The sequence below is a fragment of the Hyperolius riggenbachi genome, chromosome 12 (assembly GCF_040937935.1).
Source record: "Hyperolius riggenbachi isolate aHypRig1 chromosome 12, aHypRig1.pri, whole genome shotgun sequence".
NCBI classification, from domain to species: Eukaryota; Metazoa; Chordata; class Amphibia; order Anura; family Hyperoliidae; genus Hyperolius; species Hyperolius riggenbachi.
Window position 1 is genome coordinate 114,247,974 of NC_090657.1, and position 144,179 is coordinate 114,392,152.

The 144,179-nt window shown below is 46.1% G+C and overlaps 1 protein-coding gene across 4 annotated transcripts; it reads left to right on the forward strand.

Annotated features, from left to right (window-relative positions):
- Window positions 1–2,412: 2,412 nt before the first annotated feature.
- On the forward strand, window positions 2,413–119,593 carry OTOP3 (otopetrin 3). 4 transcript variants are annotated; one of them, XM_068262047.1, is made up of 5 exons: window positions 2,413–2,464; window positions 49,996–50,054; window positions 69,129–69,238; window positions 72,524–73,725; window positions 119,325–119,593. In XM_068262047.1, exons 1-5 carry the CDS (start codon window positions 2,438–2,440, stop codon window positions 119,493–119,495), a joined length of 1,569 nt encoding a protein of 522 aa, XP_068118148.1. In that variant the 5' UTR covers window positions 2,413–2,437; the 3' UTR covers window positions 119,496–119,593. The 4 variants fall into 4 exon arrangements, with proteins under 4 accessions (XP_068118148.1, XP_068118151.1, XP_068118150.1 ...); XM_068262050.1 differs by lacking the exon at window positions 119,325–119,593 and adding an exon at window positions 102,174–102,221; XM_068262049.1 differs by lacking the exon at window positions 2,413–2,464 and adding an exon at window positions 11,356–11,519.
- The last annotated feature ends 24,586 nt before the right edge of the window (window positions 119,594–144,179 follow it).

Consider the following 144,179-nt stretch of genomic DNA (forward strand, 5'->3'; position numbering starts at 1 on the left):
GGCGCTTTACAAATACAATAAATAAATAAATAAATATTTCACCCTTCACAAATTTTACATGACAAGTGCCACAGTTATAAAACATCTCAAAATAGGTTACTTTTGTTTTCCTGGTTAAATTGATACCCTATATGCCATATTTCATCACAAGTTGGAAATGTTGTGTACCATTATTGCCAGTTTGTACTGATTGGATACGATTGCTATGGCGCACAGTTTGGGTACCCCAGTACTGTACAGATACATTGCTAGGCAACAGCACAGCAATGCATGTGTACAGGTGTCCACTAATCTTAGGGCTAATTATAGGTGACACAAGGGGTTAATTAATTAAGTAGGAGTTAAATTTCATGGGGATATTGTCACTTTAATACTTTTTTTTTTTTTTTACTTTTTTTTTCTTGTTTTCATGAATCAGTCCTGCTATAAATGCATGCTCATGCACAGCTTTCAGAGAACTAGCCATTGCTGTCTCAGTTGTGGTCTGTATTTATGCTGCAGAGCCTTCCCACGCTTCAGATGTGAATTTCTTATGGTGAGTGTCTGAGTTCTTACCCCTCACACAGCTGTCCTCTTGATCAGAGTCCCAGTCGAAACTCTGTCCTTGGAGTGAGTCAAGTACTGGTCCATATAGCTCAAGAATCAGATCTTGCCCTGGCGAGACCAACTGCATTGAGGATAGGGGATCCTGTCTTCAGGGCCGGCGCTACCATAGAGGCAAAGGGGGCAATTGCCCCAGGGGCCCCAGAGCTTGTAGGGGCCCCCAGTGGCTACAAGAGGAAAAAAAATTCAAAACGACCTTATAGTTTTTGAGAAAATCAATTTTAAAGTTTCAAAGGAAAAAAAATACACATTTAAAAACCCACTGACTTTAATGGTTAGTAGAGGTGGGCGAACAGTTTGGCTGTGTTAGCCGAACTGTTCGGGCTGCCCAATCTGTCATTTATCTATGCCTCTTACTACTTCCGGGTCGCAATGACCCGGAGTAGTACGTCTGCGCTGCCCGGCGGAGCGCGTCCTAGCGACGCGCTCCCGTTGCCGGGCACTTTCTGCGCATGTGCGTGACGTCACTCATGACGTCACGCACATGCGCAGAAAGTGCCCGGCAACGGGAGCGCGTCGCTAGGACGCGCTCCGCCGGGCAGCGCAGATGTACTACTCCGGGTCATTTGCGACCCGGAAGTAGTAAGAGGCATAGATAAATGACAGATTGGGCAGCCCGAACAGTTCGGCTAACACAGCCAAACTGTTCGCCCATCTCTAATGGTTAGTAGCAAATCCACCTTAAATGCTAAAAACCCTAAATTTGAATGATATGTTAAGAAGATCATTGGGAATAAGAGGAAAAAACAATTTTTTAAAAAGACCTTATAGTTTTTGAGAAAATTGATTTTAAAGTTTCAAAGGAAAAAAATATACTTTTAAATGCGGTAAATGTCACTTTTAGTATCAAACCTAATGGTAGTGTAATTTTACATGCATCAAAAGAAAGAGCAATACATTTCCTGACGAGGTTTCCAGGGGGCCCATACGCAGCTGCAGCGCTTTGGCCAGGGATCGCTATACAGCCGCAATATGGCTGTATGAAGATACCTGGAATTTTTTCCTATTTTCCCAATTTTTTTTTAATGTTTAGAGTGTGGGAATTTTTTTTTTTAAATTATGTGGGTCCCCCCTCCTGAAACTTTTTAACCCTTTGTCCCCCATGCAGGCTGGGGTATCCAGAATGTGGAGCTCCGATCGATTGGGGCTTCACACCCTGACTATACCAGCTGCAAAAAAGGTCCCTTAATGCCGATTTTTGTTCCGGGGTATCTGTTGATTCTTGTAAGTAACTTTTTAATATGTGCAATACATGTCCCTTTTGTTTTTACACTATGGAGTGCTCTATTTTTTCTAGTATATCAAAACAAAAACTGGTACAACAACCACAATCACAATTTGCGTTAAATGCGAACGGCGAACAGCCTGTGTTCGCCAGGAGCTGTCCGTTGGCGAACTGTTCGGGCCAACTCTAATTATGTGTACCCATGTTCATCATCATGTCAGCTCAGGTAAACTTAAAATGTCTGTCCCCTGTTATAAGAAAAGAGAATTCCTCTTGAACAATGAAAAAAAACCTCCTGTTATACAATCTCTGGGAGATGAAATAATGGCTCTTAACACTTATGCAAGTGCCTTAGTATTCCTTTGAGGTCTCACATAGCCCATTTATTACTGCATTGCTCTCAGCAAATAAACAATTCGATTGAAAGCCTTACACTACTGATTCAACTAGTGACTAATCTAAAATTCAAGTATATATATTTTTTTTCTTCTTTTTACAGGCTCTCTTGCTCTGTTTGGAACCTGCAGCCTTCTATTGGCTGTTTTCAAAATTGGCTACGATGCAATTCTGCTTTCATGTGAGTCAGCAGTTGACATCTTCTTCTCTGTGATGGAAATAATCTTTATTATCACACAGGTAAATAGAGAATTATGAGTCACTATGTTGGTTACGCTACAGTATATTATATTTTAACAACTGCTTAAAAATGGCAATTAAACGCAGAATTATCCCAAAAAACACCACTATTTGTAATGCCACAAGGAAGCTTAGGCCTACTTTGGTTCTCCATTAACCCTTGCTTTATTGGAACTGGCACCCTCTGTGCTGATCTAAAAACAGTTAAAATTACTTTTCAAAAGATATCATTAGCAACATCTGTAAGTCACCTTAGTAATACCTATTGCTGTTATGAACAAGTGCCGCAGCCCTTCCCTCACAATCATACTTTCAATCAGTATTTTTGATGAATAAACATCTTCACCTTCATTAAAGGTGGGCAGTCAGAGGCTCTGTGTACCTTAACCCTCTAGATATAAAATATAAAAGGCTGGGTGTAATCATTTGGAGCTGCTGGGCTGGCATCTGTGGCCAAAAGGGAAACAGCACTTTTTGTTGCCAAACTGATTTTTTGCAACTTTGGATGCTATCTATATATATAAAATCGTGTGTGTGTGTGTTGTGTGTGTTGTGTGTGTTTGTGTGTGTTTGTGTGTGTTTGTGTGTGTGTTTGTGTGTGTGTTTGTGTGTTTGTGTGTTTGTGTGTGTGTTTGTGTGTTTGTGTGTTTGTGTGTGTGTGTGTGTGTGCCGCGATCACGCAAAAACGGCTTGACCGATTTGAACGAAACTTGGTACACAGATCCCTTACTACCTGGGATGATATGTTCTGGGGGTCTCGCGGCCCCCCTGCACATGTGGGCGGAGCTACAAACAGCTAATCAGATTTCACCCATTCAAGTCAATGGAAAAAATGTAAAAGGCTGCCATTCTCACAGTAATCAAGCCAGAGTCCCCACACTTGGCACAGTTGGTCACTTGGTGACCGAGGTTACAAATCCAGGAAAAGTGGGCGGAGCATAAAACAGCAAATCAAATTTCAGCCGTTCATTTTACATGGTAAAATGTAAACTGCAACCATTCTTAGACTGTTAATCGCAGGGTTCTCAAACTTGGCGCACTTGGTCACTGGGTGAATGCGATTAAGATTCAAGAAAATGGGTGGAGCCTACAACAGCCAATCAAAATTCACCTATTGATTTTCAAGGGAAATATTTAAACTGCTGCTATTCTTACACTTTTAATGGCAGAGGCTTCAAACTTGCTACAGTCAGTCAGTGGGTGACTGGGGTTCAAATTCACTAAAGGGGCGGGGCCACATACAGCCAATCAGATTTCCTTGGTGGATAAACTGCTTCAAATCACACATTTTTGATGCCAGGAACCTGAAAACTCACACACTTGGTCACTGGGTGACTGTGTGTCAAGGTTACAAAAAGTGGGCGGAGCTAAAACCAAATTTCACTGGAAAATATAAACTGCAGCCATTCTTACACCGTTAATAGCAGGGTTCTCAAACTTTGCACAGTTGGTCATTGGGTGACAGATTAGGATTTTGGAAGGTGGGTGGAGCCTACAACAGCCAATAAAAATTCACCTTTTGATTTTCAAAGGGAATGTTTCATCTGCTACCATTCTCTTATACTGGTAATAGCAGATGCCTCAAACCTGGTACAGTTGGTCACTGGGTGACTAGGGTCCAAATTCAGGAAGGGGGCGGAGCCACAAACAGCCAGATTTGTTTGTTTTTCAATGGGAATATACAAAGTATTGATACCAAGGACCCCAAAGCTGATAAACTTGATGATTGAGTGACTGTATGTCAAGGTTAGAAAAAGTGGGCGGTGCCAACAACTTCATTTTTTACATTGCAGGGTTCCCAAACTTTACACAATTGGCCACTGGGTGACTGGGATGAATATTCAGAAATGTGGGTGGAGCCTACAACAGCCAATCAAAATGTACCTATTGATTTTCAAGGGGAATATTCACATTGCTACCATTCTTACACTGTTAGTGGCAGAGGTCTCAAACCTGATACAGTCAGTCATTGGGTGACTGGGGTCCAAATTCACTAAAGGGGTGGAGCCACAAACAGCCAATCAGATTTGTTAGATTGATTTCAGCCATTCTGTTATTGGCAGGGTTCTCAAACGTGACACAGTTGGCCACTGGGTGACTGGGACTAATATTCAGAAAAGTGGGTGGAGCCTACAGCAGCCAATCAAAATTTACCTTTTGATTTTCAAGGTGAATATTTACATTGCTGCCATTCATGCATTCTTAATGGCAGAGGCCTCAAATCTGGTACAGTCAGTCACTGGGAGACTGGGGTTTAAATTCTGAAGGTAGCGGGCCAAAAACAGCCAATCAGATTTGTTTAATTTCAATGGTAAAATGCAACTTATTGATGCCAAACACCCCAAAGCTCATAAACTTGGTCATTAAGTGACTGTATGTCAAGATTAGAAATAGTGGGCGGAGACAAAAACAACTAACTTTTTACATGGGGAAATGCAAACTGCAGCTTTTCTTACACTGTTAATGGCAGGGTTCTCAAACTTCACACAGTTGGTCACTGGGTGACTAGGATTAATATTTGGAAAAGTAGGTGGAGCCTACAAGAGCCAATCAAAATTCACCTATTGATTTTCAAGGGGAATATTGAAACTGCAGCCATTCTCACACTGTTAATGGCAGAGGCCTCAAACCTGCTACAGTCGGGCGTTAAGTGTTTGGGGTTCAAATTCAGTAAAGGGGCGGAGCCAAAAACAGCCAGATTTCTTTGCTGGATAAATTGCTTCCATTAGCACAATTTTGATGCCAGGAACCCAAAAACTCACAAACTTGGTCATTGAGTAGTGACTGTGTGTCAAGGTTACAAAAAGTGGGTGGAGTTAAAAACAGATTTTTCTGGGAAATTGTGTACTGCAGCCCTTCTTCACTGTTAATGGCAGAGTTCTCAAACTTAGCATAGCTGGTTACTGGGTGACTGGGATTCATATTCAGAAAAGTGGGTGGAGCCTAAAAATGCCAATCAAAAATCACATGTCACTTTTCAAGGAGAATATTAAAATTGCTGCCATTCTTGTACTGTTAATGGCACAAGCCTCAAACCTGGTACAGTTGGTCATTGGGTCACTGAGGTTCAAATTCAGAAAAGGGACAGAACCACAAACAGTTAATCAGATTTGTTTCATTTCATGGGAAAATACAAATTATTGATGCCAAGGACCCCAAAACTCACAAACTTGGGCATTGAGTAGTGACTTTGTGTCCAGGTTACAAAAAGTGGGCGGAGCCAAAAACAAATTTCACTGGGAAAGTGTAAACTGTAGCCATTCTTACACTGTTTATTTCAGGGTTCCCAATCTTTGCCCTGATGGTCACTGAGTGACTGAGATTAATATTCAGGGAAGTGGGTGGAGCCTATAATAGCCAATCAAAATTCACCTGTTGATTTTCAAGTGGAATATTTAAATTGCTGCCATTTTTACACTGTTAATAGCAGATGCCTCAAACCTGCTACAGTTGGTCATTGGGTGACTGGGGTTCAAATGCTGGAGAGGGGTGGAGCCACAAACAGCCTATCTGATTTGTTTAATTTCTATGGGAATATACAAATTGATGCCAAGGACCCCAAAGCTCACAAACTTGGTCATTGAGTGTTTGTGTGTTAGGGTTAGAAAGTGGGCGGAGCCAACACCAGTCAAATACATACACAGGCAACGCCGGGTCATCAGTGGCTGGAGACAAATACAAATTTCACTGGGAAAATGTAAACTGCAGCAATTCTGTTAATGGCAGGGTTTTTAAACGTTGCACAGTTGGTCACTGGGTGACTGGGATTAATATTCAGAAAAGTGGGTGGAGCCTACAAAAGTGAATCAAACTTCACCTATTGCTTTTCAAGGGGAATATTTAATTGCTACGATTCTTGCACTGTTAATGGCACAGGCCTCAAACCTGGTACAATTGGTTATTGGGTGACTGGGGTTCAAATTCAAAAAAGGGGGTGGAGCCACACACAGCCAATTAGATTTGTTTCATTTCAATGCAAATTATTGGTGCCAAACAATGCAAAGCTCACAAACTTGGTCAGTGAGTAATTGTGTGTTAGGGTTAGAAAAAGTAGGTGGAGCCAACACCAGCCAAATACATACCCGGGCAACGCCGGGCAATCAGCTAGTCATAAATAAAATGTCAATACAAGGAAGCTCTGGTGGAGGCAGTAAATGTAAAGAAAATAAGTTATTTTTGTTTAGCACATATGTTCTACTTATTCGTGAAAAATAATCACTTTGTTTCTTTTAACGTCACTTACTTTCAAATCATATATTGATACAGCAGCATAATTACTAGATTCCAGATTAAAATCTCAGCCAAGGGCATGAATTGTATGGATCTTGTATGTTCTACCCATGTCATAAATAAAAAGAGCGCACAACCACTGAAGTAGGCATGTTATTCCGTAGGCAGTGGCACTTGTACGGAAGTGAATCCTTGCCCCTTTCCAATGCACCTGATGAAACCAACAGTGTGCTCCAGTGCAGAATTAATACAGGGGGCCTCATGCGAGTGGGTGTAGTCATAAATCACGGGTGGATCCAAAAAGTGTCATCCATACATTGAAGAACATAAGTAATTGAACACCCTGCGATTTTTGCAAGTTCTCCCAATTAGAAATCATGGAGGGGTCTGAAATTCATATTGTAGGTGCATTCCTACTGTGAGAGACAGCATTTAAAAAACAAAAACAAGAAAACCGGAAATCGCATTGTATGATTTTTAAAGAATGTATTTGTATTGCACTGCTGCACATACATATTTGAACATCTGAGAAAATCAGTGGTAATATTTGGTACAGCGGCCTTTGATTGCAATGACAGAGTTCAAACATTTCCTGTAGTTCTTGACCAGGTTTGCACACACTGCAACAGGGATTTTGGCCCACTCCTGCACACAGATCTCATCCATAACCCCGCCCTGATGAAGCTGGATCATACCAAGCGAAGCTAATTAGTGATTGGTTTCTGCCGTCTAGCCCGCTGACTCCTCCTATACTCGGTGGTGACATGCTGGAAGCCGCGTGGATGCCCGTGTGGATGCCCGCGTGGTGCAGCGCTTGATGCTATGGATTGGTAGCTGCTTTGAGCAGTGTTTGTGCAAGCCTATATGTACACCTGAAGGATCAGTGCGGATGATCATGGTGATTCTTTCATTGATCAACTTTTCCCTTGTAGTTCTGGGCTGATTCCTCACCATTCTTATTATCAGTGATACCCCACAAGGTGAGATCTTGCACGAAGCACCAGTCCGAGGGAGACTGACAGTCATCTTTATCCTCTTCCATTTTTTAACAATTGCTCCAAGTTGATCTATTTTCACCAAAGCTGCTTGACATTTGTCTCGTAGCCCTTTCCAGCCTTGTGGAGATCCACAATTTTATCTCCGGTTTCTTTTGACAGCTTTTTAGTCTTGCCCATGGTAGTAGTTGGAGTCTGACTGACTGTGGGGTGGACACAGGGCCGGCCCGCCCATGAGGCGGGGTGAAACTTTTGCCTCAGGCGGCACTTCTGGAGGGGCGGCACCCGCCCGTCTGTGTGTGTGGGGGGCCGCCCGAGCTGGAGGGGATAGCGGGCAGGAAGGGGGTATTGGGCCTAGCGGCGGGGAGGGGGGTCGGACCCCCCCCCCTCCCTCGCCTGGGTCCCCCGTCCTCCGCTCCCCTCCAGCTTTAAAAGTGAGGTCGCTGGCTGCAGCTATATTGTAAGAGGCAACGGGCGGGGAGGACTCACCTCTTCCTCGTTCCAGCCCGAGCCTGCGCTCCACTGACGTCACTTCCTGCTACGCCGCAGGAAGTGACGTCAGTGGAGCGCAGGCTCGGGCTGGAACGAGGAAGAGGTGAGTCCTCCCCGCCCGTTGCCTCTTACAATATAGCTGCAGCCAGCGACCTCACTTTTAAAGCTGGAGGGGAGCGGAGGACGGGGGACCCAGGCGAGGGAGGGGGGGGTCCGACCCCCCTCCCTGCCGCTAGGCCCAATACCCCCTTCCTGCCCGCTATCCCCTCCAGCTCGGGCGGCCCCCCACACACACACGGCTTGGGGGGGGAGGGGCGGCGATTTTTTTGAATTTTGCCTCAGGCGGCAAAAAGTCTAGGGCCGGGCCTGGGTGGACAGGTGTCTTTAAAGAGCTCAGACAGGTACAACTAATTTAGATTAATGATTGTAGTAGAGGTGGACTTTTTAAAGGCAGAGTAACAGGTCTTTGAGAGCCAGAATTATTGCTGATTGCCAGGTGTTCAAATACTTATGTGCAATACTAGTACATTATTTTGAAATCACCTACAATGTGAGTTTCAGACTCCTTCATGATTTTTAAGTAGGAACATTTGCAAAATTGCAAGGTGATCAGACCCCACCAACAGAGAGCTCTGTTGGTGCGGAGAAAAGGGGGAGATCACTTGTATGATGAGTTGTGCGGCCCTGCAGCTAGGCCTTAAAGCTGCAGTGGCCCAATTAGTAAAAAATGGCCTGGTCAATGGGGGAGTTTAACACCGCGGTCCTCAAGTGGTTAAGAAAGTTTGTTGAAAAATGCTAATTTGTAATATAGGAAAGAATCGTGGTAGCTCATTGTGGTGCAAAAAGTTGAAATGTAAATGATTTTTTTTCTGAGAAAGCATAGGTAACAGTTTTAGAAACGATTATTTGTTAAATAATGAGTTATTGTAATCGATAAATTTGGTATGGAAATGAAAGTTAACAAGATAACAAGCGATAAAGTTGTATATTTACGCGGTGCCCTACTGCAAACTATATAGTTGTATCATATTTACGTAGTGCTCTTTTTATACACTTGGCGCCAATAGAGAAAACATTTGCATTGATGTGAATGTGGCACCCTTTCTAATAGGTGCATTTGTACGTTCTTCCCTGCATGCAGTGTGTTACCAAAAAACATGCATATAAACAGAGAGAATGAAGCATACTCTTCATTAACTGTAGGCATCACTGCATGCGACGCAATGCACAGATACCATGTGGTGCCAACTTACGTTCCATTGCATTACATTCCTGCACCTACAGGGGGTGCAACTCAATGTCCATTGTGAACGTAGCCTTAATCTTCTTGCACATTGATTTTGCTTTGTAAGTAACAGAGCTGGCCCTTAGTAAGTTTTTTGTTTGACATGTGGTTGTCTGGTTATAGTGTCAAGCAGATAGTATTGCAATGAGTTTGAGTACCTAAATACCTTCAGATCTAATGAAAAAGATTTATGCAGCAGCTCAGCACCATAGTCTGGCATTGGGAGCAGCACTTGACCTATATATGTGCTTGCAGGAGAAGGTAGGAACGCTACCACCACCGCTGCTTTCCCCAAGGGAGCAGGAACCACAGGTCTCAGAAAATGCAGGTAGAAAAATGATGTCCCACTACACCAAGGGTGAGTGTAAACATTTTTTCTTTCTTTATTGATACATCAGTAGACACACAAAAGGCTGACGCGTATCGGAGCTCTAGAGGGCTCCATAATCTTTAAGATTAAGGGTTTAAGATTAAGGATTAAGGAGCCCTCTAGAGCTCCGATACGCGTCAGCCTTTTGTGTGTCTACTGATGTATCAATACAGAAAGAACATTTTTTTACACCCACCCTTGGTGTAGCGGGACATCATTTTTCTACCTGACCTACAAGAAAGGCTCTCCAGCATGTTTAAATGCTCATGCTGTGCTAATTACGTGTCCAACATAAATACACAAGAGCTGAAAACTGAAGCAGGGAAATAAAATCTCTTGCCCTGGGCAAGGCCCCTGGGCCTGATGGCCTTTCATCCAAATACTTTAAGATATTAAAAACTGAAATCTCCCCCCACAGGTCCTGGTTTTCAATGATATACTACATAACCGCACATATCCCTCTATGGGACACCTGGCTTATATACAGTGGGATGCAAAAGTTTGGGCAACCTCATGATTTTCCTGTATAAATCGTTGGTTGTTACTATAAAATATGTCAGTTAAATATATCATATAGGAGACACACACAGTGATATTTGAGAAGTGAAATCAAGTTTATTGTATTTACAGAAAGTGCGCAATAATTGTTTAAATAAAATTAGGCAGGTGCATAAATTTGGGCACTGTTGCCATTGTATTCATTCCAAAACTTTTAGAACTAATAATTGGAACTTAAATTGGCTTGGTAAGCTCAGTGACCCCTGACCTACATACACAGGTGAATACAATTATGAGAAAGAGTATTTATGGGGGTCTACCCCCATAACTACTGAGCCTGCGCAGTACAGCCCGGAGGACGTCCGATGACGTCAGCGCGCCGGCGTGGAACGCACCATGGAGCGCAGAAGAGGCCCGACCTGGCCGCCGGCCTGGCCAGGTCGGGTCGGCCACCGGAGACCACCGGGAGCCTGCGGAGCGGCGCCGAGGGCACCTCCTGCCTGCCACGGGCTGGAGGAAGCCCCAGGTAAGTGGAAATGGATTTTTATTTTTTTTAGCTAGTCCCTGAACCTTCCCTTTAAATAGAGCTATCCATGCTTGGAAGCCATCTAACCTTAATAAAAGTAGAGATGGTTTGTAAAGAGGAATGGTAAATACTTTTAACCAGATTTCATTTCTTTTTTAAATAAAATTTCCTAATTTTGTTTAAACAATTATTGCACACTTTCTGTAAATCCAATGAACTTCATTTCACTTCTCAAATACCACTGTGTGTGTCTCCTATCCTATATAATAAAACCCCAGTGTCTCTGCATCCTGTACCCGTGTGTGTGTGCGTGTGTGTGTGTGTGTGTGTGTGTGTGTGTGTGTCTGTTTCCAGACTTGACAGTTTGCTGTCTGATTACCTCATTGCATTGTGGGAAATAACAGCTTTTTCCAACTGCCAAGCAAGCAACATCTCCCTGTGTGCATATACTGCAGACAGTGGTGGGAGCCGTCGGTATGCGCATTGCCGGGGTTTAGCGGCCGTGGCCTAGCGCCCGTTTTTTAATTGGTGGGCCTAGTATGATATATTTAACTGACATTTTTTATCGTAACAGACAACAATTTATACAGAAAAATCATGACGACTAAAAAGGTTGCCCAAACTTTCGCATCCCACTGTAAAACTATTCCACAAAGCAGGTAGGAACTTAATGCTGGTCAGCTCCTAGCGGCCAATGTCTCTCATAGATTTGGATGTTAAAGCCAATGGGTGCCGTTTAAAAAAAGAAAAAGTCAGATACTCACCTAAGGAGAGGGAAGGCTCGGTCCTAATGAGCCTTCCCTCTCCTCTCCCGGTGCCCTCGGTGCTGCGCTGGCTCCCCCGTTCACGTCCGCTGCCGCAGGGACTTCGGAGGTCTTCGGGAGCACTCGGGCTTCTGAAGATGGGCCGCCCCATACTACGTACGCGCGAGCGCGTCATAGAGGGGTATGGAGCGGCCGCGTCATCGGGAGCCCGAGTGCTCCCGAAGGCTTCCGAAACATCCCTTCGGCTGCGGAAGTGGCAGTATTTGACCGAACTGGTCGAATACTGCCACGGGGGATCCTGCGCGGGACCGGGCACTGGGAGAGGAGAGGGAAGGCTCATTAGGACCGAGCCTTCCCTCTCCTTAGGTGAGTATCTGACTTTTTCTTTTTTTTAACGGTAAACATTCACTTTAAGCTCCTTTACAAAATATTGGCAAATGTCCTCACTCGTCCTGCTTGCGACTTACTGACTGATTGTACTGAGAGAGACTGCTCCAGTGCTTTTTGTCTGTGCAAGTGCATTTATTGTTCAATACACCTAGCGTTTTTACACTCCAACACTTGATATTCACCTGTATTGCTTTGTATTGTAGATAGATTGTATTTTAGGCAGTTTAGTTTGTGTGATTAGGGACTAGGGAGGGAGACTGTCACTGGTGCTGCTGCAGCTGCAGCCAGCAGCTAGGCCCTGTGCCTAGGCAAGGCAGCCTGCCCTGCTCTGTACTCTAGTCTCTACAAGTTACCTTACCTGTGCTCTCACCTGTCCTACTCTACTCTACTACTTCTGTGTTAGATAGATTATTGTACTATTTTGTAGTTAGCAAGGCCCAGCTTTACTGCTATACCTGTCCTGTATCTGCTCTCTGTAATCTAGTCACACCTGTTCTATTGTTTAGCCAGATTCTTCTATTGTTTAGTTAGTACTGTAGTGTACTCTAGTCTGTGTATAGGGACCGTCCGTCACCGCGTTACCTAGGGTCTTTGTGTGCGCAGTGCACGTCTGCGCTGTCCGCACCCTCTCGTTAGTGCTACACCCGTCCTATTGTTTATATTACTTGTATTGTGTATTCGCTGATTTGTACTATACTGTAGTCTGTGTATAGGGACACCGTCAGTCAGCGCCAGCTAGGGTCTTTGTGTGCGCACTGTGCACTCTCTCGTTAGCGCTACACCGATCTCTGCTGTAGAGTACACTTGTCCGTCACCTCACACACCCACCACCACCACCAGTCCCACCCCATTAAAGTACCCCACTTGTCCCACCCGCCTATACATAACTTTTTTTTTTAAATTTGTATAATATTCAAAATATACGATGTCTGGCACTGGCAGCTGCGGTTTGGCCAGGGGCAGCAAGGGCAGCAAGGGCATCGGCAAGAGAGGAGGTCGTGGGCGTGGTAGCCGCGCCACCACCACCACCATGCGCAGTTCTGCGTCTGCACCAGTGGCTATTCCGCTATTAGCCACTGGCCATGGACGCCTTGGCCGCCCAACAGCTGGGAGTCACGCTGCAGAGACACAGCAGCAGCGTGTGGCGCAGATGTTCCTCCCACCGCCAGGTCGTAGCCGTCCTATTGAGGAGAAGGACGCAGACTCTGTGGTGGAACTGATGGTGGATGAGCAGGCCACCATTAGCTCTGGAACCGAGTCCTCCACCCCCGCCACCACTCCTAATCGCAAGAGCAGCAGCAGCCGCCCAGCACTGCCTGGGGAGGAGGAGGAGGAGTGCAGTTCTCCAGCCCCAGCAGGCAACACCAGCACCCTGTCACTCAGCACCTTCTATCCCCAAGCACAGCGGGCTATGGAGTGCTGTTGCGGCACAATTGGCAATGGAGGAGCAAGAAATGCTGATGGGCACTTTGGGGGATGATGCTTTGGACAGTCAGACAGTGGTGACTGTCCCTCAGCCCATGCATGCAGAAGGGGAGTTTGTGGGGTCATCCCAGCAGGACATGTTTGCGGAGGGGGAGGATGATGATGACAGGGTGAAGGACAGAGACTGGGTGGCAGATCCTGGGGAGCTCTGAGGAGGAGGATGCATCTGCGGGCCTTGCTAGAAGGATCAGCATCGCAGGCATAGGCAGGATCAGAAGTGGACGTGGTATGCAGGCCACACAGGGTGCTGATCCGGAGGCGGATAGTTCTGCCAGTGCCACCAGCCGCACCAAGAAGCCCCCCCCCCCCCCCCCCACCACCACAGGGAGACCAGCGGCAGCAGCACCTTCCAGCCGAAGGGGCAACTTTACCTCCCCAATTTGGAGTTTTTTCACCCTGCCATATGTGGAGTGCGAGTATTCCAGCTGCAACCAGTGCCGGCAGCAGCTCAGCAGAGGGAAGGAGCCCACTGCGTACAGCACCACCTCTCTGGTGAACCATCTGGCAGGGAAACACTTCCATGAGCATGAGGAGTTCATGAAGTTGAAAGAAGCTGGCAGTGGCAGACCCGCCACCACTGCGAAGCCGTCGGCAGCAGCCACCCGCCCTCCTCCACCTCCTCCAGCAGCACCAACAGGAGTGCGTCAGAAACGCACTGCTCCTCCTCCCTCTGCAACTCCTGCCGCCGACACTGAGGCCTGTTCTGGCAGCCAGTCCTCAGTGGCCTCCTCTGCTCCCTCCACTGCTTCCCGTGCCAGCAAAAGGCCTCGCCAGACCCTGCTCAGCGACACCTTTCAGGGGGCGGTCAGGGTTCTGCCTCCCAGCAGTCGCCACGTGCGTCAGCTGAATGGCTTGCTGGCACGGGCCATGTGCTCCCAACTCCTGCCTTATTCCCTTGTGCAGGAGGGGAGCGACATGCATGCGCTCCTGATGTGTGTGCAGCCCCCGATTGGCCAATCCCCAGCCGACATTTTTTTGCACGCACTGCCATCCCTGCACTTCACCGCTCTGTGATGGCCAATGTCGGGAGAGGGCTGGATCATGCGGTGGGTCAACGGGTCCACGTCACCATGGACTCGTGGAACAGCCGGTTTGGGACAGGCCGCTATCTGTCCTTCACCGCGCATTTGGTCAGCTTGGTGGAAGGGGGTGAGGAGGGGGGAGCAGCATCGGGCACTGTCAGAGCAGCAGCAGCAACAGCGCAGTGGGTGGTGCCACCATGCAGGGTCAGCGGAATTGCAGCAGGTTCCTCTGATCCGCTTCCATCCTCCGGCACACCAGCCAAAACCCCCCGCCTCAGCAGCAGCGTGAAGCCCCGCCACTGCCAAGCGCTGCTGGACTTGGTCAGCCTGGGGAAGACCAAACTGACGGTGAACCATGTCCTGGCCAAACTCAGAGAGCAGGAGAGGAATTGGCTGACCCCCAGAGGCCTCAGAGTCGGAGAGGTGGTGTTCGACAATGGGGCAAACCTGGTTGCTGCAATCAGCAGGGCAGACCTGACCCACATCCCCTGCCTGGCGCACATCCTGAACCTGGTAGTCCAAAAGTTCCTGCGGACCTACCAGGGGATGGACCGACTCCTCCTCCCTGAGGCGGCAAGGAAGGTTGTGCGTCATTTCCGGCACTCGCCTGCAGCAGTAGCGAGCCTGGAAGAGGTGCAGAAGGAGCTGCACCTGCCACAGCACCAGCTCATGATCGATGTTCCAACTCGCTGGAACTCCACCCTGGCGATGTTGGAGCGTCTGGTTGAACAGAGGCAGGCTGTCAGCCAGTACGTTGCACGAGCAACAGTTGCCTCCATCACTGCAACTGGGCGTGCCGCCACCAACCTCCTGTCCATCATCTCCATGGAGGACTGGGGGCACATGCAGCAGGTGTGCTCAGTGCTGGCACCCATCCTGCAGGCCACCAACATGGTAAGCAGGGACCATGCAATGGTGTGCAAGTGGGTCCCCTTGGTGTGTGTGCTGGACAGGGCCCTGTATGCACTGCTGGAAGAGGGAGCGGCAGACTTGGACCAGCAGGAGCTGCAGGCAGCTTCACAGGCGACCTCTGAGGAGGAGGGCTTGGAGTTGGTGGAGGTCCCTGACCTTGCTGCTGATGAGGGGGAGCAGCAGAGCGCAGCTGGACTGGGGCGGGGGTGGAGAGAGGATGAGGTGGAGGAGGCAGAGGAAGAGGAGGACAGCACTGTCGGCTCTGGGGCTGCCGATGATGTGCCAGCAGACGTGGCCAGACTCTTCCCAATGGCAGCGCACATGCTGAGGTGCCTGCGCAAGGACCCAAGGGTCATCCAGATGAAGAAGAGGGAGGACATCTGGATCTGCATGATGCTGGACCCACGTCTGAAGGGGAAGCTCAGCCAGTTCCTGCCTGCAGGAGGAGACCGTGCGCAACAAATGAGGGATTTGGAGCTGTCCCTTGTTGAGCACTTGGAGGAAGCCTTCCCTCAGCCATCCTCCCTCACTGTCCAGCCAGCACACAGGCAGCAGCAGGTGCCTGCATCCACCAGCAGCAAGCGCACGCGCACCACAGACCTGCTGTCTCTGACCAACGAGCTCTACATGAGTGTAGAGCTGCCAAGGACTAGAGAGGAGGTGCCTGCAGCAGCATCCTTCTCCAGTCACAGACAGCGCTTGACCCGCATGGTGGCTGACTACATGGGGTCCTTCAGCGGGCTTGACAGCGTTGCCCCTGTTGATCCCATGGAGTATTGGGTCAAGCACCTGCCGATCTGGAGCGAGCTTGCACAGTACGCCCTGGAAGTGCTCTCCTGCCCCCCTTCCAGCGTACTGTCAGAGCGTTGCTTCAGTGCAGCCGGTGGAGTCGTCACTGAGAAGCGATCTCGTCTGTCTCACAAGTCTGTGGACAGACTGACGTTTCTCAAAATGAACCAGGCTTGGGTGGAAGGCGAATTCCTGGGCCCTGTTGACAGCGAGAGGGGGACATGAAGTGGCGCACACACATTACACCTGCTGCTGCTGCTGCTGTATTTCTTCCTGCTGTCTGTGTCCCCACTGCCAGGGAACACATTACAAGGTGCTGCTGCCCATGCGCCACCAGCTATTTACGCTCAAAAATAGCTGCCGGCATTAGTTTGAAAAAAAATTTTTTTTCATTATTTTAGAGGTGTCCGGGTTGAAAACTGTGCTGTCCCAATTGTGTATTGGACACAATGTGGGCTTCACGACCACTGTCTGGAACCTCATGCTGTTTATTTATGGCCCTGGAACCACCGCTAGGACCCAGGGCCTATTATATCTCGCTGCCTGCCCTCCTGTCTGCTGCCTGCCAGTCTGCCACACACTCAACCTCCTCACGCTGCCTGCTGTTGTATTTCCTCCTGCTGTCTGTGTCTCCACTGCCAGGGAACACATTACAAGGTGCTGTTGCCCATGCACCACCAGCTATTACGCTCAAAAATAGCTGCATCAATTTGAAAAAAAAATTGTAATTAATTTAGAGGTGTCCGTTTTGAAAACTGTGCTGTCCCAATTGTGTATTGGACACAATGTGGGCTTCACGACCGCTGTCTGGAACCTCATGCTGTTAATTTACGGCCCTGGAACCACCGCTAGGACCCAGGGCCTATTATGTCTCGCTGCCTTCCCTCCTGCCTGCTGCCTGCCAGTCTGCCACACACGCAACCTCCTCACGCTGCCTGCTGTTGTATTTCCTCCTGCTGTCTGTGTCTCCACTGCCAGGGAACACATTACAAGGTGCTGCTGCCCATGCGCCACCAGCTATTACGCTCAAAAATAGCTGCATCAATTTGAAAAAAAAAATTGTAATTAATTTAGAGGTGTCCGGGTTGAAAACTGTGCTGTCCCAATTGTGTATTGGACACAATGTGGGCTTCACGACCGCTGTCTGGAACCTCATGCTGTTTATTTACGGCCCTGGAACCACCGCTAGGACCCAGGGCCTATTATGTCTCGCTGCCTGCCCTCCTGCCTGCTGCGAGTCTGCCACACACTCTTCCTCCTCACCCTGCCTGCTGCTGTATTTCCTCCTGCTGTCTGTATGTTTCCACTGCCAGGGAACACATTACAAGGTGCTGCTGCCCATGCGCCACCAGCTATTACGCTCAAAAATAGCTGCCTGCATTATTTTGAAAAAAAAAATTAAATTAATTTAGAGGTGTCCGGGTTGAAAACTGTGCTGTCCCAATTTTGCATTGGACACAATGTGGGCTTCACGACCGCTGTCTGGAACCTCATGCTGTTTATTTACGGCCCTGGTACCACCGCTAGGAACCAGGGCCTATTATGTCTCGCTGCCTGCCCTCCTGCTGCCTGCTGCCAGTCTGCCACACACTCATCCTCCTCATGCTGCCTGCTGTTGTATTTCCTCCTGCTGTCTGTGTCTCCACTGCCAGGGAACACATTACAAGGTGCTTCTGCCCATGCACCACCAGCTATTATGCTCAAAAATAGCTGCATCAATTTGGAAAAAAAAATTGTAATTAATTTAGAGGTGTCCGGGTTGAAAACTGTGCTGTCCTAATTGTGCATTGGACACAATGTGGGATTCACGACCGCTGTCTGGAACCTCATGCTGTTTATTTACGGCCCTGGAACCACCGCTAGGAACCAGGGCCTATTATGTCTCGCTGCCTGCCCTCCTGCTGCCTGCTGCCAGTCTGCCACACACTCATCCTCCTCACGCTGCCTGCTGTTGTATTTCCTCCTGCTGTCTGTGTCTCCACTGACAGGGAACACATTACAAGGTGCTGCTGCCCATGCGCCACCAGCTATTATGCTCAAAAATAGCTGCATCAATTAAAAAAACAACAACATTGTAATTAATTTAGAGGTGTCCGGTTTGAAAACTGTGCTGTCCCAATTGTGCATTGGACACAATGTGGGCTTCACGACCGCTGTCTGGAACCTCATGCTGTTTATTTATGGCCCTGGTACCACCGCTAGGAACCAGGGCCTATTATGTCAGTCACATCACACTGCCTGACACACACTACTCCTCCTCCTGTAGCTGCATTGAGCTTCTGCTGTCTGTGTGCTGCTACCACTGCCAGGGAGAACAGTGAAGAACTATTTTCTGCTGCCACCCACTCTCCTACCAGCTATTACCACACTACAACTTGCAACTACTTCCTCCTCCTGCTGATGTCTGTGTTTTACCACCGCCAGGGTACACAGAAAAAGGCGCTGTGGCTTGCAATGTGCCACTACCTATTATGCCATCAATACAAATATAACTATGGTGTTATTAAAATAAAATATTTCCACAAATGAAGTAAAAAAAAATATTACAAAAGAAAGGAAAACCAAGACACAAAATATAATGATAGAGAAGAAGAGGAAGAAGAAGATATAGAAGAAGGAGATATAGAAGAAGAAGATGAAGAAGAAGAAGATATAGAAGAAGAAGAAGAAGAAGAAGAAGAAGAAGAAGAAGAAGAAGAAGAAGAAGAAGAAGAAGAAGAAGAAGAAGAAGAAGAAGAAGAAGAAGAAGAAGAAGAAGAAGAAAAAGAAGAAGATATAGAAGAAGAAGAAGATATAGAAGAAGAAGAAGAAGAAGATATAGAAGAAGAAGAAGATATAGAAGAAGAAGAAGGAGGAGAAGAAGAAGAAGAAGAAGAAGAAGGAGAAGAAGGAGGAGAAGAAGAAGGAGAAGAAGAAGAAGAAGAAGATATAGAAGAAGAAGAAGATATAGAAGAAGGAGAAGAAGAAGAAGAAGAAGATATAGAAGAAGAAGATGATATAGAAAAAGAAGAAGAAGATAAAGAAGAAGAAGATATAGAAGAAGAAGAAGATATAGAAGAAGAAGAAGAAGATATAGAAGAAGAGGAAGAAGAAGAAGAAGATATAGAAGAAGAAAAAGATAATTGAAGAAGATGAAGAAGATTCGAGTAGAAGAAGATATAGAAGAAGAAGAAAAAGAAGAAGATATAGAAGAAGAAGAAGATATAGAATAAGAAGATGAAGACGACATAAATGAAGACTTCCAACAACCATTTTGGACACACCTTCTCATGCAAACACTTTTCATGAAGTTATTTTACTATTTTTGATACTTTTTTATAACTACTACATCACCACATAATCACTTGATGTTTTTCTTCATAAAAAGGTGGTTTCATGCATCATTGACCTCCAATACAAGTTTTAAAAGCTATTTAAGGTCAGCTCGAATATTTTACTCGAATACAGACTCGGATAGTGACGTCGGATATCCGAGGTCGAATCGGATATTCGATTAACTCGAATATCGAACTTCGAGTGAATTCGGATAGTTTACTATCCGAATTCGACCAAACTCGAATAGGATAATGAGGTATCCGATCAACACTGGGGGCAACCCCAACTATCGTCTTAGTATCCAGCAAAAACCCTGTGCACAGTGGGATGAAAAGGGCCTCACAAAGCTTGGCAATATGGATGACCTCCAGAGGGGTAAGTGGCACTCATTATGTGAGCTCAGACTTATGTATGATCTTAGACCTGGTGATTTCTTGCCTTATGCCCAACTTCGAGCCATGGTAGCCTCACAATTGCGTTCTGATACGTGAATTATGTCAACTACGAAGTTTGACAATCTTCTTAAGCCTGGAGTCTCGAGTCGACTAGGTCCTTGTCTGAACTTTACCAAGCCTTGAGAGAGCTTTCCTTCCACAGTGTGGCTACTGGGGCCATGAAAATGTGGGATGACTAGCTTTAGAAGGAAGGGGTAGGAGAACAGATTTGAGGGTAATATAAAAGTAAGAGAGGTTATTAAAGTGCACTTAAACTGAGAGGCAAATGGATGTTTCCTTTTAAACAATACCAGTTGCCTGGCAGTCCTGCTGATCTCTTTGGCTGCAGTAGTGTCTGAATCACACACCTGAAACAAGCATGCCACTAATCCAGTCTGACTTCAGTCAGAGCACCTGATCTGCATGCTTGTTCAGGGTCTGTGGCTAAAAGTATTAGAGACACAGGATCAGCAGGAGAGTCAGGCAACTGGTATTATTTAAAAGGAAAAATCCATATCCTCAGTTTAGGTTCACTTTAAGGACGAGAAGTGGAGATCCTCACATTTGCTTTTTATTCGTAGAAGCAAGTATGCATTTAATATTAAATATAAGATACCTCATCCATCCTATAACCCATGGTGTCCAAAATGTAAGCTCCCACAGGCAATGTTCTTACATTGTAATTAGGATTGCCCAGTAATCGAGATTTTTTTTGGTATAAAGTTTTAAGATAAAGATAAAATTTAAGGGGGGAAGTGCGGGAGTTGGGGAGGGGGGGGTTCTTGGTTAGTTCCTTGTTTTGGTTTTGCAATGTTATCAATGTTTCTTTTCTACTTTTTCAGGTGAATTTGAACTGTGCTATGATTCATATCGTATTTTTCTAACCAACAGAAAATGGAAAACTTTAATAAAATTTGGTTTTAAAAAACTGAAGCAGGGTTCCAAGGATTAAGTAATCAATCTCGTACTTTTTAGTAGCACTGAGCTAGAGATTGAGTACTTTTTCATGAGGTTTAGCCATTTTAGGCTTCAATCTACCCTTTAATAAGATCTCCCAACATACATTTTATTTTTTCTTACTCTTCTTCATATATAGACCTAATGCTATCTTGAACTTTATCAGTTTACCGTACTCAAATTCAAATTCAAATTCCAATGAATACTATCCTTTGTTTCATCGCATGTATTAATAAAATGAGATGTCTCATAATATTGCAAAGTGTCTTAATTTGCTGTTCCTGTTTATCAGGCCCGTTTCTAGGGCCGTGCAGGCCGTGCGGCCACCCTGAGCTCTGAGGAAAGGGGGGATGCCGTGATGGACGCGGAGCCTAGTGTTGGGCGAACAGTGTTCGCCACTGTTCGGGTTCTGCAGAACATCACCCTGTTCGGGTGATGTTCGAGTTCGACCGAACACCTGATGGTGTTCGGCCAAACCGTTCGCCATATGGCCGAACTAAGAGCGCATGGCCGAACGTTCGGCTAGCGCTGTGATTGGCCGAACGGGTCACGTGGTTCGGACCCGAACGCGCTCTGATTGGCCGAACGGGTCACGTGGTTCGGGTAAATAAATACCCGATCCAAGTCATTTCTCCGCCATTTGTCTGTGGGTTTAGCTTTGGGTAGGCAGGCAGGGTAGTTCTCTCTCCAGCCAGGCTAGCCAGGGTCCCCCAGGCATTGTGTCGCTGCTGGGAACAGTAGTACACCGCTCACCCACACTATATAGCATTGTGTTTACTGCCACTCTGTGTACACCACTCACCCACCACTGTATAGCATTGTGTTTACTGCCACTCTGTGTCTCTGCTGGGAACAGTAGTACACCGCTCACCCGCCACTGTATAGCATTGTGCTCTGTGTCGCTGCTGGGAATAGTAGTACACCACTCACCCACCACTGTATAGCATTGTGCTCTGTGTCGCTGCTGGGAATAGTAGTACACCGCTCACCCACCACTGTATAGCATTGTGCTCTGTGTCGCTGCTGGGAATAGTAGTACACCGCTCACCCACCACTGTATAGCATTGTGCTCTGTGTCGCTGCTGGGAACAGTAGTACACCGCTCACCCACCACTTTATAGCATTGTGCTCTGTGTCGCTGCTGGGAATAGTAGTACACCGCTCACCCACCACTGTATAGCATTGTGCTCTGTGTCGCTGCTGGGAACAGTAGTACACCGCTCACCCACCACTGTATAGCATTGTGCTCTGTGTCGCTGCTGGTAATAGTAGTACACCGCTCACCCACCACTGTATAGCATTGTGCTCTGTGTCGCTGCTGGGAACAGTAGTACACCGCTCACCCACCACTGTATAGCATTGTGCTCTGTGTCGCTGCTGGGAATAGTAGTACACCGCTCACCCACCACTGTATAGCATTGTGCTCTGTGTCGCTGCTGGGAATAGTAGTACACCGCTCACCCACCACTGTATAGCATTGTGCTCTGTGTCGCTGCTGGGAATAGTAGTACACCGCTCACCCACCACTGTATAGCATTGTGCTCTGTGTCGCTGCTGGGAACAGTAGCACACCGCTCACCCACCACTGTATAGCATTGTGCTCTGTGTCGCTGCTGGGAACAGTAGTACACCGCTCACCCACCACTGTATAGCATTGTGCTCTGTGTCGCTGCTGGGAATAGTAGTACACTACTCACCCACCACTGTATAGCATTGTGCTCTGTGTCGCTGCTGGGAACAGTAGTACACCGCTCACCCACCACTGTATAGCATTGTGTTCTGTGTCGCTGCTGGGAATAGTAGTACACCGCTCACCCACCACTGTATAGCATTGTGCTCTGTGTCGCTGCTGGGAATAGTAGTACACCGCTCACCCACCACTATATAGCATTTCTGTACTGCCACTGTACTGCTGCCAGTCAGTGTGTACTTTAAGGATAAGTGAAATGAAGAAGAAATCCTGTGAAAGAGGGAGGGGCAAGGGAAGAGGCGTTTCCCCTGACGGTTCACGTATAGGCCACAGTGGAGCACCGAAGAAAACCCACTCAATACCGCCCATGTTGTCCAGGAAATCAACCCTCACAAGTCCAAAAGAACAGGACTAGATAATTAATTGGATGACCTCTCAAGCGTCCAGCAGTGGGTTAAGCAGCACCAGCACATCACGCACGAGGTCCGATTCCTCAGCCAGTTACAAGGAGCCAGTGGGCACAAAGCTGACACAACCGGCAGCGACACCACGCACACAACTGCCAAATAACCAGTCCGAAGAATTTCCTCAGGACACAATGGGGTATTCGCAGGAGCTATTCCCAGCCCAACAAACTTCCACCTTTCAAAGGTCAATGGAACAGCCAAAAATGTTGTGCCCGGATTCACAACCATTTACTGTGGGAAATGCACCGCGCACTGAAATGCAAGGCGAGTCCGAGGACTTTGAAACCCAAATCCCAGAGCAAGTTGGGCAGGAGGGGTTTCAATTGCAGGAGGTCGGTCGAGAAGATCTGGAAGACGACGTTGGAGTGAGCTGCGCAGAGGTTGTTCTGGGGAGCTCTACTCCACGGCGGCGGCCCACAATCACATATGACGAGTTTGAGGAGATGGAAGAGGAGGGTTTGGACAATGTGGACACAGACCCAGATTTTGTATGTGAAGGAGAACATCGCCGTCGTAGCAGCACAGATGAGTCTGTTGAAGAACCCACTGCTGCACGAGTTCGCCTTGTGCCACAAGGTAGGCGGCGCGAAATTTCAGGCACCACAAGCGTGGAAGTTCAAGTGAGACGCAAAAGAGGCGCAAACAGAAATCGCCAGCAAGGCAGGTGCTCCAAAGTCTGGCCTTTCTTTGAAGACTGCAGTGAGGATGGTACCATGGTGATTTGCAAGGTGTGCAAGACCCGCCTGAGCAGGGGGAAAAATATTAACAACTTCTCCACCACCAGCATGACCCGCCACATGGTATCCAAACATCCCACTCTGTGGGCAAACGCGGCAGGACAGGGTACCAGCAACACTGCCTCCCTTGGGGTCACCAGACTTACCACCAGACCCTCCTCAGCAGCAGCAGTAGCCCAGCCATTGCGTGGTTCACAACAACATTCACAAACATCAGACGACGCTGACACTGTCACTTTCCGGAATAGTGCACTTGAGGTCTCCCAGTCTTCATCAAACACAACAACCAACAACCCTTCAGTGTGCAGCCCTACGGTTCAGTTGTCTGTCTCGGAGATGTTTGAGCGCAAGAGGAAATTGCCAGCAAATGACCCCCGGGCTGTGGCACTAACAGCCAGCATAGCCAAGCTTCTGGCCTGCGAAATGCTGCCATATCGAGTGGTGGAGACAAACAGCTTCAAGGGCATGATGTCAGTGGCCATCCCACGTTGCGTGGTTCCCAGCCGCTACCACTTTGCGCGCTCTGCAGTGCCTGAGTTGCATGAGCACGTGGTCAGCAAAATAACCTGAAGCTTAAAGAATGCCGTTGCCTGCAAGGTTCACCTCACCACTGACACCTGGACGAGTGCGTTCGGCCAGGGTCGATACATCTCCCTTACCGCGCACTGGGTGAACCTTGTGGAGCCTGGCAGCGATTCCCTGCACCGCCCTCCTCCTGTTCCATCACGTGTGCTGCTGCTGGGTTAGCGTTAACGGTCCCTTTTCCTGGAACCTCTTATCTGTATTACATTTATGACTGCATGGCGACAAAAAGCATGTTACCTGTGCAAAGAAAAATAACATTTTCCGCATTTAAAAGACATTTTTTCCTTTGAAACTTTACAATCAATTTTCTCAAAAACTATAAGCTCTTTTTCAAATATTTTTTTTCCTCTTGTACCCACTCCCAAGGTGCACATAACCTGCAAATTTGGGGTATGTAGCATGTAAGGACGCTTTACAAAGCACGAAAGTTCGGGTCCCCATCGACTTCCATTATGTTCGGAGTTCGGCGCGAACACCCGAACATCGCGGCCATGTTCGGCGAACGTTCGCGAACCCGAACATCCAGGTGTTCGCCCAACACTAGCGAAGCCGCAGCCACGGGTAGGGCAGCCCCACCTCTCCCTGTGTATACACACTATACTTCCTGTTTAGCAGGAAGTAAAGTGTGTATCAGCGACTATGCAGAGCAGGAGACCAGCGGCAAGTGATCGGCGATTGGAGCGCAGGGAGGTGAGTTGCTGCTCTATACAGCGCCCACTCTGCAGTCTGCAGTGGAGGGGGAGCATGGAGGGCGGCCCGGGAGAGGAAGGGTGGGAGAGGTCGGGCAGCCCTCCCCGTGGCTGTGGCTCCCCCCTCCATTATAGGGGGGGCACCTACCTAATCTATACTGGGGGAAGCTACTTATCTAACCTGTATTGGGGGCTTCTACCTATCTAGCTTATACTGGGGGAACCTACCTAACTAAACTGTACTGGGGCCATCTACCTATCTAGCCTGTACTGGAGGCACCTACCTATCTAACTTGTTCCTGGGGCTTCTACCTATCTAACCTATACTGGGCGCACCTACCAATCTAACCTATACTTTCGGCACCTACCTAACTAACCTATACTGGGGGCACCTACCTATCTAACCTATGCTGGGGGCAACTATTCTGGCTATCTATATCGGAGACACCCACCTAGCTAACCTGTACTGGGGGCAACTATACTGGCTACCTATACTGGAGGCACATACCTGGCTAACCTATACTGGGGGCAATTCTACTGGGGCACCTATGCCTGACTCCCGATACTGGGGGACCTATAGCCGGCTAACTATACTGGGGCACCTATGCCTGGCTACCTATACTACGGTGACCTATACATGGCTACCTATACTGAGTGCAACTAGACCTGGCTAACCTATACTGTCAGCACATATACCTGGCTCCATGGCAGGGGGGGGGGCGCAATTTTTACACCCTCACCCTGGGTGCATTTTAGCCTAGAAACTGCCCTGCTGTTTATACATCTCAAAAACAAAACAAAAAAAGGGGTCACACTTGTGAAAATGGTATGCATATCAAATGTGGAAATACACATAATTGTTTCCTATGGGCCTTGTAATGATCGCTGCTGCAGCAGGCATTGCTGGAAGTAGTAGTGCTGCAGCTCAGGTAGTTCTGATCTCTTTTCATGCAAGCTGCATAGCTTTGTCTGCCTTTCCCTGCTGTCAGCTTGTGATTGATTATCATTCACCTGTGTGGGAATCTGCATGTCTGCTCCCATTGGATGACCTCAGTATAAAGATCTGCTTCCTGCAGGACTCCTCGGGTTTTCATAGCTTCAGTTTAAGCCCGTCTTGCTGTTGCTTCAGCCCCCGATCGTGTTTCTTGTTCTAAAGATACTTTGCTGGTCTTTGCATCATATATTGGTTCATTGCCAATATATATGCATACCAGCACGTTTATTATTTTCCTTGTATTCGTGTTACGTTGATACATCAGTGTCGCTGATGTATACGTACACGAACTGTTTATATCCTGTGTGCAGTTAGTCAGCTTTCCAGCACGTTTTGGTAGGTTGCGCGTACCGTGACCACCCGTGCTGAGGTAGTTACCCTGCTCCTGGTTCTGTTTGTGGATTGCGTTCATCTCTGCGAAGAGATAACGAATCCTTCTGAATCCTGTTCTGTTACCGTTTGTGTATTGCGTTCATCTCTGCGAAGAGATAACGAATCCTTCTGAATCCTGTTCTGTTACTGTTTGTGGATTGCGTTCATCTCTGCGAAGAGATAGCGAATCCTTCTGAGTCCTGTTCCCTGTATTACTCCAGTCCTAGTCAACGTTCCTGCTTATGTCATATATCGGTTCATTGCCGATATATACATATGTTAGTCAGACGTTACAAATAGTTTCATTGATAGCTGTAATTGTAATACGCTAGGAATACATACTTATTGTATATTTGTCTGTGTTACTTTCATCTATCTTGATCCTGCTATTTCCTGACTATCCTGTCCTGTCTTTGTGAGGCACGCCATCGCCGCAACGCATTGGCTGCCTCATTCCAGTCTGTGTTATTGTGGACGCTTGCTGTCACTAAGTAGTGGCTAGTTTAGCAAGCGTTCATTCTGTTTACCTGTCCTGATCTCCTCAGTTCTGGTTTGTGCGCTCAGCGCTACTTTGCGCTGAGACGTTATAGCGAAAGCATTGTTTGTGGCTGTCAGATCTGCACCGGCTCTGTGCGCCACAATCTCCTATTGGAGTCAGTCCTCCCCTCCACTATACTAGGGATAGCCTGTTTCCTTGTGCTAGTGTGTGTACCTCCTCCACGCCAGCTCATGCGTTGCATGCTGACTGTGGAGAATACACCACCAAGCCTTACATTATGAAAACCCCATTACCAATCCCCATTGTGGGGGGGATTCCCAGAAAGTATGACACTGTTAATTATGGTTCCTGTTCCTTTAAGAAATTTGAAGAACTCTCTGAAACAGAAAATGAGTTTTTCTCTGAATGTGCCAGGTTCCTGGCCAATCCTGATCTCCAAGCGACTCCTGTTTCAACCTGGGCACTCCAACTAAGTTATATTTTGTTTAAAGGGGAATTATTCCAGTGGGCATTTGATGTTCTCAATCATTCCGATTTGAAAGAGAGACCGCTGGAATTTCTAGCGTTTGTGATCCATAACTGGTTGCGCATAGATCCATTGCCTTTTCCTCTTAATGAACTCCTGGCAGCAGGCCAATCAGCTACTCCTTCAATTGCTTGCAAAAATGTTCAGCAAGCAGAAAGTGTTACTGATAATTTTCCTGCAGCCTTGAATAAATCACCAAAAACAGCAGGGTCTAAGGCAAAACGCAAACGTTCTAAGAAACGCGTCCGATCTGCAGAGTCGTTATCCTTAGCGACTGAGACCTATAATGAGATTCTGCCATTAACAGATAATGAAATGCAATTGTCTTTCAGGGGAGTTAAATGGACTTATGAAACTACTAATGAACTTTCCTCCCTGGCTAGGGAAAATAAAGATTTTTGTTTAAAAGAATTATCTGAGTATGATTATGAGGAGATATTACAGAGTATTGAACAAATCAACTTATTTGTGAAGCAAGGAAAGTTTGCATACACTACAGTTCAGCACTTGCTACAGGTATTGGAGATTCTTAGGAATAAGGAATCTGCCAATCACCTGCTAATTAACCCAATATATGTCCCTGCTACAATCATATCTGCAAACCATGATCTGCCTGTTAAGTATGCTTGGAATCCTCCATTTGAAAAAGGAGAGATGGAAGCTCTGGTCAATGAATGGAAGAATGATTCAAGTTCATTTTGTCAATTTTACAGTGCAAAAAGTGAATTAGTATTGAATGCATGCATTAAGTCTGCCTATAACCTAATAAAAACTGGTGTGTGTGGGTATGACTTTGTGGCTCCATTGATTGATGTGTGGGAACTGATTTTGGATGATTTTTATGTGACTCCGAATTCGCAAATTTGGCGTCCTGACCCGCCTGCTTCAGCACCTTTGGCTGATTCAGCAGGTGATTCGGAGCTCTTTTTGTGTGAAATTGAAGTTCCTGCAATTCCACCCTGTACCATGGATAACCCAGTGTTACTTACCAGTAAAACAGAAGCCACTGATACATTCTTAACCTTGCCCTGCGCAAATTTCTCAGCAGAGAATCCAGAGGTCCTGCTGACTTCCGAGTCCAGCCTAGCCAGTACTCATGACTCTTTGTTCAGTGAAACAGACACCAGAAAAATCTTGCCTGCCTCTGGAAACACTTCTGCAGAAATTACCTGTGTTAATAAAGTTCAACTCCTGTCTGATCCAGCAGATGCCAATAGATGCACTACACCAGTTTCCGAGTCCCAGCAATCCTGTCTAGAAACCTCAGAACCCCAGCATCTGAATTTTCCAATTTTACAAATGAATGGTGATTCAGATGCGCAAACATTGTGTCTTGATCTTCCTGTTTCTACACCTCGCTCTAGTTTCGTGAATAGCTCAGAGCATCTGCTATGTGAACCTGAAATCGCAGAATTATTACCTTGTTCAGAAAATATTCCAGTAAATTTGCCCTGTATCGTGAATAGCTCAGAGCATCTGCTATGTGAACCTGAAATCGCAGAATTATTACCTTGTTCAGAAAATGTTCCAGTAAATTTGCCCTGTACCATGAATTGTGCAGTAGATCTCTCCAATGAAACTCAGGTCACAGAATCATTATGCTGTCCAGCAGGTGCTTCCATGGTTTTGCCCTGCAATATGGACTGTTCAGTGATCCTGTCCAGTGAAGCTGTGGTCGCAGAGTCTTATGCTTCACCCAGTACTTTGGATACTTCAAACCCTCTAGCAGAGGAGTCTGAGGCACTGCTTACCTCAGTTGGTGTTGCAGTAATATTCACTTGTCTAGCAGCTGTTTTGGAATTACAGTCTGCTCTAATAAAACTTGATGAATTTCTGCCCAGCAAAGCAGAAGCCATTGAAATATTGTCCTCGTCAGCAAGTGTGTTAGATACCTTGCCCTGTACACAGTCTGATTTAACCAATGTTGTTGAGTCCCTCTCCAGTGTTGTAACCAGGGCCGGATTTGCACTCTTTACCACTCAAGGCCACTGTTACCAACCGCCCTCCTTCAGTATAGGTAGCGAGTTGAACCCTCCCTTCTTCTCTCTAGTATAGGTAGCCTGATGAGGCCCTTCCCCCAGTATAGGTGGCCAGATGATCCTGACACCCTTCCCCCAGTATAGGCAGCTAGATGACTCCCTTAATCCCTCCCCCCTTCAGTATAGGTAGCCAGCTCGCCTTCACACTGCAGTCACCATTTCTCCACTCATCTCCAATGCAGAAACTTCCTTTTCTTCTCCATCTCCAATGCTGTCGAAGTCAACAGCCGCCGGCCACAATGCACACGTGTACAGAGAGCAAGGTGGCTGCTGCACAGGCGGCTAGCAGCAGAGTACCACAGTCAGGTGCTCGCCAGATCTCCCTGCATTGCTGCATTTGCAAGCTTGCAAATGCTGCATCAGTTTAGCCTGCTGCTTTGGTGCCCTTGCTGCTGTGGTGCCCTAGGCCATGGCCTAGGTTGGCCTTGCCTAAATCCGGCCATGGTTGTAACAGCCGAGGAACTCCAGCCCTGTCCTCTGAATGTTTCAGAAGTCTTGCCCTGTAACATGGATAATTCTGATTCTCTGGTCAAAATAATAGAAATCTCAGAATTTCAGTCCGGTCTGATGAGTGTTCCTGAAACCCAGCCCTGTATCCTGAAAGATTCTGGTTCTCTGGCCGCTGTGGCAGAGGTTCCAGAGTCCCCTTCCTGTCCAGGGAATTCCTCAGTTTTGCCTAGTCCAGTGGGGGCTGCTGCAATACTGACTTGTTCTGCAGCACCTCATGAGCTCCAATCCAGTGTATTAGATGAGTCTCTGTCCAGTCCAGAGGTAGTTGTGGAGTCCCTATCTTGTTCAGTGCATACATCAGAAGATTTGTCCTGTCTTGTTAGTGCCCCTGAATCTGATTTGTTACTGACTTTGCTGGAATCAGCGACATCTAAGTCTGATCCTGCATTCTCGTGTAAAAGTCCAGTAGTTGCGAAGTCTAGTCATGATGATTTTTTTTTTGGCCAGTCCTGGTTTTGGTCCTGTCTTGGCTGACCCTGAGGCTCACAGTTCCTTGACATGCCCAGAGGTTTCTCTTGTGCCAGTGTGCCCAGATGTTCTTTGTGTGCCAGAATGCCCAAGTTACATAGTTACATAGTTATTTTGGTTGAAAAAAGACATACGTCCATCGAGTTCAACCAGTATAAAGTACAACACCAGCCTGCTCCCTCACATATCCCTGTTGATCCAGAGGAAGGCGAAAAAACCCTTACAAGGCATGGTCCAATTAGCCCCTAAAGGGAAAAATTCCTTCCCGACTCCAGATGGCAATCAGATAAAATCCCTGGATCAACATCATTAGGCATTACCTAGTAATTGTAGCCATGGATGTCTTTCAACGCAAGGAAAGCATCTAAGCCCCCTTTAAATGCAGGTATAGAGTTTGCCATAACGACTTCCTGTGGCAATGCATTCCACATCTTAATCACTCTTACTGTAAAGAACCCTTTCCTAAATAAATGGCTAAAACATTTTTCCTCCATGCGCAGATCATGTCCTCTAGTCCTTTGAGAAGGCCTAGGGACAAAAAGCTCATCCGCCAAGGTATTATATTGCCCTCTGATGTATTTATACATGTTAATTAGATCCCCTCTAAGGCGTCTTTTCTCTAGACTAAATAAACCCAGTTTATCTAACCTTTCTCGATAAGTGAGACCTTCCATCCCAAGCATCAATTTTGTTGCTCGTCTCTGCACCTGCTCTAAAACTGCAATATCTTTTTTGTAATGTGGTGCCCAGAACTGAATTCCATATTCCAGATGTGGCCTTACTAGAGAGTTAAACAGGGGAAATATTATGCTAGCATCTCGAGTTTTTATTTCCCTTTTAATGCATCCCAAAATTTTGTTAGCTTTAGCTGCAGCTGCTTGGCATTGAGTACGATTATTTAACTTGTTGTCAATGAGTACTCCTAAGTCCCTCTCCAAGTTTGATGTCCCCAACTGTATCCCATTTATTTTGTATGGTGCTAGACCATTAGTACGTCCAAAATGCATGACCTTACATTTGTCAACATTGAATTTCATTTGCCATGTATGTGCCCATATAGCCATCCTATCCAGATCCTGTTGCAATATGACACTATCTTCCTGAGAGTTAATGATTCTGCACAATTTTGTATCATCTGCAAAAATAGCAACATTGCTCACTACTGCATCTACTAGGTCATTAATAAATAAATTGAAGAGCACTGGACCCAGAACAGACCCCTGTGGGACCCCACTGCTAACAGTCTCCCATTTTGAGTATGATCCATTGACCACAACTCTTTGTTTTCTGTCCATTAGCCAGTTCCCTATCCATGAACACAGACTCTTCCCCAGTCCTTGCATCCTCAACTTTTGCACCAGACTTTTGTGGGGAACAGTGTCGAAGGCCTTTGCAAAGTCCAAGTATATCACATCTACAGCATTCCCAATATCCATATTAGCATTCACTACCTCATAAAAGCTGAGCATGTTAGTCAAACAGGACCTGTCTTTAGTAAACCCATGTTGATGCTGAGAAATAAGATTATTTTCTACTATGAAGTCATGTATAGTATCTCTTAGTAACCCCTCAAATAGTTTGCATACAACTGATGTTAACCGCTTGAGGACCTAGGGCTTTCTACCCCTTAAGGACCGGCCACTTTTTTTCCATTCAGACCACTGCAGCTTTCACGGTTTATTGCTCGCTCATACAACCTACCACCTAAATGAATTTTGGCTCCTTTTCTTGTCACTAATAAAGCTTTCTTTTGCTGCTATTTGATTGCTCCTGCGATTTTTACTTTTTATTATATTCATCAAAAAAGACATGAATTTTGGCAAAAAAATGATTTTTTTAACTTTCTGTGCTGACATTTTTCAAATAAAGTAAAATTTCTGTATACATGCAGCGCGAAAAATGTGGACAAACATGTTTTTGATTAAAAAAAAACCCATTCAGTGTATATTTATTGGTTTGGGTAAAAGTTATAGCGTTTACAAACTCTGGTGCAAAAAGTGAATTTTCCCATTTTCAAGCATCTCTGACTTTTCTGACCCCCTGTCATGTTTCATGAGGGGCTAGAATTCCAGGATAGTATAAATACCCCCCAAATGACCCCATTTTGGAAAGAAGACATCCCAAAGTATTCACTGAGAGGCATAGTGAGTTCATAGAAGATATTATTTTTTGTCACAAGTAAGCGGAAAATGACACTTTGTGAGAAAAAAAAAAAAAAAAAGTTTCCATTTCTTCTAACTTGCAACATAAAAAAATGAAATCTGCCACGGACTCACCATGCCCCTCTCTGAATACCTTGAAGGGTCTACTTTCCAAAATGGGGTCATTTGTGGGGTGTGTTTACTGTCCTGACATTTTGGGGGGTGCTAAATTGTAAGCACCCCTGTAAAGCCTAAAGGTGCTCATTGGACTTTGGACCGCTTAGTGCAGTTAGGGTGCAAAAAAGTGCCACACATGTGGTATTGCCGTACTCAGGAGAAGTAGTATAATGTGTTTTGGGGTGTATTTTTACACATACCCATGCTGGGTGGGAGAAATATCTCTGTAAATGACAATTTGTTAATTTTTTTTACACACAATTGTCCATTTACAGAGATCTTTCTCCCACTCAGCATGGGTATGTGTAAAAATACACCACAAAACACATTATACTACTTCTCCTGAGTACGGCGATACCACATGTGTGGCACTTTTTTGCACCCTAACTGCGCTAAAGGGTCCAAAGTCCAATGAGTACCTTTAGGATTTCACAGGTCATTTTGAGAAATTTCGTTTCAAGACTACTCCTCACGGTTTAGGGCCCCTAAAATGCCAGGGCAGTATAGGAACCCCACAAATGACTCTATTTTAGAAAGAAGACACCCCAAGGTATTCCGTTAGGAGTATGGTGAGTTCATAGAAGATTTAATTTTTTGTCACAAGTTAGCGGAAAATGACACTTTGTGAAAAAACACAATTAAAATCAATTTCCGCTAACTTGTGACAAAAAATAAAATCTTCTATGAACTCGCCATACTACAAACGGAATATTATACTTATACTACTACATTATACTACTTCTCCCGAGTACGGCGATACCACATGTGTGGCACTTTTTTGCACCCTAACTGCACTAAGGGGCCCAAAGTCCAATGAGTACCTTTAGGATTTCACAGGTCATTTTTGTTTCAAGACTACTCCTCGCGGTTTAGGGCCCCTAAAATGCCAGGGCAGTATAGGAACCCCACTAATGACCCCATTTTAGAAGGAAGACACCCCAAGGTATTCCGTTAGGAGTATGGTAAATTCATAGAAGTTTTTATTTTTTTGTCACAAGTTAGTGGAAATTGATTTTAATAGTTTTTTTTCACAAAGTGTCATTTTCCGCTAACTTGTGACAAAAAATAAAATCTTCTATGAACTCACCATACTCCGTACGGAATACCTTTGGGTGTCTTCTTTCTAGAATGGGGTCATTTGTGGGGTTCCTATACTGCCCTGGCATTTTAGGGGCCCTAAACCGTGAGGAGTAGTCTTGAAACCAAATGTCGCAAAATGACCTGTGAAATCCTAAAGGTACTCATTGGACTTTGGGCCCCTTAGCGTACTTAGGGTGTAAAAAAGTGCCACACATGTGGTACCGCCGTACTCAGGAGAAGTAGTATAATGCGTTTTGGGGTGTATTTTTACACATACCCATGCTAAGTGGGAGAAATATCTCTGTAAATGACAATTGTTTGGTTTTTTTTACACACAATTGTCCATTTACATAGAAATTTCTCCCACCCAGCATGGGTATGTGTAAAAATACACCCCAAAACACATTATACTACTTTTCCTGAGTACGGCGGTACCACATGTGTGACACTTTTTTGCAGCCTAGGAGCGCTAAGGGGCCCAACGTCCTATTCACAGGTCATTTTGAGGCATTTGTTTTCTAGACTACTCCTCGCGGTTTAGGGCCCCTAAAATGCCAGGGCAGTATAGGCAGGGCCGGATTTGTACTTTTTACCGCCCTAGGCCGACTATACCATCTGTATGGTTGTTATCTCTGTGTGCCCCAATGAGAATTCCCTTACTTTCCATCATTGGTTTCACAGACAATAGCCATTTTAGTAATGTGCATATAGATTATAAGTTGTGTTTTCCTTAAGAACTTTTATGTTATGCTTGCCATTTCGTTAATGATGGACCCAGTTAGGCTAATGTGTACCTGCAGGATAGAGCTTCCAGGTTTCACTGGAATGACACAAGTCCAGGACAGAGAGTTCAAAGGTTAAAGCTGTCCTTGTAGATAGGGATGGCTGCATAGAACAGCTTTACTGCCCCTCAATGAGCCGCCCCTATATTTCTAGTGCCCTAGGCCATGGCCTATGAGGCCTTGCCAGAAATCCGGCCCTGAGTATAGGACCCCACAAGTGACCCCATTTTAGAAAGAAGACACCCCAAGGTATTCTGTTAGGTGTATGACGAGTTCATAGAAGATTTTATTTTTTTGTCAAAAGTTAGCGGAAAGTGACACTTTGTGGAAAAAAACCAATAAAAATCAATTTCCGCTAACTTTTGACAAAAAATAAAATCTTCTATGAACTCGTCATACACCTAACAGAATACCTTGGGGTGTCTTTTTTTCTAAAATGGGGACACTTGTGGGGTTCCTATACCGCCCTGGCATTTTACGGGCCCAAAACCGTGAGTAGTCTGGAAACCAAATGTCTCAAAATGACTGTTCAGGGGTATAAGCATCTGCAAATTTTGATGACAGGTGGTCTATGAGGGGGCGAATTTTGTGGAACCGGTCATAAGCAGGGTGGCCTTTTAGATGACAGGTTGTATTGGGCCTGATCTGATGGATAGGAGTGCCAGGGGGGTGACAGGAGGTGATTGATGGGTGTCTCAGGGGGTGGTTAGAGGGGAAAATAGATGCAATCAATGCACTGGGGAGGTGATCGGAAGGGGGTCTGAGGGTTTGGCCGAGTGATCAGGAGCCCACACGGGGCAAATTGGGGCCTGATCTGATGGGTAGGTGTGCTAGGGGGTGACAGGAGGTGATTGATGGGTGTCTCAAGGTGTGATTAGAGGGGAGAATAGATGCAAGCAATGCACTGGCGAGGTGATCAGGGCTGGGGTCTGAGGGCATTCTGAGGGTGTGGGCGGGTGATTGAGTGCCCTAGGGGCAGATAGGGGTCTAATCTGATAGGTAGCAGTGACAGGGGGTGATTGATGGGTAATTAGTGGGTGTTTAGGGTAGAGAATAGATGGAAACACTGCGCTTGGGTGGTGATCTGTTGTCGGATCTGCGGGCGATCTATTGGTGTGGGTGGGTGATCAGTTTGCCCGCAAGGGGCAGGTTAGGGGCTGATTGATGGGTGTCAGTGACAGCGGGTGATTGATGGGTGTCAGTGACAGGGGGTGATTGATGGGTGATTGATAGGTGATTGACAGGTAATCAGTGGGTTATTACAGGGGAGAACAGATGTAAATATTGCACTGGCGAATTGATAAGGGGGGGTCTGAGGGCAATCTGAGATTGTAGGCGGGCGATTGGGTGCCCGCAAGGGGCAGATTAGGGTCTGATCTGATGGGTAACAGTGACAGGTGGTGATAGGGGGTGATTGATGGGTGATTGATGGGTAATTAGTGGGTGTTTAGAGGAGAGAATAGATGGAAACACTGCGCTTGGGTGGTGATCTGATGTCGGATCTGCGGGCGATCTATTGGTGTGGGTGGGTGATCAGTTTGCCCGCAAGGGGCAGGTTAGGGGCTGATTGTTGGGTGGCAGTGACAGGGGGTGATTGATGGGTGATAGGTGATTGGCAGGTGATTGACAGGTGATCAGTGGGTTATTACAGGGAAGGACAGATGTAATTAATGCACTGGCGAATTGATAAGGGGGGGGGGTCAGAGGGCAATCTGAGCGTGTGGGCGGGTGATTGGGTGCCCGCAAGGGGCAGATTAGGGTCTGATCTGATAGGTAAAAGTGACAGGTGGTGATAGGGGGTGATTGATGGGTGATTGATGGGTAATTAGTGGGTGTTTAGAGAAGATAACAGATGTAAACGATACATTTGGGAGGTAATCTGACGGCGGGTTTGCGGGCGATCTAATGGTGTGGGTGGGTGATCAGATTGCCCGCAAGGGGCAGGTTAGGGGCTGATTGATGGGTGGCAGTGACAGGGGGTGACAGGGGGTGATTGATGGGTGATAGGTGATTGGCAGGTGATTGACAGGTGATCAGTGGGTTATTACAGGGAAGAACAGATGTAATTAATGCACTGGCGAATTGATAAGGGGGGGTCTGAGGGCAATCTGAGCGTGTAGGCAGGTGATTGGGTGCCCGCAAGGGGCAGATTAGGGTCTGATCTGATAGGTAACAGTGACAGGTGGTGATAGGGGGTGATTGATGGGTAATTAGTGGGTGTTTAGAGGAGAGAATAGATGTAAACAATGGATTTGGGAGGTGATCTGATGTCGGATCTGTGGGCTATCTATTGGTGTGGGGGGGTGATCAGATTGCCCGCAAGGGGCAGGTTAGGGGCTGATTGATGGGTGGCAGTGACAGGGGGTGATTGACGGGTGATTGACGGGTGATTGACGGGTGATTGACAGGTGATTGACAGGTGATTGACAGGTGATCAGGGGGATAGATGCATACAGTAAACAGGGGGGGGTGGTCTGGGGGGGGGGTCTGGGGAGAATCTGAGGGGTGGGGGGTGATCAGGAGGGGGCAGGGAGCAGGGGGGGGGATAAAAAAAAAATAGCGTTGACAGATAGTGACAGGGAGTGATTGATGGGTGATTAGGGGGGTGATTGGGTGCAAACAGGGGTCTGGGGGGTGGGCAGGGGGGGGTCTGATGGGTGCTGTGGGCGATCTGGGGCAGGGGAGGGAGAAATCAGTGTGCTTGGGTGCAGACTAGGGTGGCTGCTGCCTGCCCTGGTGGTCCCTCGGACACTGGGACCACCAGGGCAGGAGGCAGCCTGTATAATACACTTTGTAAACATTACAAAGTGTATTATACACTTTGTATGCGGCGATCGCGGGGTTAACATCCCGCCGGCGCTTCCGTATAGCCGGCGGGATGTTGCGGCGAGCGAGCGGTGACAGGCGCCGGCGGAGGATCGCGTCACGAATGACGCGATCGCTCCGCCCATGCCCTTAAATGGACCGCCGCCTCTGTGGGTGAGGCCGTCCTGAAGGGCTCCACTTCCCCGCCGCCCCTGTGTAGTGGGCGGTCGGGAAGTGGTTAAAGGAGAACTGTAGTGAGAGGTATATGGAGGCTGCCATATTGATTTCCTTTTAAGCTATACCAGTTGCCTGGCAGCCCTGCTGATCTATTTGGCTGCAGTAGTGTGAATCACACCAGAAACAAGCATGCAGCTAATCTTGTCAGATCTTACAAAAATGTCAAACACCAGATCATACCATAGCTGGGAATCGAACCCAGATCTCACTGTGTGGTGGGCACGTCACCCTAAGCACTGTACCACTACAGAAGTAAGTGAAGCTTGCCTAAAATTTAACATTTATGCTCAATGCAATAGAACCATTAGGTTGCTTAAAGGAGAACTGTAGTGAGAGGTATATGGAGGCTGCCATATTGATTTCCTTTTAAGCTATACCAGTTGCCTGGCAGCCCTGCTGATCTATTTGGCTGCAGTAATAATAATCCAAACATTTGTATAGCGCTTTTCTCCTGTCAGACTCAAAGCGCTCAAGAGCTGCAGCCACAGGGACGCGCTCAAGAGGCCACCCTGCAGTGTTAGGGAGTCTTGCCTTGAACTCCTTACTGAATAGGTACTTGACCTAGCCAGGATTCAAACCCTGGTCTCCCATGTCAAAGGCAGAGCCCTTAACCAGTACACTATCCAGCCACTGTAGTGTGAATCACACCAGAAACAAGCATGCAGCTAATCTTGTCAGATCTTACAAAAATGTCAAACACCAGATCTGCTGCATGCTTGTTCAGGGTCTAGGGCTAAAAGTATTGGTGGCAGAGGATCTGCAGGATAGCCAGGTAACTGGTATTGCTTAACCACCAAAGTGGCAGCTGCAGGACCAGCGACGCAGTATTGCGTCGCCAGCTGCAGGCTGATTAATCAGGAAGCAGCCGCTCGTGCGAGCGGCTGCTTCCTGTCAATTCACGGCGGGGGGCTCCGTGAATAGCCTGCGGGCCGCCGAAGGCGGCTCGCAGGCTAAATGTAAACACAAGCGGAAATAATCCAGCAGCGACGTAAGGCAGATCGGCGATCCCCGGCCAATCAGCAGCCGGGGATCGCCGCCATGTGACAGGAGACAGCCTGTCACTGGCTGCACAGGACGGATAGCGTCCTGTGCAGCCCGGATCTCCAGGGGGGGCCAGGTAGGAGAGGGAGGGGGAGGATTTCGCCGCGGAGGGGGGCTTTGAGGTGCCCCCCCCCCGCAACACCCGGCAGGCAGGAGCGATCAGACCCCCCCAGCACATCATCCCCCTAGTGGGGAAAAAAGGGGGGCGATCTGGTCGCTCTGCCTGCACGCTGATCTGTGCTGGGGGCTGCAGAGCCCACCCAGCACAGATCAGCTAAGACAGCGCTGGTCCTTAAGGGGGGGTAAAGGGTGGGTCCTCAAGTGGTTAAAAGGAAATCAATATGGTAGCCTCCATATACCTTTCACTACAGTTCTCCTTTAAGCAACCTAATGGTTCTATTGCTTTGAGCAAAAATGTTAAATTTTAGGCAAGCTTCACTAACTTCTGTAGTGGTGCAGTGCTTAGGGTGACGTGCCCACCACACAGTGAGATCTGGGTTCGATTCCCAGCTATGGTATGATCTGGTGTTTGACATTTTTGTAAGATCTGACAAGATTAGCTGCATGCTTGTTTCTGGTGTGATTCACACTACTGCAGCCAAATAGATCAGCAGGGCTGCCAGGCAACTGGTATAGCTTAAAAGGAAATCAATATGGCAGCCTCCATATACCTCTCACTACAGTTCTCCTTTAAGCAACCTAATGGTTCTATTGCATTGAGCATAAATGTTAAATTTTAGGCAAGCTTCACTTACTTCTGTAGTGGTACAGTGCTTAGGGTGATGTGCCCACCACACAGTGAGATCTGGGTTCGATTCCCAGCTATGGTATGATCTGGTGTTTGACATTTTTGTAAGATCTGACAAGATTAGTTGCATGCTTGTTTCTGGTGTGATTCACACTACTGCAGCCAAATAGATCAGCAGGGCTGCCAGGCAACTGGTATAGCTTAAAAGGAAATCAATATGGCAGCCTCCATATACCTCTCACTACAGTTCTCCTTTAAGCAACCTAATGGTTCTATTGCATTGAGCATAAATGTTAAATTTTAGGCAAGCTTCACTTACTTCTGTAGTGGTACAGTGCTTAGGGTGACGTGCCCACCACACAGTGAGATCTGGGTTCGATTCCCAGCTATGGTATGATGTATACTCATGTATGTATCCCCAGCTATGGTATGATGTATACTCATGTATGTATGCCCAGCTATGGTATGATGTATACTCATGTATGTATTCCCAGCTATGGTATGATGTATACTGGTTTTTAAAATAGTATAATTCCCTGGCAGAAGAGACCCTCCTCCCTCCGGTAGGAGGGAGGAGGGAATAGGTAGAAGGGTCGAAGGGAGGAGGAAATCTCCCTAGCAGAGTGTGTAGCAGCTGTCCCATAACTAATTAGTGTAGGTAGGCAAATGGTATAAAGGACCTTGCTTGGAGAAGGGAGGGTGGGTGGGTCCTCCAGCAGTGATGTGTATTTCACTCAATTAGGTGTGGCTCCAGGTATTAGAGCTTTTAAAACATGTTTTCTATCATTTTTCCAGCTGATAGAATGTTTTAAAACTTTGAAAGTTCGCCTCCCCATTGAAGTCTATTGCGGTTCGCGAACTTTTTCGCGAACCGAACCTTTTGCGGAAGTTCGCGAACAGGGTTCGCGAACCTAAAATCGGAGGTTCAGCCCAACTCTAATAGGTAAAAGTGACAGGTGGTGATAGGGGGTGATTGATGGGTGATTGATGGGTAATTAGTGTGTGTTTAGAGGAGAGAATAGATGTAAACAATGGATTTGGGAGGTGATCTGATGTCGGATCTGCGGGCGATCTATTGGTGTGGGGGGGTGATCAGATTGCCCGCAAGGGGCAGGTTAGGGGCTGATTGATGGGTGGCAGTGACAGGGGGTGATTGATGGGTGATTGATGGGTGATTGATGGGTGATTGACGGGTGATTGACAGGTGATTGACAGGTGATCAGGGGGGATAGATGCATACAGTGCATGGGGGGGGGTCTGGGGGGGGTCTGGGGAGAATCTGGGGGGTGGGGGGGTGATCAGGAGGGAGCAGGGGGCAGGGGGGGGGGGGGTATAAAAAAAAAATAGCGTTGACAGATAGTGACAGGGAGTGATTGATGGGTGATTAGGGGGGTGATTGGGTGCAAACAGGGGTCTGGGGGGTGGGCAGGGGGGGGTCTGATGGGTGCTGTGGGCGATCTGGGGCGGGGGGGGAGAAAATCAGTGTGCTTGGTGCAGACTAGGGTGGCTGCAGCCTGCCCTGGTGGTCCCTCGGACATTGGGACCACCAGGGCAGGAGGCAGCCTGTATAATACACTTTGTAAACATTACAAAGTGTATTATACACTTTGTATGCGGCGATCGTCGGGTTAACATCCCGCCGGCGCTTCCGTATGGCCGGCGGGATGTTGCGGCGAGTGAGCAGCGACAGGCGGAGGCGGAGGATCGCGTCACGGATGACGTGATCGCTCCGCCCATGCCCAAACAAGGACCGCCGCCATTTGTCAATACGGCGGTCCTTGCGGCGTCTGCTTCCCGGCCGCCATTTGTCTATACGGTGGTCGGGAAGTAGTTAAACTTACAGGTCTATAATTTCCTGGATCAGATTTTTTGCCCTTCTTAAATAATGGGAAAACGTGGGCTGTACGCCAATCCACTCTGCCAGTTGCAAGAGAGTCACAAAAGATAAGATAAAGGGGTTTATCTATAACTGAACTTAATTCCCTTAGGACCCGAGGATGCATGCCATCCGGGCCAGGTGCCTTGTCTATTTTTAATTTATTTAGTCTTGCCTTCACTTCTTCCTGCGTTAAGTATTTAATATTACAGTTAGAAGATTGAGACTCTTCCACCTCTGTAGTTTGCAACAGTGCTGTTTCTTTTGTGAAGACAGAAGCAAAGAAAGCATTTAATAACTCTGCCTTACCTTGGTCATCCACCATTGAGTTCCCATCCTCATCCTTTAGGAGTCCTATACAGTCAACCTTTCTTTTTTTAGAGTTAATGTACTTGTAAAACTTTTTTGGGTTAGATTTGATATCCTTAGCGATTTGTTTTTCAGCTTCAATCTTTGCCTGCCTAATTTCTTTTTTACAATTTTTATTGCACTCCTTATAATTGCTTAGTGCAGCCTCTGTCCCCTCCTGTTTTAAGACCTTATAAGCATTCTTTTTCCTCTTCATTTTATCTTTAACCTTTCTATTCATCCATAGAGGCCTTTTTTTATTCCTAGACATTTTGTTTCCATATGGGATATACATACTACAGTATTGATTGAGTATAAGTTTAAAAGCTTGCCATTTCCCTTCAGTGTCTTCCCCTTGTAGTACATTATCCCAGTTCACCAAACTTAGTGCCTGCCTAATTTGAGTGAACTTTGCTTTTCTAAAGTTCATAGTTTTAGTGGTCCCGCTGCCCCGTGGCCTATCAGTCACCAGCTCAAACGTTATCATGTTGTGATCACTATTTCCCAAATGTTCTTGAACCTGCACATTTGATACATTATCTGGTCTATTAGAAATGATCAGATCCAGTAACGCATTCCCCCTAGTTGGTTCAGTTACCATTTGAGTCAAGTAATTGTCCTGTAGTGCTGCCAGAAATCTGCTGCTTTTACCAGAATGGGTAGCCTCAATACTCCAGTCAATGTCTGGAAAGTTGAAGTCGCCCATAATTATGACCTCATTTTTACCTGCAGCTTTTTCAATCTGCTGTAGTAATCGCAGTTCTGCAGCTTCATTAATAAGAGGTGGCCTGTAGCATACCCCAATAAGCAATTGGCAACTTTTATTTCCACCATGAATATTTACCCAAACGGACTCCACATCTTCGCAATCTTCCTCCATCTCATCGTTGAGGACAGCTGTAAGAGAATTCTTAACAAAGAGACAAACCCCTCCACCTTTTTTCCCTGTTCTATCCCTCCTAAACACATTGTATCCTTTTAAATTAGCTATCCAGTCATGGCTTTCATCCATCCATGTCTCGGTTATTCCCACAATGTCATAGCCTTTGTCATTCAGAATGAACTCTAGTTCGTCTATTTTATTTGCAAGGCTCCGAGCATTGGTTACCATGCACTTTATATTTTTACCACCACATTTACCAATTTTGTTTACATGAAATTGGCTACTTGAATTTTTACCAACCTCCTTAATCTTTACACTGTCCCCACCCCCCTCTCCACCCTCCATAATGATAGGTTCCCACTGTCTTTTTACCTCATCTTGTCTATGTATTGAGACTTTATCCTCCCGCCTCCCCCCAGATCCTAGTTTAAAATCTCCTCCAACCGTTTAGCCATCTTCTCCCTCAATGCAGCTGCACCCTCCCCATTAAGGTGCAGCCCATCCCTGCTGTAGAACCTGTAGCCGACTGCAAAGTCTGCCCAGTTCTCCAGGAACCCAAACCCTTCCTTCCTACACCAATTTCTCAGCCACTTATTTAACTCCCTAAGCTCCCTCTGTCTCTCAGATGTAGCACGTGGCACTGGCAGTATTTCAGAAAACACCACCTTGGAGGTCCTTGCTTTAAGTTTATCTCCAAGTACCTGAAAATCATTTTTGAGGACCTTCCATCTCCCACTAACTTTGTCATTGGTGCCAATGTGTACCATGACAGCCGGGTCTTCCCCAGCCCCACCCAGTAATCTGTCAATTCTTTCCGCTACATGCCGAACCCGAGCACCCGGGAGGCAACAGACTGTACGGCATTCGCGGTTTCTTCGACAGATTACCCTATCTGTGCGCCTAATAATTGAATCTAAGGTGTCTAAGGTGTTAGCGTGCTCTGATGCTTCCTTAGTGGGAACATGTTCTGATGTTGCCAGTCTGCCTGCATGCCCAGAGATGGTTCTGGTCCCTGAAAGCCCTGATCTTGATGTTTGTCCTTGTGGCCCTGACTCGGGAATTGCCCTAGGTTCCATAGGGGTTCTTGATAGTTCTCCATGTGAGCCTAAGGGGCGTTCTGACCTATGGGGATCTCTTTGGAGCTTCAAGGTGTTCTGGGAGGTCTCTGAGAAAACTTGTCCTGGTGCCTTGGACTGGTTCAACAGTGGGTTTTGTGTTGGTAAAGACAGTCCCGGTGGGCATTACAAAGGCTTTGGCGTTTTTGAACGGTTCCTGGAAGGCGGTGGGTATCGCTCAGGGAGTTTCAGAGGGCTTTCTTCTGGAAATCATGGTTCTGATGGGTGTCACACTGGGGCTTGTAGTACTGATGGGTATGGTTCTGTAGGTTCTGGTTCTGATGGGTCCAGTCTTGTGGGGACTGATTCTGGAATTCGGTCTTGCCGGGCTGTCCCGGTCATCATGAATTATCAGTCAGACTGTTTTGTTGGGAATTTCAGTTTTGAAAAGCGTCTGGAATCCGCTTTTAAGGGCGGGGGTACTGTAATGATCGCTGCTGCAGCAGGCATTGCTGGAAGTAGTAGTGCTGCAGCTCAGGTAGTTCTGATCTCTTTTCATGCAAGCTGCATAGCTTTGTCTGCCTTTCCCTGCTGTCAGCTTGTGATTGATTATCATTCACCTGTGTGGGAATCTGCATGTCTGCTCCCATTGGATGACCTCAGTATAAAGATCTGCTTCCTGCAGGACTCCTCGGGTTTTCATAGCTTCAGTTTAAGCCCGCCTTGCTGTTGCTTCAGCCCCCGATCGTGTTTCTTGTTCTAAAGATACTTTGCTGGTCTTTGCATCATATATTGGTTCATTGCCAATATATATGCATACCAGCACGTTTATTATTTTCCTTGTATTCGTGTTACGTTGATACATCAGTGTCGCTGATGTATACGTACACGAACTGTTTATATCCTGTGTGCAGTTAGTCAGCTTTCCAGCACGTTTTGGTAGGTTGCGCGTACCGTGACCACCCGTGCTTAGGTAGTTACCCTGCTCCTGGTTCTGTTTGTGGATTGCGTTCATCTCTGCGAAGAGATAACGAATCCTTCTGAATCCTGTTCTGTTACCGTTTGTGTATTGCGTTCATCTCTGCGAAGAGATAACGAATCCTTCTGAATCCTGTTCTGTTACTGTTTGTGGATTGCGTTCATCTCTGCGAAGAGATAGCGAATCCTTCTGAGTCCTGTTCCCTGTATTACTCCAGTCCTAGTCAACGTTCCTGCTTATGTCATATATCGGTTCATTGCCGATATATACATATGTTAGTCAGACGTTACAAATAGTTTCATTGATAGCTGTAATTGTAATACGCTAGGAATACATACTTATTGTATATTTGTCTGTGTTACGTTCATCTATCTTGATCCTGCTATTTCCTGACTATCCTGTCCTGTCTTTGTGAGGCACGCCATCGCCGCAACGCATTGGCTGCCTCATTCCAGTCTGTGTTATTGTGGACGCTTGCTGTCACTAAGTAGTGGCTAGTTTAGCAAGCGTTCATTCTGTTTACCTGTCCTGATCTCCTCAGTTCTGGTTTGTGCGCTCAGCGCTACTTTGCGCTGAGACGTTATAGCGAAAGCATTGTTTGTGGCTGTCAGATCTGCACCGGCTCTGTGCGCCACAATCTCCTATTGGAGTCAGTCCTCCCCTCCACTATACTAGGGATAGCCTGTTTCCTTGTGCTAATGTGTGTACCTCCTCCACGCCAGCTCATGCGTTGCATGCTGACTGTGGAGAATACACCACCAAGCCTTACAGGCCTCCAGGATGTCAGTTTCCCTCTGCAATTCGGCATTGCATTTGTATTCATTAAAAAAAGTACTACTTTCCTGCTTGCATTTGTGAACAGGGCCGGGACAAGGTCAGACACCAACAGAGGCTGAGCTGCCCAAGTGCGCCCCCCCCCCCCCCTCCAAAAAAAAAAAAAACTTGTGAAGTTTGACTTGAGACACCCCCCATCACTGTGATGGTAAGTTAGATGTAAAAGTCACAACAGAGTCTAACAACATCTAATTCTGGATATCCTGCTACTGTAACATCATCATTTCACTAATGCCAAGCATTGCTTCATACATAAGAGTCCCAGAAATGCAGTTAAGAGATCCTGTAGTGACACATAGCATAATGCAGTGAAGAGGCCCAATAGTGACCTATAGCAGAATGCAGTAAAGAGGTCCTGTAGTGACATATAGCAGAATGCAGTAAAGAGGCCCTGTAGTGACATATAGCAGAATGCAGCAAAGAGGCCCTGTAGTGAAATATAGCAGGATGCAGAAAAGAGTCCCAGTAGTGACATATAGCAGAATGCAGTAATGAGGTCCTGTAGTGACATATAGCAGAATGCAGTAAAGAGGCCCTGTAGTGACATATAGCAGGATGCAGTAAAGAGGCCCTGTAGTGACATATAGCAGGATGCAGTAAAGAGGCATTGTAGTGACATATAGCAGAATGCAGTAAAGAGGCCCTGAAGTGACATATAGCAGAATGCAGTAAAGAGGCCCTGTAGTGACATATAGCAGAATGCAGTAAAGAGGCCCTGTAGTGACATATAGCAGGATGCAGTAAAGAGGCCCTGTAGTGACATATAGCAGAATGCAGTAAAGAGGCCCTGTAGTGACATATAGCAGAATGCAGTAAAGAGGCCCTGTAGTGACATATAGCAGAATGCAGTAATGAGGTCCTGTAGTGACATATAGCAGAATGCAGTAAAGAGGCCCTGTAGTGACATATAGTAGAATGCAGTAAAGAGGCCCTGTAGTGACATATAGCAGAATGCAGTAAAGAGGCACAGTAGTGACATATAGTAGAATGCAGTAAAGACACCCTGTAGTGAAATATAGCAGAATGCAGTAAAGAGGCCCTGTAGTGACATATAGCAGTATGCAGTAAAGAGGCCCTGTAGTGACATATAGCAGAATGCAGTAAAGAGGCCCTGTAGTGACATATAGCAGAATGCAGTAAGGAGGCCCTGTAGTGACATATAGCAGAATGCAGTAAAGAGGCCCTGTAGTGACATATAGCAGAATGCAGTAAAGAGGCCCTGTAGTGACATATAGCAGAATGCAGTAAGGAGGCCCTGTAGTGACATATAGCAGAATGCAGTAAAGAGGCCCTGTAGTGACATATAGCAGAATGCAGTAAAGAGGCCCTGTAGTGACATATAGCAGAATGCAGTAAAGAGGCCCTGTAGTGACATATAGCAGAATGCAGTAAAGAGGCCCTGTAGTGACATATAGCAGAGTGCAGAAAAGAGGCCCTGTAGTGACATATAGCAGAATGCAGTAAAGAGGCCATCACATGTGATTTGCGCATTATGCATTTCAGTGAGACAAAATCTAAAATTAATCCAAAACACATCAAGAACGCGCATGGAATAAATTCAAATTCATTGGAAAGCACAGAAACACAGTAGCATGCAAATGCATGCATTTACAATTCTGCATGTGTGGTCCCTGCCTGAACGCAAAGGAGACATCAGTTCCACAGATTGCAACACATGTTACCAGGGATGCCACACGCAGGCTGGCAGTCTCGTATCTTCATCCTAACCCATCTCAAGAATGACCCTATGTATTTTTAGTTACTAGGCTTGGTAGCTAACTAGCTACTTACAAGAATATAAAGGAGCTGAAAACAAAGGAGACATCACTTTCATATGTTTGGAATGTGAACATTGGGAATGGAACAGTACAAGTGAAACTTGAAAAATTAGAATATCATGCAAACATTTACTGTATTTCAGTAATTCAACTTAAAAGGTGAAACCCTTTGCAGGATTTTGGATTAATTAGCTGATCAGAGTGTGACACTTTGAGCCTAGAACTTTAAACATTTTCACAATATTCTAATGGTCTGAGATTTTGATTTGGGGGTTTTCATAAGCTGTAAGCCATAATCATCAAAACTATAACAAATAAAGGCTTCAAATATCGTGCTTAATCACTGCTGTCTCTACCATATTGCGACCTGAGGCAAATATTTCAAAGCAGCACTTTCTAGAGGCAGGAAACTGATAAGGGTGCCATAAAAATTAAGGGTCTGTGGGGAAAAAACTGTCTTCTCTCTGAACTGTTGTTCTAATCACTGCATGTGCCCACCATACAGATAAGGAATTATACAAACTTTGGAATCTGTACACTGTCCCTGCTCCCCAGGGTTCATAAAAAACATCTGCCTCATTCTGCAGCAATCTTCTGATGACTTCATGTACAAAGTTACAGGCAAAACAGTCACGGCTTGAACAAAACTTGTAGACTGCTCCAATACAGCCAGCCCAATGAAGATATTCCTTAAGGTGGCCATACACTGGCCCGATTCCCGGCCGTTTCGACAGCAGATTCGATCCTGGGATCGAATCTGCTGCCAATCGTTCGCGGTAAACGCCGCCGACGATCCGATTTCCTCCCGAAATCGGATCAGTCCGTCGATCGCGCCGTGCGGGAAATTACCCTCGATCGCCCGCGGGTAAAGTGCGCGTCGCTAGCGGCGGCCGATCCGATGAAAAATACATTACCTGATGCGGGCTCCCGGGCGTCTTCTCCGCATCTTCTCAGCGCTGCACCCGCTCCATCCCGGCGCTTCCTGGGTCACTGCAGTGACCAGGAAGTTCTAATAGAGGGCGCTCTATTTGAACTTCCTGGTCACGGAGTGACACAGGAAGCGCCGAGATGGAGCAAGAACAGAGCGGTGCAGCGTGGAGAAGATGCCCGGGAGCCAGCGTCAGGTAATGTATGCGCGGGGGGAGGACAGGCGGCAGGAGCAGCTGAACAGATTGTGATCGGTTTCAGGCTGAAATCGATTCACAATCTGTTTGCAGTAAAGGCAGCCATACGATCCCTATCTGATCAGATTCGATCAGATAGGGATCTGTCAGCTGGTCGATCTGATGGCACATCGACCAGTGTATGGCTGCCTTTAGAGTCACACGCAGGCTAGTGACCTTATGGTTTCTGATTACGGAAACAGTGGAGAGGGTAAGATCAATCTGTATTCTGTCTGGAGATCAGAATGATTGGATGTGACTGGAAATATCGACAAATGTATGGGCATCTTCATAAATATAAACACCAGGAACTACCAGAAATTGTTCATTTGATTTATGGAAGTATCCTAAAATAAAATAAAATCTTAAAACAAGTTCAGGGCAGGGGGATATATATGAGTGCTGATTAGTAGGGCTTAATGGCTCAGTCAGTTCAAAGAAAAACAATTATTCTCAATCTAATTGAATGTCTTGCTTTCTCGTGCTAATTGATTCTGTTAGAAGCTTTGGTTACTAAACTGCTGAGTATATGTAAACATCCTGGGATATCCTTTGGTTTAACAGGGATCTGCATAAGGTTTGCATAAGCGTTGTAACTGTCACCATTTCTGTCACCATCACTCTCCCCATCCCTCACACACACTGAGCAAGAATGATGATGAACTGGCACACTTGCCCACTGAACACCAATGATGGCCAGGTACGGATGACTGCACTTTGGTTGGGGGGATAATACGCAGGATGATGGGGTATTTTTGGTATTTATAATGCCCACTGACACCAGTGAGGATACATGGGGTCAACTGTTGCAGTCAGGGGCGTAGCAATAGGGGGCGCAGAGGTAGCCACCGCATCGGGGCCCTTCGGCCAAAGGGGCCCCAAAGGGCCCTCCCTCAATTACAGTATTAGCTCTCTATTGGTCCTGTGCTCATAATAATCACTTCTATAGATACTTTGAATAGTAGGGATCATTAACAAACAGCTCCCCACCCCCTTCTTGCACCTCTGACACTGTAGTTGCCATTGGCAGGTTTTGGTGTGCCATATCAATTGTTATGTATAGAGTGCTTGGGGGGGCCCCATTGTAACACTTGCATCGGGGCCCACAGCTCCTTAGCTACGCCACTGGTTGCAGTTTATATGTGGGATGATTGTTGTGTGTCAAATGTGGGGCAACCATTGCATTTCAAATTTGTGGATGCAGAATATGGGAGAGGGCGTCCTCACAATGTTTGCTTCAGGCAGCAAAAAGTCTAGAACCAGCCCTTCATGTAATGAGTCTATTTCATATATTAGTTTCACCTTTTAAGTTGAATTACTGAAGTAAATGGACTTGCATGATATTCTCATTTTTTTGAGTTTCGCCTCGTATGGGCTTTCCCCCCAGTTATATACCATGCTCCTCAGAACAAAATAAACCCTCTTTGTGAAGATCTACTAAGCAGTACAATTAATATTGTTTCAAACTGGCATACTAATAATAGTATGTGCATTTGGTATAGGAGGCTTACTTTGAAGTGTCACCTAAAATTAGTGTGTAGCTCATGATATGATTTTCTTCCAGACAAGTCTTTTGTGGGTTTCCTGTGGAGACTGTGTGCAGGTGCAACATAACATAACCAGGTGGGTAAAACAATGTAAAAATGTAGGGTTGGAGAATATTAAAATATGTAATTAAATATTGTTATGTACACATCGCCTGACAGGTAATTACGAGAAAAAATAGAGTTGTGAGAATGGCAAGCATGTTTCAAAAGGAAAAGTCATCCAGTGAAGACACAATATGGGTTAGGAGTGGCAGGACACAACTGATATTATAGTTTATTTAAGTGAATTGGCTTAAAGCAAGGGTCCCCAAACGTTTTGGGTCGAGGGCCGGGTCAACATACTTCAGACTGCTGGGGGGCCGGAATATACATAGAATTCTTTGCAGGCCAGACAGTGATGCATACTAAGGTGACAACCTTCAGTCCAATTGGTCAACAGTGTCTCCTGAGTCCTGACGTGAAATTTAATTGGAAACCAGCGAATTACTGCTTTCTGGCTTCATTCTATATGTGAACCACCAATATTTAAAAATGTAGCTGACCACATCTATAATACATTTTGTGTGTGGGGGGCTGGTAAAAAAGCCTCAGGGGGCCACATTCGACCCGCAGGCCTTAGTTTGAGGACCACTGGCTTAAAGGGACCCTGAGCTCTGCATAAAATCACAATTTGGATTTACCTGGGGCTTCTTCCAGCCCCCTGTTGCCCACAAGGTCCCCCAGCATCCTCCTGGCTGCTCTCCCAGTACCGCTGGCTTCTCCATTTATCTGCGACTTTGGTCTGAAGTCACCCTTGCGCGCCCCCCGCACTAAGACTGAACCGCGCATGCGCATACTCTCATGCCAGCCGGCATGATGACGCATGCACGGGCAACTTCAGGCCGAAGCCACCAATTAACGAAGCCACCAGCGAGACTGGGAGAGCAGCTAGGAGGATGCCAGGGGACCTTGCGGGCTATGGGAGGGGGGGGGGCTGGAGGAAGCCCCATGTAAGTCCAAATTGTGATTTTATGCAGAGCTCAAGGTCCCTTTAACTGATAAATACCAACAAGCATTTTCAGTGTCATTCAATGTGAACAAAACAAAAAATAACATTAATTTTCTTTCTGTATCATAAATTGTGCAATAGGTCTGGTTCACACTATTTTCCTTGCTCCACATGTTGACAGCCAGAACAGCAGACTGATAACAGACAGACATAAGACTGCCATGATTTTCTGTATACAGTTCACATTCACTATTCCATTTTTGGTCCATTGTGGAACATTCATGCTCGTTCTAGCCAGTCATCACTTGGCTTTTATAAAGTTATATTGATATATATATATATATATATAAATCAATAGATAAAAGGTATATGCATAAATATACATCTCTTCAGTTGTTACCCATCATCTGATATACACTGCCAAAGTCCCTTTGGCAAAATAAATCCATATCAATATAGTAACTCTTCCTACTGTAGGTTTTAACCTCCATCAATTATAGTTGTCTTCGAGATTGTTCAATGTCTGGTGCAAACAATATAGCTTTATCCTTATTATTACTATATAAAGTTATATTCTTGTATAAAAAGCTTTAGTAATTATGTCTTAATTAGATAAAGCTAGTGTAATGCTGGGGAGGCATTCTCTGAGTCAGCGTGTGTGCTCCAGACTATGTAGCTAAGGTAATGGAAGAGCCTCCACAGATGGACACAGGAGTAATGAACAAAGGAGCAAGATTGCACAAAGCAACTAAACTCTGGGCTGCCTATCAGGCTAGATGGTAAGTGATACAATACACAACAGACGTAGTCGGTAACAGGCTTGGGTCATACACGTGAATTCAGATGTAAGTCGTATTGGAAGGATTAGGCAGATTCGTAGTCGAGAGGCAGGCAAAGGTCGGTACACAATACAATATACAATATTACAAATAATACAATACTGACTAACTAGAGTACATATAAAGTATATCTTGCTGATGCGCAATATATGAAATATAGCTCTCAAATAACTCACTAGCTAATGCACAAGTAATGACAATTAACAAGACAGACAACAGACAGACAGACAGACAGACGGAATGTTCAGCCAAACTAGTCGCGGTTTCAGTTGGGTCCAGTTTGCATGGACCCACAATGTAAGTTACTATTTTAATCATTTGTGAATTGTGGAAAAATAAAGTGTAACCCCCTGTGGTGTAAGATTTTACTAAGCCTGGCATTTGGTTTTGTCCTTGGTGGTGGACACTGTGTACCCTGTGAGCACTGGGTGACTGCAGGCTGTAACAGCAGAATTGGGGTAGCACACCAGCGCTGAGGATTACAAGTACTGTTTCAGTGACGGCAACATTCACACTAAGATAGACAAGACTAACAGGTAGGAGCAAAACTAATGGCAACCGCTGCTATAGTTCGTCCTCAAAAACAAGGCAAGAACAAGGCTAGTAGGAATACTACCAGTCACCAACGTGGTCCTGGCAGAATCTAAACTATCAGAAGAACTTCACTGACCCCCGCAGGTCAGCAAACGTCCAGCAGACATGAAAATACAGAGCAAGGCATTATACATTTTTACAATAACAAGTTTCACAGCGTAGACCCAATGACAACTCAGAGAGCTGAACGCTATGTCGGGCGGAGTCTGAAATGGGAGGCAGACTTTTATGCCGGCATCAGCCAATGGATGCAGGTATGCAAATTTTCACACAGCTGAATGGTAATCATTCAATCCTGAGCTGGCTTGATTACCATTTGCTAGCTGAAAGACTATCATAACAAATGCATGCAGTACTTTGCAACAACATGCAGGAAATCCAGGGCTGTCTGGCTGCAGTTCAACTGCAGCAAACCATTGGAGGAATCCTGACAGCATCCTGAACTGGGAGATATAGGGGTGTCTTGACACCATGCAGAAAAGGCACAGGAAACAAAAGCGGGAGCCCAGTAGTGCACCCAGCTCCACTCGGGGTGGTCCAAAATGGACCTCGATGTGGTTGCTCTCTTAAAGGAAAATGGATACACATGTCTACCCTGGTAGGCACCATGGGTGTTCTGTCACCACCCCTCGCACAAAATTTGTACGGGGGTATACACTATGCACATGGGGGAAAGAGGCGCCCAGGTTGGATAAAAACTTCTAAAAACTGTTTAAAAGCGAAAAAGTAATGAGGTCTCTTACCTCAAATGATGAAATCCTTGTAAACTTCAGAAAGATTTTTATTTAGCACAGGCAATGCGTTTCGCGGGTCTGAGCCTGCTTCCTCGGGCCAATACAAGTGCCTATAACAGTACAGAGAACTTGTCAGTATATAAATAAAACCCACTATCTAATCAATATAAAAGATAAGTGAGCACATAAATAAATGAATACATATAGAAATATAATTATATAGAATAGCATCAATCTTAATAGACTTGGCCAGTATGGAGAAAATGACATATAGCAGGCAGTGCTGGGGCTATGGCTCAGCGATCACCTGCATGCTAAAATCCTGCATGGACAGTCGGTTGGATCATTAACAAAATTGGGTTGGAAAGTAGGATCTGTAGCTGAGTGCGATTTTTTGAGATTTTTCATAATAAAATATCTCTTTAATGTGAGTTTACTTACAAAGGTATTTAAATCCACAAATAATTCAAAAAGGTTTGATGTTTTTGTGGGGCAGAAAGATAAACCATGGTTTAAAACTTTAGTTTCTGTAAGTGTCAGACAGTTGGAGGACAGGTTGAATATGGATTTGTATTGAGAGGTGGGTGGAGGTTGATTCAATTGAACTTTGTTTCTGTCACGTCCCTTCTTTTTGCCACCCCTTCTGCCCCGTTTTTGGGACTGGAGACCGGTCGTTTCTGGACTTTTGAAGCTTTCTGGTTTGGGACATGATATTGTGGAGTGGGGCTCGAGATCAGGGGTCACAGAGGGGGGTCCTTGGTGAGGAGGGATGGTAACTCTAAAAAAGACGGTGTTTCAGATTCGGATTGGGAAGAGGCTAAAGTGGAAGTGAAACTGAGGTCTCCTCGGGAGGTTTGAACCGTGGAGAAGTAATCTGTGATGGTTCTGCGAGATTTTGGTTGGGTGGAGGGCCCGAGGGGCTGTGTGGAGGTGTCTGGGAGTAAGATGGGTGAAGGAGAATGAGGAGTGTGAGGGAATTAATTTTAATTTTAGTTTATTCATTCTCTAAAATTGTGCCATTTTAAAATTTGAAATGGTCAAATTATTAAAGGGGTTCTCTGGGGGGGGGGGGGGGGGGGGGGAGGTTGAAAATAAAAGCAGACACTTACCTAGGGCTTCTACCTGCCCCCTGCAGCTGTAATGTCCCACGTCGTCCTCCAATGGATCCGCTGTTCCCCACCGCCGGTCACGGTCTAACGCGGCATCTCATCCTGAGCAGCCGTGACTTGCAGTACAAGAAAACTTCATACTGTGCAGTAAGCTCACGATGACGCGCGCTGGTGCGGGCACTATTCGTCTTGTTAGATGAATATCAGACTGGGACCAGCAGCGGGGAACGGCGGATCGTTGGAGGACGGCGTGGGACCTTACAACTGCAGGGGGCCGCTGTTAGAAGCCCCAGGTAAGTGTCTATTTTTAATTTCAACCCCCCCGGAGAACCCCTTTAAAGTTAATTGATGCAGGTGCATACTATTATATATATATATATATATATATATATATACAGTATAACATAACTACTCATCTTAGTTTACACCATCTTTCCACTGACTCTGTCCACCTCTCTGCTTGATAGAACAATAAATATTAACACCCCTATAACTTCAGATCCCACAGCATGATGCTTAGGGGCGATAGTTCATTCTTCTGACATTCACTCCATAACCAGCTCCTGTCATCTCCAACTCAAAAACATATACATATATCTTAGGACACAGGTGGTGTTCTATAACATCTATCTAGAGCTAATACTCTTAATTGCAATGAAGTAAGCCAAAATACATCACGTATGTCCATAACTTATCTTTAGTTCTAGGAAGTTGGTATGTTCTTTGGTAGATAATTAATTGTCTGGGATGTTTTGCACCTTATCTATATGGTCACATGGTCTTATTTGGCTTGTATTCATAGCAAACAGCCATTAACTTTAATTCACAAATATAAACCGCAAACTTTGCCTTAAGAGGTTCTCAGTCTGGTGAGTGGGACACAGAATATAAGAGGGGACTGCCCTGCTTGCTGATCCACATGTGTTAGAAGGTGGATGCCGAGATGGAGCTACTAACCCAGAGACTGCATAGAACCCCTACAATAGAGAATCTGAGGCAAATAGTGGAGGCAGCTGTAAAGAAGATGACTCCGGCTTGAGATGGAGGAGCAGCAGATGGAGGACTTGAAGTGCGACCGCTGGATAGGTAAGGGCTTCCGCACTTGAAATGTAGGGTAGTTAATTTATCTGGTGGGGTAGCAGGGGTAAGTTTTGGATAGTTAGTGCAACTAGTGGGGCAACAGGGGTTAGACTAGCTTAGATAGAGACAGAAGGGGGGACAGGGACACCACAAGATGCCCCTGCACCATGGACGCATCAGGTTTAGAATCTTTTATTTTTTTCCTGATTTTTGTCCTCTAAACCTAGGTGCGTCTTATCGTCCGGAGCGTCTTATGGTCCGAAAAATATGGTAATCTTTAGAGCTGACTCGCACAGGGCTAAAAGCGGACCTGCATTTAGAACTTCCTCTCTGCTCTAAAACATACTGAACAGCATAATAACCTTTAAAGAAAAACATGTCTTTGTTACAGCTGATATAAATCCTGCAATAAATCTGCAGCGTGTTTACCTACTGCTTTAATGGAAGCAGACATATTGCTAACATCCTGTGTTTACCAATTAGCTCTCTGTCATGGCAGGAGCTGACACAGCTGAACAGATCAAATTACAACTAGTGATTAGTCAAAGTTGAGGGAGCATTAGACAGGGTAAACTCTCTCAGTACATACAGGGTGGCTTTCTCTATGTTTGCCTTCTGTCCTGTGCAAAAGTTCAGGTCCACTTCAATTAATTCAGCTTTTATCAGCACTCCGCTGACAAAAATGAACGTTGAAAAAATCCCATAACATGGACTTTACCAGCCTGTCAGTCTCCAAAACCCCAGGGATTTTAACACCTCTAGAACTCTACCAGGTTAAATTTGGCTACCACGGTACAGAAACGTTTTTGCTACTATCTATTACCAGGGTCACACATTTGGCTTTTACAAGAGGAAGATGAACTTCCAGTAATATTTCCTCATATTTTCATAGTTAAAGCTTTATGTTAGCAGCACAATTTTTACAGAATTAAGCAAGATCAGCTTGATACACACACTGATCAATTCTCACGCAAATCACATTAACTGCTCCTGAGCAAAACACGTTCGCAACCAAAATGGACTATTTCATATTCATTTTTAATATGTATGGATTCATAATGCCTTACTGAACACATATGCTGTCCACTCATTATTAGGATTGCATAGAGAAATATACTGTATAACAGGAATTATGCCAGATTTCTTCTCTTCTGTAAGAAGGTTAGAGCTTCACCTCCTTCAAGCAGGGTATCAGCCCTTATGTCAGCACCTCCCTTCAGGACAAGATCTTTAAGGGCCCATTCACACTTGAAAGAGCAAAATGCCGGCGATTTTTGCCGGCGTTTTGCGGGAGTGATTTTTCCACGATTTCACGCGGAAAAATCACTGGACAGTGGAGCGATTTCTCCACGATCGCGTTTAACTGAGTCCTTTTTTCTTCTGTTGAATTCCCTCTGGACACCGGCAACAAGTCACCATTGTAGATTATTCAATACAAAGACTTTATCACTTACTGGACTTCTAACATGATTTAATCTTTCCAGTTTTACCCTTGTTACCTGATTATTCTAATCTATGCTGGAACTTATTTTTATAAATTGTTAATTTGGCTAGTTAGGTTGCAATTTCATTCTTCTAGGATTAGCTAGTCTGAGGTCTCTGCACCTAATCTGAAGAGTGGTTATTGATATCAATAAATTTGACTGATTGTACATACAATCAAGATTGTATCATGCAGTGTTCCCCAACCCTGTCCTCAAGGCCCACCAACAGTGCATGTTTTGTGGAAATCCACAGAGGTGGTTAATCAGCTCTGCTGAGACACTAATTACCTCACCTGTGATTGTGCGTGGTTTCCTGCAAAACATGTACTGTTGGTGGGCCTTGAGGACAGGGTTGGGGAACTCTGATGGGCACACCAACAATCTTAAAACATTTACTGTGCTCACAGTGGATTCACCTTCAGAAGCCTTTAGTGGATAAGACCTGTATGGCAGCTGTAAGAAGATGGGATTGGTGGGTGTTTGTCACATTGGTGGCAGCTTCTAGGGATGGCAGAACGCAAAACAAGGAAGAAGTTAGCTTTTGGGGGATCACAGCGCAAAGAACTGAGAAATGCAGTTTTTGTAATAATCAGAACAATAGGACAATGGTTACTTGGTATTCTGTCCTGAGAAACTAAAGTCCAGGATGCAAAACAGTACACATTGATAAATAAACAAGATTGGTATACATTTTCCCACCTTTTCTTTTCTATCTCCTATCCTTTTACTCTTCTCTTTAGAATATCTGATTCAGTTCCAAATTACCAAAGTTAGTCTATCACTGACTTGCACATCTTACAGTATGTGAGTCGCAATGCATTGCCATTTTGAACAACAATAGAACTGTAACGAATGGTGTAGCAAACAGAAGTCTGGTTATTGTGTGATCTGCAGTATCACCAATAAATCAGACACTATACCTGATTATATGGTGATCTGCAGAATCACCAATAATGTAATTATAGCTAACAAGGTAATTGCAAGTGTATTGTGCTTGGTGCAACAGTAATACTGATTAGTTTTGGCAGAACCTCACCAGAGGAGCTGGTGGGTACTATCAGTAATGAACCTCACCAGTGACAAGGGCTCACTGGTGAGTGGAGTGGTCAGATAGATCGGTTCGGCAACAGACAGGAGGATTCAGTAAAAAATCGGCAGGCAAAAGAATAGAGGTAATTCAGGCACAGTCAGCAACAGGATCAGATGGGCTAAAGTACAGAATCGTTTAGCATAAGAAAAGTCAGAAGAGAGCCAGAGTCATACACAGGTAATCAAGCAATAATAACAATAGTAATAATAATTCCTAGTCTTGTGTGAAATCCCTGGTTTCCTCCCAGATCAAAGCACACCGGAACTATCTAAGGTCTGCGTGCTCACACGAAGCATTCGCAACAGCTGACAGTTTGCAAGTGATTCTCGGAGGCTTAAGAAGCGGAGGAGACCCCTCGGCCGCGCCCACACCCATCAGCCAATCAGAACTGCCGAGAGTCTCCTCTGACATGAGCCGACCGGCAGGTCAGCTGACGTGCCTCCTCCCCGCATAAAGGTCCTGTCTGTGCGCGTGTGCGCGCGACAAAGCCACCCTATGAGCCACTGACAATCCCCTCCTCGGCGTGCTAGACGCCGGAGGGACAGGAGAAACGCCCGACAGGGAAACTGAAGCAGCTGCGGGGGCATCCTGACTGCCCGCAGCTGCATCTCCAGAGAATGTTACAGTACCCCCCCTTGAGGCGTGGACTCCGGACACAGTCTACCTGGTTTCTCAGGATGTAGTTCATGAAACCTTTCCTTAAGTTCCTGCTCATGCATGCGATGCCCTGGTACCCAAGATCTCTCCTCAGGCCCATACCCCTTCCAGTGAACAAGGTACTGTATGGAGTTCCGCACCCAGCGAGAGTCCAATTTTTGCTCTATCTTAAACTCAGGTTCCCCATCAATCTCCACAGGGGGGGGGGGAGGAATCCACATGCACAGCAGGCTTCAACAGAGACACATGGAATGACTTCACACCTCTCATACTGGAAGGTAGAGAAATGACATATGTGACACTATTGATCTTTTTGGACACGGGGTATGGACCTTAAATCTGGGACCCAATTTCGCAGAAGGCTGTTTTAAAGCCAAATGCCGGATAGAAACCCACACCATATCACCTGGTGCAAAATCCCACTCCACAGAGCGTCTCTTATCTGCCTTTTTTTCTGGGTCTGAAAGGCCTTTCCTAGGTTTCTTTTGACCATACTCCAAATCTCCTTCAAAGCTCCCTGCCACTCTTCCAGGGCAGGAAAAGGAGATGACACTACTGGCAGTGGAGAGAACTTGGGTGATCTCCCTGTTACTACCTGGAACGGGGAGAGACCTGAAGAGGTGCTCTTTAAGTTATCATGAGCAAACTCTGCGAATGGCAAAAATTTCACCCAGTCCAACTGAGCATCTGCCACATAGCAACTCAGGAACTGCTCAAGGGACTGGTTAACCCTTTCCGTTTGCCCATTAGTCTGTGGGTGGTAGCCGGAGGAAAATGATAGGTTCATACCTAAGTGATGACAGAACGCCCTCCAGAACTTGGAGACGAACTGGACTCCCCTGTCTGACACCACATTCTCCAGGATACCATGCAACCGGAAAATGTGGTGAATTAAGAGTTCTGCCAGTTCTTGAGCAGAGGGGAGTCTGTCCAGTGGGACAAAATGGGCCTTCTTACTGAACCTATCGACTACCACCCAGATGACTGTTTTCCCCTCAGATCTGGGCAGCTCACCCACAAAGTCCATGGACAGATGGGTCCATGGTTGTTCAGGCACTGGTAGCGACTGTAGAGTACCCACAGGAGCACGCCTGGATGGCTTACTCCTGGCTCACACAGAACAATCTCCGACAAACTCTTTACAATCAGACACAATGGATAGCCACCAAACACATCTGTCTAGCAGCTCCTGCGTTCTGGCAACCCCTGGATGCCCTGCAGTCTTATGAGAATGGAAAACATGAAGAATCTTTAATCCGAACTGTAGTTGTACAAAGAGAACTCCATCTGGTTTCCCTTCGGGAACCTCCTGCTGATAAGGTTTCAGAGTAGATGCCCAATCCTCCCAAGTCTCAGTAGCAGCAAGAATAACTTTCTCGGGGAGGATGCTTTCGGGAGCCGAGGGCTGTATTGTCTCGGGCTCAAAACGTCTGGATAATGCATCAGCCTTAACGTTCTTACTACCAGGTTTGTAGGTAATAATGAATCTGAATCTCGTGAAAAACAGGGACCAACGGGCTTGTCTGGAACTGAGACGTTTAGCCCCTTCAATATACTCTAAGTTCTTGTGATCGGTATAGACTGTGATAGTATGCTCAGCCCCCTCAAACCAATGTCGCCAGTCCTCAAACGCAAGTTTGATGGCCAACAGTTCTCGATTCCCAATATCATAATTTCTCTTGGCGGGGGAAAGCTTCCTAGAGAAAAAAGCACAAGGGTGCAACCTGCCCTGCAGACCGGAGTGCTGAGACAATACAGCCCCAACCCCGATCTCTGAAGCATCCACCTCAACAATGAATGGGAGAGTAATGTCCACATGTCTCAAAATGGGGGCGGAGCAGAAAAAAATTTTAAGTGATGAGAATGCAGACTGTGCTTCTGCTGACCAATTGTAGGTATCTGCCCCCTTTTTGGTAAGCTCAGTGAGAGGTGAAACCACAGAAGAAAATCCTTTGATAAACTTTCTGTAGTAGTTGGCGAAGCCAAGGAATCGCTGGAGTGTCTTCAACCCTAAAGGTTGGGGTCACTCCAGGACAGCAGAAACCTTCTTGGGGTCCATAGAGAGTCCTGCGGTGGAGATTATGTACCCCTGGAAGGGAACTTCAGAAACTTCGAAAAGACACTTCTCGAGTTTAGCATACAAGGAATTCTGTCGTAGTTTCCTTAAAACATACTTCACGTGTTCCCTGTGTTCAGCAATATTAGATGAAAAAATGAGTATGCCATCTAAATAGACTAGGACGAACCGCCCTAGAACCTCCCTAAAGACTTCATTAATCAACTCCTGAAAGACGGCGGGTGCGTTCCACAACCCGAAGGGCATCACAAGGTACTCGTAGTGCCCAGCGGGTGTGTTGAACGCCGTCTTCCACTCGTCACCCTCTCTTATGCGAATCAGATTGTATGCCCCTCTAAAATCGAGTTCAGTGAAGACACCCGCATTAGTAATCTGGGCGAACAAGTCATCAATCAGAGGGAGAGGGTAACGATTTTTCACAGTCATTTTGTTCAATTCTCTGTAATCGATACATGGCCAAAGGCCACCGTCCTTTTTTTGTACAAAAAAGAAACCTGCCCCGGCCGGGGACCTAAATGGATGGATGAAACCTTTGGCTAAATTTTCTTTAATATACTCCTGCATGGCAAGTTTTTCAGGCCCCGAAAGATTATATAAATGGCCTCTAGGGGGCATACAACCTGATCTTAAGTTAATGGGGCAGTCAAAACTTCGATGAGGAGGAAGTTTGTCTGCCGCCTTGGGACAGAAAACGTCACGCAAAATCAGAATACTGAATAGGCAACCCCTCCACTTGAACCTTGGTAGCACATACTGTGACTTTTTCCATACAATGATGATGGCAATAGGAGGACCAGCTCAAAAATTGCCTGGAACTCCAGTCGATCTTAAAGGGAATGTTTTTGAAGCCACGGCATACCAAGGATTACAGTGGAGATAGCCATCTTAAGCACAAAGAACTGTATCTGTTCTTTATGCAATGCCCCTATCTGACACAACAATACAGGAGTATGAGAAAGAGGTTGTTTGCCCTGCAGTGGTGAATCATCCACTGCAGTAACAACAATCTGACGTCCCAAGGAGAGAAGAGGAAAACCAAACTTAACAGCAAAATCATAATCCATAAAATTTGCGGAACCTGAGTCTATACAAGCCTGGGTAGACTGGACTTAATCTTCCCAGGTGATAGAACACGGGAGAAGTAAGCGACTATTCTTTAGAGGTAATACAGAATCGCCTAGGTTAGTACCTCCAGCTACACCTAGGCGATAGAGTTTTCCGCCTTCCTGGGACAGGTTTGTACCACATGACCCTTCTCTGCACAGTACAGGCAGAGTCTCTCAGTATGTCTCCTGTTTTTCTCAACCTCAGAGAGCTTGGATTGTCCGATTTGCATCGGTTCATCCTGAGGAGGAGAAGAAGGGGCAGGAGCAGAGAAGGGAACAGGGGAAGGTCTTCCTGGCGCTCTACCTCGAGTCTGCCTTTGGTAACGAACTCGGCGGTCAATCTTGACAGCTAAAGAGATTGCCTCGTCTACTGTCTTAGGTTCTGGGTGGCTTAACATCAGATCAGCAACAGCATCAGATAACCCTGATAAAAAACAGTCTATTAAAGCATACTACCCCCATCTGGCTGACACCGCACACTTTCTAAACTCAGCAGCGTAAGTTTCAACAGTGTTATGCCCTTGTCGGAGAGTTTTGAGTTTCCTCTCTGAAGTCATAGCTAAATCTGGATCATCATATATAATAGCCATTGCTTTAAAAAACTCTTGAACGGATGTTAATGCCTCATGACCAGTGGGAAGACTGTAAGCCCAAGTCTGCGAGTCACCAGATAATAAAGTTTTTATAAAAGTAACTCGCTGACTCTCAGAATCTGAAGATACCGGGCGTAACTCAAAATAAGATAGACAACGATGCTTAAAATTCCTAAAATCAGACCGGTGCCCTGAAAATCTTTCAGGATGAGGCATCCTGGGCTCACTAACTACAGGGGATGACACTGATGCATTGGTCTTTTGAAGTCGGGTCACTACCTCAGACAATAAATTAATTTGTGTCTGTTGTGTGTTGACCGTATTGGTAAGATCGTTAACGGCCGTGGTAAACAGTTTGACCTGAGTGCACAGTGTCTCCGTAGACATTGTTCTGCTGTTCTGTAACGAATGGTGTAGCAAACAGAAGTCTGGCTATTGTGTGATCTGCAGTATCACCAATAAATCAGACACTATACCTGATTATATGGTGATCTGCAGAATCACCAATAATGTAAGTATAGCTAACAAGGTAATTGCAAGTGTATAGTGCTTGGTGCAAAAGTAATACTGATTTGTTTTGGCAGAACCTCACCAGAGGAGCTGGTGGGTACTATCAGTAATGAACCTCACCAGTGACAAGGGCTCACTGGTGAGTGGAGTGGTCAGACAGATCGGTTCGGCAACAGACAGGAGGATACAGTAAAAAATCGGCAGGCAAAAGAATAGAGGTAATTCAGGCAGAGTCAGCAACAGGATCAGATGGGCTAAAGTACAGAATCGTTTAGCGTAAGAGAAGTCAGAAGAGAGCCAGAGTCATACACAGGTAATCAAGCAATAATAACAGTAGTAATAATAATTCCTAGTCTTGTGTGAAATCCCTGGTTTCCTCCCAGATCAAAGCACGCCGGAACTATCTAAGGTCTTAGTGCTCACACGAAGCATTCGCAACAGCAGACAGTTTGCAGGTGATTCTCAGAGGCTTAAGAAGTGGAGGAGACCCCTCGGCCACGCTCACACCCATCAGCCAATCAGAACTGCCGAGAGTCTCCTCTGACGTCAGCCGACCGGCAGGTCAGCTGACGCGCCTCCTCCCCGCATAAAGGTCCTGTCTGTGCGCACATGCGCGTGACAAAGCCACCCTATGAGCCACTCACAATCCCCTCCTCGGCGTGCTAGACGCCAGAGGGACAGGGAAACCGAAGCAGCTGCAGGGGCATCCTGACTGCCCGCAGCTGCATCTCCAGAGAATGTTACAAAAACATGGCTGAGCAATGGTATGAAGGAGAGAGACAGCCAGGCAATGGAAGATTAAAATTCCGCGCAGGACAATGCCACCCCGTTCAACGTCACCCAGTGCTACAAGCTCTGCAAGTGCTGACATTGCTACTTCAGCTCCAGAAGATGCAGATACCACGGATAACACTACGTCCACTCCACAGATCATACTGACCCTCAGCCAGGAACAAGCAGCACTAATCTTCACTAGAGATGGCCGAACGGTTCGCCGGGGAACGGTTCCCAGTGAACTTCTGTGGTTTGCGACAGCGGAGAACCGCAAACTTTTCCGGAAGTTCGACTTGCCCCCATCGTGCATCATTAGGGTAAACTTTGACCCTCTACATCACAGTCAGCAGGCACATTGTAGCCAATCAGGTTACACTCCCTCCTGGAGCCACTCACCCCCTTATAAAAGGCAGGCAGCATCAAGCATTGCACTCACTCGTGTGCCTGCAGTAATTAGAGAAGGGAGAGCTGCTGCAGACTCTCATAGGGAAAGCTTAGTTAGGCTCTTGTAGGCTTGTTAGCTTGCGCTCCTTGCTCATTCTTATTGCTAAAAAAAAAACACCCCTCAAAAGCTCTTTTGAGAGCTAATCTTGTTCTTGTGATCTATTTTTTTTTGTGTGGCCTACTTGCATTATATACAGCCCTGTCAGCCAGTCACAGCTGGCCTTTGGTGTAATTCCTACTGTGCCACTGCCAGGCCCAGCACATTCAGTGACTACCTGTGCGTGTGACAGGCAGCTGCAGATTTGTAATCCCATCCCAATCACTGCACCTGTTCACTGTTCAGTGCACCTACCTACCTACCTACCTACCTACCTACCTACTTGAGCGCACACATTGTTAATACCACCAGTCATTGCACCTGTTCACGGCGGTACCTATGTGTGTGTGTAACAGGTGCACATTTGTAATACCCATCACTGCATATACCTACCTGTTGTGTTCAGTGCACCCAACTACCTACGTGAGCGCACGCAGTGTGATATACCACTCAGTGCATACCTGTTAACTGCACCTGTGTGACTGCACATTGTATTAGTCAAGTCAGTGCATACCTTTAACTTGAATGGATGGCAGACTTGCCCTCCATAACAGATTCTCGTTAAAGGATTTAAAGTTGATTCTCATATACAGCAGGGCCTCGAAAGTTCTCCTGTATTTTTATTTTTGGTCACTACCTCGGGACGTGCATGCCATGCCTGCTGCCTTCCTTGGATGTGTGGTAGCCGTTCCTGCTCCTTTGCCCACAGCATGCCTGCTGCCTTCCTTGGATGTATGGTGGTGGTAGCCGTTTCTTAGGCTCCCACTCTGGACCGGAATTGAACCAGGATTCCCCGGCCATTACCCGTGGTCACCATGGTACTGAGCAAGTTTCACACAGTTGAATGAATGGCAGACTTGCCCTCCATAACACATTCTTGGCAATTGCTTTCGATTTGGTTTGTCTTGAACTGGGTCAAGGGTCCATCCGACCACAGATGCCTGGTCTGCAAAGCACAGTCAGGGCAGGTACATTACTTTTACAGCAAATGGGTCCTTACTTGGATGTGTGGTGGTGGTAGCCGGATCTCAGGCTCCCACTCCAGACTGGAATTGAGCCCTGATTCCACAGCCATTACCCGTGGTCACAATGGCAGACTTGCCCTCCATAATAGATTCTCGTTGAAGGTACTTAACAGCAAGATAATGATAAGGCAGTCAGACATTACCTGATATCACTGAGGAAGAGCAATCTCGCCATGGTGTGCACCAGTCCAGCACGGCCGTCACAACACAAACAGCTGTTTGCGGTGCGTTACACAGTGAGTTTGATGTGTCAGTGTGAAGCAGTACTCTAATGACACTCCCTGATTGATGTATACACATGCAAGATGTTTTAAAGCACTTTAGGCCTGCAATTTAGCATTCAATGTGATTACTGCCCTTAAAACGCTGCTTTGCGTCAAATCCCGATTTTTTCCCGGGACTTTTGGCGTCGATCCCACTCATCCATGCAAAAACTCAGATGTTAGACCCCTTTTCCATCACTTTTGCTGGCCAGCATAAGTGTTTCTAAGTTCGCCTCCCCATTGAAGTTTACTGCGGTTCGCGAAAGTTTGCGCGGACCAAACTTTTGCGGAAGTTCGCGAACCGAAAATCTGAGGTTCGGGCCATCTCTAACTTTCACTGCCTTAAGCCCTATGAGCCAACAGTTGTTACCAGGCCTGACTAGGGAGGATTTGCACTTATACCTGGAGATCCAGCTTGAGAGAGAGGAGCGGCAGTAGTGGATCCAGGCCCAGAGAAGGGAGTTGCAGTACCAGCGTGCACTGCAACTGGCCAAGGTGAGACATGCCGAACAGTCTTCCTCACCCAGCATTTCTGCTGCAGGAAGCACACCTTTACCCATGGTCCCCAAAGCAAAGTTTTCAATTATGGAGAAAAACCAATGCCAATTGAAGTAGGACAAGGGGACATGCTTGGGGCCTGATGGAGCAGGAAAGCTGTGCCTGTGACCAGAGTGGACACGAGGCCTGGAGTAACTGTGATGCACCATGGTAATAATGGTTAAAAATCAAATTAAATTAGGACCGTATTACACAACAGTGCTTTAACCCTTTAGTATCCACGACTCGTTCATTTTAATAAATGTCAAGTTATCAACACTGTTGGGTGACAGGCAATTTCACTTGTCTGTCACAATCCCTCCAGTTTCCTTAGATCTATGCTAAGTGAAAGTAAGATAGTTGTTGAGTGTTGTCTTACAAACAAGTTGGCAGCTGATGTTATAAATAAACAAATAAAGTAATACAAAAAGTTTTAAGTTACATTTTTGGAGCACAAACAGTGTATGGTGTGATTATAGTAAATTGCCGGTTTTAGTAGTACAAGAGGAAGTGCGGGTGTTAACCTCCTTGGCGGTAATACCGGGTGTAGCTCGGGTTAGCTGCCGGGAGCTCAATGCAGAGTATAGCGCGCAGCGGGCGCTTTTACTCAACTTCCAGGGGATCCAGACCTCAGTAGCCGTTCTGCTTCCTGTCCTCCGGGGCTCTGAATCACTCTGGTGAGATTGCTGTCATTGATCTCACTACAGAGTTACAGCGCCACCTAGGACAGAGGTAAAATTGCAGCCCTGGAGCCCAGAGAGGTGAGTGAGAGCAGGGGCTGCTGCAGAGACTGGCATGATTTTTTTCCTGATTTTAGGGTCTGAAACGTTTAAAAAAAAACAACTAAAATCTGGAAATAATCATACCGCCAGGGAGGTTAAGATATGTGATAAATCTAAATGCTCTTATACACCAGAGTAACCAAGCAGTTCGGAGTGACCCAAAACCACAAGGATAGTATAGGAGACTAAATAGACTGAAAAGCCCTCCTACTAAAAAGCAAGTCCGAAGCAGGCTGTCTGCATGTGGGGTTAGTGTGGCTCTGTAAAATTTAAAGCTATAGGCTTGCTATACACCAGTGGTTCTGGATGTAAGCCTGGTTCAGGGGCATAAAGAGATAATTTGCATATACAGTAGCGGTGCATTGTGGCTAACCACATATGTTCACTTAAAGCGGAATTATCGCAAATACCTTCTGTATTAAGAAGGCAAACTACACTAAGCTCTTATACACCAATAATACACTGATCTAGTGTCAAATGACAATGTTGTCTGGTTGTTAAAGGACAACTGAAGTGAAGGGTATATGGAGGCTGCCATATTTACTTCCATTTAAACAATACCGGTTGCCTGACAGCCCTGCTGATCCTCTGCCTATAATAAACATACATATATCCAGGCACATCGCCTCTAGTTAGGACATTAAATAAAATTATTAGGGAAAGGGAGGTGCTGAAGGGGGTGTGGCTAGAAACAGCAAAAATCAATTAACCCTTCGCACACTCACATGCAAATGTTCAAACAAATGCATTCACAGATTTACTCATCCAGGCACAACTGTTATCCCTACAGCTAAATTAAAAGCCAGGGTTTTAGTTCACAGAAGAATGCATTCTTATGCTTAGTCACCTATACTGCGTAGAAGTACCCAGGTAAACATAGGTGTCCTAACTCTGGCCCTGTAACATGCATAGTGCAGACATGCAAACACATTCATTGCATCAAACCTATCAATGGATTAGGAGCACACATCCTAACTTCCTCTCCTGGGAAAGACAGTGCATCTTACCAATCGCACAAGGGAGCTAATGTTATGTGTCCATGTGCACAATGCGCATACACCAGCATAAGCTGTCTGCATGCTGACAAACATACAGGGGAAGGGGGGAGTGCACCGAATTGGACCCTAGCCACAGGGGTCAATGATAAGAATAAACATACATATATCCAGGCACATCGCCTCTAGTTAGGACATTAAATAAAATTATTAGGGAAAGGGAGGTGCTGAAGGGGGTGTGGCATGTGAGTGTGCGAAGGGTTAATTGATTTTTGCTGTTTCTAGCCACACCCCCTTCAGCACCTCCCTTTCCCTAATAATTTATTTAATGTCCTAACTAGAGGCGATGTGCCTGGATATATGTATGTTTATTCTTATCATTGACCCCTGTGGCTAGGGTCCAATTCGGTGCACTCCCCCCTTCCCCTGTATGTTTGTCAGCATGCAGACAGCTTATGCTGGTGTATGCGCATTGTGCACATGGACACATAACATTAGCTCCCTTGTGCGATTGGTAAGATGCACTGTCTTTCCCAGGAGAGGAAGTTAGGATGTGTGCTCCTAATCCATTGATAGGTTTGATGCAATGAATGTGTTTGCATGTCTGCACTATGCATGTTACAGGGCCAGAGTTAGGACACCTATGTTTACCTGGGTACTTCTACGCAGTATAGGTGACTAAGCATAAGAATGCATTCTTCTGTGAACTAAAACCATGGCTTTTAATTTAGCTGTAGGGATAACAGTTGTGCCTGGATGAGTAAATCTGTGAATGCATTTGTTTGAACATTTGCATGTGAGTGTGCGAAGGGTTAATTGATTTTCTCTGCCTATAATAGATATAATATAAATGAAATGTTTCTGACATATTGTCAGATCTGAGAAGGTTAGCTGCATGCTTGTTTTATAAATATACTGTATATAGCAGCCTCCATATTCTTCTCACTTCAGTTGTCCTTTACCCAGGAGATGTTAAATAAAGCTGAGAAGGAGACCTATTGAGAGAGATGTCTTCCTGAAAATAATGCAAGTATCTGTGTGCAGTTTATCCTCCGTCAGAAATATCTTATGTAATATTTTTACAAGACTACAAGGAATTCTCAGACTGGCTACTCCCATCACATATGGCAAATTGGAATAGTATGGTTAAAACATTAAAACTGTTCTGCTCCATGGAGGGTACACAAAATGCAGAAGTAAACTGTTTAACCTGGTGTAATTCAAATAAAATATCCAGTCAGGAGGTTTTTTTTTTTAGATTTGTGTAATTCAAAATGAGTAGAATGAAGCAGTAGTTCAGCTGCTTATAAGGTTGATTTAAACTGCTATGGTCATCCTGTTGTATCAAAACTAATTTCCTCTTTGCTTTCAGATTTGGCATTATGTTAACATTGGCCACCAACGTCCTGCTTTGGCTTTTGGCTGTAATAAATGATTCTGTACACAGAGAGCTTGAGAGCTTACAGGTGAACACCACCACAGGTAAGTAAAGTAATACAAAAACTATTTTGTAAATCATAATAAAGAACTCTTTTTATTTAATTTACACATACCTGCTGGTAAAATGCAGCCATGTTTCAGAAGTTTTCAAGTTACTGCATACTTAGTAGGAACTTAGTAGTATAATGTTGTAATTTTGCAGTAAACATTATGCTCTTCAGCAGGGATGTGAGAAAAATTAAAATCTCCTCAGACTCAGGAGGTTGAAGCTGTGGTAGCAAACAAAAGCCTCTAGGGCCTGGTGCACATCAAGCATTTTTTTGTAGCGTTTTCCAAACCGCTTCCGCCTGTGAAACCGCTTGGCTAATGTATTTCAATGAGATGGTGCACACCAGCGGTTTGAGGTTTTTTAGCAAACCGTAAACGTGGGTCCTGCAGCATTTTTCCGGTTTGCAGATGCATTTCTGCCTCAATGTAAAGTATAGGAAAAGCTCAAACCGCTCTGAAAAACGCTAAATCAGAGCGGTTTTTCAGGCGTTTTTGTTACAGTAGCTGTTCAGTAACAGCTTTACTGTAACAGTATATGACATCTGCTACACAAAAACGCTCCCAAAAACGCTAGGCATGTTTAGTAAACCTCTCTAAACATGCCTAGAATGGCTCTGAAAATCTGCTTCAAAAACCTCTAGCATTTTGCAGATCTGCTAGAGGTTTTTGGTGTGCACTGGGCCTAACTGCCAATTAAATAGCTAGCAGCAAGCAGGGCCACATAAGTACTTTTTGCCACTTTTTGCAAGTGGGGGATCAAAATAAAAAGAGTCTGTGTGGATGTGGATGTGCAGGCGGGTGAACAGACAGGGGAATGTGTGAGCGGGTGAACGGATGGTGAATGTGCAGGCAGACCTGCAGGCAGCATATTAAGAGAATTTGTCTGCTGCCTGTGGCTTTCTCACAGGATCTTTAATCATGATCAACCAGTGTCACCTGAGTGCCCAACCAGACCCAGCTGTCCTGCCCTCAGCACTGGTATCTGCAATTATTTGTACAAACAAGCAGGGCGGCCGCGGACGCACTGGGTCTAGCTGCCTGCTTGTGCCACTTCTGCTTCAGCTTGTGCCAGGGACAGAGTTAGTGGTAGTGGCGAGAGTGCAGCTGCTATATAAGGTGCAGCTGAGGGCAATAAGCAGTGTACAATGCATTATGCAAATAGGCAGAAGCTGGCTATTTGCACACACACACCACTTACTGCCCTCAGCCACCGTTTAATTAATGAACACCAGCTTATTGCCATCACAAGGTTTTGATTTCCTAACACAGCTTACCAGGTGAGTGGAAGTGTGCATATGAGAGAATTCATTTGCTCATCCACATATAAGTAGCTGGGTTGAAAAAAGACATGTCCATCACGTTCAACCATAAAATATAGTACAAAACTGGCCTATACCCTCATACATCTCAGTTGATCAAAAGGTTAGTGGTAAACCTTGTCCCGGTCCTGAGTGTCTAGGAGAACAAATGTTACTGGAGCCCATATGCAATTCACTTTTTCACCCGAGTTTTCCCCCAGGTGATATTTTTACAACTTGTAAATAAAATGCTTTTTACACCATCAGCAAGCAAAAAAATACAGTACTCAAAATAATTTTGAACCACTACATAAAGAATTGAATGTGTGCATTAAACACCAAGTGAACACCTGACATATCTGGCTAAGCAAATTTGGCCTAATTGGCTATTCATGAGGCAATGCTCATGCAAATATGCATTCGCTTTCGCATGCCAACTTATGCAGGGTCAAAAAACGAATACCGCAATGCGGTCGCCCTGCGGGAATTAGTTCATACTACAATAAGCACTATCCAGGAGCGCCACGGGGAGGCTCCCCAATGCCCCCATACAACCGGGGGGACCGCAGGGTCCCAGGCGCTCTCACTGCCTAGGGACCGCAGCGGCACCCCGGAGGGGGAGGCTGGGTGGCGCAGGCGACTCCCCCAAGCGTGGCCAGCACCGGGGAGAGCCGTCCGCACCCACCTCCCGATATTAAAAACAGGCACCTACCTTAACGTCCATTGCATTTTACTACTGAGCATAACTTGGGTGCAACACATTTAAATGAGAAAGGAGTGAAGCATGGGTCGTCCTAAGCTTTGGAGCTCAGGTCTGGCTCACACACAGCACTCCAAGGGGGGGGGGGGGAGGACAGGCGCAGACGGCCCACTCCAGGGCTCACACTGCCTAGAATGAGCCATCCACCACCCACCTCCAAAGGGGGGATAGAAATGAACCACTACATAAAGATTGCACACATTCAATTCTTTGTGTAGTGGCTCAAAATAATTTAGGCAGTACTTTTCACCTAAGTTTTTTTACTTTTTCCATTGCAAAGTGCTAAAAAGTTATTTTAAATCAAATATGAAAAATTATCTCCTAGGAGAAAACTGAGGAGGAAAAGTAAATTGCATATGGCCCTGTAGGTTTGATTGTTTTGCTGTCATTATACGGTTTATCTTATGCCATTGCCCGGATTCTTTATGATCTTGTATGTATCGTAGCCTCAATAAACTGAGTTATGTTGATCAAAAAAAAAGAAAAAAAGATTGCTGTTCACAAGTGAAAACTATCTAACATGAATGATTTGGAATAGTTTTGCCTTGAGGAATGAGAGGAATGAGAAGAAGGGCAAAATCCCTGTGGCAATCTCATAGCGACTTCACCAAAGTGACTTGCAGCTGTAATTGCAGCAAAAGGTGGCTCAAAAACGCTATGCATGCAAAAGTTTTCAGTTATGTTGTCCTATTTGTTGTTTTCTTCAAAATAAACCAAATAATACATATTTAGAACTCTTTTATACTACATTACTTTCCGATTTTGATGCCACTCCAATTTTTGATGCGATTAAAAGTCCTGCATGCTGCATTTTTTCTGTGGTTTTCTTCTTGCGTTAGCATCCAGTGAAAATTGCAAAACGGAACTGGGATTTGCAGCATAAAGGAAGCCTCAACGTAGTAGGCATGTACTATCAATGAAATGATGCAAACTCTCAAACAATCCATTTTAATTCCAGGTCGCAAGGCAACAAAACATGAAAAATGCCAAGGAGGGTGAATACTTCTGCAAGGCACTTTGTTTGTTGTATGTAGGCCTGAACAATTTCTCCTACAAACTTAAAAAGAAGCGGTGGCTAAAGTTATATTTTGAAATTGGGCATTAGGTACTTCTGTTGTAAAAAGGCACATGTAAATTTGTCTCCTACTACTTCATTGTTCATTATTTGATCATATTTGCGAGATACTGTAATAACTAAGCTATTACTATTTTCTCCTACAGATAAAAGCATCCAATGTTTATGCACACAACATTCCATATGTTTGGCCTTTCAGAGGGGATATGTAACATTATACCCATTCAATCTGGAATACAGTCTTATTAGTGCCTCAATGCTCTTCATCATGTGGAGAAATGTTGGCAGAAACGAAGTTTCACACTTTGCCTTTTCACAGCCTACACTCCGTTTGCAGGGTGTACTTTATGGTCCAGTTCTAGGTGTTGCTACATTGCTTGTTGGAATCTGTATTTTCATTCAGTATCAGATACAAGCATCTACAGGAACAGCTGCCCCTACATCATTTATTATGTATTATGTATACAGTGTTGTTCTACTCTCTATTATGGTCATTACTTGCATCATTGGAGTAATAGCACAAACATTTAGAGATAAACATTTAGCAGGACACTCAGAAATAAACAGTGACAATAGTGAAAATCAAGGAGAAATAGGTAGAGCATCCAAGCAAGAATATAAAAAACACTGCAGACAAAGAGAAGAGGAAAGGGGTAAAGGTTCTGAACAACAAACATCAAATACAGTGGAGCACAGAGTGGAAAGGAGAGAGTACAACAATAACCGGATAGATCAAGAAGATAATGGAGAACACAGAAGGTGTCCACAAGAAAACAGTCATAAATGTATAGGGCAAACAGAGACTGAAAAGCACAATGAAAGCAGTCCAAAGGGAGAATTAGTAAAAGATGATATTAAGGATCACATGGATACCAGTCATGATTACAGCACATTGAAAAGAAAATTCACAGACGAAAAAGCTGATCATAGTGATTTTGAGACATCTTCTGGTAAAAGAACACCTAAAAATCATATCCGAAGTCTAGAAATCATCTTGTTGTTGACCGCTGCCCTTGGTCAGTTCTCCATCTCTTACTATTCAATAGTAGCCCTGGTAGCTACAAGAGTATGGAGCCTATTGAACAGCTTAAATTTGTCACATTCAATCCTTATGATCTTGCAACACATATCTCAAAGTGTCTTCATAGTCGAGGGCATGAGAAAGGAGCACCAGGAACAGATTCAACAAAAGTTACATCAGGAAAGTAAAGACGAAAGTCCTCGTAGGATGTCTATGTTAGAGATACGTAGAGCATCTCTGGCCTATCTTCAAAATGTTGGAAAACTCACCGTTAGCCGAAGACTTGTGAAAGAGATTGCGCTATTTCTAGTGCTTTGTAATATCATGGTAAGTTTTATTTTCATGATCAGTTTTTTATAGTTCACTGCTTCAAATTTAAAATGAAACATCAGGTTTGCACTTTCAAAAAGGGTGCTGCCTATCAATGCGGTTTATCAGTAAAAAATTTGCTCACCTCTTTTCTATTGAAAACTTGTAAACTTCAGGGCCCTTTCACAATGGCGGGGTGCGGCGCAGCAAATTGCCACACAGCAACCGCAGCCTAATGAAAATCTATGGGGAAGTTCACACTTCCCACGTTGCGGTACACTGCACCGAGAGGGCTCAATCTAACACTAGCGCAGAACTACATTACCATGAGTGATCCGCGGCAGCCTGTGGTGATCTGCGTCAGCCTGGAAGTCATGTTAGTCTATGGAGACTCAGGGTTTTTAAAAAAAAGTTGGCGCTAAGACGCGCATGCGTGGAAGCGTATTTTAACAATACACTTCTGCGCATATAATTCTGAAAGTTGGCTGTACTTTGAACCTGGACTGGCATACACTGATGCTTGGTTCACACTACGCCAGATTTGCAGAATATCTTTGTATTATACAGACATGCTGTACCACTCCAGTGGTTTGTGGAATTGTCTACTGCAGTGAGGCATCCACTGCTTGAAAAAATTGTGCAGGTCAGATTTGGGAAGAGCCAGATTAGACCCAGATTGCTTGGTAGACAATTACCGTCAGTTCACATAGACATTTTATAGAATAAATGTGTTTAAACATCTTCTAAATGTCAGTTGTGTAATCACCAAATGATTGTGACAAGAAAGAATGACCATTCTCCATTCTTAGTTCAATGGGAAAATGCTTCATATGCTGTCCACACGTGAGAACAGTTAAGCCTCACCAGTAAGAGGAACCTTATGGCCCATACTCACGGGCTACTTTTGCTGCCTGTCGCTAGCACACGGGAGCGTGTGTGCGACAGTTCGGCGACAGCTCGTTGCCAGGTCCCTCCGCATACACACGTGGAAGTGGGACTAGGGATGCGACAGAAGCTGTCACCGACGTTCCTCCCCCCTGCCGGAAACTCAATGCTCTGGCTATTAGGTTGCTGTCGCTAGTCCGCATACACACGCGGACTAGCAACAGTTGCGGCGGCAACTGTCGCCATGCGACTGATCGCCGCCAATCGCCTGGCGAGCGCAGCGACGAGCGACGGTTCGGTGTGCGCGCCTCATACTCACGTGGTTGCGGCGACAATTGTAGCCCATGAGTATGGGCCATCAGTGACAAAGAGATTTGTGGAGACTGGTAAGTGATAGGCCCTAAAGTGGCAGGTAGATAATTAACAAGCAGTTAAGTGGAATACAAATAAGTGACATGTTATGCACTACACTTATTGAAGGCTTCAGCCAATATGTACCATTATCAACAGATGCTTTTTTAAGAATTAATTGGTCCTATAATACTTTTATTCTCTGTTGCCTGAATTAGGCACCTTTCTGATCCATTAATCAAGAATGTACTAATTGTAATCAGCTGTTCATTATATAGGAAGATTTTTTCAAACATTGTCCACTGAATAGTATCTACTTATTAATACATAGACAACTTTTTAGCTTGCCAATTCTCTGGGTGAAAATTGTAAAGAAATCAATGTTGTTTGTATTGTACTCAACCCATTAGATCAGGGTGGACTAGAACCCATGAACATGGATTTTAAATGTTTTAAATGTTAATTGTGTAGTATATGTTCTAAAATAAATATAGGAATTAGTTAATTTTCCAAACATTTAGCTCTGGGTCAGGTTGCATACACACATCCAATTACTATTGGCCAATCACTGGGCAATTTTACCACCTCCAAGTAGTATGAGAGCTTACCTACAGTCTTTTCATGGTGTTCAAAATCTGTTGGCCCACCTGCTACTGAGAAGTGGTAAAATTGGCCAATCAAAATTGGATGTGTGTATGCACCCTCAGTCTTGTTTTGGCTGGACCTAGGTGATTTGATGTCACCTGATGCAGAGAAAAAACTTGCTCACACCATTTATGGAAGGAAAATGTGCCATGCAAGTGCACATAACACATTTATATACAGTGCTGCCCATAATTATTCATACCCCTGGCAAATTTTGACTTAAAGTTACTTTTATTCAACCAGCAAGTAATTTTTCGATGGGAAATGACATAGATGTCTCCCAAAAGATAATAAGACGATGTGCAAGAGGCATTATTGTTGGGAAAAATAAACAATTCTCAGGTTTTATTTACATTTGAGCAAAAAGTGTCCAGTCCAAAATTATTCATACCCTTCATAATGTCACAATCTGTGGGAAAATCCAAAATTCTATACCATTCCAAATAGTCCAAGCTGTTCTAAAGCATCCTAATTACCATAATTAATTGGGAACAGCTGTTTTAATCAATTCAACAGGTGAAAAACAGCAGCTCTCTGCAGTTGGTTTGTGGACAAAGGAGTTCAGACAAAGACAAGGGAGTTCAGTGAGGTCCTGGGGCTGCTCAAAAGTCAGGAAAGGGCTACAAGGCCATTTCTAAATGTTTCAGGTTCCAGTGACTACAGTGCAAAGTATTATTAAAAATACAAGATGTTCCGCACTGTGGAAAATCTCAGAGGACTTGGTCGGAAGCCAAAAGTGACACCTGTGCTGGCCAGGAGTGAGAGAGGTGACAAAGAATCCAAGGATCACCACCAAGACAATCCTGGTGAATCTGGGCTCTGCTGGTGGCAATGTCTCAAGGCAGACAATCCAACGGACACTCCACACTGCGATGTTCCACAGATGCAGACCAAGGAGGATGCCACTTCTCCAGATAAGACACACAAAAGCTCGCTTGGCCATTGCAAATGCTCATCTGGACAAAGAAGAAGACTCCTTGTTTTCTATGTTATGGTCAGATGAAGCAAAAGCCTTCAACCCAAAGAACACCATCCCCACTGTCAAACATGGTGGTGGCAACCTAATGCTTTGGGGGTGTTTTTCAGCCGATGGACCAGGGAACCTAATCACAGTAAACGGCGCCATGAAATAAGAGCAATACTGTACATAACGATTCTCAACGACAACATCAAGCAGTCTGCAGAGAAACTTGGCCTTGGGCACCAGTGGACATTTCAGCATGACAATAACCCAAAACACACAGCAAAAGTAATGAAGAAATGGTTAGAAGACAACAACATGAATGTTTTGGAGTGGCCCAGCCAGAGTCCTGACTTGAATCCAATTGAGAATCTGTGGAGGGAGCTAATGATCAGGGTGATGGCAAGAAGACCCTCCAACCTCAAAGATTTGGAGCTCATTGCTAAAGATGAATAGGCAGAAATACCTATGGAGACATGCAAAAAGCTGGTCTGCAATTATAGGAAGAGTCTGATTGCTGTAATAGCCAATAAAGGCTTTTCTATTGATTATTATGACGGGTATGAATAATTTTGGACTGGACACACTATGCTCAAATGTACATAAAAGCGGAGAAATGTTTTTTTTCCCCACAATAATGCCTCTTGTACATCACCTTATTATCTTTTGGGAGACACCTATGTAATTTCCCGTCAAAAAATTACTTGCTGGTTGAATGAAAGTAACAAAGTCAAAATTTGCCAGGGGTATGAATAATTATGGGCAGTACTGTATATAAGTTGTTATCATTTAGACCCTTCTATGCCATGTTCCCCTCTACAAAAATTAACTAAATGATAACAACTTCCCCCAGATTATCAGAACATACCAAACAGCCAGTCTTTTGGGGTTAAAAATATAACACAGCTTTCAGCCAAACATTGTCCATAACAAAAACAATATACCGCTCTGGGTATTCTGGAGGGTATACAAGATACGCAGGCTTCCATTTCTGTACCAACCCCTCTGTCTCAAGTTATCTCTGTGGTCACTCACCATTCAATACTCTGCCATGGGTCTAATGGCCCTGTCTGCCACTCAGTTGTTCAGGTTTCACCTTGATCTCCAGCGCTGGAGTCCCACTCACTCCAGCATTTTGTTATCTTCTCTGCTACATCAGACTGTGCAACCTCTCTGTGCTACATCAGCCCTTCAGGAGCCTCCTTGCTCCACACTAGAGATGTCACGAACCTCCGATTTTCGGTTCGCGAACACCGCTCGCGAACTTCCGCGGAAGGTTCGGTTCGCGTAAAAGTTCGGGAACCGCAATAGACTTCAATGGGGAGGCGAACTTTGCAAAATAGAAATGAGTGATGGAAAAGATGTTTCAAGGGGTCTAACACCTGGAGGGGGGCATGGCGGAGTGGGATACATGCCCAAAGTCCCGGGGAAAAATCTGGATTTGACGCAAAGCAGCGTTTTAAGGGCAGAAATCACATTGAATGCTAAATTGCAGGCCTAAAGTGCTTTCAAACATCTTGCATGTGTATGCATCAATCAGGGAGTGTAATTAGAGTACTGCTTCACACTGACACACCAAACTCACTGTGTAACGCACCGCAAACAGCTGTTTGTGTAGTGACGGCCATGCTGGACTGGTGCGCAACATGGCCAGAGTGCAGGCCGTGGCAGTTTTCCAGCCCATATGGTCGCCGGGCTGTGGTAGCTCAATGATAGAACAACAGTGACTGTCAAGCTGATCAAATTTGGTCTGTCCACAATGAAGCAACTACCTTATTATCTTCTTGTATGTAGGTAGGCATAGGTAGGAGTCCCAGTATAGGTAGGTAGGTAGGCATAGGTAGGAGTTCCAGTATAGGTAGGTAGGCATAGGTAGGTGCCTTAGTGGTTAGCTAGGCATAGGTAGGAGACCCAGTATAGGTAGGTAGGCATAGGTAGGAGTCCCAGTATAGGTAGGTAGGCATAGGTAGGTGCCTCAGTAGTTAGCTAGGCATAGGTAGGAGACCCAGTATAGGTAGGTAGGCATAGGTAGGTGTCCCAGTAGTTAGCTAGGCATAGGTAGGAGACCCAGTATAGGTAGGTAGGCATAGGTAGGAGTCCCAGTATAGGTAGGTAGGCATAGGTAGGTATCCCAGTAGTTAGCTAGACATAGGTAGGAGACCCAGTATAGGTAGGTAGGCATAGGTAGGAGACCCAGTATAGGTAGGTAGGCATAGGTAGGAGTCCAAGTATAGGTAGGTAGGCATAGGTAGGAGACCCAGTATAGGTAGGTAGGCATAGGTAGGAGTCCAAGTATAGGTAGGTAGGCATAGGTAGGAGTCCCAGTATAGGTAGGTAGGCATAGGTAGGTGCCTCAGTAGTTAGCCTGGTCCATAGTGAGATACAGGTTAAACCTAACACATGGCTACAGGAACGCATGCCAAATGGCATGTTCAGATGCGGCAAGTGCAAATTATGCCCGTTTGTCGATAGAACTAAGAATTTTCAAAATAGACTAGGTGACACTACATATGAAATCAAATCCTTTATAAATTGCGACAGTGAAAGGGTGGTGTATATGATTGAGTGTCCCTGTCACCTTAAATATATAGGAAAAGCTAAAAGGGCACTAAAAGAACGGGTGTTGGAACACTTGGCCGTTATTGTTGGTGGTAAGGGTCAGACTAACATGGCAGAACATTATAGAGAGGTTCATGGTAATAGCCTAAGGGGAACAAGCAACCGTAAAAGGAATATACAAACTTAATATCTCAAACCGCAGAGGTGATTTCGATGAAGTTTTACTTTGTAAAGAATCGATGTGGATATTTAAGCTTGACACGGTGACCCCTAATGGTTTAAACGCGAAATTGGATCTCTCACCCTTCCTAAAATCAGCAAGATATGGCTGAGATTGTAGCAAGTGGTTATGGATATGAGACCAAGACTAGTGACCAATGAAAGTTTTTGAATTATGTCACTTTGTTATCTGAATGGGGACATGCCTGTTTCCGCAGTGAATGTCACAAGTGCACTGTGCATAAAAGCTGTGTAGTTCCATTGTAACAGAATTAAGCCTTTTAATCCGGTATTTAGTGCATAGGAAAATATAGGGAGATATGACATGAACCTATGTGATACTTACCAGGATGGACAATGCGAAGCTATGTGGTATATGAAGATATTATTGCGAGACACTGGAGTTTTATATAAGTTACCAGTATTGGATTGGATGGAGGTGGTATCCTGAAAGCGATTGTGACATGAAGCGAGATAACAACTGGAATTATGGTGACTGATTTATATATTGCGATGGACTCCTTCAGATGAATTCCGGATGCTGCTTCAGGCTTCTGTGATATGTAAAGCCCTCCTGTGCTGCCGTTGTTGTGATGTTGCAGGATGAGGGATCTATAATGATTGGCTGGTGTTCGCAGCCCTGCCTCCCTTTCCCTCTGTGTGTTTTTACCCTCCTCCGGAGCTTCGCTTGAATGAGGGCGTGACGCTTGCATTGAAAAGGCTGACACATCATGAGCTAGCCACACCTTGAGAAAGAACCTGGGAGGTTCGAAACGCGTCGGTGGGCGGGGCTTCGGTCAACTGACCGCCTCACAGCAGTAGCATGTGCCCGCCATTGCTCTAAGCCCGGTGTGCTTCCCCCTTGCCGGCGAGTCTTCACAGGTGGATTCCCCTGCTGCGACTGAGCAGGGGTAACGAGACTTTCAGGATCGGCTGGGTCCTTGTAGAACGGCGGTATTTGTTGGAGAGGAGCAACACACGTGTTTATGTTGGTGAGATCACCCCATTACGGCTGTCATCTTTTGTGCTATTCGAGAACCAGTTTGGAATGCAATCTGTACGAGCACAAAATCCAAGTCACTATAATGATGGGACTATAGTTGCTGGCAGATTTTCTCTAAAGAGGGCCCCCCAACGTATATAACACAGTACTGGGCACAGTGCATTTGAGATATGAATGCGCGGGCAAATGATGGATGAATGACTATGTCATGCCATACACGTATTGTATTTGAGGTGTACAAGTCTTTAAACAGCTGACTTATGAAGCCATCTGCTTTGCTTTTGATTTTAAACTATCTGAGTTTTTTGATAACAACAGGTTGCTATGTATCGTTCTGGGAGATAATTTATGTCAGGTTTTGTATTAATAAAATTTGTATACCTTGCTGACACTTGGAGCCCGAGCTTTTACTGTTTTTTGCATATGCCTCAGTAGTTAGCTAGGCATAGGTAGGAGACCCAGTATAGGTAGGTAGGCATAGGTAGGTATCCCAGTGGTTAGCTAGGCATAGATAGGAGACCCAGTATAGGTAGGTAGGCATAGCTAGGAGACCAAGTATAGGTAGGTAGGCATAGGTAAGAGTCCCAGTATAGGTAGGTAGGCATAGGTAAGGTGCCTCAGTAGTTAGCTAGGCATAGGTAGGAGACCCAGTATAGGTAGGTAGGCATAGGTAGGTGTCCCAGTGGTTAGCTAGGCATAGGTAGGAGACCCAGTAGTTAGGTAGGCATAGGTAGGTGTCCCAGTATAGATAGTTAGGCAGGGCCTGGCTGACACAGTAATAACAATTTCCAAGGTCCAGCTGCAACAGATAGGGCTGTATATTGTCAGTGTCAGTGAGCAACACACAAAAAAAAAACACATCAGGAAAACATTAGAGCTCTCAAAAGAGCTGTTGAGGGGTGCTATTTTAGCAATAACAATCAGCCAGGAGCAAGCCAAGAGCCTAACTAATCTTTCCCTAGGAGAAAAAATCTGCAGCAGCTCTCTAGTCTGTCTATTTGCAGCAGGCACACGAGTGAGTGTCATGGCCAGCGAGCCTGCCTTATATAAGGGGGGTGGGGTGGGGCTCCAGGGCTTAGTGTAGCCTGAATGGCTACAATGTGCCTGCTGACTGTGATGCAGAGGGTCAAAGTTGACCCTCATAGTGCATTATGGGGCGAATCGAACTTCTGCAAAAGTTCGCATGGTCCAGGCGAACGCGAACCACCAAAGTTCGCCGGGAACCGTTCGCAGGCGAACCGTTCGCAACATCTCTACTCCACACACAGCCCACTGCATAAGAAGACCTGCAGCCTTATGTAATTGATGCAGGTGAGCTGATTAACCCTCCCTCTACCAAACTCATGGCTGGACTTGGAGGAGTGGCGTGTAAGGCCCATCCTTCTCCAAGTACACACCAATTCTGGAACCCAAATAAATTTGGATGACAGTGGAGTTACTAACTTGCAACAACCACCATCATTTTTCAGAACCTTTTTCTTCATGCCAGAATAGAACCAAGCAGACATCTGCTCTGAACCTTAAAGAGACTCCGTAACAAAAATTGCATCCTGTTTTTTATCATCCTACAAGTTCCAAAAGCTATTCTAATGTGTTCTGGCTTACTGCAGCACGTTCTACTATCACCATCTCTGTAATAAATCAACTTATCTCTCTCTTGTCAGACTTGTCAGCCTGTGTCTGGAAGGCTGCCAAGTTCTTCAGTGTTGTGGTTCTGTGATGCATCTCCCCCCTCCAGGCCCCTCTCTGCACACTGCTGTGTGTTATTTAGATTAGTGCAGCTTCTCTCTGCTCTATTATCTTTTACAAGCTGGATAAATCCTCCTCTGAGCTGGCTGGGCTTTCACATACTGAGGAATTACATACAGGCAGAGCTGTCTGCACTCTGCAGGAAGAAACAGCCCGACACTTCAGTGGAAGATAGCTGCAGGGTGAAAGAAACACACAAATGATCTCTTGAGATTCAAAAGGAAGGGTGTATACAGCCTGCTTGTGTATGAATGTATTTTCTATGTGTGGACATACTGTACATCAACCTACTTCCTGTTTTGGTGGCCATTTTGTTTGTTTATAAATAAACTTTTTAAAACTGTTTTTAACCACTTTTAATGCGGCGAGGAGCGGCGAAATTGTGACAGAGGGTAATAGGAGGTGTCCCCTAACGCACTGGTACGTTTACTTTTGTGCGATTTTAACAATACAGATTCTCTTTAAAGAAAACCTGAACTGAAAATTAAAAGTCAAAATAAACATACACAAGTCATACTTACCTCCCGTGTAATCTACTCCTCAATCTATTTTTCCTCTCCTGCGTCCTGTTTGTCCACTGTGATCCATGGAATTCTCCGTCCTCCATTTTGAAAATGGCTATTACCCCATAACAGCTTCCTGGTCAGCACACTGTTAAACTGTAACATCACCCACTTGAGCCATAGGGAAACATGGACACATCAGTTCTCCTCTCAGGTGTAACTGACAGCAACTGATATATAACTGACAGCAACTGATATATTTCAGTTCTGACAAAATGTTGTCAGAACTGGAAGGGATCACTGTAAGAAGAAAATAGTGAGCTTCTGAGAGGAACTGATGGCAAGGTAACTATGTAATGTTCATTTGAAGTTACCTCATGTGTTTATTTTAAATAATTTTACTCAGTACAGGTTCTCTTTAAATATCCCAAGAACTACCTTTCTCCACCAGATGTCTAAAGAGGATTTCTTTCAAACAGTCACTTTCTAATAAATTTTTATCAGCTTCACTTACCACTGGAGTAGCTCCATACTTGATTCAACCATCTGAGCACAATTGTCATCATTTGCATTATTTGACCCATAAGGCAGATGAAAACTCATCTACTGAATCTGCCAATAATGCCTCCTATGTTATGTCACGCTAGAAGCGCTTTTCTGAGCACTTTGTGATTGATTAGCATTTTTTAAAAAAAATCGATCCCATTCACATTCATTAAAATCGTGGTAAAAATTGCCGCAATTTTCACGTAAGTGATCGCAATTTTAATGAATGTGAATAGGAGCTTTTTTTAAAAAGCGCTAATCAATCACAAAGCGCTCAGAAAAGCGCTTCTACTGTGAATGGGCCCTTACAGCATTTTTCTCACAGTTCCCACCTGCTGAATTTATCATACTAATTGGGGCAGGTTTAGAACATTTGGGATATGTGTCCATAATGTAATCAATGACAGTACACATAATTACTCCCAGGGCAAAAATTTCAACCTGCATACTATCTAACCTGTCATTTAACCCCCTTGGCGGTATGAAAAATACCGCCAGGGGGAAGCGCAACAGTTTTTTTTTTTTTTTTTTTTTTTTTATCATGTAGCGAGCCGAGGGCTCGCTACATGATAGCCGCTGCTCAGCGGCATCCCCCCAGCCCCGCCGATCGCCTCCGGCGATAGGCGATCAGGAAATCCCGTTCAAAGAACGGGATTTCCTGGAGGGCTTCCCCCGTCGCCATGGCGACGGGGCGGGATGACGTCACCGACGTCAGCGACGTCGGGACGTCATTGGGAGACCCGATCCACCCCTCGGCGCTGCCTGGCACTGATTGGCCAGGCAGCGCTCGGGGTCTGGGGGGGGGGGGGGCGCGCGCCGCACCGGATAGCGGCGATCGGGCGCGCGGCGGCGGCGATCGGGGTGCTGGCGCAGCTAGCAAAGTGCTAGCTGCGTCCAGCAAAAAAAAAATTAAGCAAATCGGCCCAGCAGGGCCTGAGCGGCACCCTCCGGCGGCTTACCCCGTGTCACACACGGGGTTACCGCTAAGGAGGTTAATGGAAAACATAAATATTCTGCTTTCTCTGCATTATGCTTTGCTGCAAAATTGTCACCTGGACACCCCCCATATTTTTCTGATTTTATACAGGTGTTAATGGGAACATTTACTACCACCTGTGCTGCCTCTAGGTGACTGAAATTACCTACCACTTAACATAGTTTTTTTCACTATGGCAGTCATATACATCTGCATATTTATGACAATGCCATGTTTTCACACCATCAGAACTTAGTCTGAAAATAATAATAATAAAAAAAAAAACAGGGATAACATATTTCCTCACCAGCTAACCCTATCTTTCTGTCAGAGGAACTCTCTGCAGCAGTTACAGAGAAATCAAATGCAGTTGATTCCTGACTGACTGCTGTTACATAGTTACATAGTTATTTGGGTTGAAAAAAGACATACGTCCATCGAGTTCAACCAAAAAACAAAGTACAACACCAGCCTGCTCCCTCGCATATCCCTGTTGATCCAGAGGAAGGCGAAAAAAACCCTTACAGGGCATGGTCTAATTAGCCCCCAAAAAATTCCTTTCCGACTCCAGATGGCAATCAGATAAAATCCCTTGATCAACACCACTGGGCATTACCTAGTAATTATAGCCATGGATGTTTTTCAATGCAAGGAAAGCATCTAAGCCCCATTTAAATGCAGATATATAATTTGCCATAACTACTTCCTGTGGTAATTCATTCCACATCTTAATCACTATTACTGTAAAGAATCCTTTCCTAAATAAATGGCTAAAACGTTTTTCCTCCATGCCCAGATCATGTCCTCTAGACCTTTGTGAAAGGCCTGGGGACAAAAAGCTTATCCACCAAGCTTTTATATTGCCCTCTGATGTATTTATACATGTTAATTAGATCCCCTCTAAGACGTCTTTTCTATAGACTAAATAAACCCAGTTTATCTAACCTTTCTTGGTAAGTGAGACCTTCTATCCTTCGTATCAATTTTGTTGCTCGTCTCTGCACCTGCTCTAAAACGGCAATATCTTTCCTATAATGTGGTGCCCAGAACTGAATTCCATATTCCAGATGTGGCCTTACTAGAGAGTTAAACAGGGGCAATATTATGCTAGCATCTCAAGTTTTTATTTCCCTTTTAATGCATCCCAAAATTTTATTAGCTTTAGCTGCAGCGGCTTGGCATTAAATATGATTATTTAAATTGTTGTCGATGACTACTCCTAAGTCCTTCTCCAAGTTTAATGTCCTCATCTGTATCCCCTTTATTTTGTATGGTGCTAGACCATTGGTACGACCAAAATGCACAACTTTACATTTTTCAACATTGAATTTCATCTGCCATTTATGTGCCCATATAGCCATCCTATCCAGATCCTGTTGCAATAGGTCACTATCTTCCTGAGAGTTGATGATTCTGCACAATTTTGTATCATCTGTAAAAATAGCAAGATTGCTTTCTACTGCATCTACTAGGTCATTAATAAATACATTGAAGAGCACTGGATCCAGTACTGACCCCAGTGGGCAGGGCCGGCCCGCTCATGAGGCGGGGTGAAACTTTTGCCTCAGGCGGCAAATTTCCAGGGGCGACACCCGCCCGTCCGTGGGTGCGGGGAGCCGGCCCGCCGAGCTGGAGGGGTAGCTGGCAGGACGGGGGTATTGGGCCAGCGGCGGGGAGGGGGGTCGGACCCCCCCTCCCTTGCCTGGGTCCCCAGTCCTCCGCTCTCCTCCAGCCTAAATAGAAGCAGCCGTATGTGTAAGAGGCACGGGCGGGGAGACACTCACCTCCTCCTCGCTCCAGCGTGTGCTCCACTGACATCACTTCCTGCAGGACGCTGCAGGAAGTGACGTCAGTGGAGCGCACGCTGGGAAGAGGTGAGTGTCCTCCCCGCCCGTGCCTCTTACACATACGGCTGCTTCTATTTAGGCTGGAGGGGAGCGGAGGACTGGGGACCCAGGCGAGGGAGGGGGGGTCCGACCCCCCTCCCCGCCGCTGGCCCAATACCCCCGTCCTGCCAGCTACCCCTCCAGCTCGGCGCCCCCCCAGAGCGCCCCCCCCCCCGAGGGGGGGGGGGAGGGGCGGCGGTGAGAATTTTTTAAAAATTTGCCTCAGGCGGCAAAAAGTCTAGGGCCGGCCCTGCCAGTGGGACACCAGTATGATCCATTAACCACAACTCTTTTTTTCTGTCCATTAGCCAGTTCCCTATCCATGCACACAGACTCTTCCCCAGTCCTTGCATCCTCAACTTTTGCACCAGACTTTTGTGGGGAACAGTGTCGAAGGCCTTTGCAAAGTCCAAGTGTATCTTATCTACAGCATTCCCAAAAATCACATTAGCGTTCACTACCTCATAAAAGCTGAGCATGTTAGTCAAACAGGACCTGTCTTTAGTAAACCCATGCTGATGCTGAGAAATAAGATTATTTTCTACTATGAAGTATTGTATAGTATATCTTAGTAAACCCTCAAATAGTTTGCACACAACTGACGTTAAGCTTAGAGGTCTATAATTTTCTGGATCTAATTTTTGCCCTTCTTAAAGGGGAACTGAAGTAAGAAGTATACGGAGGCTGCCATATTTATTTCCTTTTAATCAATACTAGTTGCCTGGCAGCCCTGTTGGTCTATTTCTCTGCAGTAGTATCTGCATAACACCAGAAACAAGCATGCAGCTAGTCTTGTCAGATCTGACTTTAAAGCCTGAAACACCTGATCTGTTGCATGCTTGTTCAGGGGCTATGGCTATTAGTATTAGAGGCAGAGGATCAGCAGGGCTGCCAGGCAACTGATATTGATTAAAAGGAAATAAATATGGCAGCCTCCGTATACCTCTTACTTCAGTTCCCCTTTAAATAATGGGAAAATGTGGGCTGTACGCCAATCTACTGGAACTCTGCCAGTTGAAAGGAAATCACAAAAGATAAGATAAAGGGGTTTATCAATAACTGAACTCAATTACCTTAGGACCCGAGGATGTATGCCATCTGGGCCAGGTGCTTTGACTATTTTTTATTTATTTAGTCTTGCCTTCACTTCTTCCTGCATTAAGTATTTAATATTACAATTGAAAGATTGAGTGTAATGCCTGAACACTAGATACTTAGAATAAAGAGATATTGGGAAGTCAGGAACAGCCAAATGTCATACACGTATCAGAAATTGAGGTACCGAGGATAAGGCAGAGACAGAGTCGTTTAACAGGCCGGGATCATAACTAGTATCAGATGACTGCAGCCCCCTCCTTCAACACCTTCAAGAAGGCCCTCAAAACTCACCTTTTCACTCTGGCCTACTACCCCTCACAGTTGCTCTAAACCCACAGCTGAGCTCAAATCAAATCAAAGATAGCTTTATTGGCATGACCAAGATTCATTACAGGTATTGCCAAAGCAAGGGGAAATTGGGGAAATGGAAGGGGGTGGGGTAGGGGGACAATGGCTAAGCAGTCTGGACATTTTTAGGTTTACAGTTCCGTTATGCTCCTCTCAGTCTGTGGCATGCTGTTACATAGTGTGCAGCGATTGTCACTGTGGATTCATCTTCTCCCAGTAGGATATATGTTTTTTCTCTCATCTTCTAGTGTGAGAAAGTCTGGGAATAGTTCCAACAATTTCTTAAAGTAAGTGTCCCTGGTTGCAGTATATTTGGGGCAGTGCAATAGGAAGTGGCTTTCATCCTCAAGGGTCTTCTGCTCACAGTGTTGGCATAGTCTCTCCTCCCTGGGTTTGTACATCTGTCTGTGTCTCCCAGACTCTATTTCGAGGTTGTGAGCACTCAATCTGTAGACACTCAGGATTTTCCTCTCTTGAGAGTTTTGCAGCTTTTCCAGGTATAGGGCCATTTTATATTCTCTTTGTAGAGACTGGTATACGGTTAGCTTTTGTGACTGTTTTATTTCACTCCTCCATTTTTCCACATAGTCTTCTTTGCTCTTAGCTGTGGTGTGTTTTATCTGGACTTTTGTTATGACCTGTGGGTTGGGGGTTGGAGGGAGTATAGAGCTGACCACGACTTTCAGTGCACACGGCTTTTCTTGGTCTTCATTGTGCAGCATGGCTTTGTAGTGGGGTGAGTCAGGGCTGCTGCTCTGTAGGTGGGCCCAGAAGGACAACACTTTCTTCTGTATCTCAAGCAGTAATGGGAATCTCCCCAGCTCAGCTCGGCAGGCATTGTTTGAGGTACTCTGGTGGACATGGAGAAGGTGTTTGCAGAAATCAAGGTGGAATATTTCTGTTGGGCTGGATTCCCATTTTGATTGGTCTGGGTAGGTGGTGGGGCCCCATACTTCACTTCCATACAGTAGGATTGGGGGGATTGGGGAACTCTGGTCCCCTACCTCTCGTGTCCCTACTTCTCCCTCTAGATTGTAAGCCTTTGGGGAGGGTCCTCCTCCTTTTGTGTCCTACCTGATCATGCACCTCCATTACTGTAAACCCATGCAATGCATTTGAGTGAACCTAACTTGCCAAATCTCCATGCTCCCATCCAAAGACTGACTAAGCATTACCTTGTACTCATACTGTGCTGTGTGATCTGGTTTTCTTGTATTCCTGTATTGTCATATTGCTGTATGTGACCCCTAAATATTGTCTGTAACCTAAATTAATGTCCAGCGCTGCGTAATATGTTGGGGCTTTATAAATACAATAAATAATAATAATAATACAAGAAGGATGAGACAAAATCAAAGTGAGGGGCAAGCCGGGTCATACACAGAATATACATATATATATCAGAAGAACAAGACAGATGACAGAAAATTACAATATACAATACTGATCTAACTAGAGTACATATATAGTGGAAGTGTCTGCATATATATATATAGCTCTGAAAGCTAGCTGACTAGGCACAGCAGTAAGGCAGGCAAGGTCCAGCGCTCAGCAAACTGATAGCTATAACGAACACTGGACAACTGACAAGTCAGGACTTAAGCACGGAGGTAAAGTACAGAACCACACCCCCGGAACTTCCAGCCAATCAGCAGCGCTCCTGCGGGAGCCAGTGTCAGCTGACCACTACGTCAGCTGACATGCCTCAGACCCACCTTCTTAGCCTATAAAGGCTATTCTGGACCGTGCGCGCCTGCCTAGAGTCACGGCCGGAACAGCCGCACTGGCTCACATGCACAGGGGAGCCGGGGATGCCGTCAGATGGCGATGAAGTAAGCGGCTTCCGCCGCTGACGGAGCCGCCGAAGGAGCCGCCAGGAACAGTGTCAGATAAGTTTGTAATATTACCCCCCAACCTCAAGGAGTGGCCTCCGGACGCTCCCTGCCTGGCTTATCAGGATGATGACAATGAAATTCCTGAATTAATTCATCGGCATGAACTTTCCGGGCAGGAACCCAACTCCTCTCCTCTGGACCATAACCTTTCCAATTCACCAGGTATTGCAGAGAATTGCAGAACTTAAGAGAATCCAGAATTCTTTCTATTTCATACTCAGGTTCCCCATCCACCTCAATTGGTGGTGGTGGTGGACTAGAAGATGACACATTGGCTGCCGCTTTTAATAAGGATACATGAAAAAACCTTACTCCACCTCCTAGACTGAGGCAATGTCACCCAATATACAACATCATTAATTTTTTTCAGGAATAGGATAAGGACCAATGTATTTGGTACCTAGCTTGGTAGATGGCTGACGAAGAGGAATGTTGCGAGTAGATACCCAAACCAGATTCCCCGATGTAAACTCCTACTCAGGAGACTGATGAAGATCGGCCTGCAATTTTTGCTGAGCGACCGCTCTTTCTAAATTTTTTCTGACCTGATCCCAGACTGTCTGCATGTGAGAGATCCATTCTTCCAAGACTGGGTAAGAAGAATGTGAACTGGAGAATGAGGTAAATTTAGGACTCCAGACAGTAACTACTTGAAATATTGACAACTTGGTAGAAGAGCTAGAAAGATTATTGAATGCAAATTCAGCAAATGGTAAAAATTGAAGCCAGGTCTCTTGACGGTCAGACACAAAACACCTGAGATACTGTTCCAGGGATTGATTGGTTCTTTCAGTCTGACCGTTGGTCTCAGGATGGAAACCTGATGAAAATGACAGAGAGATTCCCAAATGAGAACAAAATGACCGCCAGAATTGGGAGACAATCTGAACTCCCCTATCAGACACAATGTTTTCCGGAATACTGTGTAAATGGAAGACATGCTCTATAAACAATTCTGCCAACTCTTTGGCAGAAGGCACTTTACACAAGGGAACAAAATGAGCCATCTTGCTGAACCTTTCCACGATCACCCAAATTACACTCTTTCCATCAGAAGAAGGCAAATCGACCACAAAATCCATAGATATATGAGTCCAAGAAACCTGAGGGATGGGTAAAGGCATCAGATTACCGCTAGGAGCGTTCCTGGAGACTTTACTTCTGGCACAGACAGGTGCGGCGTGTGCCAACAAAAGCCTTACAGTCCTTCCTTACAGTTGGCCACCAAACATGACGTGTTGCCAATTCTAAGGTTTTAGCCTCTCCAGGGCGTCCTGCCAGTTTGGTGTCATGAAATTGCTGAAGCACCTGTAGACGAAGGTGAAGCGGTACATAGTATACATTCAAGGGTTATCCAGGTGGACAGTTCTCCTGAAAAGAAGACAATACTTCAGACAGGTCAGAGAAATCCTGAGTGTTTAGGGCAATGACCACACAGTGCTTAGGAATAATAGAAACAGGAGACTTAGGTTGTGAAACTTCAGAATCAAAACACCTGGACAAAGCATTGGCCTTCACATTTTTACTTCCCGGTTTATAAGTGATGGTGAAATTGAAACGTGAGAAGATGGGATTGAGTCTCTTGGCCTTTTCTACATATTCCAGGTTTTTATGGTCGGTGTAATCAGTGACAGGATGTTCGGCGCCCTCCAACCAATGCCTCCACTCTTCGAAAGCCATCTTGACAGCCAAAATTTCCCTGTTCCCTATGTCATAATTACGCTCTGCCAGTGAAAACTTCTTAGAAAAAAAAAGCATAAGGATGCAACCATTCTGGCTGACCTGAATATTGTGAGAGAACGGCCACCACTCCCACTTCAGAGGCATCAACTTCTACACAGAAAGGCAAGGAGACATTAGGGTGCGTTAATATGGGATCGGAACAAAAAGCCGCCTTTAGTGTGGCAAAGGCTTCGCAGGCCGAAACTGGCCAATTAGAAGGATCAGCTCCTTTCTTGGTTTACAGAGTCTGCCAAACCTAATAGAAAATGATCAAGGAGTGCAGCCTCCCCTCACTTGAAGGAAACTGACCAACGCCTATTCAGCGGCGTAATCCTCCGCAGTATGATGGCCCTGCCGGAGTTCATGAAGTTTACGAACTGCGGTGGCAGACACGTCTAGAACGGCATAAATCACATCCATAACCTCAAAGAACTTGCTTACAGATGACAGAGCTTTGTGATCGGGAGGTATCCCATAAGCCCAAGTTTGAGAGTCACCTTGTAAGAGAGTCTTAATGAGGGATATTTTCTGGGATTCAGAACCAGATGACCTCGGTCTAACCTCAAAGTATGTCAAGCATCGATTTATAAAATTACTGAAATCAGAGTATTTTTCTGGCAGTGGCATCTTAGGTTCCATGAGAGGAGGAATTACAAACTGCTCTCTACGACCTGCTGCTTACATTATAACAGACCTAAAAAATTATTATCATGGAGGAATTACAATGGCAGGTTCAGCTTCTTGCGACTGCTGTGAATCAACTCAAAACAGTTCAGTGCTCAGCAAGGTCAGTTGACACAGTTGCTAAACACACCTCAGTGTTTAGCAACTGTGTCAACTGATCTTGCTGAGCAGCTAACTGTTTTGAGTTGATTCACAGCAGTCGCAAGAAGCTGAACCTGCCGTTGTAATTCCTCCATGATAATAATTTTTTAGGTCCGTTATAATGTAATGCCTGAACACTAGATACTTAGAATAAAGAGATATCGGGAAGTCAGGAATAGAGTGGGGCCGAACCTCCGATTTTAGGTTTGCGAACCGGGTTCGCGAACTTCCGCGTAAGGTTCGGTTCGCGGAAAAGTTCGCGAACCGCAATAGACTTCAATGGGGATGCGAACTTTGAAAAAAAAAATTATGCTGGCCACAAAAGTGATGGAAAAGATGTTTCAAGGGGTCTAACACCTGGACCCCCAGGTGGAGGAGTGGGATACATGCCAAAATCCCCGGGAAAAATCTGGATTTGACGCAAAGCAGCGTTTTAAGGGCAGAAATGACATTGAATGCTAAATGACAGGCCTAAAGTGCTTTAAAACATCTTGCATGTGTATACATCAATCAGGTAGTGTAATTAAGGTACTGCTTCACACTGACACACCAAACTCACCGTGTAACGCACCGCAAACAGCTGTTTGTGTAGTGACGGCCGTGCTGGACTGGTGCGCACCATGGCGAGAGTGCAGGTTTTGGTGGCTTTACAGCCCATATGGTCGCCTGGCTGATGTAGCTGAATGACAGAACAGTGACTGTCCAGCTGATCAAATTTGGTCTGACCACAATGAGGCAACGACCTTATTATCGTGGGTGTGCCCCCCGAGACACTCATCTAGGCGCCGGTCATTGCTTCATTGTGATACGCAAGCCCTTTCACCACGGCAAGGTAATGATCACGAAGGGGAATGGGCGCATGTACATGCCTTTTCTTTTGTTGTTGCAGCTGCCCGCAGTGCAGCCAGAAAAATTAGGCAGTCATGTACACGCACCAGAAAAATTATTACAGCTGCCGCTGCTAGCAGCGGCCTAAAAAATTCAGCAATCCGCCTGGAGTCCCGGACCTGGTTGGTGGTGGCGGAGAAGGTAGTCAAGCGGCCTGCAGGCTGACATGCTGTGTGGAGGGACTGGGAGCGACTTAGTCTTCTTGGGGCAGGCCAGGCAGCCAGTCACACGGCATGCAGGCAGAGATGCTGTGTGTGCGGGGACTGACTTAGTCTTGGGGCGGGCAGCAGCCCTCCGGGATCCATGCCTCATTCATTTTGATAAAGGTGAGGTACTTAACAGTTTTGTGACTTAGGCGACTTCTCTTCTCAGTGACAATGCCTCCAGCTGCGCTGAAGGTCCTATCTGATAGGACGCTTGCGGCAGGGCAGGAGAGAAGTTGGATGGCAAATTGGGGCAGCTCTGGCCACAGTAGTTCAAGGGTTCCTCATCGCTGTTCACAGCAGTGTCTACATTCACACTTAAGGCCAGGTAGTCGGCTACCTGCCGTTCCAGGCGTTGGTGGAGGGTGGATCCGGAAGGGCTACGGCGAGGCGTTGGACTAAAGAACGTCCGTATGTCCGACATCACCATGAGATCGCTGGAGCGTCCTGCCTTTGACTGCGTGGACACGGGAGGAGGATTAGTGGCAGTGGTACCTTGCTGGTGTTGTGCTGTCACATCACCCTTAAAGGCATTGTAAAGCATAGTTGACAGCTTGTTCTGCATGTGCTGCATCCTTTCCACCTTCAGGTGAGTTGGTAACAGGTCCGCCACTTTGTGCCTGTACCGAGGGTCTAGTAGTGTGGCCACCCAGTACAGCTCATTCCCCTTTAGGTTTTTTATACGGGGGTCCCTCAACAGGCAGGACAGCATAAAAGACGACATCTGCACAAAGTCGGATCCAGATGTACCATCCATCTCCTCTTGCTCTTCCTCAGTGACGTCACGTAAGTCAACCACCTCCCCCCAGCCGCGAACAATACCACGGGAAGGTTGAGCAGCACAAGCCCCCTGCGACGCCTGCTGCGGTTGTTCTCCTGCCACCGTCCCCTCCTCCTCCTCCTCCTCCCCAAAGAAACACCTTGCTCATCATCCTCTGAGTCTGACTCGTCTTCTGCACACGACTTCTCTTCTTCCTCCTCCTCCCCCCTCTGTGCTGCCGCAGGTGTTGAGGAAACAGCTGGGTCTGATGAAAATTGGTCCCATGCCTGTTCCTACCGTAACTGTTCCTGGTCACGCTCATTCGCAGCTTCATCCGCCACTCTACGCACAGCACGCTCCAAGAAGTAAGCGTAGGGAATCAAGTCGCTGATGGTGACTTCACTGCGGCTCACCAGGTTGGTCACCTCCTCAAACGGCCGCATGAGCCTGCATGCATTTCTCATCAGTGTCCAGTTGTCGGGCCAGAACATCCCCATCTTCCCAGACTGTTTCATTCTACTGTAGTTGTAGAGGTACTGGGTGACGGCTTTCTTCTGTTCTAGCAGGCGGGAGAACATGAGCAGGGTCGGGCGAGTCGGGCTATCGCAAATCAGGCGTCTCAACGGCAAGTTGTTTTTCCGCTGAATTTCCGCAAAGCGTGCCATGGCTGTGTAAGACCGCCTCAAATGCCCACAGAACTTCCTGGCCTGCTTCAGGATATCTGCTAAGCCAGGGTACTTTGACACAAATCTTTGAACAACTAGATTCATGACATGTGCCATGCAGGGTATGTGTGTCAGTTTCCCCATATGCAAAGCGGCAAGCAGATTGCTGCCGTTGTCGCACACCACGTTGCCTATCTCCAGGTGGTGCGGGGTCAGCCACTCATCCACCTGTTTCTTAAAGGACTTACGAGCCCAAATAGTAAAAGAAAGTTAAGTACCTTAATCATTTTTAAATGCACGGAGGACGCCGTCCGCGCCCTCCGTGCTGTTCCGCATGGTCCCCGCAGTCTGATCGCCCCCCGTGCCGCTCCCGACCCCACGGACGGGGTCGGGTTCCCCTTCCTCTCCCAAGATGGCCGCCGGAGCCGGCCTCGGCTGCGCAGTCCGCATACGCGTTAGTGCAGCTGCGCAGCTCTAGGGCCTCCCCCCCGATCCACGCACAGTAGCGTGGATCGAGGGGGGAGGCCCTAGAGCTGCGCAGCCGCACTAACGCGTATGCGGACTGCGCAGCCGCGGCCGGCTCCGGCGGCCATCTTGGGAGAGGAAGGGGAGCCCGACCCCATCCGTGGGGTCGGGAGCGGCACGGGGGGCGATCAGACTGCGGGGACCCGGCGGAAAAGCACGGAGGGCGCGGACGGCGTCCTCCGTGCATTTAAAAATGATTAAGGTACTTAACTTTTTTTTACTATTTGGGCTCGTAAGTCCTTTAAGAGCAGCCAGGAGAGCTGCTCCAGTGTGACTCTCCGCTTTGAGGCAAGACATGTCTAAGATGGCGTGACACCGTCGTACCTGGCATGCAGCATAGGCCCTGAGGAGCTGGGGCTGTGTAGCTGGAGAGGAGAACTGCCACTCAGCCAAGGAGGAGGAGGACAGCGAAGAGCATGTAGCAGGAGGAGAGGAGGTGGCAGGAGGCCTGCCTGCAAGCCGTGGAGGTGTCACAATTTGGTCCGCTGCGCCCTGCTTGCCATCGTTCACCAGGTTGACCCAATGGGCTGTGTACGTAATGTAGCGGCCCTGCCCGTGCTTGGCAGACCAGGCATCCGTGGTCAGGTGTATCCTTGACATAACGCTCTTCGCAAGAGATGACACCACTTGCCTCTCTACTTCACGGTGCAGTTGGGGTACGGCCTTTCTAGAAAAATAAGTGCGGCCTGGCATCTTCCACTACGGTGTCCCGATGGCCACAAATTTACGGAAGGCCTCAGAGTCCACCAGCCGGTATGGTAACAGCTGGCGAGCTAACAGTTCCGCCACGCCAGCTGTCAGACGCCGGGCAAGGGGGTGATTGGCCGAAATTGGCTTCTTCCGCTCAAACATTTCCTTCACGGACACCTGACTGCTGCTGTGGGCAGAGGAGTAGGAAGCGCTCAAGGGCAGAGGCGGAGTGGAGGAGGGTGCCTGTGAAGGTGGAAGGGAGAAAGCGGCAGAAGCAGATGATGCACCTAAAGGAGGAAGAGGAGAAGGAGGGTGACTTTTCTTTTGTGTGCTGCTGCTGCTTTTGCTCAGGTGGCCATCCCATTGCTGTTTGTGCCTTTTCTCCAGGTGCCTTCGTAAGGCACTTGTCCCTACGTGAGTGTTGGCCTTTCCACAGCTCAATTTTTGTTGGCAGAGCGAACAGATGGCTTTGGTCCGATCTGAGGCACACACATTAAAAAATTTCCACACCGCTGAGCCACCCTGGGATGTGGGCACTATGGGGACCTCAGCAGCTGATGCTGAAGGGCAAGTTGGCTGGCTGTACATAGGTGGCGATACATGGTGCCGGACACTGCCACCAGCTGTTTCTGACGAAGAGCTGTCCCAGCTTCTTTCAGCAACTTCTTTCCTCCTACTACTCTCTGACTCCCCCTCTGAACTGTCCCCCTCTTCATCTCCTCTATTGGGAACATACAGAGGATCCGTATCATCGTCATCATCGTAATCATTCTGCCCAGCTTCGCTTGCCTCAGAAAAATCCAAACATGCACCATCAGTAGGTCCTTCATCCTCCTTACACGTTACATCCATAGTGTTGCTGCGTAACTCAGACATATGAGCTGGTGAAAATTCATCTGGCTGTAACAACAATGGCTGTGCATCAGTGATTTCACCACTAAATAATTCTTGCAAAGTGTCAAATGCAGCGGAAGTGGTGCTAGTAGTAGCGCTGGTGGCTGAGCAAGATGAGGTGTTCTGTGTCGCTAAATACTCAACCACGTCCTGACAATCTTGGGAGGTGATGGGACGTGCCTTCTTCCGAGCACTGTACTGTGGGCCAGGTCCACACGAAATTACATTTACACGACCTCGCACAGACCTGCCGGGTGGCCTTCCTCTGGCTCTGGCACTACCTCTTCCTCTACCTGTTTTGTCCATATCGGGTATGCACGGAGTGGTATATCACACTTCGTGCACTCACGTAGGTAGGTGGGTTCACTTAACTGCACAGGTATGCGCACTGATGCGGTAGGTTCACTGAACAGAACAGGTATGCAGTGGCGGGTTCACTGAACAGAACAGGTATGCAGTGGCGGGTTCACTGAACAGGTATGCAGTGGCGGGTTCACTGAACACAACAGGTATCCAGTGGCAGGTTCACAGAACAGGTATACAGTGGTGGGTTCACTGAACAGAACAGGTATACAGTGGCAGGTTCACTGAACAGAACAGGTATACAGTGGCGGGTTCACTGAACACAACAGGTATGCAGTGGCGGGTTCACTGAACAGAACAGGTATGTAAGTGGTGGGTTCACTGAACAGGAATACAGTGGCGGGTTCACTGAACACAACAGGTATGCAGTGGCGGGTTCACTGAACAGAACAGGTATGCAGTGGTGGGTTCACTGAACAGGAATACAGTGGCGGGTTCATTGAACAGAACAGGTATGCAGTGGCGGGTTCACTGAACAGAACAGGTATGCAGTGGCGGGTTCACTGAACAGAACAGGTATGCAGTGGCGGGTTCACTGAACAGAACAGGTATGCAGTGGTGGGTTCACAGAACAGGTATGCAGTGGCAGGTTCACAGAACAGGTATACAGTGGCGGGTTCACTGAACAGAACAGGTATACAGTGGCAGGTTCACTGAACAGAACAGGTATACAGTGGCGGGTTCACTGAACACAACAGGTATGCAGTGGCGGGTTCACTGAACAGAACAGGTATGCAGTGGTGGGTTCACTGAACAGGAATACAGTGGCGGGTTCACTGAACACAACAGGTATGCAGTGGCGGGTTCACTGAACAGAACAGGTATGCAGTGGTGGGTTCACTGAACAGGAATACAGTGGCGGGTTCACTGAACAGAACAGGTATGCAGGGCGGGTTCACTAAACAGAACAGGTATGCAGTGGCGGGTTCACTAAACAGAACAGGTATGCAGTGGCGGGTTCACTGAACAGAACAGGTATGCAGTGGCGGGTTCACTGAACAGAACAGGTATGCAGTGGTGGGTTCACAGAACAGGTATGCAGTGGCAGGTTCACAGAACAGGTATACAGTGACGGGTTCACTGAACAGAACAGGTATACAGTGGCAGGTTCACAGAACAGAACAGGTATGCAGTGGTGGGTTCACTGAACAGGAATACAGTGGCGGGTTCACTGAACACAACAGGTATGCAGTGGCGGGTTCACTGAACAGAACAGGTATGCAGTGGTGGGTTCACTGAACAGGAATACAGTGGTGGGTTCACTGAACAGAACAGGTATGCAGTGGCGGGTTCACTGAACAGAACAGGTATGCAGTGGCGGGTTCACTGAACAGAACAGGTATGCAGTGGCAGGTTCACTGAACAGGTATGCAGTGGTGGGTTAACTGAACAGGTATGCAGTGGTGGGTTCACTGAACAGGTATGCAGTGGCAGGTTCACTGAACAGGTATACAGTGGCGGGTTCACTGAACAGAACAGGTATGCAGTGGCGGGTTCACTGAACAGAACAGGTATGCAGTGGTGGGTTCACAGGACAGGTATGCAGTGGCAGGTTCACAGAACAGGTATACAGTGGCGGGTTCACTGAACAGAACAGGTATACAGTGGCAGGTTCACTGAACAGAACAGGTATACAGTGGCGGGTTCACTGAACACAACAGGTATGCAGTGGCGGGTTCACTGAACAGAACAGGTATGCAGTGGTGGGTTCACTGAACAGGTATGCAGTGGTGGGTTCACAGAACAGGTATGCAGTGGCAGGTTCACTGAACAGGTATGCAGTGGTGGGTTCACTGAACAGGTATGCAGTGGTGGGTTCACTGAACAGGTATGCAGTGGTGGGTTCACAGTACAGGTATGCAGTGGTGGGTTCACAGAACAGGTATGCAGTGGCAGGTTCACTAAACAGGTATGCAGGTATCCAGTGGGCTCACTGAACAGAACAGGTATGGTGGGCTCACTGAACAGAACAGGTATGCAGCCAGGAACAAGCTAAGCCTAACCAATCTTTCCCTATGAGAGACAGTCTGCAGCAGCTCGCCCTACTCTCACTAACGCAGGCACACGAGTGAGCTTAATGGCCGCCGCTGCCTGCCTTTTATTAGGGGGGGAGTGGCTCCAGGGGCTAGTGTAGCCTAATTGGCTACACTGGGCCTGCTGACTGTGATGTAGAGGGTCAAAGTTGACCCTCATGGTGCATTATGGGGCGAACCGAACTTCCGCAAAACTTCGCCTGCGGGACGCGAACGCGAACCACTGAAGTTCGCATGGAACCGTTCGCAGGCGAATCGTTCGCCCCAACTCTAGTCAGGAATAGCCAAAGGTCATACACGTATCAAAAATTGAGGTGCAGAGGATAAGGCAGAGACAGACAAAGTCGTTTAACAGGCCGAGATCATAACTAGTATTAGATGACTGCAGTACAAGAAGGATGAGACAAAATCAAAGTGAGGGGCAAGCCGGGTCATACACAGAATACATATATCAGAAGAACTAGACAGATGACAGAAAATTACAATATACAATACTGACCCAACTAGAGTACATATATATTGTCAGTGTCTATATATATATATATATATATATATATATATATATATATATATATATATATATATATATATATATATATCTGAAAGCTAGCTGACTAGGCACAGCAGTAAGGCAGGCAAGGTCCAGCGCTCAGCGAACTGATAGCTATAAAGGACACTGGACAACTGACAAGTCAGGACTTAAAGGGAACCTTAACTGCCGTGGGAAAATAAATTCACTTACCTGGGGGCTTTCCCAAGCCTCCTGCAGCCGTCCTGTGCCCGCGCCGATCCTTCGGTGCCCTCCGGTCTCCCTCCGCCGCTAAGTTTCGATTTCGGACGACTGCCAGTCGTCCTCGGGCCTCTTCCGCATTCCTCGTCGTAAACTGCAGTAAAGCGCGTCCGCATGACGCGTTTGGCGTCATGCGATGACGCGTTTGGCGTCATGCGGACGCGCTTTACTGCAGTTTACGACGAGGAATGCGGAAGAGGCCCGAGGACGACTGGCAGTCGTCCGAAATCGAAACTTAGCGGCGGAGGGAGACCGGAGGGCACCGAAGGACCGGCGCGGGCACAGGACGGCTGCAGGAGGCTTGGGAAAGCCCCCAGGTAAGTGAATTTATTTTCCCACGGCAGTTAAGGTTCCCTTTAAGTACCAAGGTGAAGTACAGAACCACACCCCCGGAACTTCCAGCCAATCAGCAGCGCTCCTGCGGGAGCCAGTGTCAGCTGACACGCCTCACACCCGCCTCCTTAGCCTATAAAGGCTATTCTGGACCGTGCGCGCCCTCCTAGAGTCACGGCCGGAGCCGCACATGGTAGCCGGGGTGCCGCCCGATGGCGATAAAGCAGCTTCTGCCGCTGCCCGGAAACGCCGAAGGAGCCGCCGGCAGCAGTGTCAGATAGGTTTGTAACATTGAGACTCTTCTGCATTTGTAATTTGCAACAGTGATGTTTTCCTTGTGAAGACAGAAGCAAAGAAAGCATTTAATAACTCCACCTTACCTTGGTCATCCACCATTGAGTTTCCACCCTCATCCTTTAGGAGTCCAATACAGTCAACCTTTCTTATTTTTCTAGAGTTGATGTACTTGTAAAACTTCTTTGGGTTAGAGTGGATATCCCTAGTAATTTGATTTTTAGCTTCAGTCTTTGCCAGCCTAATTTATTTTTTACAACTTTTATTGCACTCCTTATAATTGCTTAATGCAGCCTCGGTCCCCTCCTGTTTTAGGACCTTATAGGCATCCTTTTTCCACTTAATTTTATCTCTAACCTTTCTATTCATCCATGTCACTAAGGGGGCTCTGTCAAAGATGGCTATGTCACTAAAGCGGTCTGTTTCAGGGGACTATGTCATTAAGGGTCCGAGAAAACTATTTGCTTGTGTCTGCTTTTCTCAATCTGTAACATTGATGTGTTAACCATGTTATGTCATTAAAAGGAAACTATGTCACTTTTAATAAAACGTTTGTTTCTAAGGGGGTTATGTCACCAAGGGGTCTGTCACAGTGGACTAGGTCACCAAGAGGTCTGTAACACAGGGTCAATAATCATGGAGTGTTTTAAAGAGGTATTGTCACTAATGCTGGGCATACACGGGCCGATGCGCCCTTATCAATCGAGCCGCTGATGGCTCGATTGACAATTTCCGACAGGTCCGATGACGCGCCGGATCGATACCCCGCTCGATCCCCGGGGTATCGAATAGCGGGGAATCGAGCGGAAGATAAGGAGCAAGCGGGAATCGATCCGGCTGCCCGCGGGGTCGAGCGGGGACGTGGCGGGAGACCGGAGTCGATCCGGCGGCTAATCGAGCCACCGGGTCAACTCGTGTATGCCCAGCATAAGTAATCGGTTACAGAGGCCTCTGTCATTGATTCTAGGGGAAGGTTAAAAAAAAAAAATACAAGGCTTGGGCCAATTAACCTTTAACTCTTTAGCAGCCAAATAAAGTAAAACTTTATTTGGCTGCAGGGCCGCATTTTTCCTGCCGCTGGGGAAGTGTGCCTTCCCCAGTCTAGCAGGCTCGGCAGGGTATGCAGAGCTGGAAGCAGTGAGCTTTCATAGTTAACTGTCCGGACGGCTGGATCGGCTTCTTCTTTCTCCACTGCAGCGGCAATATAATCCTGACAGGTCTTCTCGGCTCTGATCACATCATATGACGTGATCGGGATCCAGGAGACCATGTTAGCATAACAGCGCCACTCGGGGGTGGAAGAGGGGTGATGGAAGAGTCTCAAGACTAATGGTGGGAGGCTCAAAGATGCTTTGCTTGGGCTCCCTGAACAGTATAGCCACAGAGCTGGCAGAAGGAGTGGTGTCCTGGCAGCAAGCAGCGGAGCGGCGCGTTTCCCAGTGGCCAGAGGTGCAGCAGCATGTCCTGGCAGACAGCGCATTTCCCAGCGATGGAGAAACTTTTTTTTTTGTAAACAGTTAATAGCTAGGGAGTCATTTACCTATTTAAAATACTGCCATCTGAGTTCTCCTTAGTGAGGCTGGATTCACACTTGTCTGTCAGTTTTCTGCATGCATTTTTCTGCATGGGTTTTCTGACATTGCTGCATTGCTGTAAGTTGTTTTTCTGCATGAGAAATACGCTTCAAGTGTGAACTAACCCATTGATTAAGGCCTCTTGCACACTACCAGCGATTCCGAATTTTTATTAGATCCAATTTTTGATTAAGATTAAAAAACATAGCAGCATGAGTATAAAAAACGGAATCACCTGTAGTGTGCAAAAGGCCTAACATTGGTTCTCGGTTTTCCTATGCAGAAAACGCACAGAAAAACAGACAAGTGTGAATCCAGCTAGATTCTTCCAGATGCCAAAAGAAGCCGGCATGACATAGGTGATAGACTTTTTACGTTCTCTAAGCAGGTGAAAAGTTCTTGTCTATGTTGGACAGGACGCATTGGTTCCCAGGGAAGGGGGTGTGATATTTACAATTGCATAGTTAGGAAAAATTCACTGGTCAATTATATCGCCCCTAGTGAGTTAATTACTGCCCAGCCAGGTGCTAAATGCAATTTAATTAGGCAATGGTCCCATCGTCTAATTCTAGAACTTGTCAGTGGTTATCGCTAGTGAATTTGTGAATTGCTAATGTCAAAAATGGGACTTTGTCATTGGGGAATTTAACAAGTACCTGTTGCAAAAAAAGTGCCCCTAGAGGGTACTTACATTGGGAAGGGGAAGCATCTGGGTCCTAAAGAGGCTTCCCTTGTCTGCAGGCCCGTTCCAGCGCTAGGGCCCCCAAAAAATATCTGGTCAACAAGCTTGCGCAGGCACACTATCACCATCCAACTTGGAAAGAGGCAGAGCGGGTTTGCAATAGTGCACATACGCTGAGACGCCACTCTTCAGGGGTCCCAGCACTGGAACTGGCTGAGGTACGAGGACGGGGGAAGCCTCTTTAGGATCCAGAGGCTTCCCTGTCCCGAGGTATCGGTTTTTATCCTTACAGTAACAGGATTATTTATGAAATGGTAAATCATAGTGAGCCACAGGTTAAAGGTACTTTTTAAATTGCAAAATGATTTGTGTAGAATTATTATAGGTTAGCTTTATACAGATTTTTCAACTAAAGTTTAGTTTTTCTTTAAAAATTAACTTTTTAAACTAGTTTTCAAATTTACATAATAGCGCATCTCCATAAATTACAATTATTGAAGAGTTAATCTATTTCAGTATTTAAATTCAAAAAGTGAAATTCATATGCAGTAGGGATTCATTACACACAGTGTGATAGATTTCAAGCGTTTATTTCCTTTTTTAAAAAATTGTTTTGTTTTTATACAGAAGTGTTGGCTTACTGAAAAGTGATGTCCATGTACACACTTAATATTTGTTTGGGGCTACAGATGTAGCGAACGGTTCGCTGGCGAACGGTTCCAGGCGAACATTGGAGGTTCGCGTTCGCCTGCGCCAGGCGAACCTTTTGCGGAAGTTCGATTCGCCCCATAATGCACTATGAGGGTCAACTTTGACCCTCTGCATCACAGTCAGCAGGCACATTGTAGCCATTCAGGCTACAGTAAGCCCTGGAGCCCCACCCCCCCTTATATAAGGCAGGGTCCGGCGGCCATTACACTCACTCGTGTGCCTGCTATTAGACAGACTAGGGCGAGCTGCTGCAGACTTGTTCTTCTAGGGACAGATTAGTTAGGTTCTTGGCCGCTTAGTTTGCTCCTGGCTGATTGTTATTGCTTTTATAGCAACCTAGCTCTTTTAAGATCTCATCCTGTACTTTATTTTTTTTTTTACTGTGTGTCAAAGTGACACTTTTGTTGCATGCACAGCCTTGCTAATTGATAGTGTGTGTGTGTGTGCCACTGCCAGCAGCCCAGCACATTCAGTGACTGACTACCTGTGTGTGTGACAGGGAGCTGCACATTGTACTACCCAGTACTGCATATACCCAGTACCTGATTTGTTTACTTAACCCACCTCATCACTGCATATACCTAGCTTTGTGTTGAGTGAACCCAGCTCACTGCATCGTACTACTACCTGTTGTGTTTACTTAACCCACCTCATCACTGCACATAACTACCTGTAGTGTTGAGTGAACCCAGCTCACTGCATATACCTACTACCTGTTGTGTTTACTTAACCCACCTCCTCACTGCACATAACTACCTGTTGTGTTGAGTGAACCCAGCTCACTGCATATACCTACTACCTGTTGTGTTTACTTAACCCACCTCATCACTGCACATAACTACCTGTAGTGTTGAGTAAACCCAGCTCACTGCATATACCTACTACATGTTGTGTTGAGTGAACCCAGCTCACTGCATATACCTACTACCTGTTGTGTTGAGTGAACCCAGCTCACTGCATATACCTACTACCTGTTGTGTTGAGTGAACCCAGCTCACTACATATACCTACTACCTGTTGTGTTGAGTGAACCCAGCTCACTGCATATACGTACTACCTGTTGTGTTGAGTGAACCCAGCTCACTGCATATACCTACTACCTGTTGTGTTGAGTGAACCCAGCTCACTGCATATACCTACTACCTGTTGTTTTTACTTAACCCACCTCATCACTGCACATAACTACCTGTTGTGTTGAGTAAACCCAGCTCACTGCATATACCTACTACCTGTTGTGTTGAGTGAACCCAACTCACTGCATATACCTACTACCTGTTGTGTTTACTTAACCCACCTCATCACTGCACATAACTACCTGTTGTGTTAAGTGAACCCAGCTCACTGCATATACCTACTACCTGTTGTGTTGAGTGAACCCAGCTCACTGCATATACCTACTACCTGTTGTGTTTACTTAACCCACCTCCTCACTGCACATAACTACCTGTTGTGTTGAGTGAACCCAGCTCACTGCATATCCCTACTACCTGTTGTGTTGAGTGAACCCAGCTCACTGCATATACCTACTACCTGTTGTGTTTACTTAACCGACCTCATCACTGCACATAACTACCTGTAGTGTTGAGTAAACCCAGCTCACTGCATATACCTACTACCTGTTGTGTTGAGTGAACCCAGCTCACTGCATATACCTACTACCTGTTGTGTTGAGTGAACCCAGCTCACTGCATATACCTACTACCTGTTGCGTTGAGTGAACCCAGCTCACTGCATATACATACTACCTGTTGTGTTGAGTGAACCCAGCTCACTGCATATACCTACTACCTGTTGTTTTTACTTAACCCACCTCATCACTGCACATAACTACCTGTTGTGTTGAGTAAACCCAGCTCACTGCATATACCTACTACCTGTTGTGTTGAGTAAACCCAGCTCACTGCATATACCTACTACCTGTTGTGTTGAGTGAACCCAGCTCACTGCATATACCTACTACCTGTTGTGTTTACTTAACCCACCTCATCACTGCACATAACAGTGTGATAGATTTCAAGCGTTTATTTCCTTTTTTAAAAAATTGTTTTGTTTTTATACAGAAGTGTTGGCTTACTGAAAAGTGATGTCCATGTACACACTTAATATTTGTTTGGGGCTACAGATGTAGCGAACGGTTCGCTGGCGAACGGTTCCAGGCGAACATTGGAGGTTCGCGTTCGCCTGCGCCAGGCGAACCTTTGCGGAAGTTCGATTCGCCCCATAATGCACTATGAGGGTCAACTTTGACCCTCTGCATCACAGTCAGCAGGCACATTGTAGCCATTCAGGCTACAGTAAGCCCTGGAGCCCCACCCCCCCTTATATAAGGCAGGGTCCGGCGGCCATTACACTCACTCGTGTGCCTGCTATTAGACAGACTAGGGCGAGCTGCTGCAGACTTGTTCTTCTAGGGACAGATTAGTTAGGTTCTTGGCCGCTTAGTTTGCTCCTGGCTGATTGTTATTGCTTTTATAGCAACCTAGCTCTTTTCAGAGCTCATCCTGTACTTTATTTTTTTTTTACTGTGTGTCAAAGTGACACTTTTGTTGCATGCACAGCCTTGCTAATTGATAGTGTGTGTGTGTGTGCCACTGCCAGCAGCCCAGCACATTCAGTGACTGACTACCTGTGTGTGTGACAGGGAGCTGCACATTGTACTACCCAGTACTGCATATACCCAGTACCTGTTTTGTTTACTTAACCCACCTCATCACTGCATATACCTAGCTTTGTGTTGAGTAAACCCAGCTCACTGCATCGTACTACTACCTGTTGTGTTTACTTAACCCACCTCATCACTGCACATAACTACCTGTAGTGTTGAGTGAACCCAGCTCACTGCATATACCTACTACCTGTTGTGTTTACTTAACCCACCTCCTCACTGCACATAACTACCTGTTGTGTTGAGTGAACCCAGCTCACTGCATATCCCTACTACCTGTTGTGTTGAGTGAACCCAGCTCACTGCATATACCTACTACCTGTTGTGTTTACTTAACCCACCTCATCACTGCACATAACTACCTGTAGTGTTGAGTAAACCCAGCTCACTGCATATACCTACTACATGTTGTGTTGAGTGAACCCAGCTCACTGCATATACCTACTACCTGTTGTGTTGAGTGAACCCAGCTCACTGCATATACCTACTACCTGTTGTGTTGAGTGAACCCAGCTCACTACATATACCTACTACCTGTTGTGTTGAGTGAACCCAGCTCACTGCATATACGTACTACCTGTTGTGTTGAGTGAACCCAGCTCACTGCATATACCTACTACCTGTTGTGTTGAGTGAACCCAGCTCACTGCATATATACCTACTACCTGTTGTTTTTACTTAACCCACCTCATCACTGCACATAACTACCTGTTGTGTTGAGTAAACCCAGCTCACTGCATATACCTACTACCTGTTGTGTTGAGTGAACCCAGCTCACTGCATATACCTACTACCTGTTGTGTTTACTTAACCCACCTCATCACTGCACATAACTACCTGTTGTGTTAAGTGAACCCAGCTCACTGCATATACCTACTACCTGTTGTGTTGAGTGAACCCAGCTCACTGCATATACCTACTACCTGTTGTGTTTACTTAACCCACCTCATCACTGCACATAACTACCTGTAGTGTTGAGTAAACCCAGCTCACTGCATATACTTACTACATGTTGTGTTGAGTGAACCCAGCTCACTGTATATACCTACTACCTGTTGTGTTGAGTGAACCCAGCTCACTGCATATACCTACTACCTGTTGTGTTTACATAACCCACCTCACCACTGCACATAACTACCTGTAGTGTTGAGTGAACCCAGCTCACTGCATATACCTACTACCTGTTGTGTTTAATTAACCCACCTCCTCACTGCACATAACTACCTGTTGTGTTGAGTGAACCCAGCTCACTGCATATCCCTACTACCTGTTGTGTTGAGTGAACCCAGCTCACTGCATATACCTACTACCTGTTGTGTTTACTTAACCCACCTCATCACTGCACATAACTACCTGTAGTGTTGAGTAAACCCAGCTCACTGCATATACCTACTACCTGTTGTGTTGAGTGAACCCAGCTCACTGCATATACCTACTACCTGTTGTTTTTACTTAACCCACCTCATCACTGCACATAACTACCTGTTGTGTTGAGTAAACCCAGCTCACTGCATATACCTACTACCTGTTGTGTTGAGTGAACCCAGCTCACTGCATATACCTACTACCTGTTGTGTTTACTTAACCCGCCACATCACTGCACATAACTACCTGTTGTGTTAAGTGAACCCAGCTCACTGCATATACCTACTACCTGTTGTGTTGAGTGAACCCAGCTCACTGCATATACCTACTACCTGTTGTGTTTACTTAACCCACCTCATCACTGCACATAACTACCTGTAGTGTTGAGTAAACTCAGCTCACTGCATATACTTACTACATGTTGTGTTGAGTGAACCCAGCTCACTGCATATACCTACTACCTGTTGTGTTGAGTGAACCCAGCTCACTGCATATACCTACCACCTGTTGTGTTTACTTAACCCACCTCATCACTGCACATAACTACCTGTTGTGTTGAGTAAACCCAGCTCACTGCATATACCTACTACCTGTTGTGTTTACTTAACCCACCTCATCACTGCACATAACTACCTGTTGTGTTGAGTGAACCCAGCTCACTGCATATCCCTACTACCTGTTGTGTTGAGTGAACCCAGCTCACTGCATATACCTACTACCTGTTGTGTTTACTTAACCCACCTCATCACTGCACATAACTACCTGTAGTGTTGAGTAAACCCAGCTCACTGCATATACCTACTACATGTTGTGTTGAGTGAACCCAGCTCACTGCATATACCTACTACCTGTTGTGTTGAGTGAACCCAGCTCACTGCATATACATACTACCTGTTGTGTTGAGTGAACCCAGCTCACTGCATATACCTTCTACCTGTTGTTTTTACTTAACCCACCTCATCACTGCACATAACTACCTGTTGTGTTGAGTAAACCCAGCTCACTGCATATACCTACTACCTGTTGTGTTGAGTGAACCCAGCTCACTGCATATACCTACTACCTGTTGTGTTTACTTAACCCACCTCATCACTGCACATAACTACCTGTTGTGTTGAGTGAACCCAGCTCACTGCATATACCTACTACCTGTTGTGTTGAGTGAACCCAGCTCACTGCATATACCTACTACCTGTTGTGTTTACTTAACCCACCTCATCACTGCACATAACTACCTGTAGTGTTGAGTAAACTCAGCTCACTGCATATACTTACTACATGTTGTGTTGAGTGAACCCAGCTCACTGCATATACCTACTACCTGTTGTGTTGAGTGAACCCAGCTCACTGCATATACCTACTACCTGTTGTGTTTACTTAACCCACCTCATCACTGCACATAACTACCTGTTGTGTTGAGTAAACCCAGCTCACTGCATATACCTACTACCTGTTGTGTTGAGTGAACCCAGCTCACTGCATATACCTACTACCTGTTGTGTTGACTTAACCCACCTCGTCATCACTGCATATACCTAGCTTTGTGTTGAGTGAACCCAGCTCACTGCATCCTACTACCTGTTGTGTTGAGTGAACCCAGCTCACTGCATCCTACTACCTGTTGTGTTGAGTGAACCCACCTCACTGCATCCAAGTACCTTTACTGTTCAGTGAACCCAGCTCACTGCATCCTACTACCTGTTGTGTTGAGTGAACCCACCTCACTGCATCCTAGCACCTGTACTGTTCAGTGAACCCAGCTCACTGCATCCTAGTACCTTTACTGTTCAGTGAACCCAGCTCACTGCATCCTACTACCTGTTGTGTTGAGTGAACCCACCTCACTGCATCCTAGTACCTTTACTGTTCAGTGAACCCAGCTCACTGCATCCTACTAACTGTTGTGTTGAGTGAACCCACCTCACTGCATCCTAGTACCTTTACTGTTCAGTGAACCCAGCTCACTGCATCCTAGTACCTTTACTGTTCAGTGAACCCAGCTCACTGCATATACCTACTACCTGTTGTTTTTACTTAACCCACCTCATCACTGCACATAACTACCTGTTGTGTTGAGTGAACCCAGCTCACTTCATATACCTACTACCTGTTGTGTTGAGTGAACCCAGCTCACTGCATATACCTACTACCTGTTGTGTTGAGTGAACCCAGCTCACTGCATATACCTACTACCTGTTGTTTTTACTTAACCCACCTCATCACTGCACATAACTACCTGTTGTGTTGAGTAAACCCAGCTCACTGCATATACCTACTACCTGTTGTGTTAAGTGAACCCAGCTCACTGCATATACCTACTACCTGTTGTGTTGACTTAACCCACCTCATCACTGCACATAACTACCTGTTGTGTTGAGTAAACCCAGCTCACTGCATATACCTACTACCTGTTGTGTTTACTTAACCCACCTCATCACTGCACATAACTACCTGTTGTGTTGAGTAAACCCAGCTCACTGCATATACCTACTACCTGTTGTGTTGAGTGAACCCAGCTCACTGCATATACCTACTACCTGTTGTGTTGACTTAACCCACCTCGTCATCACTGCATATACCTAGCTTTGTGTTGAGTGAACCCAGCTCACTGCATCCTACTACCTGTTGTGTTGAGTGAACCCAGCTCACTGCATCCTACTACCTGTTGTGTTGAGTGAACCCACCTCACTGAATCCAAGTACCTTTACTGTTCAGTGAACCCAGCTCACTGCATCCTACTACCTGTTGTGTTGAGTGAACCCACCTCACTGCATCCTAGTACCTTTACTGTTCAGTGAACCCAGCTCACTGCATCCTAGTACCTTTACTGTTCAGTGAACCCAGCTCACTGCATCCTACTACCTGTTGTGTTGAGTGAACCCAGCTCACTGCATCCTAGTACCTTTACTGTTCAGTGAACCCAGCTCACTGCATCCAAGTACCTTTACTGTTCAGTGAACCCAGCTCACTGCATCCTACTACCTGTTGTGTTGAGTGAACCCACCTCACTGCATCCTAGTACCTTTACTGTTCAGTGAACCCAGCTCACTGCATCCTAGTACCTTTACTGTTCAGTGAACCCAGCTCACTGCATCCTACTACCTGTTGTGTTGAGTGAACCCACCTCACTGCATCCAAGTACCTTTACTGTTCAGTGAAACCAGCTCACTGCATATACCTAGCATCCCCCCGAGATGGACAAAATGGACAAACCAGGTAGAGGAAGAGGTAGAGGCAGACCCAGAGGAAGGCCACCAGGCCCCGGCAGGTCTGTGCGAGGTGGTGTTGCTGTGATTTCGTGCGGACCTGGCCCAAAATACAGTGCTCAGAAGAAGGCATGTGCCATCACTTCCCAAAATCGTGAGGAGGTGATTGAGTATTTAACACAGAACACCTCATCTCCCGCAGCCACCAGCGCTACAACAAGCACCACATCTGCTGCATTTGACACTTCGCAGGAGTTATTTGGTGGTGGTGGTGAAATCACCGATTCACAGCCACTACTGCAACAACAAGAAGAAGGCGCAGGTACACCACCTCCTACGTCTGAGTTAGGTGGCGATAGTATGGACGTAACGTGTGAGGAGGGGGCTGATGAAACACCTGAAGTTGGTGCAGTTGAGGAGGTGTCTGAGGAAAGTGCAGCTGGTCAGGAGGATTATGATGACGATTATACGGATACCACATATGTTCCTGGTAGAGGAGATGACCAGGGGGACAGTTCAGAGGAGGAGTCAGAGAGGACTAGGAGGAGACGACTCCATGATAGAAGCAGAGGGAGCTCGTCCTCAGAAACAGCTGGGGGCAGTGTCCGGCGCCATGTATCACCAGCTATGGCCAGACAGCCAACATGCCCTTTAACGTCAGCTGCTGATGCCACCGTAGCGCCATCAGCCCAGGGGGGCTCAGCGGTTTGGAAATTTTTTCACGTGTGTGTCTCAGATCGGAGCAAAGCCATCTGTTGTCTCTGCCAGCAAAAATTGAGCCATGGAAAGGCCAACTCTCATTTAGGGACAAGTGCCTTACGAAGGCACCTGGAGAGAAGGCACAAACAGCTATGGCAAGAACACCTGAGGAAAAGCAGCACCCCTCAAAAGACAAGCCACCCTCCTTCTCCTATTCCTCCTTCAGGTGCATCGTCTTCATCCACTTTCTCCCTTGCACCTTCACAGCCACCCTCCTCCACACCGCTTCTTCCCTTCAGCGGTTCCTTCTCCTCTGCCCACAGCAGTACCCAGCTGTCCGTGAAGGAAGTATTTGAGCGGAAGAAGCAAATGTCTGCCAGTCACCCTCTTGCCCGGCATCTGACAGCTGGCGTGGCGGAACTATTAGCTCGCAAGCTATTACCATACAAGCTGGTGGAGTCGGAGGTTTTCCGTAAGTTTGTGGCCATTGGTACACCGCAGTGGAAGATACCAGGCCGCAATTATTTTTCACAAAAGGCCATACCCAAACTCTACCGTGCAGTTGAGAGGCAAGTGGTGTCATCTGTGGCACACAGCGTTGGGTCAAGGGTCCACCTGACCACGGAAGCCTGGTCTGCCAAGCATGGGCAGGGCCACTACATTACATACACAGCCCATTGGGTCAACCTGGTGACCGATGGCAGCAAGCAGGGAGTACGTGGCTGCGCAGAGGACCGCCTTGTCACACCTCCACGGCTTGCAGGCAGGCCTCCAGCCACCTCCTCTCCACTTGCTATCATCGCTTCGCTGTCATGATCCTCCTCCTCGTCCTCCTTGGCTGGTGCCGCCATCACCTCTCCAGCTACACAGCCCCAGCACCCCAGGGCCTATGCTGCATGCCAGGTACGACGGTGTCACGCAGTGTTAGACATGTCTTGCCTGAAAGCGGAGAGTCACACTGGAGCAACTCTCCTGGCTGCTCTTAACAAACAGGTGGAGCAATGGCTGACCCCGCATAAGCTTGAGATCGGCAACGTGGTGTGTGACAACGGCAGCAATCTCATTGCTGCGTTGAATTTGGGAAAGCTGACACACATACCCTGCATGGCACATGTGCTTAATCTGGTCGTGCATAGATTTGTGTCCAAGTACCCAGGCTTAGAGGACGTCCTGAAGCAGGCCAGAAAGGTTGTGTGGGCATTTCAGGCGCTCTTACAAGGCCATGGCACGCTTTGCGGAGATTCAGCGTAGAATCAACTTGCCGGTGAGACGCCTGATTTGCGATAGCCCGACTCGCTGGAATTCCACCCTGCTGATGTTCTCTCGCCTGCCAGACCAGGAAAAAGCCGTCACCCAGTACCTGTATAATTACAGTACAAGGACACAATCTGGGAGGATGGGGATGTTCTGGCCCAACAACTGGACACTGATGCGAAATGCATGCAGGGTCATGGAGCCCTTTGAGGAGGTGACCAAACTGGTGAGTCGTGATGAGGGCACCATCAGCGACTTGATCCCCTACGTCTACTTCCTGGAGCGTGCCGTGCGTAGAGTGGTGGATACAGCTGTGGAGGAGCGTGAACAAGAAGAGTTAGGGCAGCAGGAGTCGTGGGAGCCATTTACACACGAACCCGATGTTTCCATAACACCGGCGGCAGCACAGAGGGGGGAGGAGGAGGAAGAAGAGGAGTCGTGTGGGGAAGAGGAGGAGTCAGACTCTGATGATGGTGATGATGAGGAAGGTGTTTCTGTGGAGGAGGAAGAGGCGGCGGAAGGAGAACAACCGCGGCAGCCATCACAGGGGGCTTCTGCTGCTCCACGTTCCCGTGGTATTGTTCGTGGCTGGGGGGAGGAAGAGGAGTTGCGTCCCGTCACTGAGGAAGAGCAAGAGGAGATGGAGAGTACGTCTGCATCCAGCTTTGTGCAGATGTCCTCTTTCATGTTGTCCAGCCTGTTGAGGGACCCCCGTATCAAAAAACTCAAGACGAATGACCTGTACTGGGTGGCCACGCCACTAGACCCTCGGTACAGGCACAAAGTGGCGGACCTCTTACCAACTCAACAAAAGGTGGAAAGGATGCAGCACTTGCAGAACAAGCTGTCGATGATGCTTTACAATGCATTTAAGGGTGATGTGGCTGCACAACGCAATCAAGGTACCACTGGCAGTAACCCTTCTCCTCCCAAGTCCACGCAGGCAAGGACAGGACGCTCCAGCGATCTCAGGGTGATTTCGGACATGCGGACGTTCTTTAGTCCAACTCCTCACCATAATCCTTTCCGGATCCACCCTCCACCAACGCCTGGACCAGCAGGTAGCCGACTACCTGGCCTTGAGTGTGGATGTAGACTCTGTGAAAAGCGACGATGAACCCTTGGACTACTGGTTGCGCAGGCTTGACCTGTGGCCAGAGCTGTCCCAATTTGCCATACAACTTCTCTCTTGCCCTGCCGCAAGCGTCCTGTCAGAAAGGACCTTCAGTGCAGCTGGAGGCATAGTTACTGAGAAGAGAAGTCACCTAAGTCACGACAGTGTTCAGTACCTGACCTTTATCAAAATGAATGAGGAATGGATCACGGAGGGCTACTGCACGACCGAAGACTAAGTCAGTCCCCACACACAGCATCTCTGCCTGCAGGCCGCTTGACTGCCTTCTCCGCCACCACCAACAGGGTCCAGGACTCTAGGCGGATTCCTGAATTTTTAAGGCCGCTGCTAGCAGCGGCCTCTACACTAATTTTCTGGTGCGTGTACATGTGCCCATCCCCCTTCGTGATCATTACCTTGCCGCGGTGAAGGGGCTTGCGCATCACAATGAAGCAATGACCGCCGGCTATTTGAGTGTCTCGGGTGGTGGTGGCACACAAAAGATAATAAGGTCGTTGCTTCATTGTGGTCAGACCAAATTTGATCAGCTGGACAGTCACTGTTCTGTCCTTCAGCTACATCAGCCGGGCGAGCATATGGGCTGAAAAGCCACCATCACCTGCACTCTCGTCATGGTGCGCACCAGTCCAGCACGGCTGTTACTACACAAATGGCTGTTTGCATACCTTTCACTGCATCTGTGACTGCACATCATACCTGGCAGTCAGTGCATAACTTGCACTTGAATGGATACACTTTTAAACAATTTAAAAATACAACCATCTAAACTTTCAAACAATTTAAAAATACAACTATCTAAAGTTTCAAACAATTTAAAAATACAACAATCTATCATTTTCAAACAATTTAAAAAAAGGGCAAAAAAACTTGCCCTCCGTAAAACATTCTTGGCAAATGCTTTCGACTTGGTTTGTCTTCCGCTGGGTCAAGGGTCCATCTGACCACAGATGCCTGGTCTGCAAAGCACGGTCAGGGCAGCTACAGCATGGGTCTCAGCAGGCTCCCACTTCGGGCCGGAATCTAACCTTCATTCCCCGCGGTGACAATGGCAGACTTGCCCTCCATAACGGATTCCCGTTAAAAGGATTTAAAGTTGATTCATTACAATTAGGGCCTCAAAGTCCTGTATTGCATGCCTGCCTGCTGCCCTCCTTGGATGTGCAGTGGTAGCCGTTGCTCAGGCTCCACACCGGATTCCATCCCTCATTCCCCGGCCATTACCCGGGGTCACTCACAAATGGCAGACTTGTCCGCCTCCATATGATTCTCGTGAAAGGAATGTGGTGTCATCTTTGCCCGCCATAACGGATTCCCGTTAAAGGATTTAAAGTTGATTCATGACAATTGGGGCCGCAAAAGGTCCTCCTGAGTCCTGTATTGTTATTTTTGGTCACTACCTCAGGGCGGTCGTGCATGCCTGCCTGCCTGCCTGCCTGCTGCCCTCCTTGCCTGGATGTGCAGTGGTAGCCGTTGCTCAGGCTCCACACCGGATTCCATCCCTCATTCCCCGGCCATTACCCGGGGTCACTCACAAATGGCAGACTTGCCCGCCTCCATATGATTCTTGTGAAAGGAATGTGGTGTCATCTTTGCCCGCCATAACTGGTTCTCGTTAAAGGATTTATAGTACATTCATTTCAAATACACAGCAGGGCCTCGAAAGTCCTCCTCCTGTATTGTTATTTTTGGTCACTACCTCGGGGCGGGCGGGCGTGCATGCCTGCCTGCTGCCCTCCTTGCCTGGATGTGCAGTGGTAGCCGTTGCTCAGGCTCCACACCGGATTCCATCCCTCATTCCCCGGCTATTACCCGGGGTCACTCACAAATGGCAGACTTGCCCGCCTCCATATAATTCTCGTGAAAGGAATGTGGTGTCATCTTTGCCCGCCATAACTGGTTCTCGTTAAAGGATTTATAGTACATTCATTTCAAATACACAGCAGGGCCTCGAAAGTCCTCCTCCTGTATTGTTATTTTTGGTCACTACCTCGGGGCGGGCGGGCGTGCATGCCTGCCTGCTGCCCTCCTTAGATGTGTAGTGGTAGCCGTTGCTCAGGCTCCACACCGGATTCAAACCCCTCATTCCCCAGCCATTACCCAGAGTCACAATGGCAGACTTGCCCGCCTCTACAGGATTCTCATTGTAGCGGTACTGAACAAGTACACAGCAAGTAGAAAATGTAATTTAAAAACAAAACGTACGCTTTTTAACAATGCCATGGAAAGTTGAGAAGGAAGTCACACATTACCTGACATCGCTGAGTGAGGAAGAGCAATCTCGCCATGTTGCGCAGTAGTCACTACACAAACAGCTGTTTGCGGTGCGTTACACAGTGAGTTTGGTGTGTCAGTGTGAACCAGTACTCTAATTACACTCCCTGATTGATGTATACACATGCAAGATGTTTTAAAGCACGTTAGGCCTGCAGTTTAGCATTCAATGTGATTTCTGCCCTTAAAACGCTGCTTTGCGTCACATCCAGATTTTTCCCTGGGACTTTTGGCATGTATCCCACTCCGCCATGTCCCCCTCCAGGTGTTAGACCCCTTGAGACATTTTTTCCATCACTTTTGTGGCCAGCATAATTTTTTCTATTTTTCAAAGTTCGCCTCCCCATTGAAGTCTATTGCGGTTCGCGAACTTTTCCGCGAACCGAACCTTCCGCGGAAGTTCGCAAACCGAAAATCGGCGGTTCGCGACATCTCTATTTGGGGCTCTTTTTGCATTAATTACTGCTTCAATAGAGGCAATTAACCTATGCTAAGGTGCAACAGAATTCCAGGATGCTTTGATAGTAGCCTTGGGCTCGCTTGCATCTTGGGTCTGGTGCATCTCATCATTCTCTTGACACTACTTCATAGACTCTCTTTTGGGGTTTAGGTCTGATGAGTTTGCTGGCCAATCAAGCACAGTGATATCATGGTCATTGGTGCGTTGGGCAGGTGCCAAGTAAAGCTGGAAAATGAAATCAGCATCTTTATAAAGCTTGTCAGCAGAGGGAAGCATGAAGTGCTCTAAAATTTCCTGGTAGTTAACTGCGCTGACTTTGAACTTGATAAAAACCAGTGGACCAGATCCAGCAGATGACATGGCACCCCAAATCATCACTAAGGGCTCAGACACACTAGGTGCTTTTACATTAAAATTGCTGTAAAATAACGATTTTACCGTGATTTTAATGTAAGTCAATGGGCGCGTTATTTAAAAAAAAACTTTTAGAAAGCTTTGGAGGCCAAAGAGTGCTCAGAAAAGCGCTTATAGTCTGAGCCCTTACTGTGGAAATATCACACTGGACCTCAAGCAACTTGTATTCTTCTCCTCTCTATTATTCCTCCAGACTCTGGAAACCTTGATTTCCAAATTAAATTCAAAATTTACTGAAAAGAAGGCATTGGACCACTAAGCAACAGCCCGGTCTGTTTTTTTACTTAGGTAAGATGTTTCTCATGTTGTCTCTCTTCAGTAGGGGCTTGAAAATGGAAATAACAGTTGGACCCATGTCCAAGATATGTCTATGTGTGGTGGCTCTTGAAGCACTGACTCCAGCTGCAATCCACTCCATATGAATCCCCCCAAATGTTAAATGGGCGGTATTTCACAATCCTGCCAAGGTTAATCCTGTTGCTTGAGCGCCCTTTTCTGTTTTTTTCACAATATTCTAATTTGCTGAGATACTGAATTTTAGGTTCTCATTACCTGTAGGCCATTATCAGCAAAATAAAAAACAAAATATATCCACTCTGGGTCTAATCCTATTCACCTTTTCTCCCAAGTTTTCTCCTACGTGATATTTTCATATTATAAATAAAATGCCCTTTAAAGGGAAGGTTTGCGTATGTTATAAAAAACAAACTGCACTTACCTGGGGCTTCTTCCAGCTCCTGGCAGTCGATCGGTGCCCTCGCCGCAGCTCCTTTACCTCCCAGCGTCCAGCGGTGAAGAAGCCGACCTCGCCAGGTTGGCTTCCAGGTCGGCTTCTGTGCACTCCACGGCGGGGGGTCACATGGTGCAGGGACGTCATCGGGTCTCTACTGCTCAGGCGCAGAACTACTGCGCCTGCGCATTAGAGACCAAATGACGTCACTTACACCACGTGACCCGCGCCGTGGAGCGCACATGAAGCCGACCTGGCGAGGTCGGCTTCTTCACCGCTGGACGCCGGGAGGGAGAGGAGCTGCGGCAAGGGCACCGATCGACTGCCAGGAGCTGGAAGAAGCCCCAGGAAAGTGCAGTTTGTTTTTTATAACATGTGCAGATCTTCCCTTTAAGCAAGCAAGAAGATATTCTGAATAATTCTGAAAGCATTTTTTCACCTACCTTTTCAATTGCAGAGGGCAAAAGTTATTTTAACCTCCTTGCCGGTCTAATTCCCCCAGCAAGGAGGCAGTGCAGCACTTTTAAAAAAATTTTTTTTTTAAAATCATGTAGCGAGCCCAGGGCTCGCTACATGATAGCCGCTGAGCAGCGGCAGCTCCGCAGCCACTCCGATCGCTTCCGGCGATCTGAGTAAGCAGGAAATCCCGTTCAGAATGGGATTTCCTGCTGGGCTTCCCCGTTCACCATGGCGACGGGGCGGGATGACGTCACCGGCGTCATCGACGTCGGGACGTCATAGGGAATCTCGGGTCACCCCTCAGCGCTGCCTGGCCCTTATTGGCCAGGCTGCGCAAGGGTTCTGGAGGGGGGGGCGGCGCGACGTTGCGGATAGCGGCGGATCGGCGGCGGGCGGTGGCGATTGGATGTTACAAGCAGCTAGCAAAGTGCTAGCTGCTTGTAACAAAAAAAATTATGCAAGTCAGCCCAGCGGGGCCTGAGAAATCCTCCTGCGCAGGTTACCCCGAACTGAGTTCGGGATAACCGGCAAGGAGGTTAATCAGAAGATGAAAAATTATCTCCTAGGAGAAAATTTAGAAGAAAAAGTTAATTGGATTGGACCATCTGTGTGTAATGGATCTCTGTGATATGAGAGTATTTTTCTGAATTAAAAAAAATGCAGAAAAAACATGCATTTTGATCATACCAATGGTCTAGCACCATACAAAATAAACGGGATACAGATAGGAACATCAAACTTGGAGAAGGACTTAGGAGTACTCATTGACAACAAGTTAAATCTTATTCAATGCCAAGCCACTGCAGCTAAAGCGAATACAATTTTGGGATGCATTAAAAGGGAAATAAAAACTCAAGATGCTAGCATAATATTGCCCCTGTTTACCTCTCTAGTAGGGCCACATCTGGAATATGGAATTCAGTTCTGGGCAACACATTATAGGAAAGATATTGCAGTTTTAGAGCAGCTGCAGAGACGAGCAACAAAATTGATACGCTGGTGTTGTACTTTGTTATTCTGGTTGAACTCAATGGACGTATGTCTTTTTTCAACCCAAATAACTATGTAACTTTTTGATACTAAGTATGTCGTGTTCACATGCATTGCTGCAAGGTGTATGTTAGTTGGTAAACTTCCATTGACTTGTACTCTGTTGGTTTGCTACAGTATAGGGTAATGAAAAAAACAAACAAACCTTTGACCAGTAGCACTAGAAAGCACTGGGATGATGCATTTCACAGCAAAGTGTTGCTATTCAGCCCACTGCCACACACATTATACAGACACAGACGCCCTTACAGAGCACAGCAAACAAAATAGAACATACACAACATTATATATGTGTATTGCTTAAAATAGTTTTTGTTTTTTTTTCTGTTACAGTCATGGATCATGTCAGCTTTTGGAGCTCATCCACAATATACAAATGGACTAGAGCGTGCCTTCTATGGATCTTCGGCATGGTTTTCCATCCTCAACTTTGGACTTCCTCTTTCAGTGTTCTACAGAATGCATAGTGTGGGAGGTCTCTTAGATGTTTATCTTACTGCATAATTACTGTTTTAAAGATTTCAAGGATTGTAATGAAAAATGAGAGAACTACTATGTATATGCCAATGCAGCTGTTCTTTGCATAACAATATTAAAGATGATAATGATATAGTGTACCTACAAATGTAAATGCCAAACTATACAAAATTGAAAAGGGGAATTCAAATAAGAATCAGTATGGTAAGTGAACATACCGTAAATAGTGTATAGCACTGTGTGTTTTGTTGCTGGGTGGATCAGTCAAGTGTGACACACAAAGTGGGAAAACAAGATACTGGACTAAATTTCCCAAAATGCAAAGAAAAATAGATATAGTTTTTAGTGATGAATAAGCTGCTTAGTTTACCAGTAATACTGTAGCCATGTTTTAACAACACAACGTAAGCACCACGTGGATGTATTTCAAGCTCTTTATTGCATAACAAACAGAGAGGTAGCCATAACCAGTGACAGACGCTGTTTCAGGAGTGGATTCCTTTATCAAGCTGTATAGGCTCTGTATCCTTTATCAAGCTGTATAGGTGAGAGAGCCAGCTTAACCACTTCCCAACTGAGGGGTTTTGCCCCTTGACCCCCAGAGCAATTTTCACCTTTCAGCGCTCCTTCCATTCATTCGTCTATAACTTTATCATTACTTATCACAATGAAATGAACTATATCTTGTTTTTTTCGCCACCAATTAGGCTTTCTGTAAGTGGGACATTATGCCAAGAATTATTTTATTCTAAATGTGTTTTAATGGGAAAATAGGAAAAAATGTGGGAAAAAAGTTACTTTTCAGTTTTCAAATAATGCATGCTACTGTAATTAAAACCCATGAAATGTATTTGCCCATTTGTCCCGGTTATAAAACCGTTTAAATTATCTCCCTATCACAATGTTTGGCGCCAATATTTTAATTTGGAAATAAAGGTGCATTTTTTTCAGTTTTGCGTCCATCCCTAATTACAAGCCCATAGTTTATAAAGTAAGAGTGTTATACCCTCTTAACATAAATATTTAAAAAGTTCAGTCCCTAAGGTAACTATTTATGTATTTTTTTTAATTGTAATTTTTTTTTTCAATTGCAAAAAAAAAAAAAATTGGGGAGTGTGGGAGGTAAGGAGTTAATTTTTTGAGTAAAACTAATTTATTTGTATGTAAAAAATGCTTTAGGGTGTCGTTTTACTATTTGGCCACAAGATGGCAACAGTAACTTTTTGTTTAATGCAACCTGCAAGCGTCCTTCCGGACGCTTGCAGGAAGTACTAGGAGGCTGAGAATTTTTTTTTTCACAATGATCGCGCTGCTTAGCGGAGAAGCAGCGGATCATTTGCGTGGCATAGATCAACGAACGGGAATGGATATTTTCCCGTCCATTGATCTCCGGGCGAGCGGTCAGCGGCGTGTTTACGAGCGGGAACGCGCGCTAGAGCGAGCGGGAGTGCGGGCAGCGGCGGGAGCGCAGGCAGCGGCGGGAGCGCGGAAAGTACGTATTCACAGGGGGCCAAAGGATGGAAAAAGGGACAGAGAAGTTCGTATGCGTGGGGGTAAAGTGGTTAATAAAGGAATCTACTTCTGAAACAGCATCTGTCGCTGGTTATGGCTACCTCTCTGTCTTTTGCAAGCAAGAGCTTGAAATACACCCACGTGGTGCTGCTGATCATTTGCTCTTACATTTAGGCCCTTTTGGGTTATAGAACCATTTTAGCTAAGCACACATTTTGTTCCCATTTGGGCACTTTTAAACTTTGTTCTTAAAGACTCAATAGGCACATGAGATGGTACCAGTCTGTTTCAGGCTCCACCAAACCCTTTATCAAGCACATGTGAGGTTAGCAATAGATAGAAATCTGCAAAGGACATACAAGGTAAAAAAATGGTATGCCCAAGAGGTGCTAGAGCCCTCAGCCGGGAGGAATGCAATGCAATGTGTGTCCAAAAAAGAAACACACAAATTACCCGAACCCGAGGTGGTTCTTTGGGGGGGTGGGCAGATGGGGCACAGAGGCATGTTCTCTGGCTCATTACATGCCTCTGTGCCCCCCAGACGCCACTCTCTGCCCCCCCCCCCCACCGCCGTGCTATAGTCCCCAGAGTATGGCGACATTATTTGTGGCCATCTCATAGGTAAACACTGGAGAGGGAATGCCCCCCAGGAGCAATTCTATAGGGTTTCCATTGCGGCAGCTCTCTCCCCCTGGTCCTGCCCCACCTCTGCCCCTTACCACATTGTGAATGAGAGACCATTTCCAGCGTCGTGACCCATAGGTAACAAAAGTGAAAGTGGGCCAATGCTACTCACAGGAGCGGCGGGGAGTGGCTTTTTTTGCGGCTACCTGATTCACTCAGCCCAGCCCCCCCCCCCTCCCGGTTCAGGTAATAAGGTAAAAAAAATATGAGCTCACCTCAGGCTCTCTTTAGGAATACCAGAAACTCCCTTAATAGGGATCTGAGAGCTACTAAGGGATCTGAGAGGTCCTACTCTGAAAAACTGAGATTGAGCCTCAGCACAAACAACACGCAAAAGGTCTGGAAAGGCTTCAAATCAGCCACAAACTACAAGAGTCCCTGCCTCCCAATGCACAACCCCAGCATCGAGGTCACTGAGGCTCTAAACAGATTCTACTATAGGTTCGAAGGAAAATCAAACAAACGTTGGCATAGCCCACGTCCACCAACAAAACATGACCTACCTCCCAGCCTCCCCAGACCAATCCATACCAAGCCCCCCAGTCCCACTAACAGAAGATGCAGGAGTAGTCTAGACATTTCTCCACAAAATGGACCCAAGGAAAGCTACTTGCCCAGATGGTGTGTCAACACAGTGCCTAAAAAGTTGTGCTTTCCAACTGACCCCTATCCTCTCCACCATGCTCTCACAATCCCTGAGGGAATGCAAGGTCCCTTCCTGCCTGAATAAGTCTACCATAATCCCAGTCCCAAAGAAACCAAGTCTTGCAGATCTCAACAATGTCAGACCAATTGCTCTCTCACTCTCCTCAAATGTCATGAAGCTCTTCTAAAGGCTGGTCCTGTCACACCTGCAACTCACCACCAATGATCAAACCGACCCTCTGCAGTTCGCCTACAGAACAAGCAGATCCATTGATGATACCATCAACATCAGCCTGGAGCACATCTTGACCCACCTGGACAAACCAGACTTTTATACCAGAATCCTCCTCTTTGACTTCAGCTCCGCATTCAGCACCATCAGCACAAACATCCTCTGAGAAGCTAGCTCAACTCAACAAGCATACCACTCTCTGCACATGGCTGAAGTACTTTCTTACAAACATGACCCAAGTGGTGAAGCTGGACACCTTCACCTCTAGTGAGCAAACCACCAACACAGGCGCGCCCCAAGAATGTGTCTTGTCGCCAATCTTGTTCTCCCTATACATAAACTCCTGCACCTCACTACACGACACTGTCAAGGTGATCAAGTTCACAGATGACACCACCATCATAGGCCTCTTGGCCTATGATGAGCAGTGAACAAAACTACCACCAGGAGATTGAAAGGATCTGCAACTGGTGTAAGGATAATAAACTGGCCCTCAAAAAGGGTTGAACTCGCAACTGATTTCAGGACTCACCCCCCTGAGGTCGCCAAAGTCCCCAGCGCCCGCCTCCTGGGCGCCACCATCTCCAGGGACCTCAGGTGGGAAGCTAACACTTCTAAAACACAGAAAAAAGGCCCAGCAACAGATGTTTTTCTGCCTTCACCAGCTGACAAAGTTTGGCATGCCCACACTCTTCTGAGTCTCTTCTACTCTGCCACCATCGAGTCGTTTCTTTGCTCCTCCATCATTGTATGGTACCGGGTGCCACTGCCATGGACAAGCACAAGCTTCAAAGAGTTATCAAAGCTGCTGAGATCATCGGGGCCACCCATCCATCCCTAGACCTCCTGTACCCCTCTGGGCTGCAATTCAGGGTGGTCAGGTTTGCAAAAGTTCCCTCCCACACGGGAAACCGCTATTCAACTTACTCCCATCAGCCACCACTTTAGAACCATTTCCACCAGGACCACCAGGCAAAGGAACTCCTCCTTCCCCCAAGCCATCCTGGCCCTCAACTCTGCCCCGACCTCTACCCAGTTCAGCAACCCCCATGAAATTAATGAAATATGTAATTTGCAATCTACTCTGTTTTATGTAAATTGTCTTATGTACATATCCCATCTCCCTGTGTTATGCGTACCCACGTGTGTTTCCCTGCCCATTTATATATTCGCTGTGCTGTATGTGGCAATACCCTGAAATTGGCGAATAAATCTATTCTGATTCTTTAAAGGAAAGCTAAAAGGGAAATAAATGTGGCCATTTTAACTTACCTGGGACTTCTTACAGCTCCTGTAGTCCTTCTGACACTTTACAGTCATTCCGCTCTGCTCTATTAAGCAGCTGTACACCTCCAGAAGCTGCATGTATGGTCCCGGCCATGCCCCTCCTTGATCACGCTTCCAGTGGTATAAGCATTTTTTGATTGTGCAGTTCACAAAAAACTGTGCATGCGCCTAATGCTCCCAGCTTTGTTATGTGATCAAGGAGGAGCACGATCAAGACCGCACTAGCGCAGGAGCCTTTGCGACTGCGAGGGGCCTGAAGGACAACAGGGTGCTGGAAGAAGAACCAGGTAAGTTAAACTAGCCACCTTTGTTTCATTTAGGTACCCTTTAAAGCATCAAGATTGAGGTGCATGTCATATCGGTGCCGCTCAGTTCGGCGCGGGGAGAGGCGAATGATGGCTCTCCCTGCTGCTGCTAAACTCCGAGGCAGCGTTAAATACTATTCCCCCTCCGAGTTGTCGTAACTTGGAGGGAGATGTAATGCGGGGTCTGGCAGCCGCCAGAGCTCCGAATTGCGGCTACGTGGGGTGCGCATCATAGTATTGCTGCTATGACGGTGCCCAGTTTCGGCGCTCGGTTCTCAGAGCTGCGCGCTGAAATCAGCTGAGTTGTCAAGATTATATTGCATTGTTAGATTCAAGCACTTTATTGTCATAGTGCAACAACAAAATTACTTTTCATGACTGCCCCACTTCTGCATATAGGGAACATAGTGATAGTAACAAAGGTAGAAATAGAAGAATTATACAAGTATACAAGATATTTCAAATATTTAAACAATTTGTACACAGTGTTAATTATTTCAGACAGGATTCCGAGTTTATCAAGTTTATGGCAGAGGGGAAAAGGCTGGTTTTCAGTCTTTGTATGCGGATTGATCTAAAACGTCTACCTGATGGAAGAAGCTCAAACAAGGCGTTTCCATTGTGAGCATTGACCTTGATAATCTTTTTGGCCCTTCTCATACAGCAAGTCTTATACAAGAGTTCCAGTGATGGTAGTTCAGAGCTGATAATGAGTTCTGCTGTTTTTACAACTCGCTGCAGGGCTTCTCTAGCAACCTTGGTGCAGCTGTTGTACTAGGGCAGTCATGCAATTGGTCAAAAAGCTTTCGATAGTGCATCTGTAAAAATTAACCAGAAGCTTCTGTGGAAGGTTAGTGCTCCTTCATTTTCTCAAAAAGCAGAGGCGTTGTTGTGCTTTGCCAGTTACAGCTAAAGCATTGTCAGCCCAGGACAGGTTCTCTGAGATGGTGACTCCTGAAAACTTAAAACTGGAAACTCTTTCCACAGCCTCTGCATTGATCATTATCGGTACATCCTTACGTTCGTATTTGGCGAAATAAATTATTCTGATTGGTCTTTTTGGTGGTCCTAAAGTCCAGAATAACTTCTTTGGTCTTTTTGTATTTAATAACGGGTTGTTAATGTCACACCATGCAGTCAGGTTCCTAACTTCTTCTCTGTATGCAGCTTCCTCATTGCCTGATATACAGGATCTTCTAAAAAAATTTGCATATTGTGATAAAGTTCATTATTTTCTGTAATGTACTGATAAACATTAGACTTTCATATATTATAGATTCAAATACACACAACTGAAGTAGTTCAAGCCTTTTATTGTTTCAATATTGATGATTTTGGCATACAGCTCATGAAAACCCAAAAGTCCTATCTCAAAAAATTAGCATATTTCATCCGATCAATAAAAGAAAAGTGTTTTTAAAACAAACAAAGTCATCCTTCAAATAATTATGTTCAGTTATGCACTCAATACTTGGTCGGGAATCCTTTTGCAGAAATGACTGCTTCAATGCGGCGTGGCATGGAGGCAATCAGCCTGTGGCACTGCTCAGGTGTTATGGAGGCCCAGGATGCTTCGATAGCGGCCTTAAGCTCATCCATAGTGTTGGGTCTTGCGTCTCTCAACTTTCTCTTCACAATATCCCACAGATTCTCTATGGGGTTCAGGTAAGGAGAGTTGGCAGGCCAATTGAGCACAGTAATACCATGGTCAGTAAACCATTTACCAGTGGTTTTGGCACTGTGAGCAGGTGCCAGGTCGTGCTGAAAAATGAAATCATCTCCATAAAGCTTTTCAGCAGATGGAAGCATGAAGTGCTCCAAAATCTCCTGATAGCTAGCTGCATTGACCCTGCCCTTGATAAAACACAGTGGACCAACACCAGCAGCTGACATGGCACCCCAGACCATCACTGACTGTGGGTACTTGACACTGGACTTCAGGCATTTTGGCATTTCTCTCTCCCCAGTCTTCCTCCAGACTCTGGCACCTTGATTTCCGAATGACATGTAAAAGTTGCTTTCATCTGAAAAAAGTACTTTGGACCACTGAGCAACAGTCCAGTGCTGCTTCTCTGTAGCCCAGGTCAGGCGCTTCTGCCGCTGTTTCTGGTTCAAAAGTGGGTTCATGCTTCCATCTGCTGAAAAGCTTTATGGAGATGAAGATTTCATTTTTCAGCACGACCTGGCACCTGCTCACAGTGCCAAAACCACTGTTGTTGTTCCTGTGCTGACTTAATATTGACCTGAGGTGGAATGTGCACTGCCATAATAACTATGTTCCCTGGGTAGGTACAATGATCGACATCTCAGCATTAAATATTGCTCATTGGGAGGACAAGACTTGTTGATTATAGTTACATTAGTGCACCCAGCATTATTGATAGACATAGTCCTCCATCTGTTTTCTTGCTAGAATTATGTGTTCGATCAGCACAGTGAAGTGTGCGACCTGTGAGCTCAACAACAGCAGAGTACAGAGGGGTCACGCCATGTCTCTGAAAAAATCAAAAGGCAACAGTCACTCACAGTTTCCGACAGTTCACTGAGTAGCCAGATCATGGTACAGGAGGCAATTGTAATAAAGATGAGTATAATAGGATGAAGCTGTGAAAGTCATGGATAACCCAGATAGCTCATGGTAACCCAGAACCACTAGTAAAATATAGGGGCTCAACAAAGACCGAAAAGCTGACTAAAAATGCTATGCTAAATATAAATTTTCAATAATTCAGCTTTAAAGGGGCACTTAAGTCTCTGTAAAAAAATGAGTTTTACTCACCTGGGGCTTCCAGCAGCCCCCTGCAGCTGTATTGTGCCCACGCAGACTCCATCAGATGCTCCTGGCCCCGCCGGCAGCCACTTCCGGTTTCGGCAACAGGGGCCGACAGGCCGGGAACGCGAGTGATTATTTGCGTTCCCGGCCACAATAGCGCCCTCTATGCTGCTATAGCATATATCATATAGCAGCATAGAGGGCGCTACTGTGGCCAGGAACGCGAAGAATCACTCGCGTTCCCAGCCTGTCGGCTCCTGTCGCCGAAACTGGAAGTGGCTGCTGGCGGGGCCAGGAGCTTCTGATGGAGTCTGTGTGGGCACGATACAGTTGCAGGGGGCTGCTGGAAGCCCCAGGTGAGTAAAACTCTTTTTTTTTTTTTTACAGAAACTTAAGTGTCCCTTTAAGTGAGCAACAAAGTTCTCCTGTGATACATCACTGCTGAATCTGCAAATCAGCTCTTTATACTCCTAAAAGCCAGACACACATCCAGTACTGCAGATGTACGGTGAGCCTATAGCTTATAAATTTGATAGAGCCACACCAAACCAACATGCATACAGCTGGGAAAATCAGTGACAGACAGTGGCACTGGACATGACCAGAGACAGTGAAGTGGGAAGGAATAAAAAATAAATAATTGTTAAATGGTTTTCTCTCAGAGGATACTTAAAGTGCATAGACTTGTCTCAGAACAATACATAGGTGCAGTATGGAGAGCATTGTAAAGGAAAAGGTTATGTGTTCATAAGTTCAGACAACACATTCAGTTTATATATAAATGTTTCCAGGGCTGGACCTGTTTTCATTGGGTGTTATAAGTACAGGTAGTCCCCGACTTACGAACGACCAGTCGATACAAACGGCATGGATTCTGTGTTTCCACTCCATCTCCATTTTCCTTCTCGATTTTAAAAAATTCAAACAAAAAACGGCTTTTAAACTTGTATAAGCATGTACAGAGGGTTGAGGTGACACAGAGGGGGGGCACTGGAGGCACAGAGGAGGTTCAGGGGACAGAGATGGCCCAATGTTCCCACTTAAAAACAGATTCAGGTTAAGAACAAACCTACAGTCCCTATCTCGTTCGTTAACCGGGGACTACCTGTACTTCCAAAAGTAGGGGCAGCATGACACGAGGACTCACTCCAAAGGTTTTGAAATGGACTAGCAGGATGGTTCCATGTTTATAGCCATCTTGCTTGTGTACAAGGCTTTAAAGTATTATAATAGAAATACAGTTTCAAAGTTTTTAATCTATTTACCTGATTGATAGATAGCCTTATGTATGCATAAAGTTTCATTATGTAATGCTGCACAAATTATTCAAAATGATGATTTTATTTGCTGATTTCTTAAATAAAGAATAATTTGAAATTATATGTACTGATGATACATACAGTATGTGGCCTCTCCTGGCAGTTACCACCTTTTTGTTGTTTTCTGGGCTGATGCACTACATTTCTTTAGTGTTTTAACCACTTCTCTACCACAGGTGCATTTGGGTGTATTTTACTTTTTGGCCTCAAGATGGCACTGCACTTAGTTCACAGTCTGCTGTTTACAGAAGATAGGAACTAAAGCGTGTGTAACAGTTTCCTTGCCGTTATGAATGGGAGCTGCGTTTTGCTCCAATTCCTAATAGGCATGGTGATCGGGGTTGAGAAAAGTTGATTCTCATACTCCAATCATGGAAGAACAGGGATGCGGCGATGGCGAACGGAAAAAGGCATGGGAATTTCAATTGGCGACGGTAAGTAAACAGTGCGTATATACTGTATTTTTCGCCGTATAAGATGCACTTTTTCTCCCCCAAAAATGGGGAGAAAAAGTCCCTGCGTCTTATACAGCAAAGGCAGGGAATTCCCGACTTCCATACGCCCGCCGCCATCAGGGATTCTCTGCCTGTGTCCCCCCAGCGTCCTCATGTGTCCCCGCTGGCCTGGCCTGCCCCCCGCTTATGTCTCCGGTCCCCCCGCTTATGTCTACGGGTCCCCTGCAGTCAGCGGCAGCAGCTTACCTCCTCCATCTTGCCCGCGGCGATTGAAGACATCCGGCTTCAGTGTGCGGCTTCCTCTAGTGCTGGCTTCTAATGACGCATTAGAAGCCGGCACTAGAGGAAGCCGCACGGGGAAGCCGGATGTCTTCAATCGCCACGAGCAAGATGGAGGAGGTAAGCTCAGCTGCTGCCGCTGACTGCAGGGGACCCGGAGACAGAAGTGGGGGGACCGGAGACATAAGCGGAGGGCAGGCCAGGCCAGCGGGGACACATGGAGGAGGTAAGCTCAGCTGCTGCCGATGACTGCAGGGGACCCGGAGACAGAAGCGGGGGGACCGGAGACAGAAGCGGGGGGCAGGCCAGCGGGGACACATGGAGGAGGTAAGCTCAGCTGCTGCTGCTGACTGCAGGGGACCCGAAGACATAAGCGGGGGGGGGCGAAGACAAACGGGGGGGGCAGGCCAGCGGGGACACGAGGACGCGGGGGGGGGATCAAAAGGACACAGCAGGGCGACCACAGGGGACAGGAGGACACAGGAGGGGGACCACAGGGTACAGAGGGGACAAGAGGATACAGGGGGCGACCACAGGGGGGACCAGAGGACACAGGGGGGTGACCACAGGGTACAGGGGGGGACAAGAGGACACGGGGGCGATAACAGGTGGGACCAGAGGACACGGGGGTGACCACAGGGCACAGGGGGGTAACCGCAGGGGACAGGAGGAGACCAGAGGACACAGGGGGCAACCACAGGGCACAGGGGGGGACCAGAGGACACGGGGGAAACCACAGGACACAGGAGGGCAACCACAGGGTACAAGGGAGACCACAGGGGGGTAACTACAGGGGGTGGACCAGAGGGCACAGGGGGGAGACCAGAGGGCACAGGGGGGAGACCAGAGGGCACAGGGGGGAGACCAGAGGACACTTTAGGTAGACAGGGTGAGATAAGAGGGCACATGAGGTACACAGGAGGACACCATTTGGGGGAGGTCATGTACAAGACACTCCTGAAATATGGGTGCACCAGGTTTAGTTTATATTTTTTTCCAGTTTTTTGCCCTCTAAACCTGGGTGCGTCTTATATTCCGGAGCGTCTTATACGGCGCGAAAGGTACATGCCCCTGATCTGCAGGTGAAATATACAGGGGCGTATATATACAAACCAACGATCCGGAACTAGTTAAAGGCCTAAACTGGGCTTATTTATTCCATGGGTAGCTATGTTTGCGATTTACATAAGAAAAAGTAAGTTGAAACCGCTTTGGGTGTTGCAGACTGGGAAGGCTAACTACAGAACAAGGACACCAAAAGTAAAACCACAAACGTTCAGATTCTTAAAGAGTAACTGTTAGGCATGAATTTAAAAAAATAGTTCTGTATTTCCCTCTTTAATAGAGTCAAAAAAGATGCTAAAAAGGTACTGGCACAGTGAAAAAAAACATTCTCACTTTTACATTTCTAGGATTATAAACCCCAGCAACTAATTTGTACGCAGAGCCGCAAAAGAGAAGTAGCAGTGTATGCTGGTCGGCTTTTTTTTTTCTGCTACTCCCTGTGACTCCCCTACATTCATTATTCCTCCCCTTATGCAGCAATGTAGCCTGACTGGCTGCTTCCTTTAGCCCTCACGTTTTCACCAGCCATGCCTCTGCTCCTCTCTGATTGGCAATACAGAGACATCACTGTCACAGACGTCATCTGTAGTTGCCGAAGGAGTGCACAGGAGGCTGCTTCCAGCGGTGACTGTCTTTGGAGAGAAGAACCAGAAGACAGGACAGGAGGATGGCAGAGATCATTGACCCCAGTGAATATTTACTTGGTGAGGAAAGAAAGAACGACACAAGTCAAGGGGTAGCCCAGCCTTTTCTTCAGCCAGATCCTCCCTCTGTCTGTGAGCCCTAGTCCCCTCCTCCGTCACTACATCTTTCCCTGCCTCGCCTGAAGAAGTGCTGCTGCTGGGGAGCCTGTATAGAGCTGCTTGTGCCAACACATAGATTGTACAGTATATTCACATAGGGAACCATAGAGCATGTCAGCAAACCTTTCCAGTGAAGAAATGTCAACAGTGTAATCATTGTTCTGAAAAGTGTGGATTTCTTTTTCTACATGCACCCACCTGCCTCCTCCCCTCTCCATAGGACAGTACTTGCAGCCTCCTGCCTCTTAAAATCCCAATTTTTATTCAATATTTAAAGAGAAGCTCCGATCAAGAATTTAACTTTATCCCAATCAGTAGTCGATATCCCCTTTTACATAAAAAATCTATTCCTTTTCACAGACCATCAGTGGGCGCTGTATGACTGATATTGTGGTGAAACCCCTCCCACAAGAAACTCTTTATGTACTCCTGGCAGTTTCCTGTCTGTGAGCCTTGCTGCATTGTGGGAAATAGCTGTTTACAGCTGTTTCCAACTGCCAAAAAAGCAAAACGTCGCAGCCCCGCAGCAGAAAGCTGTTCACAAACACCCTAAATACAGGGGCTAAATTCCATGACTTTTTTTTTTGAATATAATGATTTTTATTTAAAGATTTTTCAAATATAAAACAGTGAGACATGAAGAACAGCTTGAGGAAAATATACAAGGTTTATGACAGTTCACTAAGAGAAGTAATTACAAGACATATGGCTAGGATGTTATAGGACTCGTTAGACAAAAAGAATCGCTTATCACAGAAAGCAATATTGCAATATCCCTTGACCATGAGTTCCCTCACTGTAATGGTCTAAAGTAGTAATTTGGATAGGAGGTTAGTGAGCAATGGTCACAGTTAAGGTAGCTAAATTATGTATAATAAAGGAAGACATGGTCCGAGATACTCAATCTCGTATGTTCCTAGGGAATTGGCCAATATGAGGTAATATAGTCAAAGCTACAGTGGTGTGAAAAACTATTTGCCCCCTTCCTGATTTCTTATTCTTTTGCATGTTTGTCACACTTAAATGTTTCTGCTCATCAAAAACCGTTAACTATTAGTCAAAGATAACATAATTGAACACAAAATGCAGTTTTAAATGATGGTTTTTATTATTTAGTGAGGAAAAAAAAACTCCAAATCTGCATGGCCGTGTGAAAAAGTGATTGCCCCCCTTGTTAAAAAAATAACTTAACTGCGGTTTATCACACCTGAGTTCAATTTCTGTAGTCACCCCCAGGCCTGATTACTGCCACACCTGTTTCAATCAAGAAATCACTTAAATAGGAGCTATCTGACACAGAGTAGACCAAAAGCACCTCAAAAGCTAGACATCATGCCAAGATCCAAAGAAATTCAGGAACAAATGAGAACAAAGTACTGTAATCGAGATCTATCAGTCTGGTAAAGGTTATAAAGCCATTTCTAAAGCTTTGTGACTCCAGCGATCCACAGTGAGAGCCATTATCCACAAATGGCAAAAACATGGAACAGTGATGAACCTTCCCAGGAGTGGCTGGCCGACCAAAATTACCCCAAGAGTGCACAGAAAACTCATCCGAGAGGCCACAAAAGACCCCAGGACAACATCTAAAGAACTGCAGGCCTCACTTGCCTCAATTAAGGTCATTGTTCATGACTCCACCATAAGAAAGAGACTGGGCAAAAACGGTCTGCATGACAGATATCCAAGGCGCAAACCACTTTTAAGCAAAAAGAACATTAAGGCTCGTCTCAATTTTGCTAAAAAAACATCTCAATGATTGGCAAGACTTTTGGGAAAATACCTTGTGGACCGACGAGACAAAAGTTGAACTTTTTGGAAGGTGCGTGTTCCGTTACATCTGGCGTAGAAGTAACACAGCATTTCAGCAAAAGAACATCATACCAACAGTAAAATATGGTGGTGGTAGTGTGATGGTCTGGGGTTGTTTTGCTGCTTCAGGACCTGGAAGGCTTGCTGTAACGATTGTGGGATATCTCCGTGTTCAGCGCACAAAGATGTGCGCTGACACTGCGGAGGTCCTCCACAAGCGTGTCAAGATACTAGAACCCAGCTTTTGGTGCAAGCACCAGTAGAGGGAAAATTCCTGTCGGCAGATGGCGCTGGGGAGTGCAGAGGAACCAATCCTCTGTACCTCCACAAATGCCAGACAGGAATTTGTACGAAGCGCAGAACGCAATCGCAAGAGAGGCGATTGCGAATGAGAACGAGCAAAGGGACAGATTGTATGTGTGTGCGCCAATCTAGTCGCCACCCCGCGACCGCGCATACACAACAGCAGATATGAAATAGGAACGCGATCGCGAGAGGTGCGATCGCCAGACGTGACACAAGGCAGATCAGAACAGAATACGAGGTTAGCAAAGGCACAGCAAATAATACAATGAGAATATACGGAAAATAATAAACGCTAGCTAACCGCGAACACCGCACTCATTCGCAACAGTGCACGCGGTTATGCGCGGTCTCCACGTGATAAGCACAATAGAGACAAGCACGCCTAACTAACCATCAACAGACAAACACGAAACAAAGAACGTGAACGCTTGCTTAACGGTTACCTCACCGAGCCTACAGCAAGCGCCCGTATCAGACAAGACAGACAAACGAGAAACAGGAACTAGGCAGAAAGGATCCACCGCTCTTCCGCCAGAGCAAGTGTGATCCAAGCAGGAACACAGATCAGAAAGATCCACAGCCGCTAACGCTAGCGGCTAGTGCGATCTAAACAAGACAGATCAGATGAGGTAGCCGGTAGCAACCGCTGCTCCAGCTTACACTCCAGGAACTCAGATCAGAAGGATCCACAGCCGCTACCGCTAGAGGCTAGTGAGATCCAAACAAGACAGAGCGATTCGCTATCAACCGCCGCTGGTGACAGCGCAATCGCGACAGACAAGACAAGACAGAATAGGCAGTACAAATTATACACAAACTGACTGCACTAACTAGGAATGCAAGGAGCACTCCCCAAGAATTAACTATACTAAGATAGCAGTGGCTGACACTCCAGGTGAGTCCAGCAGGAACAAACCTCTATGAGCAGCGAAGCATTGTGGGACACACATACTACTTATAGTACACGCCTCCAATGAATGTGGCCAGGCAATTTGCATGACAACGTATGCAAATTCCTCAGCAAGCACAAGCTGCAAAACTGACAGAAGGCCTTCTTTCCAGAGTCCTGCAGCATGCAGACCTGAATAATGATCAAAAGGCTGCCTGCCTGCGCAGGCAGCCGAGCGGATCGTTACAGTACCCCCCCCTCTAGGGACGAATTCCAGACGTCTTTCAAAACTGGCGTTACCAAAAAACTGAAGACTCATGAAGGTCGGGGCAGCCCGACAAGGTCCAATTCCAGAGTCAGTCCACCCGAAACCGACCTCATCGGAAACAGAAACCACCGAAACATGCCCATCAGTACTACCAGTCTTAGCGTAACACCCATCAGGACTGTGGATACCAGAGAAAAAGCCATCGACACCCTCCAGACAATACCCACCACCTTCCAAGGAGCGTCCGAAAATACCAAACCTGCCACAATACCTGTTCGAAGTGTCCCTTACAACACAAAAGCCACCGTTGATCTTATCCAGGGGACCAAGCAAAATCTCTCCCGGAATCTCCCAGAACCTTTTGAAGCTCCACAGAGATCCCAAGAGGGCAGAACAATCACCAGGCTCACATGGAGAATTACCAAGAACCCCCATGGAACCAATGACAATTCCGGATTCAGAATTACGAGGACACCCATCAAGATCAAGACTTTCAGGGACCACTTCTGGGCATGCAAGCAGGCAGGCTAAATCAGAGCATGTCTCCACCGAGGAAGCATCTGAGTACGCTGGTAACCGAGGCACACTTGGGCTTTCTGGGTCACAGAGCACACTGGGGTACACCAGCACAGGAGACACCTCAGTACATGTCGGGGAACTGCCAACCTCAGAGTCCGGCACGACAAGACCAAAACCAGTACCGGACAGAGAATCATCATGAGTGGAGGTCACAGGCACTGGACTTTCACAAGAAGACTCGGATACAAATTCAGAAATTTCTGTGACAATAATATCATCATTGACTACATATGAGTGAAGCTCCATCAGAGCTGGAAAGGTAGCCAGCAAGGCAGCAATGCCTACGGAAGAGGGTAACACCTCAGAAGGACTTGGGGGGCAGAAGACATCTCCTACAAGTTCTGCACCCTTTGGGAGGAACACGGAGACCTCCAGAACATCAAACAAGACCTCAGGAACATCATTTTTCAAGTTTTCTCGGAAGGATTCTGAATTATCCATGTTACAGGGCAAAACTTGAACTTTATTTTGTGGACAGGGCAGATGTCCCAGGAATGGTTCCACCATAACCTGAGACTGGATCTCATCCTCATGAGGGGAATGTACAGGTATATTTACTGGAACACACACTGACTCCCTAACTTCATTCTCACTGTACCCAGAATTCTGTGTGGCAGTCAAACTAGCTTGTAACTCCAAAACTGCAGAAAAACAGGTGAGTATAGTGGCAATACCTAGACGAGCCTCTAGGGACACTGCAGGAGACTCTAAACAAGGCCATCTTAACTCATCCAGAGTACAGGGTGCAGAATCAGCACTTTCCTCAGAACAAGAAAGGGACTCACAAATGTCAGTGTGATTGGACATCATATTGTTATTCATGGTACAGGGCAGGCTCAGAGAAACTTTTTCTGGACCCAGCAAAGATGTTTCAGAGTCAGATTCGCAAAACCGAAGCGCTGTCTCACTCTTAGATTCGGCTAACAATGTCAAATCCGAGGAGCCAGAACGCAAAACCTGCGAATCCAAGATCGCTTTAGGTTGTGAAACTGACGCTTCCATAGCGCAAATCTCCGCGATCTGCGGAGCAGACTGCAAGGCATCTAGGGTCGAAACACTGGAGCAATTGTCCCCAGGCAACGGGCCCTTACAGGTGTGAACAGGGTGAGACAGAGACTCATCTGCAGAAGAAATAGCGACATCAACAGAATAAACTTTATTAGGCATATTAATTTCACTTTTGATGCTGCATAGTTTAGGAATTTTTCCCATAGCAGGATCATAGATGGAAGATCTTAAAGATCTGTTCTTAGATGACAAGGGATCCCACATCTCTTTGAGAAAACTGGCACATTCATGTTGATCACAATCTGCAGGAACATCTGAGAAACAGGCATTACATCGCATAGATTCAAACTTCACGCAATCAGGAGAGAATCTTTCAAGATTCGCACAGGAATCAACCACAGTAGTGCACCCATTCATGTCAGGTCGCACAATATCTAGACTCACATGCTTTACCCCAGAAAGGCAGGAACAATCATCCGATAACGATGTCTCTTTATTGAAGTCAATTGATTGGTGTGTGTGCAATTCATCCAAAATCGTCTGCCACACATAAGTCACCGGATTCACAAAACATTCGTCACACTCATCAGAGTCAATCAAAGCGTACACCGAATCAAGACAAGCATAAAGAATCTCTGCGCTTTTTGCGATGTAAAAATCGCAAAACGCCTTCCAATCAATCTCGAACTCCTCAATTAATGCTCCAATATCCCATGGAGCAAATGGGGGTTCAAACAACTCGGTTTCCAAGAAACCCTCATAAGGGTTGGGGTCAGGAACATGCAAAGACTTTCTTACTCCTTTAATATAGAAAATAATTCTGCCTATCAAAGGATCCACAAATGCCCTTTCTTGGGGTAATGAAACCTGAGACTGAGAAATTTCAGACTTTACAGAAACAATTTTTTTATTTGTAGTTGCTATGGGCAACGGATTTTTCAGCTGAGAAGTCTTCCTTTTTTTCCTGCTTTTAGTCCTTGCTGCTTTAGGTGGCTGCTGTTTAGACACAGGGGAATAGTTACTGCATTCATTTTCAAACTGAATGGTTTTGCATGAAGTAGGTAGAGCAGCTGACTCATTAGCAACTACACACTCATACAGGGCAGGTGGCAAGCAAGGCAACTCAAACCAGTAGGAGAATGTAAATGTAAGAAACTGATATAGATTATCATTCCAAGAATTGTCTTGCAAGATTTCATGAGCCCATACAAACAGATCGTCTTTCAAAAGCACATAAGCTAATTGGAGAGCAGACGTGGACGGATCAGTAATTTGAAAAGTAGGATTCAGACAAAATTTTACGCATTCAGAGAGAAAATCCTCTTTCGTCTCTGAATTTAATATTTTGAAACTCTTAAAGACACAGGAACCATACTCAGCAAAATCGTACAAATCAGAAATTCCCTCTACACTGGGGTTTTGGGTTTGGCTGCTCATAATGTAACGATTGTGGGATATCTCCGTGTTCAGCGCACAAAGATGTGCGCTGACACTCCGGAGGTCCTCCACAAGCGTGTCAAGATACTAGAACCCAGCTTTTGGTGCAAGCACCAGTAGAGGGAAAATTCCTGTCGGCAGATGGCGCTGGGGAGTGCAGAGGAACCAATCCTCTGTACCTCCACAAATGCCAGACAGGAATTTGTACGAAGCGCAGAACGCAATCGCAAGAGAGGCGATTGCGAATGAGAACGAGCAAAGGGACAGATTGTATGTGTGTGCGCCAATCTAGTCGCCACCCCGCGACCGCGCATACACAACAGCAGATATGAAATAGGAACGCGATCGCGAGAGGTGCGATCGCCAGACGTGACACAAGGCAGATCAGAACAGAATACGATGTTAGCAAAGGCACAGCAAATAATACAATGAGAATATACGGAAAATAATAAACGCTAGCTAACCGCGAACACCGCACTCATTCGCAACAGTGCACGCGGTTATGCGCGGTCTCCACGTGATAAGCACAATAGAGACAAGCACGCCTAACTAACCATCAACAGACAAACACGAAACAAAGAACGTGAACGCTTGCTTAACGGTTACCTCACCGAGCCTACAGCAAGCGCCCGTATCAGACAAGACAGACAAACGAGAAACAGGAACTAGGCAGAAAGGATCCACCGTTCTTCCGCCAGAGCAAGTGTGATCCAAGCAGGAACACAGATCAGAAAGATCCACAGCCGCTAACGCTAGCGGCTAGTGCGATCTAAACAAGACAGATCAGATGAGGTAGCCGGTAGCAACCGCTGCTCCAGCTTACACTCCAGGAACTCAGATCAGAAGGATCCACAGCCGCTACCGCTAGAGGCTAGTGAGATCCAAACAAGACAGAGCGATTCGCTATCAACCGCCGCTGGTGACAGCGCAATCGCGACAGACAAGACAAGACAGAATAGGCAGTACAAATTATACACAAACTGACTGCACTAACTAGGAATGCAAGGAGCACTCCCCAAGAATTAACTATACTAAGATAGCAGTGGCTGACACTCCAGGTGAGTCCAGCAGGAACAAACCTCTATGAGCAGCGAAGCATTGTGGGACACACATACTACTTATAGTACACGCCTCCAATGAATGTGGCCAGGCAATTTGCATGACAACGTATGCAAATTCCTCAGCAAGCACAAGCTGCAAAACTGACAGAAGGCCTTCTTTCCAGAGTCCTGCAGCATGCAGACCTGAATAATGATCAAAAGGCTGCCTGCCTGCGCAGGCAGCCGAGCGGATCGTTACACTTGCTGTGATAGATGGAACCATGAATTCTACTGTCTACCAAAAAATCCTGAAGGAGAATGTCCGGCCATCTGTTTGTCAACTCAAGCTGAAGCGATCTTGGGTGCTGTAGCAGGACAATCACCCAAAACACACCAGCAAATCCACCTCTGAATGGCTGAAGAAAAACAAAATGAAGACTTTGGAGTGGCCTAGTCAAAGTCCTCACCTGAATCCTATTGAGATGTTGTGGCATGACCTTAACAAGGCGGTTCATGCTAGAAAACCCTCAAATAAAGCTGAATTACAACAATTCTGCAAAGATGAGTGGGCCAAAATTCCTCCAGAGCGCTGTAAAAGACTCGTTGCAAGTTATCGCAAACGCTTGATTGCAGTTATTGCTGCTAAGGGTGGCCCAACCAGTTATTAGGTTCAGGGGGCAATTTCTTTTTCACACAGGGCCATGTAGGTTTTGAGTTATTTTTCTCACTAAATAATAAAAACCATCATTTAAAACTGCATTTTGTGTTCAATTATGTTATCTTTGACAAATGTTTCTGCTCATCAAAAACCGTTAACTATTAAAGTGTGACAAACATGCAAAAGAATAAGAAATCAGGAAGGGGGCAAATAGTTTTTCACACCACTGTATAAATCAAAATTGTAGATCGTAATTGTGGTATAATGAGTATACGTGAACCAATCACATCTATATTAGAGAATAGTTCTTAAAGAAGGAAAGAAAGTAATAGAAAGAGGAGAGATACAAAAATAAAAAATACATACATAAAGGAAAGAAAAGAAGCAAGGGAAAACTGTGACTAGAGGCCAGTCACATTTTTCTCTGCTCGGTCGTGACCCACCATTCACTCAAGTAGAATTGCAATCTATCAAGGATGATCCATCAGTATAGATTGGCCTTCCCCAGAGTGCAAAAATTTCCCATCTTCTCCAAATTAAATTGAACTTCTCCTCTCTATCCAAAGCTCAAAATATAACTTGTTCTGATTGTTTCAATGCATCAAGTTCCACCTTCATTCTCAGAATATTCTCTATGGTGTTGTAAACCCATATATAAGTTTTATCTAGTCCAGTAGAGGGCAGCAACGCTCATTGTCAAATACAACTAGTCTAAGGAATAGTTACGTTTACAGAAGGTATGAAAATCCCCTTGAGACAGCCAGACACCCCTCAGATGGTTATTAACCACTTCGCCACTGAGGGGTTTTACCCCCTGACCACCAGAGCAATTTTCACCTTTCAGCGCTCCTTCCATTCATTCGTCTATAACTTTATTATTACTTATCGCAATGAAATGAACTATATCTTGTTTTTTTCGCCACCAATTAGGCTTTCTTTAGGTGGGACATTATGCCAAGAATTATTTTTTTCTAAATGTGTTTTAATGGGAAAATAGGAAAAATGTGGGGAAAAAAATTATTATTTTTCAGTTTTCGGCCATTATAGTTTTTAAATAATGCATGCTACTGTAATTAAAACCCATGAAACGTATTTGCCCTTTTGTCCCGGTTATAAAACCATTTAAATTATGTCCCTATCACAATGTTTGGCGCCAATATTTTATTTGGAAATAAAGGTGCATTTTTTTCAGTTTTGCGTCCATCCCTAATTACAAGCCCATAGTTTATAAAGTAACAGTGTTATACCCTCTTGACATAAATATTTAAAAAGTTCAGTCCCTAAGGTAACTATTTATGTATTTTTTTTAATTGTAAATTTTTTAATTTTTTTTTAATTACAAAAAAAAAAAAAAATGGGGAGTGTGGGAGGTAATGAGTTAATTTTATGTGTAAAAGTCATTTATTTGTATGTGAAAAATGTGTAGGGTGTAGTTTACTATTTGGCCACAAGATGGCCACAGTAACTTTTTGTTTTAATGCGACCTCCAAGCTTCCTTCCGGAAGCTTGGAGGAAGAATAAGGAGGCTGGACACGTGAGTTTTTTCTCACAATGATCGCGCTGCCCATAGGAGAGCAGCTGATCATTGCGGGGCTTAGATCAACGAACGGGAATGGATTTTCCCGTTCATTGATCTCTGGGCGAGCGGGCGGCGGCGGTTTTACTAGCGGCGGGCGGCGTGTTTACGAGCGGGAGCGCGGGCAGCGTCGGGAACGCGGAAAGTACGTGTTTCTCCGTCCCTGGTTTTTAAAGGATGGAAAAAGGGGCGGAGAAATACGTACGCGCGGGGGTAAAGTGGTTAATTACCTCACCTTAACTTAGAATTCTCTTATATTCATATTTATACAGTATGAGCCACCTGCCATCCAGTCCACTCCCCCCTTCCCTTTTCCAAAATGCCCGCCATGGATGCGGATGTGTGCTCACTCCCAGCACTACGTACGTAGCCCGCGCATGCGCGGTAGACTAGGGCCACGTCATCCCCGCCCCACCATCCATTGCGCGCTCCCACTCACCTATGCGACACACCATTCGCATTGGAGCCGCCCATCCGTCCCGCCTATCCCTCTCACATTGGCCATACACATTCAGCGGCCCAATCCCCTCCCCCGCATCGCCCTGCTCCGTCCACATCATCCACAGTTTCCTTACTTCCCCTTATAAACCCCTCACTCGTAGAACGCCGGCACAGAGGTGCCAAGCAACTTTGAGACTACACGCTGGTAAGTGTTTACTCCCCCACACCCACGCTGATACACCCTATATTTGCATATTTCCCTCACCCAAAGGCATTATGTGCACACTCCTGAGTTTACCACACTGCAGTTTATCCTGACGCTCATGTAACATACACTTATTACTAGTCCCCCATATAACTCATTCATACAGCATATCCCACATTTGCACACTCCCCCTGGGTCCAATACTGATATAGTTTAATGAACTGCCACACACATAGGCACCTGCACAAAATTGTGAAATACAGAATTTTTCAGAACTAACTATCCCATCTCAATTAGTTACTTGCTGAGATAATGTTATAGTGAAATTCAGCACCTGCATGATAATATATGCATATTGTGATTTTCCATGCTATAATGAGTATGTATATATACAACACATTGAACGTTTACAATTGTTTCACACATAGTATTCTGATGGTTGTTACGTATCTCTGTCATTTTCCAGTGTATTGCTCCTGTCCTTTATTGCCTGAAGAAGCGGGTCCATGCCCGTGAAACGCGTTGCGACTTTTCATTGGGAGTAATTAAATAAATTGTATAATTTTTGAATTACGACAGCAATTTGTCTGTTTATGGTTGGCTGGTCCACCACCACAACCGAAACAATTTTAAACTTTTTAGCTACTTTTATCCTACCGGCGCCTCTGTACACCTCTGCGCATCCAGAAGTCCACCCTTGGTGGAAGGGTGATCTACCCTACAACTTTCTTCTATCTACAGAGAGCGACGTCTTATTCCTGAGTGGGGACAGGCTTGTTCTCCCCACCTGCCTGAACAGTGGTTGCTTTGGAGGCAACCCTGGTTTGTGAGTATAATACTTACACTTCATACTACACCCCACTCCCGTTTAATACATACTACACTATATTGGGCTCTCGGTCTTCTACTTTTCCATTCTTGTATAGTTGGGGAGTGAGTGGCTTTCCAGAATTTTGGAATTGTGAGGCGTGCAGCGGAGAGGATATGGCGAATTAAAGATTTTTTGTAGGCTTTTATGGGACAAGCTAAATTTAAAAGTAGAGTATGAACTGGGTCATTGTTGACCTTGATATTACTAATAGCTGCAATGATCTTACAGATTTTTGTCCAGAAAGGAACAATTTTAGAGCAACCATGACATACTGTATGTGGATTATATCGCCTACTTCACTGCCACATCGCCAACACAAATCTGGTATATTGGGGTTGTATTTATGGAGTTTTTCCGGAGTCTTATACCACATTGTTAAGATTGTATAGGCATTTTCCTGTGCTTGGGCTGAGAGATAACACTTAAGTGCAAAAATGCAACATTTTGACCATTCTGCCTCAGAGATTGAAATTCTCAGTTTGTTTTGCCATTCAGCCATAAAAGTAGGAGTGCTATCACAAAAGTGAGGGAGTAGAGGGCTATAAAGATAACAAATTCTGTGCTCTGCAGGAGGGTGGGAAAAAAATACATCTTATAAATCTGTCACTGATCTGACTGAGAAGTCTTTGTCAACTTCTTTAAGAAAATGGGATAGCCGTATATACTCAAAATAGACCTCGTCAGGGTTATTGGATGACCCAATTAGGAGGGGCAATGGAATTGGTTTATCATTTTGCAATACCTGTTTTAATTTGAGAGTAGGAGAAGTGAGCTTGCGAAGGCGATTAAATTGAGAAATACCAGGCGAGAATAAAAGATTGTCCCAGTTGGGGAGCACGTTGTCCCAGACTTTATATGTTTCTCGAGTAAGGGAAAATGTACCAGGGGGGAATGATTGGCGACGTGAAGGACAGACCCATAACCCAGCTCCCGGAGCATATCCGAAGATATCTTTTTCTAATTCAATTGGGTATTTCTTAGGTTGAGACCATCCAATAATCCGATTAAGGTGTACCGCTGAATAATAAGCTCTGGGGTGGGGCAGTGCTAATCCACCCTCTGATTTGGGTCTTTGCAAACTGCTCATAGCTACCCTAGGCTTTCTAGATTTCCATACATATAGAGACATCATTTTAGAAAACCTCCTCCAGAACACAGAAGGGATCAAGATTGGGATGGTCTGAAGGAGATATAATAGGCGGGGCATGCAATTCATTTTCAAAATGTTCGCTCTGCCCATCCATGAGCGAGCCAAGGATTTCCAGGAATCAGCATCTTTTTCAAGAGTTTGCAAAAGAGGGACAAAGTTGAGCTCAAAGTTTACCTAGATCCGAGCACAGGCGAACCCCCATATAAGTAATGGATTGTGGTTTCCAAACAAAAGGAAAAGATTTTTGGATAATAGATAAAGTCGGCACACTGATATTCATAATCTCTGATTTAGAGGTATTGATTTTATAATTACTCAGTGTACCAAATTCCATCACAACCTTGAGTAAATTGGGCAAGGTGGTCATAGGAGAAGTGATATATAACAATAGATCATCAGCATAAATTGCAGATTTGTATTCTTTAGCACCAACTTTCAAACCCTTAATATCCGTATTAGTTCTTATTGCCGCTGAAAGTACCTCCATATATAATATATATAAGGGGGGGGGGGGGGGACATTGGGCAACCCTGTCTAGTCCCATTATAAACAGAGATCACATTGGATAGGTGGCCATTAATCTTGACTCTTGCAGTTGGAGATTGGTGCAGGGCGAATACTTTTTGGTAAAAGTTCATGTCAGAGGTTATACCTCTAGAATTGAATACTCTCTGCAAAAAGCGCCAGGAAACCCTATCAAACGCCTTTTCTGCGTCTATAGAAAGCAAAAGAGTAGGGGTCCTGGCGCTCTGTGCAGATTGCATCAGCAATATGGTTTTAATTGTGTTATCTGCAGCTTCGCATCCTGGCAAAAAGCCTACCTGGTCTGAATGGACAAGTAGTGGCATAACCGTTTGGAGTCTATTAGCTAAGATCTTTGACGTTATTTTTAGATCTACATTGATGAGCGAAATAGGACGATAATTGGCACATAGAAGGGGATCTTTACCCGTTTAGGGATGACTGAGATATGTGTCTGGAGCATATCTCGTGTGGGAGGGGAAGTGACAGATAGAGCATTAAAAGCTTTGATAAAAAAGGGGGGCTAGAGTGGCTTTGAATTTTTTGTAATATTCAATACAGAACCCATCTGGGCCGGGTGATTTACCATT

Excerpts from the sequence above, each read along its gene's own strand:
- OTOP3 (XM_068262047.1), top strand. The coding sequence starts at position 2,438 with ATGGAAATAATCTTTATTATCACACAG. Across the intron at positions 50,055-69,128 it reads GTGCAACATAACATAACCAG|ATTTGGCATTATGTTAACAT; the intron begins GTGGGTAAAACA and ends CTTTGCTTTCAG. Across the intron at positions 69,239-72,523 it reads ACAGGTGAACACCACCACAG|ATAAAAGCATCCAATGTTTA; the intron begins GTAAGTAAAGTA and ends TTTCTCCTACAG.